A 144,179-nucleotide genomic window follows, 5' to 3' on the forward strand; every position below is an offset into this window, starting at 1 on the left:
AAAGCTCAACATTCAGAAAACGAAGATGATGGCATCCGGTTCCATCACTTCATGGCAAATAGATGGGGAAACAGTGGAAACAGGGTCAGACTTTATTTTGGGGAGCTCCAAAATCACTGCAGATGGTGACTGCAGCCATGAAATTAAAAGACACTTACTCCTTGGAAGGAAAGTTATGACCAACCTAGATAGCATATTCAAAAGCAGAGACATTACTTTGCCAACAAAGTTTCGTCTAGTCAAGGCTATGGTTTTTCCTGTGGTCATGTTTGGATGTGAGAGTTGGACTGTGAAGAAGGCTGAACGCTGAAGAATTGATGCTTTTGAACTGTGGTGTTTGAGAAGACTCTTGAGAGTCCCTTGGACTGCAAGGAGATCCAATGAGTCCATTCTGAAGGAGATCAGCCCTGGGATTTCTTTGGAAGGAATGATGCTAAAGCTGAAACTCCAGTACTTTGGCCACCTCATGCAAAGAGTTGACTCATTGGAAAAGACTCTGATGCTGGGAGGGATTAGGGGCAGGAGGAGAAGGGGACGACAGAAGATGAGATGGCTGGATGGCATCACTGACTTGATGGACGTGAGTCTGGGTGAACTCCGGGAGTTTGTGATGGACAGGGAGGCCTGGCGTGCTGCCATTCATGGGGTTGCAAAGAGTTGGACATGACTGAGCGACTGAACTGAACTGACTGATCCCTTTTTTATTTAACTTTTTATTTTTTATATAGCAGATACATGGCAAACACTCTTTCTAATACATTTAAGTATGTTTTGTTTATTCATTTACTTTCTTGACTCCTTCTCTGGACTTGTGGATATCACATTTTAATCTTCACTAAAGTTTATTCTGTTAAATTTGATTGTGTGCAAACATGCAAAAACAGCTAAGGTTAATTTATCCCCCTATTCTACAACTATTAAAATTTGGGGATCTAATCTTCTCAGATGATTTACAAAAAGCTTAGGGGTTAATATCACATGCCATGACTGATGTTCAAGATAAGTGGGATTCCTATTCAAAGTGTCAATTAGTGAAGGTGAAAGGGGGCCTTACTCACTGAGATGATGTTAGGATTAGCTACTTTCCTCACATTAGACCATGTCCCATTTCAATATAGAAAAGTGGTGCCCAGTAAAACAGAGGACTCTCATGTTAAAGTACAAGGGTCTGAGTCAGATTGTCTGCTCTTGTTTCTTGTTTTCACTGCTCACCTTTGATATGACTTGCACAAGTATCTTTCTGTCCTAGAGTTTAAAATTCTGCTGCTAGTAAATGAATATAATGATACTACCTATCATAAGGTTCTAGTGAATAATTTGATGAGTTTAATGGCAAGCTTAGAATGCTGACTGGAGTGAAATTACCTATAAGAAAAGGTTAAAAGACCATTACCTTAAAATCTTTTAACTGTTATATGGGAAAATAGAGTACTACAAATATAATAGTTTCTCATCCTTTCTTTCTTTCTTTCTATCTCCCTATTTTTTCCCATTCTTTTTAATTAGACATTTTCTGGATTAATGTTCAGAAATATTAAAAAGTATGGCCCATCACTAAAGACTCTTATATGGAACCTAGAGAATGGGACAAATCAGTTCTTTATTTTCTCCAGCAGGTTCGTGCAATAAACCCACAGTGAAGAGACACAAGAGAACTGCCTCAGCTGTGTTCCTTTATGTTCTTTCATTTCTCTTGGCCCTTTATCTCTAACCACCACCTCCTCCTCCCCCACCCCACCACCGGGCCCTTTCTCTCAGCCTCTGACTCTTCTGCAGGCATTTTGTTCTATTTGGTATCTTTAAAATATTCGCAGATGTGAGAAGGTTGAGAGCTTCACAGCCACTAATGTGTGTAAACCATGTGGGAAAGATGCCTTGCTGTTTTTTTTTTTTCTTTTTTCTTTTAGGCCTTACCTCAATGCTTGCAGGATCTCATTTCCTCTGACCAGAAATTGCATGTGGATCATGGCTGTGGAAGCCTGGAATCCTTACCACTAGACCATCAGGGAACTTCCAAGATGCTCTCGCTTAACTGAGAGAATAATTTATAGCAGAAATTCTTTTTCTTTTTTTTTTTATTCATGCTTTTTTTTTTTTTTTTTGGCTGCACTGCATAGTGTATGGGGTCTTAGTTTCCAGACAAGGGATGGAACCCATGCCCCCGGCAGTGGAAGTGCAGAATCTTAACCACTAGGCCGCCAGGGAAGTCCCTCAGAAACATGCATTTTTAATGTTGAGATTTAGTATAACATAACTCCAGCTATTTTGCCAAGGAAGGGTTCTGTTTCTTCTTTCTAAAGTCCTTTAGTACTACTTTATATGGCCCAGAGCACCACAGTATGAGTATAAAACTTGCCCAAGGAGAAGTGCCTTCTTATTTTTAGTTTTTCCACTCCCCCCCACCCCCCTCTTTCTTTTGATTCACTTTTGCCTTTATGGCAAAGGCAGAGAGGCAGATCTATTATTTCTAGGCAGGAGCTTTGCCCACAGCGGGCATGAGAGTGAATGTTCAAAGGCAGGGACAACCTGTGCTGTATGAGCATGATAGTCACCTTCAACTCTGAGTGCTTAATAAGGAGGACACACTAGGAAAGTATCAAAAAACAGTCATTTGATAACTGAATATAAATGGCACTGATGGGATACTGGTTATAAAGACAGCAAAGCCAGAACAATGTTGCTAGAAGCAGTAATTCAGGCCACATGAATGGCTGCTTTCTGGTCCCCTTGGAGCTCCTGAGGAGTTTAAGTGTCCACAGCGATAACTGTGTCTGTGGCCTGACCAAGATGACCTTAACACTCCCCACAAGTTGGCTAAACTTCAGGCAAATTTCTTCCTGACTCCAGTCCCTGACATCCCTTTTCTTAGAACATTTACTTTAAACCTGTCATTGTAAACCCTTTCTCTACTCCTTTGAAATGTATATAAATCTTCTTCCAAGCTCTTGCCAGTTTTACGATCCAGGACTGAGTTTCTCAAGAAGCTTGGGAGCCATCGCTTTGAAACATATTCATTGAGGAAGATTGCACCCCTGTGTTCCTCTTTCTGTGGGAGGGTAGGGGCTTTAAAAAGAGGTACTTGCCTTGTTCCAAGTTGTAAAACAACATTATCTCCTGTCATGGAGATAACAGTAAGTTTACTTTTCCTTTGGGAAAGCTGTTTCAGAATTGGGGAATATAGAGCTGAGAGTTCCCCGGATGCTACTATAACTGGCAGAAAAAGACATCCAGGAAAAAAGACTTACTCTTGAAAAATACCTGTGGGATAAAGAGAACCAGACCCCCTGACAGTGCACATGCACACACATTTAGGAAAGTGGGGTAATTGCAACAGAGGTTGCTACCTGGAATAGACTCTCTTGTCTAGGAGTGCTCCAAACTGAAGAATAACCTGGAACTCCTTCTGGACAAATATAGTGGACAACCTTTAATACACACCATTGGCTCTTCACCCAAAGAAGAAATCTCCACCTTTCACTCTATTTATTAAATCTTCTTGTTGGAGCACAGGGAAGTCTAGTGGAACCTCTTACACATCTGCCTTGGCCTCTCTGACACCTCAAGTCCAGGAATTTTGTTTTGTATTCTTCTGATACTGCATTGCAGAAATTTTTTGTTCTTCTGTCATTCACCTTACCACACACTTCTCAGTCTTTACTTATTTCTTTTTGCAATAAAAGCAGTCTCTTCAGACTCTTCTTTATATTGTAATTTCTATCAGTTCAGTTCAGTTCAGTTCAGTCACTCACTCGTGTCTGACTCTTTTCAACCCCATGGACTAAAGCACACCAGACCTCCCTATCCATCACCAACTCCCAGAGTTTACTCAAACTCATGTCCATTGAGTCTGTGATGCCATCCAAACATCTCATCCTCTGCCATCCCCTTCTCCTCCTGCCTTCAATCTTTCCCAGCATCAGGGTCTTTTCAAATGAGTCAGTTCATCACATCAGGTGGCCAAAGTATTGGAGTTTCAGCTTCAACATCAGTTCTTCCAATGAATATTTAGGACTGATTTCCTTTAGGGTGGACTGGTTGGATTTCCTTACTGTACAAGGGACTCTCAAGAGTCTTCTTCTCCAACACCACAATTCAAAATCATCAATTCTTCAGCACTCAGCTTTCTTTATAGTCCAACTCTCATATCCATCCTGACTATTGGAAAAACCACAGCCTTGACTAGATAAACTGTTGTTGGCAAAATAATGTTTCTGCTTTTTAATATGCTGTCCGGGTTGGTCATAACTTTTCTTCCAAGGAACAAGCATCTTTTAATTTCATGGCTGTCATCACCATCTGCAGTGATACTGGAGCCCCCCGCCCCCCCAAAATAAGGTCTGTCACTGTTTCCAATTATTCACCATCTATTTGCCATGAAGTGATGGGACCAGATGCCATGACATTAGTTTTCTGAATGTTGAGCTTTAAGCCAACTTTTTCACTCTCCTCTTTCACTTTTATCAAGAGGCTCTTTAGTTCTTCTTCACTTTCTACCATAAGTGTGGTGTCATCTGCGTGTCTGAGTTTACTGATATTTCTCCCCAAAAATCTTGATTCCAGCTTGTGGTATATCCAATTCAGAATTTTTTATAATGTACTCTGCATATAAGTTAAATAACCAGGGTGACAATATACTGCCTTGATGTACTCCTTTCCCGATTTGGAACCAATCTTTTATTTCATGTCCGGTTCTAACTGTTGCTTCTTGACCTGCATACATATTTCTCAACGGCACATAAGGTGTTCTGGTGTTCCCATCTCTTTCAGAATTTTCCACAGCTTATTGTGATCCACACAGTCAAAGTCTTTGGTGTAGTTAAAGCAGAAATAGATGTTTTTCTGGAACTCTCTTGCTTTTTCAATGAGCTAACAGATGTTGGCAACTTGATCTCTGGTTCCTCTGCCTTTTCTAAATCCAGCTTGAACATCTGGAAGTTCACAGTTCATGTAGTGTTGAAGCCTGGCTTGGAGAATTTTGAGCATTACTTTGCTAGCATGTGAGATGAGTGCAGCTGGAAATGCACTGACTTTTTCCAGTCCTGTGGCCACTACTGAGTTTTCCAATTTGCTGGCACATTGAGCTCAGCAGTTTCACAGCATCATCTTTAGGATTTGAAATAGCTCAACTGGAATACCATCACGGTCACTAGATTTGTTCGTAGTGATGCTTTCTAAGGCCCACTTAACTTCACATTCCAGGATGTCTGGTTCTAGGTGAGTGATCACACCATTGTGAATATATGGGTCATAAAGATGTTTTTTTGTATAGTTCTTCTGTGTATTCTTGCCACCTCTTCTTAATATCTTCTGCTTCCCTTAGGTCCATACCATTTCTGTCCTTTATTGTGCCCATCGTTACATGAAAAGTTCCCTTGGTATCTGTATTTTCTTGAAGAGTTATCTAGTCTTTACCATTCTATTGTTTTCCTCTATTTTTCTGCATTGCTCATTGAAGAAGGCTTTCTTATATCTCCTACTATTCTTTGGAACTCTGTATTCAAATGGGTATGTCCTTCTTTTTCTCCTTTGTCTTTTGCTTCTCTTCTTTTCATAGTTATTTGTACGGCCTTCTCAGACAACCATTTTGCCTTTTTTGCATTTCTTTTTCTTGGGGATGGTCTTGATCACTGCCTCCTGTACAATGTCATGGACATGTCCATAGTTCTTCAGGCACTCTGTCAGATCTAATCCCTTGAATCTATTTGTCACTTTCACTGTATACTTGTAAGGGATTTGATTTAGGTCTTACCTGAATGGTCTAGTGGTTTTTCCTACTTTCTTCAATTTAAGTCTGAATTTGGCAAAAAGGAGTTCAGGTACAGAGCCACAGTCAGCTCCTGGTCTTGTTTTTTCTGACTGTATAGAGCTTTTCCTTCTTTGGCTGCAAAGAATATAATCAATCTGATTTCAGTACTGACCATTTGGTGATGTCCATGTGTAGAGTGTTCTCCTGTGTTGTTGGGAAAGGGTGTTTGCTATGACCAGTGCATTTTCTTGGCAAAACTCTATTAGTCTTTGCCCTGCTTCATTCTCTATTCCATGGCCAAATTTGCCTCTTACTGGAATTCCAGTCCTCTATAATGAAAAGGACATCTTTTGGGGATGTTAGTTCTAGAAGGTCTTATAGGTCTTCATATAGCCATTCAACTTCAGCTTCTTCATCATTACTGGTTGGGTCATAGACTTGGATTACTGTGATATTGAATGGTTTGACTTGGAAACAAACAGAAACCATTCTGTCCTTTTTGAGATTGCCTCCGTATACTGCATTTTGAACTCTTTTGTTGCCTATGATGGCTACTCCATTTCTTCTAAGGGATTCTTGCCCAGAGTAGTAATTATAATGGTCATCTGAGTTAAATTCACCCATCCTAGTCCATTTTATTTTGCTGATTCCTAAAATGTCGATGTTCACTCTTGCCATCTCCTGTTTGACCATTTCCAATTTGCCTTAATTCATGGACCTAACGTTCCAGGTTCCTATGCAATATTGTTCTTTGTAGCTTCGGACTTTACTTCCATCACCAGTCACATCCACAGCTGGATGTCGGTTTTGCTTTGGCTCCATGTCTTCATTCTTTCTGGAGTCATTTCTCCACGGATCTCCAGTAGCATATTGGGCACCTACCGACCTGGGGAGTTCATCTTTCAGTGTCTTATCTTTTTGCCTTTTCATGGGGTTCTCAAGGCAAGAATATTGAAGTGGTTTGTCATTCCCTTCTCCAGTGGACCACATTTTGTCTGAAATCTCCACCATGACCCGTCCATCTTGTGTGGCTTTACACATCATGGCTCGTAGTTTCATTGAGTTAAACAAGGCTGTGGTCCATGTGATCAGATTGGTTAGTTTTCAGTGATTGTTGTTTTCAGTATGGCTGCCTTCTGATGGAGAAGGATAAGAGATTTATCAAAGTTTCCTGATGGGAGACACTGACTAAGGGGGAAACTGGGTCTTGTTCTGATGGGCAGAGCCACACTCAGGAAATCTTTAATCCAATTTTCTTTGGATGGTGGGGCTGTGTTCCCTCCCTGCTATTTGATTTAAGGCCAAACTATGGTGGAGGTAATAAAGATAATGGGGACCTCATTCAAAAGGTCCCAGGCATTCACTGCTACACTCAGTGCCCCCAACCCTGCAGCGGGCCATTGCTGACTCATGCCTCCACCAGAGACTCCTGGACACTCACAGGCAAGTCTGAGTCAGTCTCTTGTGGGGTCACTGCTCCTTTCTCTTGGGTTCTGGTACACACAAGGTTCCATTTGTGGCCTCCAAGAGTCTGTTTCTCCAGTCCTATGTAATTTCTGGTGGCTCTCTGGTGAGGTTAATAGCGACCTCCTCCAAGAGGGTTTATGCCATACCCAAGTCTACAGCACCCAGAGCCCCTGCCCCTGCAGCAGTCCACTGCTGACCCGTACCACCTCAGGAGACACTCAAACACAGTTCTGTCTCAGTCTCTGTGGGGTCTCTGGGTCCTGGTGTGCACAATGTATGTTTGAGCCCTCTGAGCATCTCTGGCAGGTATAGGGTTTGATTCTAAATGCAATTTTGCACCTCCTACTGTCTTTGTGTGACTTTTCCTTTGCTCTTGGGGTATCTCCTCAAAGTCGCCCAGCTGCCCCTCCAGTGTCTTCCATCTTACTGGGGCTTCTCAGCCCTTGGACGTGGGGTATCGCCTCACAGTCACCACTCCTGAACCACACAACTACTGTTCCAGTGCTGTGCAGCAGCCATGCAGTAATTTCTATGACTACCTTCAAATTAACTATCTTGGAAAGATGCAAAGAGAGAGGAGAGACAGAAAAGAAAAGATAAAGGGGAAGAAAAATAGGTGTGAGGCTGAAGTTATAAACGGACCAAAGCTTCAGATGATACCAGAAGTAGAAAGGTAAATGGGGAAGGGAGATACATACAGACTAGTGCAGGTGAGCAAGAACAAAAGCACAGACGAGGAGAGTGCTAGTTCCCGAAGATGGCAGCGGCATAGTTCAATGCCAGCCATCCTCAACTGGCCCCATGAGGTTTATTAGTATTTAAACAGATTTATTGAAACTACACCTTCTTTGTTCAGTGAAAATGTAAGAGATTTGTTTTGTTTTGGGCTAATGAAATCTTTGTCTCTAGTTTTTATAAGATGATTAAAAAGAGTGGAGATTCAGTCTTCAGTACTACCATGTTCAAAACTGGCAACTAAATATGTTTATTTTATGCAATACCCAGTCACAAATAGGAAAACTTCCTAATCTTGCAAAGGCTCACCTTCCTAAAGCCTTCCTGGCTTTTCTCCAGGATGGTATCTGGGTATGTGGAGGACAAGAAGAGTATTTTCACATTTAGAGTGGATACTAAGATTCTGATTGCTTGTGGTTGGCAAAGCTAGTTTCCAAAGCTGGCCTGAGGGGATGGTCCTTGCCCACCCTGTTGTCTCTTGTCTAATAACATTTGAGGTTGAGGCATGCATCTTTCTGACTTAATCTGGTATCTTGTGTAGAGCTCAGAACTCAGAATTAATTGCTTCCTGACTAGCTAGTGCCTGCCTCAGGTCTTGCTCACTAAATAATTCAGTTTTAACTTGGATACATGGTATCATTTAATGAAGCATCCAGTTGGATATGAAAAATATTGCTTAATTTTGTATTCTTTGTTCAGGATTTTACTGAGTACCACAGGAACTGTGAGATTAATGAAAAAGAGTTTCTAGAGATGCAATATAAACTTCAGAAGGGATAGTTGTTTCTAAGTCAGGAAACTAATTCAATTTACATGGGCACCTGAGGTTGCAAAAGAGAAAGTGTTTCAAAGCTACAGCTAGAGACTTTAGGCATAGATTTTTCTTTTTTTTTATAGTCAGACTTCAAGGATTATCCATCTTTTAGCTGCTTGTCTTTAGTGACTTAACATCTAGCCTTCATTTTTCTTAGCTATAGAATAAGTGTAATTTTAGTGCCAATTTCATAAGGTTGTAATGAGGATTACGTTATGTACAGCACTACTGTTGGTGGGAATATAGATTGGTGCAGCCATTATGAAAAACAGTATGGAAGGTCCTCAAACAACAACAACAACAACAAAAACCAGATCTACCATGTATGCCTGTGTGATAAGTCACTTCAGTCATCTGACTCTTTGTGACCCCATGCACTGTAGCCCACCAGGCTTCTCTGTCATGGGATTCTCCAGGCAAGAGTACTGGAATGGGTTGCCATGCCCTTCTCCAGGGAATCTTGCTGACCCATGGATTAAACTAATATCTCTTATGTCTTCTGCATTGACAGACAAGTTCTTTATCACCAGTGCCAGCTGCGAAGCCCAGAACTACCATATGATCCAGGAATTTCTGGTTATTCATCAAAAGAATACAAAAAACTAATTTGAAAATCTCTCTCTCTCTCTCTCTCTCTCTCTCTATATATATATATATATATATATATATATACACCCATATGTTTGTTACATTATTTATAATAGCCAAGATATGGAAGAAATCTGTTTCCATCAATAGATGAATGAATCAAGAAGATGTGGTACATATATCCACACAATATGCATATGACTTAATATAATAGGATATCATTCAACTATGAAAAAGAATGAAATCTTTCTATTTTCGATGACATGGATGATCCTAGAGGATATAATTCTAAAATAGTGAAATAAGCCAGACAGAGAAAGACAACTATTACATGATTTCACTTGTATGCACAATCTAAGAAAACAAACAATTGACTAAACATAACAAAACAGAAACAGACTCATAGATTCAGAAAAATGGTGATCACCAGAGGGGAGGAGGGTGAGGGTGGGAGAAACTGGTGAAGGGAATAAAAAGGTACAAAACTCCAGTTATAGCAAGTAAATCACAGGATATAATGTACAACATAGTAAATATAATCAATGGTATTGCAGTAATTTTGTATAGTGACAGATTGTGGTGATCATTTTATCATGGTGATCATTTCATAGTACGTGTAAGTGTCATATCACTGTGTTGTACTAGAACTTATATATGTCAACAATACTTCAAATAAAAATGAAAAAAAGATATGTATAGCAATTAGCGCCTGTTGTATTGGGAGTTATTGTTAGCTACCAAAACCATGATCTTCATCCCTGCCATTGTTACTACCTTTATTAGTATGTCTCAGCCATCAGCTGAAGGACAAAGAGCTCACAAGGATTTTCGTAGTTCCACTTTCTGCACATCCAGAGTGGTCCCATATGATTTGGTCCAGGTATTTACTTTGTGAGACCCAAATAATTAAACTAACTTTTGAAAACAGGTAGGCATTTGTTCAGAATCGTCAATGTAAAAATTAGACCCCCTCACTCTTACTGAGGTAAAATAGCTCTTTAATATCTGTCCTCATGAAGAGATGAAGAATTCAGGGCAACAATACTGGACTCAGAATGAGAAGTTGCAAATCTGAGACTCATCCTGCATCCTGTTCATGGAGCAATTTCCAGAACTTTCCTGAAACTATATTTATTTTTCAGTGAAATGACTGCCTTGCCTGCCAGACAATCAAGTGAGATAATATATTATTATGCATTTTACAATATAAAGTTCTATAAGGATTGTCAATATTCATTTTAAAATTATTCATGAAAGGCTTACCCTGTTAAACGAGCTATTTTTATGATTTTTTTTTTCTTCTTCACCATAATTCCAAATTGTTAATCTTGGCTATTTGCTTGTGATGAAAGTAGGCAATAAAATATTGAGAGAAAAAAGACCCTATATTTTGAAAAGCTATGGACACATTTTTATTAACCAAAGAAATAAATTTATTACAGGAATTTATCAGCAAACCTCATGAAGCACAGAAAACCACCTTTAAATCAGTTTTTTCATTCCTCAGTCCTAAATCTAGAGTGCATAGGAACACAAACAGGCAAAATAGGTTCCTCAGAGCTTGCTCTGTCCTAAGGGGGAATGCAAATTTGTTCTGATTTGTTTGTACTTTTCCTGGAAATCTGCATATAATAAATGTCTTAATAGTGTACCAAAGGACTCCAAGGGCCAGTTACAATAGCAGTGCCGCTACACTGAATTTTGCCTGTTTCTTTCTTGATATGTGATTTATTTAGAATCTTAGTTTTATTAAATGATAGATTTTCTTTTATGTTGAATCTACAAGTCTTTAGCATAAAATAAAAAATAACATATATTCATTATGTACTGTACAGTCATGTTTGTATTACAGAGAGCAGACTCTTAAGACATTGTATCTTAGATTTCATACACACCGTTATTATATAGCATTTGAAATACATAACTCAGTAGTTTTAAAGCTCCATGATGCTCAGGATTATTCTTCCCATATACAATTTTGCCATCTACAGTATCCTGATCAGAATCTGTATATCCAAGACTGCAGTAAGATGAGGAGCTACAATAACATATGAAGATGCTATGCATTTTTTCATTTATCTGAAAATTAAGACACATTATGAGGATTTAAAATGTTCTGGATAGTAAAGATATTTTTATAATATAACATTATCAAATAATACACGGAAGTAGTTTTAAAAATTAAATTGTTTTATATAGTTTATTATATATATATATATTATTATTATGGTTTGTCTCAGGATATTGAATACAGTTCCCTGTGCTATATAGTAGAACCTTGTTGTTTATCCATTCTACATGTAATAGTTTGCACCTGCCAACCCTAAATTCCTAGTCCATTCCTCTCACAGTCCCCTTCTCCCTTGGTAACTATAAGTCTGTTCTCTATGTCTGTTAGTCTGTTTCTGCTTCTAAATTAGCTGCGGGTGGCTATTTCCATGGAGCAGGAATCAAGTACTGGAAGGGGGATTTGGGGGGGAGAAGAAATCTTTCTTTCTTAAAAAATAAACTATATAAAACAATTTAGTTTATTTTTTAAGAAAGAAAGATTCCTTCTCCCCCCAAAATCACCCTTCCAGTATTTGATTCCTGCTCCATGGGAATAACCACCTGCAGCTAATTTAGGTCTAGTTTAGTGGTAATTTAGTTCTCCTGTTTGTCCATATGCTTATATAATATACTTGTACTATTTAGCAGATTTTTATTCAAATGCAGTTACTTTCTACTAAGCCTTGACTGTATTCAGTTATTGATATCATCTCTTAACTTCACATTTTATGTTTTAGGTATAATAACTATTTTCCATCGTTTAGATTTTCACTTTTAAGATATCTAAATTTTCCTTTTAGGCTATTTCATGCATCACTGGATGTTCCTTACAAATATGTTTATTATTGAAGGTTTTTCTTTTCTTATTCTGAATTGGTTCTGATTATTTCTAATTCCCCTTTTTTGTTCATTTGGGTCTCTTTATTTCATGCCAGCTTTTCTCAATTATCTGGCAATTCTTGATTATCTAATATATTAAGAATGAAGCACTGAAAAGCTGATTGGAACCTCTCAATATATGTAAAGCATTTCCTAGTGACAGGTGGCACTGCAATTTGAAAGATCTGTCATAAAACTTTCAGACAATATCTGATTTTCAAAATTGACAGTCTTTTGCCCTTGAGATGGTAAATTCCTCTGAGAATTCTCCAGTCTCATGCTTAAGGGGGGGAACTTGCCAACATCCTGAGAGCAATATCAAGAAAGGACCTTTAGTCTCATGGATTGGAACATAGTTCTTTAGTAAATCTTGTGTTTCAGTGTCACTGCCAGTTGCTAGCAATACCTGTTGTCCCTGGATTCAGTTTCTTGGGTTCACTATTTCAGTAAGCTGCCAGTCTTCTGCTGGGATGAGGATAGGTTGTTTCTTTGCTGTGTGGATTGATAGAAAGGGATCTGTTAGGCTGCTGCTGCTGCTAAGGCGCTTCAGTCGTGTCCAACTCCGTGCGACCCCAGAGACGGCAGCCCACTAGGCTCCCCCGTCCCCGGGATTCTCCAGGCAGGAACACTGGAGTGGCTTGCCATTTCCTTCTCCAATGCATGAAAGTGAAAAGTGAAAGTGAAGCCGCTCAGTCGTGTCTGACTCTTAGCGACCCCATGGACTGCAGCCTACCAGGCTCCTCCGCCCATGGGATTTTCCAAGCAAGAGTTCTGTTAGGCTAAGTGTTTTCAATTCCATTGGCACTTTCAGAGCTATTTGGTGTGGATTATTCTTAACCCTTCTGGATTGCTCTGGTAAGGCATCCTGTGACAGAGTTTTTCTCCACTCTCAGCTTTGGCTTCAGATTTTTTTTTTCCCCCTGGTGGCTCAGCTGGTAAAGAATCTGCTGTAACCTGGGGGACTTGGGTTCAGTCCCTGGGTTGGGAATATCCCTTGGAAAAGGGAATGTCTACCCATCCCAGTATTCTGGGCTGGAAAATTACATGGGATGTATAGTCCATGGGGTTGCAAAGAAACGGACACGACTGAGCAACTTTTACTTTCATACTTTTATTTTTCTAAGTCAGCTAACTCCTTTCCATTTGCTTCTCAGCTTCAATCACACTGCTTTTGTTGTTCTCCTTCACGTTTTCATCATGAATTTAAGGGAGTTTAGAAGGCAATATGAGTAAACAACTGTTTAATATGTCATGTTTAAACAAAAGTTCACAGCATCCTTTTTTTCATGGGATCTAAGCAAGATCATTCAGGAGGATTGTGGAAGGAAGAAATTTTCAAAAAATTTACCAGTTACATGGCAGAACTTTTGATAGTTATTTCCCATTTGAAGCATCAATTCACTATTCAATCTACCTTACTTTAATATCCAAATATTCGTATTCTGGAGAAAACTTGAGCCATATCACTGATAGGCAGTGAATTATTATTTCTTACTGTCTTCAGAAGCTTAAACAGTAATCTGCTCTTTCTATTCACATCACCAGATTGTTTAGGCAATCCAAAGCATGATACTAATTATCAAGTTATTGTCTATGGACTCCAGGGGGTTTTGTTTAACTAACTTGAAGATGTATTTAAGGGATTTCCATTTCACTTGTGCTTTGACTATTTCCCCCTTTCCTAGATTATAAAGCTAGTAATCTCCTGAACCAGAAAATAAAGACTGTATTTATCTACTAATTTAAAAAGCTACTGGGAATCCCAAAGATAGAATCAAATAAAAACTTGTAGATATCATTTTTCGACTCCCATACTAAAGGAAAGATACTAAAGTTGAAGAAAAGGTAGAAGAAAGAGAAAGAAAGAAGGGAGATCAAGTTAGAAAAGCGTGAGGCCGGCAATCAGAGAGCCTCTCGGGAGTCCTATTTGCTGCTGCCTGGTGAGGACTGCTGTGGAGAGCAGCCAGAGAGCACCGACCTGCAGTGACACAGATCTGTGGGCCATGAACAGCCCCACTTGAGTGGCTTAGGGCACCCGAGAGACTCCTGAAACTGAGCTTGAGACATGGGCCAACGCACTGTAATGGATCATTCTAGACAGATAAAGTCTCTATGTAGAATTAAATTATTCTTTTCTTCTTCTTTCTGAAGAGAAAGGAAAAAAGTATCTTGGTTATTTTCTTACAGTAACAGATTTCAAAACTGTAGTTCATGGATTTTTACATCGGAATCATCAGTTGTGATTGTTATAATACACACCTCTCAGCCCCGCCTCAGCAGAATCCTTAGAGGTAGGGCAAAGTGGTCTGTGTCTTAAAGAAATGCCTTAGGCTGGTGTTGTGCAGACTAGAAGCCTCTACTATGATAATCCCTATTTTGAATGATTTCCATGAGGTGAAGTGAAGTTGCTCAGTCATGTCCGACTCTTTGCGACCCCATGGATTGTAGCCTACCAGGCTCCTCTGTCCATGGGATTTTCCAGGCAAGAGTACTGGAGTGGATTGCCATTTCCTTCTCCAGGGGATCTTCCCAACCCAGGGATTGAACCCGGGTCTCCCGCATTGTAGACAGATGCTTTACTGTCTGAGCCACGAGGGAAGTCCGATTTCCCTGAGGAAAAGTATTAATTCACTAATATGAATTAATGAAAAAATTTAAATGTTTATGTTGTCGTTTGGTAAACTTTGACCTACATTTGCCTTAAAGACACTTATTAACTGGTCAAACTTTAATCCCCTATACATGATCTTTATTTTATAATTATTTCCAGGTATAAATCTAGAGATAATCTTTATTTTATAATTATTTCTCGGTATAAGTCTAGAATTCACCAACAGATAGTTGGTGAACTATCTGTTCACCAACCCACCCACCCATCCATCTATCCATCTCACATCAATTTGTTTATTCATGAATTTAATAGACACTTATTGACCGAAATTATGTATTAAGCATTTGGTAGATGTTGACTACAAAAATGATCTCGGTTTAAGAAATATATACCTGGGTATGAGTTCTAGATATGTTATTCATAAGCAACATAAATTTAGGCAAGTTAATATACCTCTTTATATCAATACCCTCAACTTCACTAGGGAAATAATAATTTCTACTTTGCAGGGCAACTGTGAACAGTAGTCATATAGTGAATATAAACTATGCAGTGCAATGTGCAGTCAGTCAGTTCAGTCGCACAGTTGTGTCTGACTCTTTGCGACCCCATGGACTGCAGCAGGCCAGGCCTCCCTATCCATCCCCAACTGCTGTAGCTTACTCAAACTCATGTCCATTGAGTCCGTGATACCATCCAACCATCTCATCCTCTATCGTCCCCTTCTCCTCCTGCCTTCAATCTTTCCCAGCATCAGGGTCTTTTCAAATTAGTCAGTTCTTCATATCAGGTGGCCAAAGTATTGCAGTTTCACCTTCAGCATCAGTCCTTCCAATGAATATTCCGAGTTGATTACTCTTAGGATGGACTGGTTGGATCTCCTTGCTGTCCAAGGGACTCTCAAGAGTCTTCTCCAATCAAATCAGATCAGATCAGTTGCTCAGTCGTGTCCGACTTTGCAACCCCATGAATCGCAGCACGCCAGGCCTCCCTGTCCATCACCAACTCCCGGAGTTCACTCAGACTCATGTCCATCAAGTCAGTGATGCCATCCAGCCATCTCATCCTCTGTCGTCCCCTTCTCCTCTTGCCCCCAATCCCTCCCAGCATCAGAGTCTTTTCCAATGAGTCAGCTCTTCGTATGAGGTGGCCAAAGTACTGGAGTTTCAGCTGTAGCATCATTCCTTCCAAAGAAATCCCAGGGCTGATCTCCTTCAGAATGGACTGGTTGGATCTCCTTGCAGTCCAAGGGACTCTCAAGAGTCTTCTCCAACACCACAGTTCAAAAGCATCAATTCTTCAGCACTCAGCCTTCTTCATAGTCCAACTCTCACATCCATACATGACCACTGGAAAAACCATAGCCTTGACTAGATGAACCTTTGTTGGCAAAGTAATGTCTCTGCTTTAGCATCAATTCTTCAGCCCTCAGCTTTCTTTATAGTCCAACTCTCACATTCATTCATGTCTACTGGAAAAACCATAGCTCTGACTAGACAGACCTTTATTTGCAAAGTAACGTCTCTGCTTTTTAATATGCTGTCTAAGTTGCTCATAACTTTTCTTCCAAGGAGTAAGCATCTTTTAATTTCATGGTTGCAGTCAACATCTGCAGTGACTTTGGAGTCCCCCAAAATAAAGTCTGTCACTGTTTCTACTGTTCCCCCTTCTATATGCCATGAAGTGATGGGACCAGATCCCATGATGTTCGTTTTGTGAATGTTGAGTTTTAAGCCAACTCTTTCACTCTCCTCCTTCACTTTCATCAAGAGGCTCTTTAGTTCTTTGTCACTTTCTGCCATAAAGGTGGTGTCATCTGCATATCTAAAGTTATTGATATTTCTCCTGGCAATCTTGATTCCAGCTTGTGCTTCATCCAGTCTAGCATTTCTCATGATATACTCTGCATATAAGTTAAACAGCCAGGGTGACAATATACAGCCTTATGTACTCCTTTCAAACCAGTCTGTTGTTCCATGTCCAGTTTTAATTATTGCTTCTTGACCTGCATATGTATTTCTCAGGAGGCAGGTCAGCTGGTCTGGTATTCCCATCTCTTGAAAAATTTTCCACAGTTTGTTGTGATCCACACAATTAAAGGCTTTGACATAGTCAATAAAGCAGAAGAAGATGTTTTACTGGAACTTTTTTGCTTTTTCAATGATCCAGTGGATGGTGGCAATTTGATCTCTGGTTCCTCTGACTTTTCTAAATCAAGCTGAACATCAAGAAGTTCACAGTTCACAGACTATTGAAGCCTGGCTTGGGGAATTTTGAGCATTACTTTGTTAACGTGTGAGATAAGTGGAATTGTGCAGTAGTTTGAACATGCTTTGGCATTGCCTTTCTTTGAGATTGAAATGAAAATTGACCTCTTCTAGTCCTGTGGCCACTGCTGAGTTTTCCAACATTGCTGGCATATTGAATGCAGCACTTTCACAGAATCATCTTTTAGGATTTGAAATAGTTCAACTGGAATTCCATCACCTCCTGTAGCTTTGTTCATAATGATGCTTCCTAAGGCCCACGTGACTTCGCATTCCAGGATATCTGGTTCTAGGTGAGTGATCACACCATCATGGTTATCTGGTATGGTTATCAAGATCTTTTTTGTATAGTTCTTCTGTGTATTCTTGCCACCTCTTCTTGCAATGTGCAGTATATAATGCTAAATCTTATTTGTTGTGTTATTGCATAACCATTTTGAGTATTATTCTTGTACACCTTGCATAATCTCCCTCTACAGGACTATTGGGTAAAGATTTAATGCTGACTTATCTTGAAGAGTTTAGTCTGACAGAGATTTGTTACAGTTGTAGAGTTGGGAGTAATTTCAAGAAGGGACACACTGTTATATTTTTACATCAGTAACAAAGTAGATATTTAGGAATAAGTTCATGGACTCTTAAACAGAGTAGAATAAGAAGGCAAAGTAATGTGTATAGTCAAGAGCACTAGAAAATGAGGGACTTTTTGGATGAGGAAATTCAAAAAGGTAAAGATTGAAGATATTCTCTGAGTTTAAATTTCAGTATTGTTCATAATTTTTAATGTGATGCCATGAATGTAGGCAAAGGAGAGAGTAGCTGTGAAAAGAACACCTTTCCTTAGGTAACTCATAGCCCAGAAAGGGAAAAATCCATGAAGATCAGTAACTAAGATAGCACATGAAAAAATGTGACACTGGAAGAACACAACAAGTATTATAAAACCACAAAGGGAGGGGGGCAGTTAAATTTAGAGACTGCAGATAAAATATATGGTAAAACAAATGCACACGCATTCCCAATACTTGCAAGGTTCAGGAAAGATGACAAATACAAACCTATACGGCAGTTGCCTAAATTTTTAAAAGTTAGAAATCAAGCTTACAAATTTTATACTAGGTATGTGTTAAATTCTCACTAGTAAAAACATGGACTTTCATAACAGTTTTTTTTTTTCTAATTTTTATTGGTGTATAATTGCTTTACAATATTATATGAGTTTCTATCTACAGCCAAGTGAATCAGCTATATGTATGCATGTATCCCCTCTTTTCTAGATCCCCTTCTCATTTAGGTCACCACAGAGCAGAAGGTAGAGTTCCCTGTGCTGTACAGTAGGTTCTCATTAGTTATCCATTTTATACATAGGATCAATAGTGTGCTCGTGTCAATTCCAGTCTCCCAATTCCTCCCAGGCTCCTTCCCCTCCACCCTGGGTATCTATGCCTTCGTTCTCTATGTCTGTGTCTCTATTTCTAATTTGTAAATAAGATCATCTATACCAGTTTTTTTTTTTTTTTCAGATTCCACATATATGCATTAATATACAGTATTTTTTTTCTTTCTGGATTACTTCACTTTATATTTCACAACTGTTTTGAAAGCCAAGTGTGAACTGAAATTCTTTTAGCTCCATTGAATTTCCTTGGAGAAGTGGTACTGGGATAAAAGGATATGAGCTCAAATCCTAAAGTCCCTTTCCATTTACGATCCCAGGCTCTACCTTCCATAGCAAGGGTGTATGGACTGTATTGTTGGTCTGTATTGTTCAACCTCCATCCCTTCACTATTCCCAAAAAAGTGTCCATTGGCCATCCCCGACCATGCCTTGATTTGTACATACCATTAGGTCACGACATTTGGACAAGGAATGCTTTATTTCTGCGTACACTGGACATTCTCTAAGTGTAGAAGACATGGGTTCTGTTTACAGGATGACCACATCCATGACTCTAACACATTGGACCAATGGCACAAGACCCCCTTTCTTGGACTTAAGTTCATTTTAAGCAAATGTTCCTTGAGAGACTTAAATATTGATAAGATAAATATGAGCCAAAAGAACAGACAAAAGGTCATCTGAAGAAGAAGATAAAGATTTTCTTTGAGAATTTGGAATAGTATGAACAAATGCATAGAGGTGAAAAAGAAAATAGTTTGTGTGAAAACAGTGAATGTGGCAAACCTCACAGGGGAAAGCTGCCTGCTCCACAGCAGACTCAGTACATAGCTAGTGCATGCAGTCTCTGGATAGAGTTGCCATCAAGGATTCAGCACTTTATGCACATCTACATCCCCAGCCTAGTGTTCCTTTTGGAGGCCATTTATGTGAGACCTCCTTATGGTAGGTCTTGGCTAAAAGCTTGTTAAGACATCTCTGCCAAGACCTTCTTATAAGAAGAATGAGGGAAGCTTGAAAACATTTTATTCTGACTCAATTCTCAGTACTTTTCCACTCCTAGCCCTTGACCCCCTCAACCTCCTACAGCCCCTGGGTCCATAACATAACAAGAGCCTTCCTTTGGGGACATAGCAGCTTCCTAGGCAGTGTTCTCAGTGATATGATCCTGCCATGCTCTGCTTACCTCTCCACCTGAGTCAGTGTTCACTGATACCTCTAACCTCTGGCCTTACCCAGTGTCATGCCTTTGAGAAAAATGTTCTCATAGGGATTTCTCTGTCAGATAGTGAGAGAGTCAATTCTTAGGTAGGTTGATAAAAAGTCTGGGGTTCCCAAGGAGGAGAAAGGGGTCTGGGCCTCTGACAGAGGACATAGGGGTCTGGGGTTCTCAAGGAGGAGAAAAGGATAAACTTTTTTTTTTTCTACATTCTTTAGTCTTAGTCACGTAAGATATTATTTTCTTTAAGCCCAGAGCTAATTATTACAGAACAAAACAACTCATCTTAAACTCTATAATGATTATATAACAACAATGTGTTTTTCTTGAGGGCCTGTTTCTCCTTAACCAGAACCTTCTGACTAATCCTGTTGTCTTGTGTGGGAGTGGATCTGGTAAGACCTTTCTACTATTACTTCTAATCTTGTTAATTTAAGATGCATGTTGGTGAGAGAACAAGATGGTACAGAAGTAGATGGATGTGAAGTACATCTCTATTCATGGATACATCAGGAATACACCTTCAGACACAGAAGTGCATGCAAAACACCAACTGAGAGAGGATGGAAGTACCTGACCAGGGGAGAAAAATATAGAGAACCACGCAAAACTCAGTAGGATGAAGGAACTAGGGGGAAAACAGAAGTGTTAGTAGGACTGGACCTGCCCTTGGTGGGTATGGAAACAAAAGCAGGGGTCCGATCTCCACACTGAGGCAATTGTCTGAGTCAGAGGAGACATAATTCAGGCTGAGAGTAAAACAACTGATCTGTGGCAGCATAAAAGGAATGAGAATCAGACAGTCCTCTTGCAGCCATACATACCCCAGAGAGGGACACAGGTCCCCTGGAGGCCGCAGCAGCTGGAAGCTGGAGTTTAGGGGTTGTGGAGCAATCCCAGGGCAAGGGCCATTGTTGACTGCAGAGAGACGGATCAAGGGGATGTGAGGGAGATTGTGGTGGGAAATGCCTGTGGAGGAAAGCCAGGCAGCCATGGAAGTAAGGTGATACTGCTCAGTCATGCATGGGGGTGGAGCCTTCACCATAGCCTCTCTCTCCCCACATGCCAGCATTGGCAGCTGAACAATAGAAAGGCTGGCCAATCAAAAGCCTGATGCACTTTCCTACAGAGTAGGACCCCACCCAGGATGCCCCTTTAAGGGCTTAATGCACGGATCTATAGAATAGGACCCCAGCCACAGGGCCCCCCTATGTGCCTGACATGGCAAACAACAAAGGACCCCAGGAAAGGGAGTCCTCTAAGTTCCTGAATTGGTGGAGCTACGGAGAAAGACTGGCCAAAGAGGCTTTCTGATTGCCAGCTACAAGAGGCTCAAAAAACGACTGTTAGGGCCATAACTCCTGCAGTGGAGGCAGTCCGTGTTCCTGCATGCTTGGTGTCACCAGAGTCCACCCAAGCCAAACAGCTGTGCCACCTTCATGTTCAATCCTCACTGGGGCAGAATTGCCCCAGGCAAAAAGAGTCTTGTGTGTGTCCGTGTAGGGTCACTTTGGTTGCGTCCAAATCTTTGCAACCCTGTAGACTGTGGCTTGCCAGGCTTCTCTGTCATAGGCGCTCTCTCGTCAAGAATACTGGAGTGTATTGGCTACAGTTGCCATATCCTTCTACAGCACTACATTTCCTGTTGCCCTAGCAGGCAACACCCCTGAGTACCTGGTGCTGCCAGAACCCCTACAATCCAAGCAGCTGCACCTGGCCCTCACAGGGGCAAACCCAAGTCCTCCAGGGCAACCTTAGGAGCAAACCCCAGTGGACAACCCACATGCAGAGGTGGAAATAAAACCACAATTGAAACCCAGGAGCAGTGTGGCTAAGGAAGAAGACCCAAAACCTTTCCACCAACTGTACAAACTGTATATTAAATCCATATGATCAATTAGGTAGACTCTGTGTCTATGGAATACATAAAAGGACACTGAGAGCTCCCACAAAAGAAAATACACTAGTTCTGGTAACTATGGATATTGGAGGCAAGAACACACAGGAGCAGGATCAGATTCGAATCTGAGCTGCCCCCACAGCAGGTCCAGAGATCCACACAGGGTTGGAGGGCATCCTAGAGAGGTGAAGTGGACTGTGACTCCCAGGGAAGGAAAGGATTCTGACAGAAGTGACTCAAGAAAAACATTTATTACTCTTTTTTTTTTTTTTTTTTTTAATTTTATTTTATTTTTAAACTTTACATAACTGTATTAGATTTGCCAAATATCAAAATGAATCCGCCACAGGTTTACATGTGTTCCCCATCCTGAACCCTCCTCCCTCCTCCCTCCCCATTCCATCTCTCTGGGTCGTCCCAGTGCACCAGCCCCAAGCATCCAGTATCGTGCATCGAACCTGGACTGGCAACTCATTTCATACATGATATTTTACATGTTTCAATGCCATTCTCCCAAATCTTCCCACCCTCTCCCTCTCCCACAGAATCCATAAGACTGTTCTATACATCAGTGTCTCTTTTGCTGTCTCGTACACAGGGTTATTGTTACCATCTTTCTAAATTCCATATATATGCGTTAGTATACTGTATTGGTGTTTTTCTTTCTGGCTTACTTCACTCTGTATAATAGGCTCCAGTTTCATCCACCTCATTAGAACTGATTCAAATGTATTCTTTTTAATGGCTGAATAATACTCCATTGTGTATATGTACCACAGCTTTCTTATCCATTCATCTGCTGATGGACATCTAGGTTGCTTCCATGTCCTGGCTATTATAAACAGTGCTGCGATGAACACTGGGGTACTCGTGTCTCTTTCCCTTCTGGTTTTCTCAGTGTGTATGCCCAGCAGTGGGATTGCTGGATCATAAGGCATGTCTATTTCCAGTTTTTTAAGGAATCTCCACACTGTTCTCCATAGTGGCTGTACTAGTTTGCATTCCCACCAACAGTGTAAGAGGGTTCCCTTTTCTCCACACCCTCTCCAGCATTTATTACTTGTAGACTTTTGGATTGCAGCCATTCTGACTGGCGTGAAATGGTACCTCATAGTGGTTTTGATTTGCATTTCTCTGATAATGAGTGATGCTGAGCATCTTTTCATGTGTTTGTTAGCCATCTGTATGTCTTCTTTGGAGAAATGTCTCTTTAGTTCTTTGGCCCATTTTTTGATTGGGTCATTTATTTTTCTGGAGTTGAGCTGTAGGAGTTGCTTGTATATTCTCGAGATTAGTTGTTTGTCAGTTGCTTCATTTGCTATTATCTTCTCCCATTCTGAAGGCTGTCTTTTCACCTTGCTAATAGTTTCCTTTGATGTGCAGAAGCTTTTAAGGTTAATTAGGTCCCATTTGTTTATTTTTGCTTTTATTTCCAATATTCTGGGAGGTGGGTCATAGAGGATCCTGCTGTGATGTATGTCAGAGAGTGTTTTGCCTATGTTCTCCTCTAGGAGTTTTATAGTTTCTGGTCTTACGTTTAGATCTTTAATCCATTTTGAGTTTATTTTTGTGTATGGTGTTAGAAAGTGTTCTAGTTTCATTCTTTTACAAGTGGTTGACCAGAGTTCCCAGCACCACTTGTTAAAGAGACCAGTTAGACCTAATTGATATCTATAGGACATTTCATCCCAAAACAATGAATTTCACCTTCTTCTCAAGCGCACATGGAACCTTCTCCAGGATAGATCACATCCTGGGCCATAAAGCTAGCCTTGGTAAATTCAAAAAAATAGAAATCATTCCAAGCATCTTTTCTGACCACAATGCAATAAGATTAGATCTCAATTACAGGAGAAAAACTATTAAAAAATCCAACATATGGAGGCTGAACAACACGCTGCTGAATAACCAACAAATCACAGAAGAAATCAAAAAAGAAATCAAAATTTGCATAGAAACGAATGAAAATGAAAACACAACAACCCAAAACCTGTGGGACACGGTAAAAGCAGTCCTAAGGGGAAAGTTCATAGCAATACAGGCACACCTCAAGAAACAAGAAAAAAGTCAAATAAATAACCTAACTCTACACCTAAAGCAACTAGAAAAGGAAGAAATGAAGAACCCCAGGGTTAGTAGAAGGAAAGAAATCTTAAAAATTAGAGCAGAAATAAATGCAAAAGAAACAAAAGAGACCATAGCAAAAATCAACAAAGCCAAAAGCTGGTTCTTTGAAAGGATAAATAAAATTGACAAACCATTAGCCAGACTCATCAAGAAACAAAGGGAGAAAAATCAAATCAATAAAATTAGAAATGAAAATGGAGAGATCACAACAGACAACACAGAAATACAAAGGATCATAAGAGACTACTATCAACAATTATATGCCAATAAAATGGACAACGTGGAAGAAATGGACAAATTCTTAGAAAAGTACAACTTTCCAAAACTCGATCAGGAAGAAATAGAAAATCTTAACAGACCCATCACAAGCATGGAAATTGAAACTGTAATAAAAAATCTTCCAGCAAACAAAAGCCCAGGTCCAGACGGCTTCACAGCTGAATTCTACCAAAAATTTAGAGAAGAGCCAACACCTATCCTGCTCAAACTCTTCCAGAAAATTGCAGAGGATGGTAAACTTCCAAACTCATTCTATGAGGCCACCATCACCCTAATACCAAAACCTGACAAAGATCCCACAAAAAAAGAAAACTACAGGCCAGTATCACTGATGAACATAGATGCAAAAATCCTTAACAAAATTCTAGCAATCAGAATCCAACAACACATTAAAAAGATCATACACCATGACCAAGTGGGCTTTATCCCAGGGATGCAAGGATTCTTCAATATCCGCAAATCAATCAATGTAATACACCACATTAACAAATTGAAAAATAAAAACCATATGATTATCTCAATAGATGCAGAGAAAGCCTTTGACAAAATTCAACATCCATTTATGATCAAAACTCTCCAGAAAGCAGGAATAGAAGGAACATACCTCAACATAATTAAAGCTATATATGACAAACCCACAGCAAACATTATCCTCAATGGTGAAAAATTGAAAGCATTTCCTCTAAAGTCAGGAACAAGACAAGGGTGCCCACTTTCACCATTACTATTCAACATAGTTTTGGAAGTTTTGGCCACAGCAATCAGAGCAGAAAAAGAAATAAAAGGAATCCAAATTGGAAAAGAAGAAGTAAAGCTCTCACTGTTTGCAGATGACATGATCCTCTACATAGAAAACCCTAAAGACTCCACCAGAAAATTACTAGAACTAATCAATGACTATAGTAAAGTTGCAGGATATAAAATCAACACACAGAAATCCCTTGCATTCCTATACACTAATAATGAGAAAACAGAAAGAGAAATTAAGGAAACAATTCCATTCACCATTGCAACGGAAAGAATAAAATACTTAGGAATATATCTACCTAAAGAAACTAAAGACCTATATATAGAAAACTATAAAACACTGGTGAAAGAAATCAAAGAGGACACTAACAGATGGAGAAATATACCATGTTCATGGATTGGAAGAATCAATGTAGTGAAAATGAGTATACTACCCAAAGCAATCTATAGATTCAATGCAATCCCTATCAAGCTACCAACAGCATTCTTCATTTATTACTCTTATGTTTTGATTTGTACTATAGATTCTTCTGGAATTTTTTCTTTCTTTTTTTTTTCCCTTTAGTTATGACCAAATTAGACAGCTTATAGAAAAGCAGAGACATTACTTTGCCAACAAAGCTATTTGTCAAAGCTATGGTTTTTCCAGCAGTCATGTATGGATGTGAGAGTTGGACTATAAAGAAAGCTTAGCGCCAAAGAATTAATGCTTTTGAACTCTGGTGTTGGAGAAGACTCTTGAGAGTCCCTTGGACTGCAAGGAGATGCAACCAGTCCATCCTAAAGGAAATCAGTCTTGAATATTCATTGGAAGGACTGATATTGAAGCTGATACTCCACTACTTTGGCTACTTGCTTCAAAGAACTGACTCATTTGAAAAGCCCCTGATGCTGGCAAAGATTGAAAGAGGGAGGAAAAGGGGGTGACAGAGGATGAGATGGTTGGATGGCATCAGGTACTCTATAGACATGAGTTTGACTAAACTCTGGTAGTTGGTGATGAACAGGGAGGCCTGGAGTGCTGCAGTCCATGGGGTCACAAACAGTCGGACACAACTGAGCAACTGAACTGAATTGAACTGGTGTAGTTGTCAATTTTATTCACACTATGAAATCTAATTAAGCTTTTGAGCTTTTTTTTTTTTTTTCCCCCCTCAGTCACACTTTTTATTGTTATTATGAACCTCTACCTCTATGTTGGGCTTTTGCAGTTCTGTGGAGTTTTCCTGTTTTGTTTGTTTTACTTTTTTTTTTAATTTTGCTTTTTAATTTTTTAAATCTATTATTTTTTTCTACATTTATTTCTTTGTTTGATTTCTCTACTGTTTTTTTTCCCCTTGCAGTTAATATTTAATGTATATAAATCTTTATCTACCTCTATTTAACTTTGTATATCCATTTTTTCTACCTTTTCTTTCCTCTCAACATTATTTTTAGTTTTATTTTCATTGCTTTATTCCCGAATTGGCACCTTGTTTTAGTTCTGTTTTCCAGTTGTACTTTAGTTAGTTTTGTTCTTAACTGCTAGAAATAATTTTTTGTTTCCTTTGTTTGCCGGGTCAGTCTATTGTACTTTATTTTTGTTAGACGATTTTGCTTTTGCTTATGGGCATATATGTATATGTGTATATTCAGTCACACTTTTTATTTTTCTAAACCTCTGGCTTTATGTTGAGCTTTTGCAGGTCTATGGAGTTTTCCTTTTTTGTTTTCCTTTTCCTTTCTTCTTCCTTTTTTTTTTTTGGTCTTTATTTTTGTCTTTTCTATAATTTTAAGTTTTAATTTTTTAAACCTATTATATTTTTTCTACGTTTATTTCTTTGCTTGTCTGTCCTACTGTTCTTTTCCCCTTGCACTTAATCTTTAATGTATAAAAATCTTCTTCATCTACCTCTATTTAACTTTGCATATCTATTCTTTATTTATTTTCTTTCTTTCTTTTACTCTCAACATATTTGTTAGTTTTGTTTTCATTGCTTTATTCCCCACTTGGCACCTTGCTTTAGTTTTGTTTTCAAGTTTATGCTTTAGGTAGTTTTGTTCTTTACTGGTAAATATAATTTTTTATTTCCTTTGTTCTCCAGGTCAATCTCCTTTACTTTATTTTTGTTGGACTCTTTTGACTTTGCTTATGGGTTTATGTGTATATTCCGTTATTTTAATTATTATTTGCCTGATTTTGTAACTGCCATTTGTCTGGGATTAATCTTTGGTTTCTCATTTTTGGATATTTGTTTTAATCTCACTTAATGCCATAACAAACCACTTGTGGAATCTTTGTTCCTAACCAGAGATCAAGCCCTGAACCTTTGGAGTGGGATCACAGACTCCAAGACCCTAGACTACCAGAGAATTAACCCTATGGAGTATCAGATAGTGAGAACTCACACGAAGGAAACCAGTTGAATACAAGACCTGGCATCACCCAACTACTAGTAGCACCTGTGCAGGACACCTCATCTACACAACAAACAAAACAAAAATACAAACCCAGTCATCAGCTGACAGGATTATCACCTCACTCAGCCTTGCCCATCAGAGGAAAAACAAAGAAATGGGAAAAAAAAAAAAAAAAAAAAAAACTCAACACAATCTCACCCTATACAAAGCTTACACAAACCACTAAACCAAATGTAGGAGGGCAGAAACCAAAAGGAAGAAATAATTTAATCTTGAAGGCTGGGAAAAGGAGATCTCAAACACAATAAGTTAAAAAAAAAAAATAATGAAAAGGCAGAGAAATACTGCACAAATGAAGGAACAAACTAGAAACACAAAAGTCCAAATAAATTAAGAGGAAATAGGCAAACTACTTGAAAAAAGAATTCAGAATAATGATAATAAAGATAATCAAAAGCTTTGAAAACAAGATGGAGAAAATGCAAGAATCAATTAACAAAGAACTAGAATAATTAAAGAATAAACATACAGAGACAAACAACACACTTACTGAAATATAAAATACTCTAGAAGGAATCAATAGCATAATATCTGAAGCAGAATAATGAATAATTGAGGTGGAAGATAAAATGGTGGAAATAACTTCTGAAGAGCAGAATAAAGTAAAAAGAATGAAAAGAACTGAGGATAGTCTCAGAGACCCCCTAGGACAATATCAAACACACCAACATTCAAATTATAAGGGTCACAGAAGAAGAAAAGAAAAAGAAAGGGTATGAGAAAATTTTTGAAGGATTATAATTGAACATTTCCCCAACATGGAAAAGGAAATAGTCAATCAAGTCAAAGGAGCACAATGAGTCCTATACAGAATAAACCCAAGGATAAACAAGCCAAGACACATACTACCCAAACTAACAAAGACTAAACCAAAAGAAAGATTACTAAAAACAGCAAGGGAATAGAAACAAGTAACATACAAGGGAAACCCTATATGCTTAACAGCTGATCTTTCAGGATAAACTCTGCAAACCAGAGGGGAATGGCAAGATATATTTAAAGTACCGAAAAAGAAAAATCTACAACCAAGATTACTACACCCAGCAAGGATCTCATTCAAAATTGATGGAGAAATAAAAAGCTTTTCAAACAAGAAAAAGTTAAGAGAATTCAGTATCACCAAACCAGCTTTACAACAAATGTTAAAGGGACTTATATAGTCAAGAAATACAATAGAAAAAAAAAATCTAAAAAATCAACCTCAAACAATTAAGAAAATGGCAATAGAAACATATATATCAATAATTATTTTAAATGTAAATGTATTAAATGCTCCAACCAAAAGACACAGACTGGCTAAATGGATACAAAAACAAGACCCATAAGATTCAAACTGACAGTAACACAATAATAGTAAGAAACTTTCACACCCCACTCATACCAATGGACAGATTATCAAAACAGAAAATTAATAAGGAAATGCAAGTCTTAAATGATACATTAGATGAGAAGGATCTCATTGATATCTTCAAGACATTCCATCCAAATGCAGAAGAATATACCTTCTCAAGTCCACATGGAATATTCTCCAAGATAGACCACATCTTGGGTCACAAATCCAACCTAAGTAAATTTAATAAAATTGAAATCATATCAAGCATCTTCTCTGACCACAGTGCTATGAGACTAGATATCAATTACAAGAAAAAAAAAAACTGTAAGAAACAGAAACACATGGAAATTAAACTACACATTTCTAAATAATTAACAGGTTACTTAAGATGTCAAAAGAGAAATCAAAAAAAAAAAATCTAGAAACAAATGACAATGTAAACATGACAACTCAAAACCTATGGGATGCAGCAAAAGCAGTTCTAAGAGGGAAGTTTATAGCAACACAATCTAACCTCAAGAAGCAAAAATTACATCAAATAGACAACCTAAATTTACACCTAAAACAACAGGAAAACAACAACAACAACAACAACAAAGAAACACCCAAAATTAGTAGAAGGAAAGAAATCATAAAGATCCAAGAAGAAATAAATGAAAAAGAAATAAAAAAGCAACAGTAAAGATTAATAAAACTAAAAGCTATTTTTTGAGAAAATAAATAAAATTGACAAAACTTTAGCCAGATGCATCAAGAAAAAACAGAGATTAATCAAATCAAAAAATTATAATTGAAAAGTGAGAGGTTACAACAGACAATGCAAAAATACAAAGGATTATAAGAGACTATTATGAACAACTATATGGCAATAAAATGGATAACCTGGAAGAAATGGACAGACTCTTAGAAAAGATCAATCTTCCAAGACTGAACCAGGAAGAAATAGAAATTATGAACAACTCAATTTCAGGCACTGAAATTGAAGCTGTGATAAAAAGTCTCCCAGAAATCAAAAGTCCACAATCAGCTGGCTTCACAGGAGAATTCTATCAAACATTTAGAGAAGAGCTAATTAATGTCTATCTTTCTAAAACTCTTTCAAAAAATTACAGAGTAAGGGACACTTCCAAACAGATTCTACAAGGCCACCATCAGCCTGATACCAAAACCAGACAAAGACAACACAAGAAAAGAAAACTACAGGCCAATATCACTGATGAACATAGATGCAAAAATTCTCAAAAAAATTTTTGCAAACAGAATTCAGCAACACATCAAAAAGCTCACACACCATGATCAAGTTGGGGTTTATTGCAGGGATGCAAGAATTCTTCAATATATGCAAATCAATCAATATGATACACCATATTAACAAATTAAAACATAAAAATCATATGATCCTCTCAAAAGATGCAGAAAAAAAGGCTTTGACAAAATTGAGCACCCATTTATGATTAAAACTCTTCAAAAAATGGGCATAGAAGGAACCTACCTCAACATAGTAAAGTCCATATATGATAAGCCTACAACAAACATTATTCTCAATGGTGAAAAACTGAAATCATTCCCCCTAAGATCAGGAACAAGACAAGGGTGTCCTATTTCACTGCTATTATTTAACTTAGTTCTGGAAACCTAGCTACAGCAATCAGAGAAGAAAAAGAAATAAATGGAATCCAGATCGGAAAAGAAGTAAAGCTCTCACTGTTCACAGATGACATGATACTGTACATAGAAATAACTAAAGATAGTATCAGAAAACTACTAGAGATCATCAGTGAATTTAGCAAAGTTGCAGGATACAAAATCAATACACAAAAATCACTTGCATTTCTACATACTAGCAATGAAAAATCAGAAAGAGAAATTAAGGAATCAATCCCCTTCACCATTGCAACAAAAGAATAAAATATCTAGGAATACATTTACCTAAGGAGACAAAAGATCTTTACACAGAAAATTATAAAACATTAGTGAAAGAAATAAAAAATGACATAAACAGATGGAGAGATACTCCATGTTCCTGGGTAGGCAGAATCAACATTATGAAAATGATTGTACGACCAAATGCAATCTACAGATTCAATGTGATCCCTACCAAATTTCCAATGACATTTTTCATAGAAATAGAACAAAAATTTTCACAATTCATATGGAAACAGAAAAGGCCCTGAATAGCCAAAACATTCTTGAGAAAGAATGAAGCTGGAGGAATCAACCTTCCTGACTTCAGATTAAACTACAAAGCTACAGTTATCAAGACAGTATGGTACTGGCACAAAAACAGAAATATAGACCAATGGAACAAGATAGAAAGCCCAGAAATAAATCCATGCACCTATGGCTACTTTATTTTTGACAAAGGAGGCAAAAATATACAATGGGGCAAAGACAGCCTCTTCAATAAATGGTGCTGGGAAAACTCAACAACTACCTTCAAAAGACTGAAATTAGAAGACTTCCTAACACCATACACAAAGATAAACTCAAAATGGATTAAAGACCTAAATGTAAGAACAGAAACTATAACACTTTTAGAGTAAAACATAGGCAGAATACTCAATGACATAAATTAAAGCAAGATCCTGTATGACCCACCTCCTAGAGTAACGAATTAAAAACCAAAGTAAACAAGGGGGACCTGAATAAACTTAAAAGCTTTTGCAGAGCAAAGGAAATTATATGCAAGTTGAAAAACCAACCCTCAGAATGGGAGAAAATAGTAGCAAATGAAACAATTGATAGAGGATTTATTTCTAAAATATACAAGCAGCTCATACAACTCATTACCAGAAAAACAAACAACCCAATCAAAAAGTGGGAAAAAGCCCTAAACAGATGTTTCTCCAAAGAAGACATACAGATGGCTAACAAACACATGAAAAGATGCTCAACATTGCTCATTATTAGAGAAATGCAAATCAAAACTATGAGATATCCCCTCATACCAGTCACAATGGCCATCATCAAAAAGTCTACAAACAATAAATGCTAGAAAGGGTGTGGAGAAAAGGTAACACTCTTGCAGTGTTGATGGGAATGTAAATTGATACAACCACTATGGAAGACGGTATGGAGATTTCTTAAAAAAACTAGGAATAAAGCCACCATATGACCCAGCAATCCCACTCCTAGGCATATACTCTGAGAAAACCAAAATTGAAAGAGACACACTTATCCCATTGTTCATTGCAGCACTATTTACAATAGATAGAACATGGAAGCAACCTAGATGTCCATCAACAGATAAATGGACAAAGAAGCTGTGGTACAAATACACAATGGAATATTACTCAGACATAAAAAGGAACATATTTGAGTCAGTTTTAATGAGGTGGATGAATCTTGAAACTAGTATACAGAGTGAAGTAAGTCTGAAAGAGAAAGATAAATATCGTATTCTAACACATGTGTATGGAATCTAGAAAAATAGTATGGGAGAATTTATTTACAGGGCAGCAATGGAGAAACAGACAAAGAGAATAGACTTATGGACATTGGGAAAGGGGAAGAGAGGATGAGATATATAGAAAGAGTAACATGGAAACTTACATTCAGTTCAGTTCAGTCACTCAGTTATATCCAACTCTTTGCAACCTCATGAATCGCAGCTCGCCAGGCCTCCCTATCCATCACCAACTCCCCGAGTTCACTCAGACTCACGTCCATCGGGTCAGTGATGCCATCCAGCCATCTCATCCTCTGTCATCCCCTTCTCCTCCTGCTCTCAATCCCTCCCAGCATCAGAGTCTTTTCCAATGAGTCAGCTCTTCACATGAGGTGGCCAAAGTACTGGAGTTTCAGCTTTAGCATCATTCCTTCGAAAGAAATCCCAGGGCTGATCTCCTTTAGAATGGACTGGTTGGATCTCCTTGCAGTCCAAGGGACTTACATTACCATATGTAAAATAGCCTATGGGAATTTGCTGTGTGGCTCAGGAAACTGAAACAGGGGCTCTGTATCAACCTAGAGGGGTGGGATGGAGAGGGAGATGGGAGGGAGGTTCTAAATGGAGTGGATATATGTATACATATGGCGGATTCATGTTGAAGTTTGACAGAAAACAACAAAAGTCTGTAAAGGAATTATCCTTTTTTTTTAAATGTAAATTTATTTTAATTGGAGGCTAATTACTTTACAATATTGTATTGGTTTTGCCATACATCAACATGAATCTGCCATGGGTGTACATGTGTTCCCCATCCTGAACCCCCTTCCCACCTCCCTCCCCGTACTATCCCTCTGGGTCATCCCAGTGCACCAGCTCCAAGCATCCTGTATCCTGCATCAAACCTGGACTGGCAATTCGTTTCTTATCCACCAGAGAAGCTATATATGATATTATACATGCAGGTTTTTGATTGCTGATTCTATCTCCTGACAAGTATTTCATCTATTCAGATTTCTCTGTCTTCATGATTCAATTTTAAAAGGTTGTATGTTTCCAGAAATGTGTCCATTTCTTCTATGTCTTCAATTTGCTGTTGTATATTGTTCATAGTAGCTTCTCATGATCCATTGTTTTTCTATCATTTCACTTGTAATATTTCCTTTCATATCTGATTTTATTTACTTTAAGCTCGCTCTTTTTTCTTGGTAAGGCTAGCTAACAATTTGTCTATTTTCTTTATTTTTAAAAACCAGTTCTTAGTTTCATTTATTTCTTCTTTTATCTCTTTATTTCTTTTTTTTAGTATTCTTTTTTTTAATTTTTTTAATTTTATTTTATTTTTAAACTTTACAATATTGTATTACTTTTGCCAAATATCGAAATGAATCTGCCACAGGTATACATGTGTTCCCCATCCTGAACCCTCCTCCCTTCTCCCTCCCCATACCATCCCTCTGGGTCTGCCCAGTGCACCAGCCCCAAGCATCCAGTATCATGCATCAAACCTGGACTGGCGACTCATGGGGAGAAAATAATAGCAAATGAAGCAACTGACAAACAACTGATCTCAAAAATATACAAGCAACTCCTACAGCTCAACTCCAGAAAAATAAATGACTCAATCAAAAAAATGGGCCAAAGAACTAAATAGACATTTCTCCAAAGAAGACATACAGATGGCTAACAAACACATGAAAAGATGCTCAACATCATTCATTATCAGAGAAATGCAAATCAAAACCACTATGAGGTACCATTTCACACCAGTCAGAATGGCTGCGATCCAAAAGTCTACAAGCAATAAATGCTGGACAGGGTGTGGAGAAAAGGGAACCCTCTTACACTGTTGGTGGGAATGCAAACTAGTACAGCCACTATGGAGAACAGTGTGGAGATTCCTTAAAAAACGGGAAATAGAACTGCCTTATGATCCAGCAATCCCACTGCTGGGCATACACACTGAGGAAACCAGAAGGGAAAGAGACACATGTACCCCAATGTTCATTGCAGCACTGTTTATAATAGCCAGGACATGGAAGCAACCTAGATGTCCATCAGCAGATGAATGGATAAGAAAGCAGTGGTACATATACACAATGGAGTATTACTCAGCCATTAAAAAGAATACATTTGAATCAGTTCTAATGAGGTGAATGAAACTGGAGCCTATTATACAGAGTGAAGTAAGCCAGAAAGAAAAACACCAATACAGTATACTAATGCATATATATGGAATTTAGAAAGATGTTAACAATAACCCTGTGTACAAGACAGCAAAAGAGATACTGATGTATAGAACAGTCTTATGGACTCTGTGGGAGAGGGAGTGGGTGGGAAGATTTGGAATTATCCTTTAATAAAAAATAAATTAAAAAAATTTTCATTATGGGAGTGGGTGTGGTAAAAATATATAAGGCCTTGACAAGACTACTGAGGGGGGCACTCTCCATCCCACTTCTGAAGACTATGTCAGAAGCTTTCTCTTTTCCACTTTAATAAAACTCTGCTACACGAAAGCTCTTGAGTGATCAAGCATGGTCCCTGGTCCCGAAGCTAAAGCTTCTTCTTTGGAGATCACAAATCTGACATCATTCACCCATAAGCTATCAATAGGACTAGCAAATGCGCTTTGAAACTCCACTTCACCCTTGCCTTTCATTCTGTGGTAAAGAAAGCAATTTTTATTACTACGTTGTTAAGACAAATTCTTTTGTGTGTTGAGAAATGCTATGTTTAAGAAGAGGCAGAGCATAAAGACACATTAGGAACCACTGAGTGTAGGGACTTCCCCAGCAGTCCAATGGTTAAGACTCTGGGCTTCCAGCAGGGGGCATGGATTTGATCCCTGATTGGGGAATTGAGATTCCAAATGCCACATGATGTGGCCAAAAAAAGGAAGGTCAGGAATTACTGGGTATATACTTCCAGCAATAGCTACTTGTGACTCACACCTACTTTATTAAAAAAAAAAAAATGACTTTAGAGAAAACTCACAAAGATGTCCCCTGATAGACATTTAAAAGGAAGTTCAGTAACCAAAGGCATTTCATTTCAGTGTTAATGTAAAAGTAAGTATTATTAAAACTGTGTAAATGAATTGATCACTATCTTTGCAAAGACAAAAAAAGTTTGTTGTTCCAAAAACTTAAATTTTTAATTTTAAGATAATTTATGCTGTGCATGGATAAATCTGCTCTTGTCTCTTTTGGGGGGGCATCAACTATAATGAAAAGGAAAAGCCCTGATTTAAATGCATAGCTTCACCTCTCTCAGAATAAATTTATGCTTATTAAAAACTTTTTGGTTACAAATAAGCACCAGATTTTCCTTATTCTTCTTTATGCTTTATTTCTCTGGCTTCCCATCTGTTCTGGTTCCTCCACTTTGGTGGTACGATTAGCTTTTTTGACTTATAATCCCACTGTTCTGCTGCTTCTGCCTCTGAGTTGGAATCAGAACTGCAGACTCAGTCATGTTTGACTCTGTGGCCTCATGCACAGTAGTGTTCCAGGTTTATCTGTCCATGTAATTTTCCAGTCAAGAATACTGGAGCAGGTTGCCATTTCCTACTCTAGGGGATATTCCCGACCCAGGGATTAAACCTGCATCTCTTACATCTACTGCACTAGGAAGCAGGTTCTTTACCACTAATGCCACCTGGGAAACCTGTGAATAAGTATAGGCTGAACTCCTATCAAGATAGAAGAGAAAAGGGAAGACATCCATAGGTCTGTCTAGAAAATGGGGCATATCAGCCTTCATGTGTGGATATCTTGATTCTAAGGGCTCTAACTAAGCTGACCCAGAGATTTAAACACACAAGATCAACGTTCCTGGGGATATGGACCATGGGTATAACTGAGTGTTCAGAGTCAACCTCGGAGTAAAAATGAGAAAAAGAGATAAGTTGTAAAAGAAATGAGCCAACTACATGGAATAGGGGGAAAGAAGATTTGTGGACAGGAACAGAGGAAGCTCAGGTTTTACTGGGTCTGTAATCCTTGACCAGTTCCAGATGTTCCAGTTGAGATAGGAGTGCAAAAATAAGACCAAGTTTGGTTTTCTTTAAAGCAGTGATCACAAACCCAGATGCCCACAGAAGAGAGATACATGAATGAGACAAATCCTGTGGAAGAGCATTATGGTCACATTGAGTAAATGGTGAATACTGGCAAAATGAAGAATACTCACATTATCTATTATCAAAGACTGTGACTCAGGTGCAAGCAATCATTGCCATTTGGAAATAAGGCCCAATGTTGCTATTTACAGATTTATGAGGTGGACGTATCTATAACAGGTGAAATCTCCATTAAAAACGTTGGCAGAAATTAAGAAAGGAAAAATAATACTCTACGTTGAGCAGAAAAACAAAGTCTGCACTTGGTTGTAGACTGCCAGTTTGAGAAATCTATTTAGATAGTACACAAGTCTGAGTTAATATATCAGTCTGATCCTGACCATTTTGGAAAATCTCTGTGGGCATTGGCCTAATGAAAACTCCATAATATTGAAACTTATTAAACTCTGTTGTTAGAGTAGAATGAATTTCCCCCACTTCAGTAGTTCCCAGGTGGATACAATTTTCTTAAATGCACTTCTAGCCTCTATCTATGCTGTGCTTAGTTTCTCAGTCATGTCCGACTCTTTGTGACCCCATGAACTGTAGCCCACCAGGCTCCTCTGTCCATGGGAATTCTCCAGGTAAGAATGCTGGAGTGGGTTGCCATGCCCTCCTCCAGGGGAATCTTCCTAACTCAGGGATGGAACCCAGGTTTCCCACATTGCAGGTGGCATTGCAGGCAGGTTCTTTACCATATGAGCCACCAAGGAAGCCCATGAATATTGGGTTGGGTAGCCTGACCCTTCTCCAGGGGATCTTCCTGACCCAGGAATCAAACTGGAGTCTCCTTCATTGCAGGTCGATCCTTTACCAGCTGAGCTAACAGGGAAGCCCAACCTCTATCTGCCCTATCACGCATATTGCCCCAGTGTTGTGAAGTGAAACTTGATTAGTCATAAGGGGAGCAAGTATTTCTGCTTTATTGACTATGCCAAAGCCTTTAACTGTATGGATCACAATAAACTGTGGAAAATTCTGAAAGAGATGGGAATACCAGACCACCTGACCTGCCTCTTGAGAAACCTATATGCAGGTCAGGAAGCAACAGCTAGAACTGGGCATGGAACAACAGACTGGTTCCAAATAAGAAAAGGAGTATGTCAAGGCTGTATATTGTCACCCTGCTTATTTAACTTATATGCAGAGTACATCATGAGAAATGCTAGGCTGGATGAAGCACAAGCTGGAATCAAGCTTGCTGGGAGAAATATCAATAACCTCAGATATGCAGATGACACCACCCTTATGGCAGAAAGTGAAGAGGAACTAAAGAGCCTCTTGATGAAAGTGAAAGAGTGAAAAAGTTGGCTTAAAACTCATCATTCAGAAAACTAAAAATATGGCATCTGGTCCCATCACTTCATGGGAAATAGATGGGGAAAGAGTGGAAACAGTGGCTGACTTTATTTTTCTGGGCTCCAAAATCACTGCAGATGGTGATTGCAGCTATGAAATTAAAAGACACTTACTCCTTGGAAGAAAAGTTATGACCAACCTAGACAGCATATTAAAAAGCAGAGACATTACTTTGCCAACAAAGGTCTGTCTAGTCAAGGCTGTGGTTTTTGCAGTGGTCATGTATGGATGTGAGAGTTGGACCATAAAAAAGGCTGAGTGCTGAAGAATTGATGCTTTTGAACTGTGGTGTTGGAGAAGACTCTTGAGAGTCCCTTGGACTTCAAGGAGATCCAACCAGTCCATCCTAAAGGAGATCAGTCCTGGGTGCTCATTGGCAGGACTGATGTTGAAGCTGAAACTTCAATACTTTAGCCACCTGATGAGAAGCGCTGACTCATTTGAAAAGACCCTGATGCTGGGAAAGATTGAGGGCAGGAGGAGAAGGGGATGACAGAGGATGAGATAGTTGGATGGCATCACTGACTTAATGCACATGGGTTTGGGTGAACTCTGGGAGTTGGTGATGGACAGGGAGGCCTGGCATGCTGCCGTTCATGGGGTCGCAAAGAGTTGGACACGACTGAGTGACTGAACTGAACTGAAGGGGAGCAAGAACTTGATATGCATGACTCTTTCCTTCTTTTCTTCCTTCTGAGTATAAATGCTCATAGGGAAAGTGAGTTGACATTGTTTCTCTAGGAACTTCCCCATCACTGAGAAAATTGCTGCACCAGGACCTTCATGGCTTGGCCCAAGTGTAAATATCTTGACCAACTTGGGGATACCGTTAGAGTAAGTCTTCTTGTTCAATACAGATAAATGTTCCATCACCTGAACATTCTTCAACTTACATTTTTGCTTCCATATGCTACTCCTTTATTTTGTTTCTCAGATGAAGTCATAAAGGGAAAGAAAGATGCTACTTATCAACTGCCTTTTGAGAGAGCTCAGTGAATGTATGCCAATTTTGTTTTACCTGAAAATAGTGCTCTATTTGATTAAGTTCAGTTCAGTCGCTCAGTCGTGTCCTAACAAATCATAGGACAGTACTTTGTTGAAAATATTAATCTTTTCCAGTGATATATATATATATACACACGCATAAGGTTACCTGGAAATTATTGTCAAGTCTGTGATAAAAAGTGAGACCGCTAGTTTTCTGTCTGACGTGTAAAGAATTTGGAAGTCATCATTCCCACTTTTACAAAAGAAAAAAATGAACAACTTGTAAAATAACAACTCTTATATCCATCAGAGAATTGAGGTCACAGAGTAAACTGCCACCCTGGAAAATGCAGAGACAGATGCATACTGAGAAACACAGCCCACTAGGAGCAGAAGCCCAGGAGCAGAAGTTCACCTCTGAGGACAGTGCTAGTAGAAATATTTAAGTTGTGATTGATGAATTGCTAGAGGCTCAGAATGGACAAACTTGAGTTAGATATTCCAGGGGCCTAGTGTTGGGCCCTACAATTTCATGGATTTACCCCCAAGAATCCAACCAGGTTCTCAGGTGAAGTTTGGGGAAAAACCCCCTCTTGTTTCTAGCACAGGGAGGAAAAAATGGCCATTTTGAAATGTACTCAGAGAATTCTGCTCTTATTAACAAAAGCCTGCTTTAAAGAAAACTATTTTGCCAGATTCTAATTCACTTAAGGTTTTATCAGAGCAAAGATTATCCTGTAGAGAAAGGATAGTCTTTTCAACAAATAATACAAGAACAAATGAATATTGAACTAAAAAAAAAAATAATCTACATACTTTCCACAAGAATTAACCCACAATAGATTATAGACCTAAATGTAAAGTGCAAGATCATAAAACGTATAGAACATAACTCAGGAGAAAATCCTGAGTTTGGTGAAGAGTTTAATGCAATACCAAAAATACTTTGAACTAGAATACTGGCAGAGTGAGCTCCATTAAAATTAAAAACTTGTGTACAGAAGATAGTGAAACTAAAGACCTATATATAGAAAACTATAAAACACTGGTGAAAGAAATCAAAGAGGACACTAACAGATGGAGAAATATACCATGTTCAAGGATTGGAAGAATCAATATAGTGAAAATGAGTATACTACCCAAAGCAATTTATAGATTCAATGCAATCCCTATCAAGCTACCAACAGTATTCTTCACAGAGCTAGAACAAATAATTTCACAATTTGTATGGAAATACAAAAAACCTCGAACAGCCAAAGCGATCTTGAGAAAGAAGAATGGAACTGGAGGAATCAACCTACCTGACTTCAGGCTCTACTACAAAGCCACAGTTATCAAGACAGTATGGTACTAGCACAAAGACAGAAATATAGATCAATGGAACAAAATAGAAAGCCCAGAGGTAAATCCACGCACATATGGACACCTTATCTTTGACAAAGGAGGCAAGAATATACAATGAATTAAAGACAATCTCTTTAACAAGCGGTGCTGGGAAATCTGGTCAAACACTTGTAAAAGAATGAAACTAGAGCACTTTCTAACACCATACACAAAAATAAACTCAAAATGGATTAAAGATCTAAACATAAGACCAGAAACTATAAAACTCCTAGAGGAGAACATAGGCAAAACACTCTCTGACATACATCACAGCAGGATCCTCTATGACCCACCTCCCAGAATATTGGAAATAAAAGCAAAAATAAACAAATGGGACCTAATTAACCTTAAAAGCTTCTGCACATCAAAGGAAACTATTAGCAAGGTGAAAAGACAGCCTTCAGAATGGGAAAAGATAATAGCAAATGAAGCAACTGACAAACAACTAATCTCGAGAATATACAAGCAACTCCTACAGCTCAACTCCAGAAAAATAAATGACCCAGTAAAAAAAATGGGCCAAAGAACTAAACAGACATTTCTCCAAAGAAGACATCCAGACGGCTAACAAACACATGAAAAGATGCTCAACATCACTCATTATCAGAGAAATGCAAATCAAAACCACTATGAGGTACCATTTCACACCAGTCAGAATGGCTGCGATCCAAAAGTCTACAAGCAATAAATGCTGGACAGGGTGTGGAGAAAAGGGAACCCTCTTACACTGTTGGTGGGAATGCAAACTAGTACAGCCACTATGGAGAACAGTGTGGAGATTCCTTAAAAAACTGAAAATAGAACTGCCTTATGATCCAGCAATCCCACTGCTGGGCATACACACTGAGGAAACCAGAAGGGAAAGAGACACGTGTACCCCAATGTTCATTGCAGCACTGTTTATAATAGCCAGGACATGGAAGCACCCTAGATGTCCATCAGCAGATGAATGGATAAGAAAGCAGTGGTACATATACACAATGGAGTATTACTCAGCCATTAAAAAGAATACATTTGAATCAGTTCTAATGAGGTGGATGAAACTGGAGCCTATTATACAGAGTGAAGTAAGCCAGAAAGAAAAACACCAATACAGTATACTAACGCATATATATGGAATTTAGAAAGATGGTAACAGTAACCGTGTGTATGAGACAGCAAAAGAGACACTGATGTATAGAACAGTCTTATGGACTCTGTGGGAGAGGGAGAGGGTGGGAAGATTTGGGAGAATGGCATTGAAACATGTAAAATATCATGTATGAAACGAATTGCCAGTCCAGGTTCGATGAACGATACTGGATGCTTGGGGCTGGTGCACTGGGACGACCCAGAGGGATGGTATGTGGAGGGAGGAGGGAGGAGGGTTCAGGATGGGGAGCACGGGTATACCTGTGGCAGATTCATTTTGATATTTGGCAAAACTAATACAATTATGTAAAGTTTAAAAATAAAAAAAATTAAAAAATATAAATAAATAAAAAAATATATAAACCAAGTAATCAAATAGAAAGAAAAATAAATAAAATAAAATGACCTTGGAACTTAAAAAAAAAAAAGAAGATAGTGTTAAGAGAACGAAAGGACAAGCCTTGGATAGGGAGAAAATATTTGCAAAACATATCTGATAAAGGACTTAAACCTAAAATATGCAAAGAACACATAAAACTCAACAATAACAAATAAGACAACCTGATTCTAAAAATGAGAAAGAGATCTAAACAGGCCCTGTACCACAGAAAATACATAGATGTAAATAAGCATAGGAAGAAATGCTCAACTTCACATGATATTTGGGAATTGCAAAATCCCTAATTTCCACTCTTTATTTTACTAAACTAGACTCACTCTCTTATCATACCCATGAAACAAATAGGAATTTGTTTTCCTATTTTTTGAGTACAGAAGCATGCAACCATAGCATTTCTTAATTAATTGGGCTACTCCCTTTCTTCATAATTTGGTTATTGTAGAATAATCCAAAAGGCAGCACTGCAGTGTGATTATGTTCCAGAGGCCAGAGATCTAAATTATGGTTAACCTTACTAATGTTATTTCATTATGCATATTTAACATATATGAATAAACAAAGTAGTGTCAGTCCTGAGGTTCAATCAACAGATATACCATAACCATATATATGTCCTCTAAAGACTAAATGAAGTAAATAATGTAATGTTATCACCACATAAGAAATGAATATATGAAAACACTCAAAAATGTTTACCAGTTCTTATTTAAATTCTGAATTTACATTTTGTGTTAATATTAAATTCAGAAAGCTAGAATCTGAATTTCAAACTCTTAAAATAATTCAGGCATTTTCATTGCTTATCACCTGATTAACAGACAGGACAGTGTCTTTTTAGAGATATCTGCTATTGAAGGAGTTGCTATGCAAAGAAATGTATATTTTTTTCAATTTAGGAAAATTAATAGATTTTAGTATCTACCTTTTATTATGTCCTCTTTTTGCATGAACCCAATCATGAGTCTGTAAGGATGTTGGTATTTTATTTGCAGGTAAAATAAATTATGAAATAATATTCTATTCAGAGAATTTTCTATCAATAATATCATCTTTAATTTATAAATGTAATACCTTATACCATAAGAATTCTTGGCATATTTTGTTTATATGTGAAAAACCTCCTTTTTCAAACTCCCGTGAACATATTTGTGTATGTGTATGCACACTCAGTTTCTCAGTCATGTCCAGCTTTTTGTAATCCTATGTACTGGAGCTCACCAGGCACCTCTGTTCATGGGACTTTCAGGCAAGAATACTGAAGTGGGTTGCCATTCCCTTCTCCAGGGTATATGCGGATGTATGCTTTCACAAATCCACATTTGTATGTGTGCTCTATTACAGAGGTCAAAGAAATCTGGAATACAGTGCACAATCAGTGTTAGTATTAACATATGGAATTGCTTACTACAACTGCACTGATATGACCAAATACTTATATGAAAGAAAGTTTCTACTACTAAGATATTTTTGGAGAGAATTTGATAGTGTCAGTAATGTGCCTTAAAATTACTCATAATTTTAGTCTAATAATTCCACTTCTAGGAATTACTCAAAGGAAATAAACAATGATACTCAAAAAGATGTATCTGGTGAGAAATCCACTGTTGTGGAGTGATAAAAACAGACCAGGATCCTAAATAAATGGTCATATGTAATTTGATGAAATTACACATGAATAAAAATACACTTTGGGAAAAAAGTAAGTATGATATGAAAAACTGACTTTGTAATATCATGTGGGTAAAACAAAGTTCAAATCCTTAGAGTATGATCATAATTTGATCTTAAAACTTATGTATTTAAATGGTGGAAGGAAATATTATACATTATAATGTTAATAGAGATACTCTTCTATTGCAAAATTAGAGAAACATTATATTTTAGTTTTATAACAAATTAACTAAATGAAATAGAGGGTACAAATTATTTTTTTAATTAGCACATACTTTATAGTTTTCATTACAATACCAAAGAAAGGCAATGCCAAAAAATGTTCAAACTACCATATAATTGCACTCATTTCATGCTCATTAGGTAACGCTCACAATCTTTCAAGCTAGCTTCAACAGTACATGAACTGAGAACTTCCAGATATGCAAGTGGGATTTAGAAAAGGTAGAGGAACCAGATTTCATACTGCCAATGTCTGTTGGATCATAGAGAAAGCAAGGGAATTCCAGAAAAGCTTCTACTTGTGTTTCATTGACTATGCTAAAGCCTTTGACTGTATAGATCACAATAAACTGTGGAAAATTCTTAAAGAGATGGGACTATCTGACCACCTTACTTGCTTCCTGAGAAACCTGTGTGCAGGTCAAAAGCAACAGTTAGAACCAGACATGGAATAATGGACTGGTTCCAAAGTGGGAAAGGAGTATATCAAGGCTGTATATTGTCACCCTGCTTATCTAACTTCTTTTTTTGTTGTTGTTGTTTTTTATTTTTTTAAATTTTATTTTATTTTTAAACTTTTCATAATTGTATTAGTTTTGCCAAATTCATTTTGATATTTATCTAACTTCTATACAGAGTATATCATGCGAAATACTGGGTGGATGAATCACAAGCTGGAATCAAGATTGCAGGGAGAAATATCAATAACCTCAGATACATAGATGAAACCACCCTAATGGCAGAAAGTGAAGAGGAACTAAAGAGCTTCTTGCTGCTAAGTCACTTCAGTCGTGTCCAACTCTGTGTGGTCCCACAGACGGCAGCCACCAGGCTCCCCCGTCCCTGGGATTCTCCAGGCAAGAACACTGGAGTGGGTTGCCATTTCCTTCTCCAATAAAGAGCTGCTTAATGAAGATGAAAGAAGAGAGTGAAAAAGCTGGCTTAAAACTCAACATTCAAAAAAACTAAGATCATGGCATCTGGTCCCATCACTTCATGGCAAATAAATGGGAACAAAATTGAAACAGTGGCAGATTTTATTTTCTTGGGTCCCAAAATCACTGCAAATGGTGACAGCCATGAAATTAAAAGATGCTTGCCCCTTGGAAGAAAAGCTATGACCAAGCTAGACAGCATATTAAAAAGTGGAGATATCACTTTGTTGACAAATATGCATATAGTCAAAGCTATGGGTTTTCCAGTAGACATATATGGACATGAGAGTTGGACCATGAAGAAGATTAGGCACCGAATAATTGATGTTTTGAACTGTGGTGTTGGAGAAGACTCTTGAGAGTCCCTTGGAAAGCAAAGCTATCAAACTAGTCAATCCTAAAGGAAATCAACCCTGAATTTTCATTGGAAGAACTGATGCTAAAGCTGGAGCTCCAATACTTTGGCCTCCTGATGCAAAGAATCTACTCATTGGAAAAGACCCTAATGCTGGAAAAGATTGAGGGCAACAGAAGAAAGGGGGGGGGGTTGCGGTGAAGGAAGAGATGGTTGGATACCGTCACTGACTCAATGGACATGAATTTGAGGAAACTCTGGGAGATAGTAAAGAGCAGGGAAGCCTGGCATGTTTCAGTCCATGGGGTGGCAAATAGTCAGACATGGCTTAGCGACTGAACAACAGCAGCATACTTTATAGTATTTTATAAAACCCACAAAATTAAAAGAAGTTTCAAAATCCTTGGATATTTAGAAGTAATTAGTCAAAAACTCGGAGAAGGCAATGGCACTCCACTCCAGTACTCTTGCCTGGAGAATCCCATGGGTGGAGAAGCCTGGTTGGCTGCAGTCCATGGGGTCGCTGAGAGTCAGACATGACTGAGCAACTTCACTTTCATGTTTCACTTTCATGCATTGGCGAAAGAAATGGCAACCCACTCCAGTGTTCTTGCCTGGAGAATCCCAGGGACGGGGGAGCCTGGTGGGCTGCTGTCTATGGGGTCACACAGAGTTGGACACGACTGACTTGACTTAGCAGCAGCAGTAGCAGCAGTCAAAAACTATAGAACTTAATAACATCTAACCATGATAGCTTTTGATGAGCAACATGAAAAGTCAAGAAGGGCTGTTAAATTCATGCATGGCTTCAAAGACAGATACTGGAGATCCCATTTCATAACACACCCATGTTCCCCCTTGTTTACTAGGATGTTATTGAAAACTGATATCTGATACTTATAGAAATAAAGAATCAAGGAAATACCATGAATGGTTAAATTTTAAAGGTTTATGAACCATGCGTTTTTGACATTAAAACAAAAACACTAGAGTTTATTGCATGTTTCTTAAAGTCACTTAATTAGTGTAGAGTTACGCAGAATGACTTATGAAAATTAGTAAATAATAGTTGAGCATACTATGGTTAGCTCTGTGAAGAGGTGAATGCAAATGGCTCTTGCTTTTCAGAGGTTTTCACTTTAATGAGGGATTAAATTTTTTTGCATTTTTCTTTGGCTATAAGGGCAAAATTACACTATTTACCTACCATTGATAAATCAAATACATATATATATATAATATTCATATGCATGTTTAGAGGTATACTTTGTATTAAATGAAGGTAATTCTTGGAAGAAGAAAATGGAATTACTGTTGTATTAGTAAACTAGATATTTGGAATTGGCATAAAAACAATATTGTGGAAATTTGGGAGGAATAAATAGGAATTGTAAGGCATAGTTCATGACTTTTTGCTGTTTACCATCTTTATGAAGAGAGACAATATATATAGGAAGTGCCATCAGTCAGTTAGTTCAGTTTAGTCGCTCAGTCGTGTCTGACTCTTTGCGACCCCAAAAATCGCAGCACACCAGGCCTCCCTGTCAGTCACCACCTCCTAAACACAATGAAAAATAATGTACACCTTAAAAATACAAAGACAGAGTAAGCATTTTATGTAACCATTAAAACAGGATTAGCAAGATTGTCATTTGAGTTCTATGGTAAGAAAATCAGGATGACTTTTTTTTTCTAAAATATAATGAAACAAGAATAAAAAATACTGCCTAGTTCAGTGATATGTTACGAACATATTAACAATATATTCCCAAATAATTTTCTTGAATTTATGCACAAAAAAAGTTTTAAAAATAATTTTATGTGGAAACTAGTGGTTTGTCTTTGCAGTTTCTCTTACTTTGCTGTTCTAAAAAATGAATGTACTTTATTAATTTAAAAGGTGTGCATGGTTGTAGATGAGTTACCTATAAAATATCTTGTACTAACTGGTAACTGGGAAAACAGAAGGCTTCATAAGATTTCAAGCTTAAATCTACCTCAGCAACCCTATTAAAAACCAGTTAAACTTGTCTCTCCTTTTCTGTTTCTTTTGGATGCTTTTATCCTGAGCTTCAACTCAGTCAGACCTCTCCATTTACTTTCTCAGAAGCCTTTTCTTTCTGAGAAACAGTTCTTGAGAAAACTTACAAATCTTTGGAAATTTCAAAACTAAAAGGTCTTGTAATTAATTAATTAACTGAGTATATTAGGGGTACAAGTGCTGTGAAAAAGTATAAATATCTAAAGGCTTTCTTTAAATGTTTAATTGCTCTCAAATAACTCAGTTAGTTGCTTAATTTAACTTGAAAACTATACTCTTGAAAAACATGTGGTCACTTGCAAAGAAGTATTTTAGCCTCAGACAGTTAGATAATTCACAGTAAATAGAGAAACTAACTAATTACTCATGTCTCCTCTTCATTTTAATGTGGATGTATATATAATAAATCCCCATCTTGTTTCAAAAATAACATAGACAAAGAAATCATGTTAGACCACCTGTAACTCTGATAAAATGCTGATGAGATGTTAAAATAGGGGAAAATTGATAGAATTATAGACAGTACAGTTTGGAAGTGACCTCAGAGGGCATCAAAGTTAACTGGCTTCCTTATTGATTGATGTCTTCCAAAAGGTTCAGGAGTTGTGGCATTGCAGTTTCTGCTTGAATACCTCTAGAGAAAGGAAACTCATTCCTGATGCAATTAGGCTTTGAAATTTCCAGAGAGAATAGTTATAAAGCTCTTGAAATTCCTGAGATCTATTTTATAACCCCAAACCAGAAGTCTAGCATTTTTTTGTAAATGTAACTTTCCTCTTCATAGTTTCAAAACTGAAATCAAAATATGCATCAGAGGGCCTCATTGCAACAGAGTAAAATTCAGTCCCAAAGGTAGATCGTACTTGACATTTCTGCTTTAGTGAGACTGATGTTTTCTTCTTCTTCTTCTTTTATTTATTTATTTTTTTTAAGCAAGCAATCCGGGTTTCCCTGATAACTCAGTTGGTAAAGAATCCACCTGCAGTGGAGGAGACCCAGGTTCGATTCCCGGGTCGGGATGATCCGCTGGAGAAGGGATAGGGTATCCACTTCAGTATTCTTGGGCTTCCTTTGTGGCTCAGCTGGTAAAGAATCTGCCTGCAATGTGGGAGACCTGGGTTCCATCCCTGGGTTGTGACGATCCCCTGGAGAAGGGAGAGGCTACTCACACCAGTATTCTGGCCCAGAGAACTCCATGAGGTTGCAAAGAGTCAGACACGACTGAGCGACTGTCACTCAATACTGTTTGTAAATTTGAAATCCTGCCTTTACAGGGTACTCAGAAAATAAACCAAAAACTTTTATTTAAAAATACATTGGTAACTTTGTTAATTAAATGTTCTATACATAAATCATTGGAACCAAAGACATAAAGCTTTTAAAAAGCATAATTGCACTAGGAGTACATATCCAATTGCCTATTTTGCTCTGTTTTATATGCTAAAATCCAGGCATCTTAAATATGGTGCTCATTACATAATTTTAAATATGAAAAATGATGTTAATTTTTTAATGCAAAAAATTACAATGGCTATTGAATCTTACCTTTCCATTGTATGAAGTATGCTTTTGTTTCTAAGAAAATTTTAGAAACATTAAAGAAACATTTAAGAAATCAAAACTTTTAATAAATACAGTCTTTGAAGTGATTTTGCCTTCATGTTCTCCTCTATGGTTTTTAAGCTTCTGATACAAAGGAGCCCCAATTGACTTTTCTTGGCTCCGATACCTCTTTTGATACCTCTTTTGTTGGGTTAGTATTCCTTCTAATGCATTTTGACTTTAAAAAAAAAAAAAAAGCAACAAACAAAAAATGACTTTCTAAGCTTGGGCTCCACACTTTTCTATAGCTAACTTGAAAATTAGTCAAAATCATTTATGTTAATTAAAATCCAAATCCTGAAAAAGAATGTATGAAATATCTAAAGAAAGCCTATTTAGAATATATAAAGTACTCATAAAAATTAATAATTAAAAAGCAAATAACTAATTGTCCTAAATGTGAGAAAGAATTCTACAGACACTTCATAAAAGAAGATGTAAGAGTGCCCACTAAACACATAAAAATATGCTCAACATCTTCAGTCAAGAAGGAAATGCATATTAAGACCACAAAAATATATTGTTACAGAAATAAACCATACCGTTTCACCCTCAAACCTGCAATATATGAGATTTCCACCTACTATACACCCTTGCCAATATTTTGTATTGTCAGTCTTGCCCCCAATTCTAGTCAGTCTGATCTAGTAGGTCATTACTAAATAATATTATTTTACATTTTTTTTCACGTGGCAGTTTCTTATGAAGATAAACTTTTGCCTAACCCATGATTAAGCAGTTCTACCCCAGGGTATTTTTCAGGACATATGAAACAAACATATATCCACAACAAGAACTGTGCAAGATGCCCTGGAAGCCTATTCATAATACTTGAAAATGTAAACAATAACATTAATGAATAGAAGAATCATTAAATAAATTGTACCAAAACTATTAAATGGAATACTATACAGCAATAAAAGGGAAAAGACTACAAATACATACAATAATGTGGATGAATTTCAAGATTATTATAAATAAAAGAAGGCACTTTCTAATGTTGCAGGCTATTAATTTAAGAAGGACATTTCTAGGTAATAAAGAAATAAATAAATACTGGTGCTCCAGTATTTAGGACATCATCCTTCCTCAACAGGGGGTGTGAATTTGATTCCTAGTCTGGGAACTAAGATCTTGCTAGCCACACAGCATAGCTAAAAGATGTTTTAAATGTTTAAAAAATACAAAGGACATTGTTATTATTTTCTGCAGTGTTAAAAAATATGTTCTGTTCAATATGTCCAATATCTTGAATGTTGACCTACAGCTATTAAGAATTTGAAATGTGGTTAGTGTGATCAAGAAAATGAATTTTCAATTTGATTTAACTATAATTAATTAGAATTGAAGACTAAGTAGCTACGTGTAGCTCATGGTTGGTTACTACATAATACAACATGATTCTTTATCTTTATTTAGGTAGTGGTTAAATGGGTACCTACAATTGTCAAAACTAATAACTCTTAGTCCTAATACTTTATTAAATTTACATTATATCTTACAAAAATGCAAAGAAGTTGCAAACTTTATTTGTAAATATTTTCATTTAAACAACCAACAAAAACCAAAATTTAAAACACATAATGACACATTTTTCAGGGAATAATTAAGAAGTTGAGAGAAATAAAATGCCATTTATCTTCAAAATTTAAGTGCACTCCAACAAACTAAAATACTTAAGGAAAGCCTTCAGACCAAACTCAGTCTCTGTCTGTCCTAGTCTTTCTTAATTTTTTTTTTTAAATTTATAAGCTGAACCCATAAAATGCCACTATTTCTTCCAATGAGAGACGTATGTGATTAACTGGGTTGCTTTAATTTAACAACAGATAGCTTGTGTTGGTCACCCACAACCTCCAATCAGATTAGTTCTATGAACTCTAGCTCTCTTACTGCAATTAATTACACCCTTTCCATGGACTCCTAAGAGAACCTAATGTGAATAGTGTCAAGAGATAAAAAGTTTGGTGAGTTTGTCTTACTTACATGCTAACAATTTAGCCTGCCAGTTTCCTGGAGGCTGGCAGAAGACATAAAGCTCACAGATCAGAGACAAAGGTCTTTATCACTTACAGCAAAGTAAGAAACATGAACTTCATTGTTGACTTGAAACAAATAGACTGTTAGATATTTCCTCAGAAAAGGTTAGGCTTCTTGAGATCAGTGCATGCTATCACTGCAGTTGTGTCTGACTCTTTGCAACCCCATGAACTGAAGCCCTCCAGGCTCCTCTGTCCACTGGATTCTGGAGTGGGTTCCCATGCACTCCTCCAGGGGATCTTCACAACCCGGGGATCCAACACATGTCGCTTGTCTCCTGCATTGGCAGGCGAGTTCTTTACCACTAGTGCCACCTGGGAAGATCTTTGAGATCAGTCAGTCAGTCAGTTCAGTCACTCAGTTGTGTCCGACTCTTAGGGACCCCATGGACTGCAGCACGCCAGGCCTCCCTGTCCATCACCAACTCCCAGAGCCTACTCAAAATCATGTCCATTGAGTCGGTGATGCCATACAACCATTTCATCCTCTGTCATCCTGTTCCCTTCTCCTCCTGCCTTCAACCTTTGCCAGCATCAGGGTCTTTTCAATTGAGTCAGTTCTTTGCATCAGGTGGCCAAAGTATTAGAGTTTCAGCTTCAACATCAGTCCATCCAATGATTATTCAGGACTGATTTCCTTTAAGATGGACCAATTGGATCTCCTTGCAGTCCAAGGGACTCTCAAGAGTCTTCAGATAAGTAGAGAATTGTAACTAAGTGTCTGCAACCATGGCAAGCCTCATGCAAGTCCCCATAAGGAAAGGGAAAGAGAACTCTTTAATAGAGAATAAAAAGAAGTTGGGAGTTATATTGAAGAGTCCAAGGCTTTTCACTGACTGAATCCTTACCAGGAAAGAAGGGTATTTTTTTCTTTTTGTTGAGCTCTGTAATCATTAAAGCACATGAGAGCTCCCTATTCTGGTTTCCCATCTCTATTAAGTTTTGGTTTCTGTTTATTTATGTTCTATATTTCCTCTTTGTGATCAAGATCTTTCTCCAAAATTATCACCAATAAGCAGTCAGGTTTTCTAGTTTCAGAGGCCTTTTGTTTCTTAATATCAGGAATAATCCTTCTTGATTGTAGTGTCTCATGTTTGAAGGTAAGTGCAACGATTGGACACCTACTAAGGTCACATTTGAGCAACAAAGAGAGGGAGGAAGAAAAAACCTCAGGCACTTTTTATGTCAATATGTTACCAAGATGCTAGTCACTGGAGATCATCTGAAGTAATATGCCATCATCAAAAGTTTGACAACAGGTCCAGCAGATCTGTTCTGGGTATCTTGGGAAAGCTGTCTTATCAGAAGTTATCTGCTTCAGTTCTGGCAAGTCTTTACTTTTATGTCACCAGATAATGTTCAGGTCCACTCAGTGTTTAAAACCTTCTTTAAAAATGTCATGTGAATCCAAGAATCTATTCCTTGGAGTTTGGCAGCACAATGATTAGTTAGTAGTACCTGATAGGTATCCTTCCAACAATATTGAAGAGAGTTCTTCTAGAGATTTCTTGTAAAATATACAAGATCTCCAGTTGACAAGATATGACATTTAAGGTATTATGTGTCCAAAGGCTCACAGTGAAAAGATTGTTCCACCAAAAATTGTTATTTTTAGGAGACACAACATTGCAAAAGCATTGGGCACCTGTGACTACATCAAAGACTGAGAGTTTATAAATTACAAAAGGGGGTCTGAGATTTAGAAATACCTATGGTTTTGGCTAAAGTATTTGGCACACTGCAACAAGTTTGCCAGTTGAGTCTTCATGTAGTTAGTGTGTTTAATTGAATCAGAGGGTTGAAAATGGTAAGCACAGTGAAAGCATGAAAACCAGCCAAACAGTACAGATCTGTTGAAATGCCTGACCAGTAAAATGGTTTTCTTTACCACAATGAAATTTGAATACAGTTTTTCAGATAGAAATAATTTTTTTTTTTTCTGAAAGGATTTTAGTGACAAGAGGCAATAAGCTTATCTTTAAGGAAAGGCTTCTGTCCACTGTGAAAATATGCAGGATGTCCATTGGATGGAGGGAATTATCCAAATTCCGTTTATCAAACCTTAAAATGTCCATTAGACAGTTTAAAATGTCCAGGAGCAGTACAAATAGTCTTCCCTGCGTTGGACTTAGGACAAGGGGGCAAGGGAAATAGGCACTATTTTTCAGCCTTGTAAATGTTTTCCCATCAATATTGATTTATAAAGACTATTATTTTATTAGAAAACTAATGGTTAAATGTGTATACAGTTGTGAGTAGAGGGAATTTTAGATTCCTCACTAGTATTTTTTTTTATTTAATTAATTTTATTTTATTTTTAAACTTTACAATATTGTATTAGTTTTGCCCAACATCGAAATGAATCCGCCACAGGTATACCCGTGCTCCCCATCCTGAACCCTCCTCCCTCCTCCCTCCCCATACCCTCCCTCTGGGTCGTCCCAGTGCACCAGCCCCAAGCATCCAGTATAGTGCATCAAACCTGGACTGGCGACTCATTTCATACATGATATTATACATGTTTCAATGCCATTCTCCCAAATCTCCCCACCCTCTCCCTCTCCCACAGAGTCCATAAGACTGATCTATACATCATTGTCTCTTTTGCTGTCTCGCACACAGGGTTATTGTTACCATCTTTCTAAATTCCATATATATGCGTTAATATACTGTACTGGTGTTTTTCTTTCTGGCCCACTTCACTCTGTATAATAGGTTCCAATTTCATCCACCTCGTTAGAACTGATTCAAATGTAATTTTTTGTTTTTTTTTTTATTAGGTCCAAGTCAGAACTTTCTCTTTTTACCAAACCAATAGGTTTTGAATTTCTAATCTTGTTATTTTTTCTCCCCTAAGTCTAGTTGTTGGGTCTCTCCAGGCAGTGTCTAAATTATCATTTGGGAACTCTACCTTTGGACCATGACAGAGGTTTGACTGCTTTTGACCCTTTTAAGGCCAACAGTCATTGAAGAAGTATCAGCAAGGTGAATTCCTTTAATTTTCAGAAACTCAAGTTTAGAATATGTGGGAAATTTAATGATAGCTAAAACAACAGGTAAAAGTATTGCATTGAATAATTCAATTGAATTATTGAATAGGGACATTTTTAATCTTATTTGCAGTGGAAGTAAGGAAACAATATAGCTTCCACAATATTCCAAAATCACAAGCTATTGGAAAGCATATAATTGTTATCAGTTCAGCTCAGTTCAGTCTCTCAGTCCTGTCTGACTCTTTGCGACCTCACGAATAGCAGCATGCCAGGCCTCCCTGTCCATCACCAACTCCCGGAGTTCACCCAAACTCATGTCCATTGAGTCGGTGATGCCATCCAGCCATCTCATCCTCTGTCGTCCCCTTCTCCTCCTGCCCCCAATCTCTCCCAGAATCAGGGTCTTTTCCAATGAGTCAACTCTACACATGAGGTGGCCAAAGTACTGGAGTTTCAGATTTAGCAGCATTCCTTTCAAAGAAATCCCAGGACTGATCTCCTTCAGAATGGCCTGGTTGGATCTCCTTGCAGTCCAAGGGACTCTCAAGAGTCTTCTCCAACACCACAGTTCAAAAGCATCAATTTTTCAGCACTCAGCCTTCTTCACAGTCCAACTCTCACATCCATACATGACCACTGGAAAAACCATAGCCTTGACTAGACGGACCTTTGTTGGCAAAGTAATGTCTCTGCTTTTGAGTATGCTATCGAGGTAGATCATAACTTTTCTTCCAAGGAGTAAGCATCTTTTAATTTCATGACTGCAATCACCATCTGCAGTGATTTTGGAACCCAAAAAAATAAAGCTTGACACTGTTTCCACTGTTTCCCCCTCTATTTCCCATGAAGTGAAGGGACCAGATGCCATGATCTTAGTTTTCTGAATGTTGAGCTTTAAGCCAACTGTTTCACTCTCCTTAGTTCCTCTTCACTTTCTGCCATAAGGGTGGTGTCATCTGCATATCTGAGGTTACTGATATTTCTCCTGGTAATCTTGATTCCAGCTTGTGCTTCTTCCAGCCCAGCGTTTCTCATGATGTACTCTGCATATAAGTTAAATAAGCAGGGTGACAATATACAGCCTTGACATATTCCTTTTCCTATTTGGAACCAGTCTGTTGTTCCATGTCCAGTTCTAACTGCTGCTTCCTGACCTGCATATAGGTTTCTCAAGAGGCAGGTCAGGTGGTCTGGTATTCCCACCTCTTTCAGAATTTTCAACAGCTTATTGTGATCCACACAGTCAAAGGCTTTGGCTTAGTCAATAAAGCAGAAGTAGATGTTTTTCTGGAACTCTCTTGCTTTTTCGATGATCCAGCAGATGTTGGCAATTTGATCTCTGGTTCCTCTGCCTTTTCTAAAACCAGCTTGAACATCTGGAAGTTCATGGTTCACATATTGCTGAAGCCTGGCTTGGAGAATGTCGAGCAGTACTTTACTAGCGTGTGAGATGAGTGCAAGTGTGTAGTAGTTTGAGCATTCTTTGGCCTCGCCTTTCTTTGAGATTGGAATGAAAACTGACCTTTCCCAGTCCTGTGGCCACTGCTGAGTTTTCCAGATTTCCTGGCATATTGAGTGCAGCACTTTCACATCATCATCTTTTAACATTTGAAATAGCTCAACTGGAATTCTATCACCTCCACTAGCTTTGTTCCTTGTGATGCTTACTAAGGCCCACTTGACTTCTCAAACCAATATGTCTGACTCTAGGTGAGTGATCACACCATCATGAATATCTGGGTCATGAAGATCTTTTTTGTATAGTTCTTCTGTGTATTCTTGCCACCTCTTCTTAATATCTTCTGCTTCTGTTAGGTCCATACCTATTCTTTCCTTTATTGTGCCCATTTTTGCCTGAAATGTCTAGAGTTCTCTATTCTTTTTCTCCACACCCTTTCCAGTATTTACTTTTGTAGACTTTTTGATAGCAGCCGTTCTTACTGGCATAAGATGATTCCTTATTGTGGTTTTGATTTCCATTTCTCTGATAATGAGTGATGTTGAGCATCTTTTCATACATTTGCTAGCCGTCTGTATGTCTTCTTTGGAGAAATGTCTGTTTAATTTTTTGGCCCATTTTTTGATTGCATTGTTTATTTTTCTGGTATTTATCTGTGTGAGCTGCTTGTATATTTTTGAGATTAAGTCTTTGTCAGTTGCTTCATTTGCTATTATTTTCTCCCATTCTTAAAGCTGTCTTTACACCTTGGTTATAGTTTTCTTCATTGTGCTAAAGCTTTTAAGTTTAATTAGGTCCCATTTGTTTATTTTGCTTTTATTTCCATTACTCTGGGAGGTGTGTCATAGAGGAGCTTGTTGTGATTTATGTCAGAGAGTGTTTTGCCTATGTTTTCCTCTAGGAGTTTTATAGTTTCTGGTCTTCCATTAGATCTTTAATCCATTTTGAGTTTATTTTTTTGAATGGTGTTAGAAAGTGTTCTAGTTTCATTCTTTTACAAGTGGTTGACCAGTTTTCCCAGTACCACTTGTTAAAGAGACTGTCTTTTCTCCACTGTTTATTTTTGCCTCCTTTGTCAAAGATAAGGTGTCCATTGGTGTGTGGATTTATCTCTGGGCTTTCTACTTTGTTTCATTGATCTACATTTCTGTCTTTGTGCCAGTACCATACTGTTTTGATCACTTGCTTTGTAGTATGGTCTGAATTCAAGCAGGTAGATTCCTCCAATTCCATTCTTCTCTCTCAAGATTGCTTTGGCTTTTTGAGGTTTTTTGTATTTCCATACAAATTGTGAAATTAATTGTTCTAGTTCTGTGAAAAATCCCATTGGTAGCTTGATAGGGATTGCATTGAATCTATAGTGCCTTACAGAAAAAAACTTTGCCCACTGCAAATCCATTTATTTTTAACAATTAACTGACCAGAAGATAAGTGTGCCATGATTTTTTAAAAGTTAAGATATATGATGAAAGCGTGGGCTATGCAAGGTCTGTTCAACTTTTTTCTGCAGGCCCAAAATATGGTCTCAGAAAAAAAAAAAAATTCTGAGAGCTGACATTTTTACCACTATCAGTTACAGACAACACATGGCCAGGATAAGTTTAGAATGGGAAAATTTCAGATGCAACTATCAATTGTCCCCATGGCCATTAAAATTTTTCAATAATGTAATTGTAAAATGCCTAATTTAAATTATATCGTGTGTTAGTAAGCAATCACATCATCCACCCTGACCTTTTCAAATACAAATATCATTTGTGTGGTTGTGCATCATGACAAATGAGAAGTAACATTAGCTATATCACTTCTGCATCTTGGTATGAGATTGTTAACCTTGCTTCAAAAGGTCATCTTGTATTTTCTTTTTAAATATGACATTTGTTTTGTCTTCATGACATGAATTTAAATAAGTTTTTATTATGCCTGTCTATCAAGAAACCTATTACAACATGGCTTTCTAACTCATCAAATTGAAAATTATTTTCCTAGAAAAATTACTGCACAGATTTCTGGAAGAAAGGATATAATGGATAAAAATATAGAGATAAATTTCCAATAGAAGAGTGATCTAAAATAAACTATGAGGTGTCTTCAAGTGGGAGACCTTTTATGCATACAAACCATGCCATATACAGCAAGGACAAAGTTATATTTGCCAAAAAAAATTTTTAATAAACATTTTTGAAAGTCTTTTCTACATTTTTTATATCATAATAACTTGACAAATTATTCACAAAAAGGCTTTTTTTTCCTATAAGGCATCTACTATGTTTTTTCTACTAAATATAAATCCTCTCAAATCATCATAACATCCTCCTCTTCAAGAACAACATGAATAATACAGCATTTTCTTATGACCCAAGCAGAATTTAAAAAGGTGTATTTTCTTTTTTTTTTCCTCTCTGATATGGAATGTCATCTGTAGGAGTTGCAAGGAAAAAGTACATACCTTTTTTTTTTTTTTGTCTAGGCTCTATAAAGTACTAGTTCACTTACAACTTCTGGAAGCTCAGTTTGCTCATCTGAAAATGGATAGAATATTTATCTTGAATGCAATGGTACTGTTAATACAAAGATCAAATGGTACCTTTGAAATGAATATTATTCTCTGAAACAAAAGAAAACTGATCAAGGAGGAGTAGTGTGCCTGTAAAAACATATATTTTTCAAACAGATCATAAGATGATTAGTAGACTCTTCCACACCCTCAACTTTATTGAGGTATTAATAAAAAAAGTGTATACATTATGTACTGTTTGATATGTTTTGATATAGTATTACTATAAAATGATCATTGTAGTCAAGATAACACCTTGTCATTTGATAAAGTTAACTCTTTTTTTTTTTCAAGAGCAATAAAAATTTGCTCTTTTATTCTGTAAATCTCAAGTGTACAATGCAGTATCATTATCTGTATTCATGAGGATCTGCATTAGATCTCTGGGACTTATTCATCCTGAGTATCTGAAACTCTGTACCTTGTGACCAACATTTCTTCATTTTTCCCACCCCTCAAATGCCTGTCTACCACTATTCTGTTCTCTGCTTCTATGAATGGGCTAAGGACCCGAGTAGACATTTCTTAAAAGAAGATATACAAATGGCCATCAAGTATATTAAAAAGGATTCAAAATCACTCAACATCAGGGAAATATAAACCCAAACCCATGTAAAATATCACCTCATCCCTGATAGCTCAGATGGTAAAGAATTCACCTGCAATGCAGTAGACCTGGGCTCAATCCCTGGGTTGGGAAGATTCCCTGGAGAAAGGAATGGCCACCCACTCCAGTATTCTTGCCCAGAGAATCCCATGGACAGAGAATCCCCTGGACAGAGGAACCTGACGGGCTACAGTCCATGGGGTCACAAAGAATCAGACATGACTGAGTGATTAACACTTTCACACCTGTTAGGATGGTTATTATCAAAAAGGTGAAAGATAGCAAGTGTTTCTGAGAATGCAGAAAATGGGAAAACTTGAACACTGTAGGTGGAAATGCACAATTATACAGCCATTATAAAAATACAGTATGGAGGTTCCTTAAAAAAATAAAAATTGAACAATCTTATGAACCAGAAATTTCACATCCGTGAATATCTCAGTCTATTGGGGTTTTGAAACAAAATGTCACAGACTGGATGGCTTAGAAACAGCAATTTATTTCTCACAATTCTGGAAGCTAGAAGTCTAAAATCAGAGTGGCAGTATGGAGGTCCTTCTTGTGAGTTGCAGACATTGAATTTTATCCTTGTATAAAATAGAATGGACTAGAGATCTCTGTGAGGTATCTTTCATAAGGGCACTAATTCCATTCACAGGGCTCATCTCTCATGACCTAACCATCTCCCAAAGGCTCCACCTAATAATATCATTAGCTTTAAGGGTTAGGTTTTCAACAAAGGAATTTTGGGAGGGTACAAACATGCAGATAATAGGAGAGTATATATCCAAGGGAAATGGAATCACTATCTCAAAGAGATATCTGTACTCTCACATTGACTATAGCTTATTCATTAGTGATAACATGGATGATCCTGGAGGACAATATGATGAGTGAAAGCCTGTCACAGAAAGCCAAATATGATCTCATTTTTATATGGTTGACTTTTCATGACATCCATATAATTTCTGATCATCTGTTGGCATAAAGAAAATGCAAAGAATTAAAAAGCAGAATCCTTAGTCATCACATTAGCATCAATAATGTGTATTAAGCAGATCTAGAGACTGATACAGGTCAGAGACAGATTCAAAGACTGAGTGGGACTCATTCAGCAGCTTCTCAAAGCAGTCAAGAAAAGAAAAGAAGTCTAGGGAGTTATCAGTTCATGTGATAAATTGGAAATTTAAGATCTTAGATCTGAGGTTTATGTCTGGGCAGGGAAAATTCCAACAGGTACGATTGCTTCAAAACAACACTAGATAATTTACAATACTGAGTGAATGTGAGTTGAACAAAAGGAAAAAAAAATCAGTTTCCCTCTCTCATTCCCAGTTTATTTTCTTGTAGATCAAGAAAGCCCAAGATACCAAGTTTCTGTCTGAGGCAGTAGCATCAGAGGAGATTAGAAGTCAACAGGAGTTCCACTAGCTACAATCATTGTAATTCACATGTAGTCTCTACTGTTTTACTGATTCAGTCAAAAAAATTTACTATGCATATACTCTGAGCCAGATGCTGGATAACATCCTGGGGATATGCATTTATATAAAGAGGATTACTGCTCTCAAAGAGCTTTCAGTAAAAAGAAGAGGCAAGCCAGTGCACAAAGACTATAAAATAATTCAATAGTTATTTTCATAAAGTTCTTTAAGTAGACAAAAAATGGGATACCTAATCCAGTCTTGAAAATCACACCAGAGGACGCCACACTGAAATTAGCACTCTTTCTAATAGGGCTCAGAGATTCAATACAAGAAACACACAGTACATTATTTTTTTAGTTGTATTATGCCCATATTTATTCAGTTTCAAAAAATGGGATATTTTTGAGCAAATATGATAATGTAAGTGTGGTGTTTGCAATCCAGCTGCCTGTACATACTGAAATAATAACACAGAATTTTCGCTTGACTGTTCAGCATATTATCTGTGTACTGTTATCTTATTCTGTGTATCCAAAGCCAATCTGTAGGGATTTGTCTGGACTATAAAAAATGACATTACAATGAACTTTCCCAGAAGGCCATCAACTTAAACTCAGTATCACAAATCAAGGGAGCTGGAAATGTACCTGTGATATGTTTGAAGAGATGTGAGCAAGACTGCAGTCTTCTCACTTGTCTAGTTCTCCACGCTCACTTAACTGAGGAAATCAATGACTTAAGCTTCGACCTTTCAGCACCATCTCTGCATCAATTTATTTCAAAGGCATTCATTGGAGCACTTTACCAAGAGTTTTCCAGTGCCCTGAAATCCATTTCAAAATATCATCTGTGTGCCTATGAAGTGTGACCTAAATAATTTTGTTAAAGATTCTGGCAGGCCAACTGAAGCTTCAACCTTCTGAGCACTCAGTGCACGATGGAATATTAAACATCCTCTGGCAACTAGTGGACTTTTTTAGCAGTGAAGATTTCTCTCACAAGTAGAATTTTAGAACACATCCTACTGCAGCATTTGTTTGTATCCAACTTATATGTGTTCCTGCCCTGTTTAGGTTCAATATGCCAATTTTCCTCCTTTGTCAAACTGTTTCTGTTTATCACTGACAATGCTGCTGTCATACCAAAATGTTTCTGTGGTTGGTTAGACTCAGTTGCCGAGGTAACCATCCTGATGTGGGTTGCCTTTAGGAGTTTATCATTAGATACTTGAAAACCTTGACTGCATGTAAATAATAAAAGTAATCAAGGTAATGTGTCTTTGTGCTTCATACGGCATTTCCTAGAGACTCAATAAATAGGTGATAATGGTGACCTTCTATTCATATTTTTAGTCAGTTATTATCAAAGGTCTTAGAAGGTTACACCTATTCATCTTTACTACATTCTTGAAAGTTTTAGTTTATAAATAGGGAATTCAAGTTTAAACATTTCATTCTTATTATTTTATGTCAAACTCCATGCAAAAATAATTTTTCAAAGTATTTGACATTGGTTCAGACAATTCCAAAAGGGAAAAATAGTGATGAAATTCAGGCTTCTACATTTTCTTTATCTTTGTTTTTATTGAATCTCTGCTCCCAACTCCTGGGTATATTAGTGATAGCATCAGCATTATTTCCTCTTTTCAAATTTCATCCTTTTTTTTTCCTCCCAGGAAGACAGAAACACAGGCTTCAGAGTTTAGATTTATTTTGGTGTATTGCTTTGTTTCACTATTTATCTATTTGCCTATCTATCCATTTATTCATTTACTGTTATGTTTTCTGAGTTTCAGTTTTCTTATGTATAAAGTTAAATAGAGATTGTCCCCTAAGTGGATTAGTTATAATGAATGTACATAATTTAATGGAATATCTAATACATTGTTTTTAAAATAGTTATAAATACTATCAACAGTGAAGTTATTTATCTTTCATAGAGAACTTGATGTTTTCACTTTCTATCTTCATCAGTAAAATGGTTGATAAAGATTGAGTTACCTCCTAAAGAGGTCCCTTAAAAATGATCCTAAAAGATATCCTTGCCCTTGGAAGAGCTGCAAAACTTCTGCCCTACCAAGTTAAGAGAATTCTAGCATGACAAACCAACCATTTGGAGGTGAGGGCTTTGTTTTAAAGGGTCTTTTCTTCAGCCAGAATACACCCAGAGCATAGTACATTAGGCTGTTATTTTCTAGCAACACTTTAATAGGAATTTGTTGACTTTAAACATTGGAATGCTTAGCATACATTATGATGAAGTTCTAGGTACAAAGTATTTATTAGAAATCACCATTTGTGGGAAAAGATGAAAATCAGAATTGAACAGAGGAAGAAAGTTTAAGTCTGATGTACGTCTTGCAGAGACATGGTAAACCTGCAGGAGGAGGTACACAGCAACTGTTATCTGTCATAGTTGTCTTATTTTGAGCTAAAATGACTGTGCACTTATATCCCAGCCTTCTTATGTTTCTAGTATGAACTTCTCAGGGAGTTTCAACCTCTAATGAAACTGTTCTCTGCAGCTGAAACAGATCATAATAGAGCTGACTATTGGAAGTTCTTTGCTCACCACACTCCAATAGCTGCTGCTGCGTCGCTTCAGTCGTGTCCGACTCTGTGCGACCCCATAGACGGCAGCCCATCAGGCTCCTCCGTCCCTGGGATTCTCCAGGCAAGAACACTGGAACGGGTTGCCATTTCCTCCAATGCATGACAGTGAAAAGTGAAAGTGAAAGTGAAGTCGTTCAGTCGTGTCTGACTTTTAGCGACCCCATGGACTGCAGCCTACCAGGCTCCTCCGTCCATGGGATTTTCCAGGCAAGAGTACTGGAGTGGGGTGCCATCGCCTTCTCCACACTCCAATAGCAGGGCAGTCCTTTCTTGAGGGGGTTCTTGGTGGTACATGCTGTGTCTATCACACTTAGATTAACCAGCTGAGTTTGAAAAGAAGTGAACTGAGCTCCAGATTCAATGAGATAATGACAGACAATTTGCTGAGAGACTTGAAACAGATCCTACTTTTGGTGAGTTATAGCATGTATGTGTCTTTCTTACCTACTAGGGAAGCCTGGATCCCTGAATTCATAGAATTGGAGTAGTGTGGATAATGAGAATAGAAAGAAACCTCAAAAAGAAAAGACGGGAGAATCACCAGTGTATTTCACTAATATCAGGTTAATATAATTGTTTATCTATAATACTTGGAAAGATGCAACCAATTCTTTAATTATTTTATCCTTCCCCTGAGGAAGTAGCATTTTGTCTGGATAGAATTTCCCTTATGTTCACATATACACACACATATATATACACACACACACACATATGTGTGTATATATATATATATATATATAATTATTCTTTCATTTTGTTAACCCCATTACTTTCACCCATACGAAGGCAAAGAAAATACCTTCTTGCTGTTTGTCCTGCTGTGTTTTCGAGAATCAGGGAAATCACGATGCAACATTGGTCATGACCAAAATGACATTGCTGTGGAGCTTACTGGCAGGTGGGGAGGCTCTGGTTATGTTGAATTAAAGAAACATCATGAAAAGTTATGGAAAAGGTTATATGTGAATCCTCCTGTCCCAGTGCTCTGTGAATGCCTATATGACTGTGCTACTACTACTACTAAGTCGCTTCAGTCGTGTCCGATTCTGTGCGACCCCATGCACTGCAGCCCACCAGGCTTCTCCATCCATGGGATTCTCCAGGCAAGAACACTGGAGTGGGTTGCCATTTCCTTCTCCAATGCATGAAAGTGGAAAGTGAAAGGGAAGTCGCTCAGTCGTGTCTGACTCTTAGCGACCCCATGGACTGCAGCCCACCAGGCTCCTCGTTCCATGGGATTTTCTGGGCAACAGTACTGGAGTGGGGTGCCATGACTGTACATGGAGCTAATTCTTTCAGCATCTTTCCTCTCTTTGAAAAAAAGGGGGGGAAAAAAATGAAAAGGATGTGCTCCAATTTTCTCCATCCCAAATCTCTTTTTATTCTAAAAGCTTTGTTTAACTTCATGCAATACTGATGTAGAGTGACTTAAAATATGAAATGATTTATCAATAAATACAAGGCAATACAAAGCATACACAACTACAAGTTATAGTACCCTGAAGAGTCATTATATAGGAATCAGAAAGCTCAAAAAAAAAAAAAAATCAGTGCTTACACAAAATAATTTGTGCTGTCCAATATTTTGTAAAAACAGCTGAATATTTTGTTTCACTAACTTTATTTCCTTCTCAGGCATGCTGCAATGATTTTTGCTTACTATATAGCATCATTGACCCCTAAAATATTGTCCTCAGGCACACAAAACTCGCTAGAATTTCTGTTCACAAAATATTGATTTGATGATTAAGCTTCCTATCAGTTAAGAACTCAAGGTCTGAGCTTTGGACTTTTCATACTGGGTGGCATTTATGGTTTGAAAATCCTTAAAAATTGTCTATTTTCATTAATAAAATATAGAAATAATGTTCTGCACAGAGAAGACTAGATTTAATCCCAAATCCCATTGTTCATAAGAGGCTAGTATTCTGTCAAATTTATGATTACATTTAAATACTTAAACTTCATTGCAGCCACTTGTCATTATTTTCACACCTGAAAAGCAAGGCTGGAAGTTATTAGGAAATAGGATTGATCTGTGGCTATTTAGGAAAATGCATATTTATATATGCAATGACTACTTATGTTGATTGTTTTTCCCCCACAGAGATGCTTATAAATGAATTTTCTAAATTTGGTTTATATTGGCCAACACAATTTAAATAACAATGTGAGGTATTCAAATGATGCTTGATTCTACATATAGTCCATCCACTAATCAGATACCCTGAATTACATGATTTAGTTTTTAACTTCCTCTGCTATTTTGTTGATAAACTTTTGCAAGCATGTACATGATTCTTAAAACAGTCACACACCAAAAATTGAATAGAGTAATTCTCTGTTATCTTTAACACTGCAATACTGTTTTTAAATTTAGGAGAATTTCAACTTAAAATGTAAATTCCCAATTATACATTTGAAACTGGAGTTACATATTGAAATCATCTTGCCTGGAGAATCCCATGAACAGGAGTCTGGCAGGCTACATACAGTCCATAGATTTGCAAAAAGTCAGATAGGCCTGAAGTGACTTAGCACTCATGCATGCACACACATATTGTCTTAAAGAGCTAAAATACAAATATTTATGCTTAGATTTCCTAATATTAAATAATATAAAGTCAATTTTATTTTTTATAAGTGATTCTAAACCTTTAAAAGTTTTGTTTTTGTTGTCTTCATTGAATTTGTTACAATATAACTTCTCTTTTATGTTTTGATTTTTTGACTACAAAGCATGTGGAATCTTAGCTCCCTGACCAGGGATCAAACTTGCAGTCCCTGCGTTGGAAGGCAAAGTCTTAACCACTGGACTGCCAGAGAAGTCTCCTTCATGAACTGAAAAATGCTTACCATTCACACCACAATCACATAACCCTACGTAACCTGAAAAGCTACATTCCTAAACCAACATGTTTGGAGCTGCCCTTTCAATTTTGAGTCCTTAAGAACTGGAACTATGACTAAGATGCAGCTGAACCCTAAACTATAACACTGAGGATACATGTGAACTCTATTTTTGTCAGTGACTCTATTACAAAAAGTGAAACTGGAGATTCTGAATACATCCTTTAGATTCAAAAACTATATTTTAACTCAGATTAAAATATATAACCAGTGCCCGATGGCTCTGGGTCTTGGTTGGATATTATTTCTATTGCTTTTAAGTTATACAGCTGACTTTCCCCTGCAACTCTAAAAATTTTTGAACATCATGGAATCCTGCATGGTCATAAGATATAGCTTATCTCTTAGAACCACATAATGCTTTCAAATATGAACATGCTGTCTAATTGAAATTTTTCTATTTCTTATGGTTTCTATTTATATTATTAAATTTTTGGCAATGATAATTTCTCCATCCTCTAAAGAGATGGAATTACTCTATTCTGTTGTTTATTTGATGGTAGAATTTCAAAGTTGAAATGTATTTTAGAGTATATCTGCTGCTGCTGCTAAGTCGCTTCAGTCGTGTCTGACTCTGTGCGACCCCATGGACGGCAGCCCACCAGGATCCCCCATCCCTGGGATTCTCCAGGCAAGAACACTGGAGTGGGTTGCCATTTCCTTCTCCAATGCATGAAAGTGAAAAGTGAAAGGGAAGTCGCTCAGTCGTGTCCGACTCTTAGCGACCCCATGGACTGCAGCCCACCAGGTTCCTCCGTCCATGGGATTTTCCAGGCAAGAGTACTGGAGTGGGGTGCCATTGCCTTCTCCGTTAGAGTATATCTAGTCCCATTTATTCATCAGATAAAAAGAATCACTTTTTTTATAAAAGGAAAGAAATCTGTCCAGTACATTGTGAGCAGTTATACAAATGTCAACTATTTGTCATCATCATCATCCTTTATTCATAACACCATTATACTCTAGTTTTTATTATGGTGGACACATAATTTATCACCTAAACTAGCAAATTTTGAAAATAAAACAGGGGACAATTACTAATTAAGCCATTGGATCTGTAAAAACTAGCATATTTTGCCACCCTAGCTTTGCTCAACTATAGTTAATTAAAACATTTAGCACATTTCCATTCACAAGGAATTCTCAGGTACATTAGCTTTTATACCCTATGACCCTTTGGAGATTTTTAGTCAGCTAAATTTAAATGCCACTATAATATGTAAAAAAAAAAAAATCAAGTAGGGTCACACTGATTGAATAGGAGACTGCACACCTGGAGCTCTGGAAATTTAACAACCTCTCAGAGGTATATCATGATCCCTGAGGCACCCCTATGGAAACATGGAGCTTCACAGCCTTATTTGAAAACTGCTGCATTAGTGGAAAGAAAGTGACACTTACCAAACGTCCATGAGGTGCCAAACCATGTACATGCAATTGTCTGGGAACAATGGAGCTGGGGTTTAAGTCAATGTTTAATTGATCGCAAAGTTTTTTTTTTCCATTCCTCAGAAGACAGTGTATTGCCTTTTTGCATGCTTCTTATTTCAGAAAGTTCTTCATTGTCACAGCTAGGTCACCCTAAGTTACACTACACTGGTTGCAAACAGCCTTCAGATTTCAGAGGTCCAAAAGAAATGAACATTAAAAAAAGATTCTTAAAACAAAAACATTTCTTGTTTATATTATATGTCCATTGCAGGATAGTGAGACACTACTTATTATATAGTGCCTGAGGTACACAGACTGCTGGAAGCTCTATCTTGACCTACATTTCTGTGATCTCAAAAACAAGGAAATGAAAAATGATGAAATATTCACTAGGTCTTAAAATTTCCACTTGAGATAACAAATGTCTTTTTTCTTTCACATTTCATTGGCCAGAACAAGTTATATGCCCATGCCTGTTAAACAGAATGAAGATATATAATTCTTCCATTGAGAAGGTCGCCTGATAATATAGTGGGTTGACTAAGATCTTATTTCAATAAAATCTAGATTCTTAAACTTTTAATTAATATTTCTTCTTCTTTCCTATGAGGCCAATTATATGATGAGAGCCCTCTTATATTTAGATTTTTAAAATGTATTATGACTCACCTCCAATAGTTATCTCAAAATTTCTTCTTTTCCAAATTAAGTATTTCCAATGCTTCAACTGTTCCTGAAAAGGTACTGCTTAAAGCAGTGCTTCTCAAACTTGAACGAAGGGCTTCCCTGGTGGCTCAGGGGTTAAAGCCTCTACCCACAATGCGGGAGGCCCGGGTTCGATCCCTGGGTCGGGAAGATCCCCTGGAGAAGGAAATGGCAAGCCACTCAAGTATTCTTGCCTGGAGAATCCCATGGACAGAGGAGCCTGGTGGGCTACAGTCCACGGGGTTGTAAAGAGTCAGACACGACTGATTGAATGACTTAACTTAATGTTTCAACCGTTCCTGAAAAGGTACTGCTTAAAGCAGTGCTTCTCAAACTTGAATGTGTGTTGTGATGTTTTGGAGATATTAAAATGTGGATTCCGATTCAATAGGCCTGTATAAGTCCTATAGTACGGCTTTTTTTTTTTTTTTTTTTTTTTAAGGATGTCTTAACCTAGTTTTGAGGTCTTAGCTGGAGACCTGTCAGCTCCCTGTCTTGAGCAGCTTACTAAGCCTACATTCCAGCCACTTCCATTACTGAACTTTCACATTCTTTTTTATTATACACTTGCAATCCTGGTGACTAAGTGGTAAAGATTCTGCCTTCAGTGCAGGAGATGTGGGTTTGATCACTGGGTTGGGAAGATCCCCTGGAGGAGGAAATAGTAACCCACTCCAGTGTTCTTGCCTGGGAAATTCCATGGACAGAGGAGGCTCATGGACTACATCCAATGGGATGACAAAGAGGTGGACACAACTGAGTGACTAAGCACACGATAATGGGTCAGGGCCAGTAATCAGATAACTAGGGGCAACTTTCTTGTCCCAGAACCTGGGAAATTATTCAAACAAGCTAATCCACAGGAAGGCCAAGAAATGTGGATACCCTACCCATCTTGCCATATAGAAGGTGCCCCATACAGCTCTGTTGCCTTCATGTCCAACCACTATGTGACCCTGCTGGCAGCCTTCTCTCTTTTGAAAACCCAGGTTACAAACAGTTCTGCTTTTCATCTATCCCAGTGTCTGTGCTGTGTCCCACCATCAAAGAAATTATAAATCTTACAAAACTTACTGTGTCTGTTAGTGGCTCCCATGTCTCTCTTTACCCAAATTTCCTCGGTGTTGGAATATTCAAAATATTGCCTAAAGTCTAGGGGAAGGAGGGCTAGATTCCAGCCCAGGTGTGGGTCTCCCTAAGAGCAGTAGAAACAATGAATCACTTGAGCTGTACTCTCTGAAATCAGCTTTCTGGTGTGCTTCTGGTCATGATCTGTGTTTCCAGGGCTTATTTCAGGGGGTTGTCACTTCTTCAGCGTCATTGTTTATGATTATTACTATTTGGAGCAGAATTTGGGCTTGTCCTGTGTTTCAGGTGACCCTTGTAGAAGAAAGTGTTGATTGAACTTCCTTGCAGTGAAGAAATGGCACCTCCAGAGGTGTGCTACTACATCCTTTGCTGCTACTGCCAACCAACTTCATGCTCCCAAGATCCCCAAGTATATTGAGTTTCACTCTTGGAAACCCACAGTAGCCAGATAGTTAAAACAAGAGGGGACTCTTGAATAAAGGAATGATTATCTCATTCCCATATTCCAGATACACTTACCAAAGTTACCCAATGTCTTAAGTAATGAAAAAATAACTAGCCAGCCTACTTGAGCCACTGCTTACCAACATTTGAATTGAGTGATAGTTTGGACAAGGGGGCTTTTGTACTGTCCTAAAGAGAGGCTGTGACAGCTCCCTATCCATAAACCCTAATCCCTGGGAGGTAAACTGGGAAGGCTTGGAACAATAGATGGCTGCCAATGAAGCAGGGAACCTACCACGTCTCTCCCATTTTCTGTAACCACAGAGAAGGTCCATACATGACTTACTGAATAGATATAGAAACTAAAAACAGAGGTTTTAGGCTGCCAGAAGTTCAAATGGGGGAGAAAATGTGGAGTTTAAAAATAAAGAGGAAAGAACAGGATGCATGGGCAAGAAACAACAAGACAAACACACAGGTACATATATAATTAAAACAAAGACTATTGATTCAACTGAAAATCTCCAATTTACTAATAAAAATATAAATAATAAAAAAGATATCAGGATAATGACTGGTTTTTGTACCTCCACAACGTAGATTTTAAATTAAGGTAAACATTTGCTATAAAGTACCAATGACAAAGCTTCATATACTTAATACTTGGCCTTAAATTATAACGATACATAAGGATTCTAATAAATTTAAACATGATATCACCTATAATCTTATGAAAACAACTAAACATAATGAGAGGGAAAAGACAGCTATGCCTCATTTTAATTATTGCCTTGGCTAAATTATCCATAGTCATAGTAATTTTTGCCCTAATATAACCTTTCAGTTCAGTTCAGTCTCCCAGTCATGTCTGACTCTTTGCAACCCCATGGACTGCAGCACGCTAGGCTTCCCAGTCCATCACCAACTCTTGGAGCATGCTCGAACTCATGTCCATCAAGTTGGTGATGCCATCCAACCATCTCATCCTCTGTCATCCCCTTCTCCTCATGACTTCAATCTTTCCCAGCATCAGGGTCTTTTCCAGTGAGTCAGTTCTTCACATCAGGTGGTCAAAGTATTGGAGTTTCAGCTTCAGCATCAGTTCTTCCAATGAACACCCAAGACTGATTTCCTTTAGGATGGACTGGTTGTATCTCCATGCAGTCCAAGGGACTCTCTAGAGTCTTCTCCAACATCACCGTTCAACAGCATCAATTCTTGGGCGCTCAGCTTTTATATTCCAACTCTCACATCCATCATGACTACTGGAAAAGCCATAGCTTTGACTAGACAGACCTCTGTTGGCAAAGTAATGTCACTGCTTTTTAATATGCTATCTAGATGGTCACAGCTTTTCTTCCATGGAACAAGTGTCTTTTATATTCATGGCTTCAGTCAACATCTGCAGTGATTTTGGAGCCCCCCAAAATAAGTCTGTCACTGTTTCCATTGTTTCCCCATCTCTGCCATGAAATGATGGGAACAGATGCCATGATCTTAGTTTTCTGAATGTTGAGTTTTAAGCTGACTTTTTCACTCTCCTCTTTCACTTTCTTTTTTTTTTAATTTATTTATTTTAATTGGAGGCTAATTACAATATTGTAGTGGGTTTTGCCATACACTGATATGAAATAGCCATGGGTGTACATGTGTTCCCCATCCTGAACCCCCTTCCCACCTCCCTCCCATCCAATCCCTCAGGGTCATCCCAGTGCACCAGCCCTGAGCACCTTGTCTCATGCATCGAACCTAATAACATTGAAACATGTATATTATCATATGTGAAACAGATCCTCTCACTTACATCAAGAGGATCTTTGGTTCTTCTTCCCTTTCGGCCATAAGGGTGGTGTCATCTGTGTATCTGAGATTATTAATATTTCTCCTGGGAGTCTTGATTCCAGCTTGTGCTTTATCCAGTCCAACATTTTGAATAATGTACTCTGCATATAAGTTAAGTAAGCAGGGTGACAATATACAGCCTTGACCTACTCCTTTCCTAATTTGAAACCAGTCTGCTTTTCCCTGTCCAGTTCTAACTGTTGCTTCTTAACCTTCATACATATTTCTCAGGAGGCAGATAAGGTGGTCTGGTATCTGCATCTCTTTAAGAATGTTCCACATTTTGTTGCTATTCACAGAGTCAAAGGCTTTTTCATAGTCATTAAAGCAGATGTTTTTCTGGAACGCCACTGCTTTTTTGATGATCCAACGGGTGTTGGCAATTTGATCTCTGGTTCCTCTACCTTTTCTAAATCCAAGCTGAACATCTGGAAGTTCACAGTTCACATAATGTAGAAGCCTGGCCATTTCTTTGCTAGCATATAAAATAAGTGCAATTGTGCAGCAGTTAAAACATTCTTTGGCATTGCCTTTCATTGGGACTGGAATGAAAACTGACCTTTTCCAGTCCTGTAGCCACTGCTGAGTTTTCCAAATTTGCTCGCATAGTAAATGCAGTACTTTCACAGCATCATCTTTTAGGATTTGAAATAGCTCAACTGGAAATCCGTTGCCTCCACTAGCTTTGTTCATAGTCATGATTCCTAAGGCCCACTGGTTTCACATTTCAAAATTTCTGGCTCTAGGTGAGTGATCACACCATCATGGTTATCTGGGTCATGAAGATCTTTTCTGTATAGTTCTTCTATGTATTCTTGCCATCTCTTCTTAATATCTTCTGTTTTTGTTAGGTCTATATCATTTCTGTCCTCTATTGTGTCTATCTTTTCATGAAATGTTCTCTTGATAGCTCTAACTTCCTTGAAGATATATCTAGTCTTTCCCATTGTATTGTTTTCCTCTATTTCTTTACATTGATCACTGAGGAAGGTTTTCTTATCTCTTCTTGCTATTCTTTGGAACTCTGCATTCAAATGGGTATATCTTTCCTTTTCTCCTTTGCCTTTAGCTTCTCTTTTCTCAGCTATTTGTAAGGCCTCCTCAGACAATCATTTTGCCTTTTTGCATTTTTTTTTTCTTGGGGATGGTCTTCATCACTGCCTCCTGTACAATGTCATGAACCTCCATCCATAGTTCTCCAGGCACTCTGTCTATCAGATCTAATCCCTTGAATCCATTTGTCACTTCACTGTGTAATTGTAAAGGATTTGATTTAGGTCATACCTGGATTGTCTAGCAGTTTTCCCTACTTTCTTCCATTTAAGTCTGAATATGGCAATAAGGAGTTCATGATCTGTGCCACAGTCAGCTCCTGATCTTGTTCTTGCTGACTGTATAGAGCTTCTCCAACTTTGGCTGCAAAGAATATAATCAATCTGATTTCAGTATTGCCCATCTGGTGGTGTTCATGTGTAGTATTCTCTTGTGTTGTTGGAAAAGGGTGTTTGCTATGACCAGTGTGTTCTCTTGGGAAAACTCTGTTAGCCTTTGCTCTTCATTCTGTACTCCAAGACCAAATTTGTTTGTTACTCCAGGTATCTCTTGACTTCCTACTCTTGCGTCCTAGTCACCTATAATTAAAAGGACATCTTTTTTTGGTGTTAGTTCTAGAAGGTCTTATGGGTCTTCATAAAGCCATTCAACTTCATGTTTTTCAGCATTACTGGCTGGGGCATAGACTTGGATTACTGTAATATTGAATAGTTTGCCTTGGAAATGAACAGAGATCATTCTGTCGTTTTTGAGATTGCACCCCAAGAACTGCATTTTGGACTCTTTTGTTGACTATGAGGGCTACTCTGTTTCTTCTAAGGGATTCTTGCTCAGAGTAGTCAATATAATGGTTATATGAATTAAATTCACCAATTCCAGTCCATTTTAGTTCCCTGATTCCTAAAATGTCAATGTGCACTCTTGCCATCTCCTGTTTGAACACTTCCAATTCACCTTGATTCATGGACCTAACATTCTAGATTTCTATGCAATATTGTTCTTTACAGCCTCGGACTTTACTTCCATCACCAGTCACATCCACAACTGGTTGTTGTTGTTTTGCTTTGGCTCCGTCTCTTTGTTTTTTCTGGAGTTATTTCTCCACTCTTCTCCAGTAGCATATTGGGCAACTATTGATCTGGGGAGTTCATCTTTCAGTGTCATATATTTTTGCTTTTTCATACTGTTTATGGCGTTCTCAAGTCAGAATACTGAAGTGGTTTGCCATTCTCTTCTCCAGTGGACCACATTTTGTCAGAACTCTCTACCATAACCCATCCATGTTGGGTTGCCCTACAGGGCATGGCTCACAATTTCAGTGAGTTAGACAACACTGTGGTCCATGTGATCAATTTGATTAGTTTTTTGTGATTGTGGTTCATTATTTTTTATTATTTATAATAAAATATCCATTATTAGACATAAATACTCTGACATAGTGAATGACAAATATAAGTTTAATAAGTCTTTTACACTTAATAACTCAACTTGATGAAATGGAACCTCATGGACTCCCTAGTTAGAATGGTTAATACAGGCTGTTACAAATTATTTTGACATATTCAAGGTGCTTCATTTGACACCCCATTGCTTCTTCTTAAACATGAATAGAATAAATGGTGCACCATGGTGAATTACTACAACCTTAATGCTGTGCACAAATCTGTTAAGTTATAATACTCAATATTATTCAATTTACTGACTCCATCCAACCAACAGCTAGTAAATATTTTGCCATTCTACTGTGCTTAGCCATTCAGTTGTGTCTGACTCTTTGCAACCCCATGGACTGTAGCCCACCAGGCTCCTCTGTCCATGGGTTTTCTCCAAGCAAGAATATTGAAATGGGTTGCCATGCCCCCCTCAAGGGGATCTTCCCAATCCAGGGGTCAAATCCAGGTCTCAGGTATTGTAGGCAGTTCTTCACCATCTTTGCAGACAAGATCTTAACTATATCAACCTGTCTCCAATAATGTAAACATGACATTATATTGATGATATCTTCCTCTGAGAAGATTGATTTGGCACACATATTTAGAACATACAAATCCAACATCTTTTAGTTCTTTTTGCGTTCTAGAGGCAAAGTATTCCTTATTTACAGATTTTGCTGTATTTCACCGTGCTGCTACTTACAAACCAGCTTACCTTAAAAAGACTCTCTAGAATTGGTACAAGTCAAAATGAACAAGCACCCTTATTAGCGCTCTAAGAGACTCCTTCATTATAAATACTTTAGCAGCCTTTTCTTATGCCTCCTAGAGTCTCTGGACCACTTATAATGGCCAAAATTTACCCGTGGGCTTCTGATGCTAAAACCCATCCTTCTCAGATTTATGTTATATACCTTTAGAGTAAAAAAAAAAAATTCTGACCACAGACTATGCTCTTCTGTGACCCTCCATACCAATTGTCCATTATTCCTTAGGTTGTGAAAACAGCATACCACAAGCATAGCAGGGCTATTGAGGTCACCCTAACACAGGATGGAGGTAAACCTGGAGCTTCTGGTATATTTTACCTACAGGAGGAAGTAGCCTCTCCATTCTGAGCCCTTGAAAGATGTCATGGTGATGGAGGAGGTCACTTTTCCCCAGACAGCTTAGCTACCTGGGAAGCCTGTTAGGATAAACTGAGTGAACAACAATGAATCTATACACTGCACCAATAGCATTACCATCATCATAAATGATGGAGCTCAGTAGAATGTTGCTGCTTTCCAACCCTCAACTGAGATGCCCCTGATAACTGGCCAAAGTTCAAACAGTCATCTTAAGGCTGGGGGCCCTGGTTAGAAAATGGTTCAATCTGTACATTTCTCCAAACTCCTAGACTGTAGTCTAAGCAGAGTTTTCCCCTTCAAAGTAAGAAATCCTGGGAATCTCTTGCCTCATGGACACAAAAAAATATAAAACAAGGTCACAAATTTCTCCACATGTAAGATCATAATACAAGGCTTTATCAGGATTCTCTTTACTCTCCTTAGAGTGTGACGTTACTAATAGTAATCAATGTTTACATTTCACTTCCCAAAATACACAACACTGGGCTCTTGAAAAAGCATTCATAGAACTTCTTTTAACTTTCTGATAGGTTCCAGGTAGCTGGTTTAAGTATAATGTTTAATAGGTTTCCAAAAGCTTTTTTGTAAACTTACAATAATGTAACTTACAATAATGTAAGTTAAAAAAAATGAAAAAAAAAAAAAAAAACCCGTAAGAGTTTATTTTTTGGGGCTCCAAAATCACTACAGATGGTGACTGCAGCCATGAAATTAAAAGACGCTTACTCCTTGGAAGGAAAGTTATGACCAACCTAGATAGCATATTCAAAAGCTATCAAAAGAGACATTACTTTGCCAACAAAGGTCTGTCTAGTCAAGGCTATGGTTTTTCCTGTGGTCATGTGTGGATGTGAGAGTTAGACTGTGATGAAGGCTGAGCGCCGAAGAAATGATGCTTTTGAACTGTGGTGTTGGAGAAGACTCTTGAGAGTCCCTTGGACTGCTAGGAGATCCAACCAGTCCATCCTAAAGGAGATCAGTCCTGGGTGTTCTTTGGAAGGAATTATGCTAAAGCTGAAACTCCAGTACTTTGGCCACCTCATGCGAAGAGTTGACTCATTGGAAAAGACTCTGATGCTGGGAGGGATTGGGGGCAGGAGGAGAAGGGGACGACAGAGGATGAGATGGCTGGATGGCATCACCAAATCAATGGATGTGAGTTTGAGTGAACTCCGGGAGTTGGTGATGGACAGGGAGGCCTGGCGTGCTGCAATTCATGGGGTCGCAGAGTCAGACACGACTGAGCGACTGAACTGAACTGAAGTAGTTCTTAATCTTTCTTGATTTAAGACTGATTCTCCTAAGGCACCTAGGAGATATTGGTACAGAGAATTCCTTGCTTCTACTCCTTTGATGTGGGAAAGTAAACAGAACCTGAAGGAGGAACTCTGATGCCTCTCAAAGACAACAGAGTCCAACTTTAAGAAGAAAGACTCCTCATCTTTCCCAGCAAGGGCTCAGCCAGGATGCTTGGGGCTGGTACACTGGGATGACCCAGAGGGATGGTATGGGTAGGGAGGAGGGAGGAGGGAGGAGGGAGGAGGGTTCAGGATGGGGAACACATGTATACCTGTGGCAGATTCATTTTGATATATGGCAAAACCAATACAATATTGTAAAGTTAAATAAAATTAAATTAAAAAAATAAAAATAAAACGTCCCATTAAAAAAAAAAAAGGCATTGACTCTACATATTTTGGAACTCTCCCAACTTCCTTTTCCTCTCTATAAGAAGTGTTCTCCTTCCCTTACTTTGCAGGGATTTGCAGGTGGTTCACCATGGCTGTGGGCACCTAATTGTAATTTTCTGATTCTGAATAAGCCCATCATTTCTGGAGAAAGATGTGGTAGTGTATTTGTTTTTGTGAACAGATACTAGGGATTCTGTTTCCTGAGCTTACTGCTTGCTTAACCCAAATGTAAACATCGCTTTACATTTCTTTTTCTCTGCCAAAGTACATACCCCTGCACTCTACTCCATCTTTAAGGAAAAAGTTTATAGAAGTTTCTATTAACTCTATCTTTCTATTAACAAAAATAAGCGGAAATTATTGCTTTCCTCAGTAGAAAACTACCTTATATAGGTACACCTCTTGATCTCTGGAGCTTCCCTGATAGCTCAATTGATAAAGAATCTGCCTGCAATGGAGGAGAACCCAGTTTGATTCCTGGGTCAGGAAGATCCTCTGGAGAAGGAATAGGCTACCCACTCCTGTATTCTGGGGCTTCCCTGGTGGCTTAGCTGGTAAAAAATCTGCCTGCAATGTGAGAGACCTCAGTTCAATCCCTGGGTTGGGAATATCCCCTCGAGAAAAGAAATGTTACCCACTCCAGTATTTTGGCCTGGAGAATTCCATGGACTGTATAGACCATGGGGTCACAAGTAGTCAGACACAACTGAGTGACTTTCACTCCACTTCACTTGATCTCTGGAGAAGACCTCCCATTTCCCAGGACTTCTCCTAATTCTCTTCAGTTTGGTACCATAATGTCTTATTCCTGGTTTCAAGTGTGGTCCTTACCCATGGTTATAAATAATACAAAGTTTTAAATACACCTTACTAAAATGTCAGTTCATCCTTTCCAATAATGAATCTGGGAAACCTCTAACTTAATTTCAGGACTACACTAATACATTGCTGTCATTAAAAAAATATAACTCATAATTTAAACACACTTTACATCTCCACCAAGATAATGCTAGAGATTCCCAAAATTTAGATCTATTTTTAAATGTCATATAAATGGAAAACTTGGCGATGGGCTAGTCTGTAAAGACTGTTTATATTTCTACTATGTCCTTCCTTTTTATAATAAAATGTTTTCTATAATATTTAGAGCAACTTAAACCTTACACTTTAAAAGCTTCCTCTACTACACGTATGGATGTGAGAGTTGGACCGTAAGTAAGACTGAGTGCTGAAAAATTGAGGCTTTTCAACTGTGGTGTTGGAGAAGACTCTTGAGAGTCCCTTGGATTGTAAGGAGATCCAACCAGTCAATTCTAAGGAAAATCAATGCTGAATATTCATTGGAAGGACTTATTCTGAAGCTGAAGGCTTCCCTGATGGCTCAGTTGGTAAAGAACCCACCTGCAATGCAGAAGACCCCAGTTTGATTCCTGGGTTGGGAAGATCCCCTGGAGAAGGGAAAGGCAACCCACTCCACTATTCTGGCCTGGAGAATTCCATGGACTGTATAGTCCATGGGGTAAGAAAGAGTCGGACACGACTGAGTGACTTTCACTCCACTTCACTTCATGTTGAGGCTGAAGTGCCAATACTTTGGCCACAGGATGCGAAGAGCTGACTCATTAGAAAAAATCCTGAAGGCAGCAAGAGAAGGGAATGACGAAGGGCAAGATGGTTGGATGGTATCCCTGACTGAATGGACTTGAGTTTGAGCACGATCCAGGAGATGGTAAAGGACAGAGAAGCCTGGCGTGCTGCAGTCCATGGGGTGGCAAAGATTTGGACAGGACTGAGCAACTGAACAATAACAGCAACAACTACTTGGGCAATTTAAACATCCCTAAAAGTCAGTCTTAAAATGAGGTTAAGACATCAACAGGTTAATTGTCATACTGTTTGCTGTTGTTGTGCCTGTGTGTGCTTGACATTATTTTGACTCAGTTGTGAGGCATGGGTGAGAGACTAGTGGGTTCCCCTTCCTAAGCAGTTAATTAAGTCCACATCCCATTGTGAAAAAGGTCAGTTTTCACTCCAATCCTAAAGAAAGGCAATGCCAAAGAATGTTCAAACTAATGCACAATTGCACTCATATCACACACTAGCAAAGTAATGTTCAAAATTCTCCAAGCCAAGCTTCGACAGTACATGAACTGCGAACTGTTTAAGCTGGATTGATGAGTTGGTTGGATGGCATCACCATTTGATGGACATGAGTGTGAGCAAGATTCAGGAATTGGTGATAAGACAGGAAAGCCTGGCATGCTGAGGCCCATGGGGTCGCAAAGAGTTGGACACAACTGAGCGAATGAAATGAACTGAACTAAGAAAAGGCAGAGGAACCAGAGATCAACTTGCCAACATGCATTGGATCATCAAAGAATCAAGAGAGCTCCAGAAAAACATCTACTTCTGCTTTATTGACTATGAAAAACCTTTGACTGTGTGGATAACAGCAAACTGTGGAACATACTTAAAGATATGGGAATACCAGACCACCTTACCTGCCCTCTGACAAATCTGTATGCAGGTCAAGAAGCAACAGTTAGAACCAGACATGGAACAGCAGACTGGTTTCAAATTTGGAAAAGGGTAGGTCAAGGCTGTATATTGTCACCCTGCTTATTTAGCTTCTATGCAGAGTTTATTATGTGAAAGTCTGGCCTGGATGAAGCATAAGCTGGAATCAAGATTGCCAGGAGAAATATCAATAACCTCAGATACACCAGATGACATCACCTTTATGGCAAAAAGTGAAGAAGAACTACAGAGCCTCTTAATGAAAGTGAAAGAGGAGAGTGAACAAGTTGGCAAAAACTCAACAGTCAAAAAACTAAGATTATGGCATCTGGTCCCATCACTTCATGGCAAATAGATGGGGAAACAATGGAAACAGTGAGAGACTATTTTATTGGGCTCCAAAATCATCACAGATGGTGACTGGAGCCATGATATTAAAAGACACTTGCTCCTTGGAAGAAAAGCTGTGATCAACCTAGATACCATATTAAAAATCAGAGACATTACTTTGCCAACAAAGGTCCATCTAGTCAAAGCTATGGTTTTTCCAGTAGTCATGATGGGTGTGAGTCTTTCTTTTCTTTATAAAGAAAGCTGAGTGCCAAAGAAGGGATGCTTTTGAACTGTGGTGTTGGAGAAGTCTCTTGAGAGTCCTTTGGACTGCAAGAATATCAAAGCAGTCAATCCAAAAGGAAATCAGCCCTGAATATTCATTGGAAGGACTAATGCTGAAGCTGAAGCTCTGATACTTTGACCACCTAATGCAAAGTAGTTACTCATTGGAAAAGACCTTGAAGCTGGGGAAGATTGAAGGCATGAGGAGAAGGGGATGACAGAGGATGAGGTAGTCGGATGGCATCACTGACTCAATGGACATGAGTTTGAGCAAGCTCCAGGAGTTGGTGATGGACAGGGAAGCCTGGCGTACCTGGGATCCATGGGATCACAAAGATTCTGACACAACTGAGTGATTGAACTGAACTGACTGATGTCCCAATGACTTTCATTAATAGGCTCTCAAACTCTAGGTCATTATGCATCTACTTAATCACCCTGGGGTCAGATTTCATACAAAACAGGACAACCATTATGCCCTGGAGCATGTGGAAATTATTCAAATAGACCAATTCCAAGGGAACCTAGCTAACTCCATGTTGCTTTTTACGTATAAACTGCTCCCTACAGCTTCAGTTTTCTATGATCTCCTGTATGCAACCCTTCCTGTGGCCCTGCCTGGAGCTTTTTCTCTTTGGAAATTGGAAGTAACACAGAGTACTGCCTTCCATGTATCCCAGTGTCTCTGTGTTGTGTTCCGTAGTCAAAAGAATCCTTGACTCTTAAGAAAACAGGGCCTGAGCCTTGGAGTTTTTACAAGCTCCCAGGTATGCTTTTAATGCTGATCCTATGATTTCCATAGCAGGGGTGTACAGTCTTTAGCCATATTTGGTGATTTCTCTCTAATATCCCTTAACACCCAGAGCTTACAACTAAGTTGAATAATATATTATAGTTATTATCTGGCCAGGACCCACACATTATGAGAAACTTCCCCTCACCTGAACAGTTTTTCTTTTTTAAAATAGCCTAAAATCAAATTGATCTTTTTGATTGGACACTGCAAATCACTGAGTAATCTATAATTCCAACATCTTCTTTATAAATGATACCATTAAATCATACATCTCATACACCATATTTTAGCCTTTGTACTTTGTGCACTATGCATAATTTTTAAATTGAAATGAAATTTACACCCAATAAGATTTACCATTTTAAATTGTACAATTTAATGTCCTTTGACAATATGTACATTCATGTAACTGTCACAAATATCAAAACGTAAAACATTTCCATTACAGCAAAAATTCCCTTATGCCCACTTGAAGTTAGTCCTAACCCTGGTAAACACTGACTTGCTTTCTGACCCTATACTTCATCTTTTCTAGAAAGTCATATAAATGAAATCATGCAGTAGATTTATCTTCTATAACAGGTATTAAACTTTTTAAATGTTAATTTTTATTGACTCAAAGTGATTTCTATAGAAAATGTTAGTTACAACTTTTCTGAAGTCAAACCTGTTTTAATAATATGATCGAGGAGCATTGTTGAATCAAAGTAAACTTTAGGAGGCATATTAAATAGTTTCAATGTTCTATGGAAAACTCCCACTAGATATACAAAACCTAATGCAGAATCACATGAAATATCAGGCTGGATGAAGCACAACCTGGAATCAAGATCACCAGGGAAAATATCAATAACCTCAGATATGCTAATGACACCACCCTTATGGAAAAAAGTGAGGAGGAATTAAAGAATCTCTTGATGAAGATGAAAGAGGAGAGTGAAAAAGTTGAGTTAAAACTCAACATTCAAAAATGAATATTATGGCATCGGGTCCCATCACTTCATGGCAAATAGATGGGGAAACAATGGAAACAGTAACACAGTTTATTTTCTTGGGGTCCAAAATCACTGCACATGGTCACTGCAGCCATGAAATGAAAAGACACTTGCTCCTTGGAAGAAAAGCTGTGACCAACCTATACAGCACATTAAAAAGCAGTGACATTACTTTGCTGATAAAGGTCCATCTAGTCAAAGCTATGGTTTTTCCAGTAGTCATGATGAATATGAGAGTTGGCCCATAAAGAAGGCTGAGCAGTGAAGAATTGATGCTTTTGAACTGTGGTGTTCAAGAAGACTCTAGAGTCCCTTGGACTGCAAGAAGATGCAACCAGTCAATCCAAAAGGAAATCAATCCTGAATATTCATTGAAAGGACTGATGCTGAAGCTGTAGCTCCAATACTTTGGCCACCTGATTCAAAGAGCCAACTCATTAGAAAAGTCCCTGAAGCTGGAAAAGATTAAAGGCAGAAGAAGGGACAACATCCAACCATGAGATGGTTGGATGGCATTATCAACTCAACGGACATGACTTTGAAAAAATCATTACCATCCAGGAGATGGTAAAAGACAGGCGAGACTGGTGTGCTGAATGAAGTCCATGGGGCAACAAAGAGTGGGACACCACTTAGGGACTGAACAACAAAGACAATGCAGAATCAGTTTAACAAATTGGATGGCAGTTTCAAGCAATAAGCTAGAATTGGGTTTATTTTCTATCACAAGTGTATGTTTTATTAATGCTGGGTTCAGTGTTTTGAGATTTGGCCCCTTCTGGAGGAGGAGAAAGCAAAATCTATGTGTCAAGCAAGGTCAGTGACTTCTCCGCCTTAATCCCACACCCATAGGACTGAGTTTATTGAAAATTTAAAATAATACTCACATTTGGAAGTTAGAAATTAATAAAGATTTTTTGAACTTTATATATAGAAATTTAAATCTAAAATATATATTTTACATAATTATGTTTAAATGTTTAAAATAGCCATACCATCAAAGAGGCAATAAAACAGGGACAAAAGAAGATAATTGTATTACTGCTGCTGCTGCTAAGTCACTTCAGTCGTGTCCGACTCTGTGTGACCCCATGGACGGCAGCCCACCAGACTCCCCCATCCCTGGGATTCTCCAGGCAAGAACACTGGAATGGGTTGCCATTTCCTTCTCCAATGCATGAAAGTGAAAAGTGAAAGTGAAGTCTTTCAGTCATGTCCGACTCTTTGCAACCCCATGGACTGCAGCCTACCAGGCTTCTCTGTCCATGGGATTTTCCAGGCAAGAGTACTGGAGTGGGGTGCCATTGCCTTCTCCGAATTGTATTCCTAATGAATAACATAACCATAGCATATGTGCTAAGGAAGAAAAAACTAACATCAGTAACATCAGGAAATATTTTCACCAGCTTCCTTAGGCTTAAGACACAAGAAACTGTACATACATACTGTAATATAATTAGTAAATTTGCTTCTCGTCTAGGGTATTAGTAAATAATTCTGATATGACTGTGTATAATATGATTGAAAAAATAAGCACATAATTACATTTAATGAGAGTCAGGCTTGTCAATGTTGGAGGATAAAAAGTTGCAAATAAGAAATTAGAAGGTTAAAATGAACTGATCGTGTTGCTTTAAAGTCAGAACTATAAGTATGAGCTCATTCAGATAGATAGATGGTAGATGGGTAGAGACTGTAGTTGCATGTGTGCATGAGGTTACTGTACACACATATATTTTTTGAGGTCTATTCACCGAGAGGCAATGATTTCCCTGTAGCAATGAACACACTTAGCATCCAGATCTTGATTTCTAAGTTTTCTCCAATAAAAGGAATTAGGATTCTGTGATGATTAATTAGGGGCTTACCAGGTGGCACTAGTGGTAAAAAATCTGCCTGCCAATGCAGGAGACAGAAGAGACATATGTTCAATCCCTGGGTCTGGAAGATGCCCTGGAGGAGAGCATGGCAACCCACTCCAGTATTCTTGCCTGGGAAATCGCATGGCAGGCCACAGTCAACAGGGTGGTGCTGAATCTGACATGACCAAAGTGACTTAGCAAACACACACACACACAATTATTAATTATATGTGTCAAAAGTACCAGGTATTAGGCCAAACATCAGTCTAGAAGTCATTGTGAGGCTACCTTTTTAGGTGAGATTAACATTTAAATCAATAGACTTTAAGTAAATGAGATTACTCCTTATAGTGTGGGTGACCCTCATCCAATAAATAGAAGGTATTTAAAGAAAAAGACTGAGGTCTCTAGAAAAAGCAGTAATTCTGCAAGCAGTCTGCCTTCAGAAAAACAACCCGATTAACTGTTCTCTGGGTTTTCAACCTATGAGCCTACCCTGTAGAAATCAGATTTGTCAGATCCCACCACTGAATGAGCCAATTTCTAAAAAATTCTCTCTCTGTCTCGCTCTCTCTCTCTCTGTTTCTTGTCTCTGTCTGTACTTCTTTCTCTGCCTTTCTCTTGTGTTATCTATTTTAAGATGGATTTCAAAAAAAAAACTAGAAGTTGACTCTACCAAAATGAAAACAACAGCATATATACACAGTAGTAAAATGTTGAAAATATTTTAAATATTAATTAAAGAGCAGGTGAAGAAATAAATTATAATAAATGAATTGTATGAAATGATATGTGGTCATTAAAAATAGTGCAAAATGAAATGACATAAATAAATGTCTAACAGGTAATTTTAGGTAAAGAAAGCAAGGAAAGATCAAAATTTAGAGTGCAATATGGGTAAGAAGAGGTGGCAAGAATACACAGAAGAACTATACAAAAAAAGATCTTCATGACCCAGATAACTGTGACACTGTGATCACTCATACAGAGCCAGAGATCCAGAATGTGAAGTCAAGTGGGCCTTAGGAAGCATCATTATGAACAAAGCTAGTGGAGGTGATGGAATTCCAGTTCAGCTATATCAAATCCTAAATGATAATGCTGTGAAAGTGCTGCACGCAATATGCCAGCAAATCTGGAAAACTCAGCAGTGGCCACAGGACTGGTAAAGGTCAGTTTTCATTCCAATCCCAAAGAAAGGCAATGTCAAGGAATGTTCAAACTACCACACAATTGCTCTCATCTTACATGCTAGTAAAGTAATGTTCAAAATTCTCCAAGCCAGGCTTCAACAGTATGTGAACTGTGAACTCCCAGATGTTCAAGTTGGTTTTAGAAAAGGCAGAGGAACCAGAGATCAAATTGCCGACATCATTGAAAAAGCTAGAGAGTTTCAGAAAAACAATTACCTCTGCTTTATTGACTAGGCCAAAGCCTTCAACTGTGTGGATCATGACAAACTGTGGAAAATTCTGAAAGAGATGGGAATACCAGACCACCTGACCTGCCTTCTGAGAAATCTGTATGCATGTCATGAAGCAACACTTAGAACTGGACATGGAAAAACGGAGTGGTTCCAAATCGGGAAAGGAGTACATCAAGGCTGTATATTGTCACCCTGATTATTTAACTTATATCCAGAGTACATCATGAGAAACACTGGGCTGAATGAAGCACAGGCTGGCATCAAGATTGCCGGGAGAAATATCAATGACCTCAGATATACAGATGACACCACCCTTATGGCAGAAAGTGAAGAAGATCTAAAGAGCCTCTTGATGAAAGTGAAAGAGGAGAGTGAAAAAGTTGGCTGAAAGCTCAACATTCAGAAAACTAAGATCATGGCATCCAGTCCCATCACTTCATAGCAAACAGATGGGAAAACAGTGGAAACAGTGACAGACTCTATTTTGGGGGGCTCCAAAACCACTGTAGATGGTGACTGCAGCCATGAAATTAAAAGATGCTTTATCCTTGGGAGAAAAACTAAGACCAATCTAGACAGCATGTTACAAAGCATAGACATTACTTTACCAACAAAGGCTCCTCTAGTCAAAGCTATGGTTTTTCCAGTAGTCATGTATGGATGTAGGGAAGAGCTTCTCTTGTAGCTCAGTTGGTAAAGAATCTGCCCTCAATGCAGGAGACCTGAGTTCAATTCCTGGGTCGGGAAAATCCCCTGGAGAGGAAATGGCAACCCACGCTAGTATTCTGCCTGGAATCCCATGGACAGAGGAGCCTGACACACTACAATCCATGGGGTTGCAAAGAGTCGGACATGACTTAGCGAGTAAACCACCACCGTGTATGGATGTGAGAGTTAAACTATAAAGAAAGCTGAGTGCCAAAAAATGGATGCTTTTGAACTGTGGTGTTGAAGACTCTTGAGAGTCCCTTGAACTGCACGGAAATCCAACCAGTCAACTAAGGAAATCAGTCCTGAATATTAACTGGAAGGACTGATGCTGAAGCTGAAACTCCCAATACTTTGGTCACCTGATTCGAAGAACCAACTCATTGGAAAAGACCTTCATGCTGGGAAAGTTTGAAGACAGGAGGAATAGGTGATGACAGAGGATGAGATGGTTGCATGGTTCATCCATCCATCACTGACATAATGGACATGTTTTGAATAAGCTCCAGGAGTTGGTGATTGACAGGAAAGCCTGGCGTGCTGCAGTCCATGGGGTCTCAAAGAGTCAGACACTACTGAGCGACTGAACTGAACTGATGGTTTTGCATTTATATACACAAATGAATTACATCAATATGAATTTAAGAAAAATTTATATAAGGATATACAAAATTAAGTTAGAGATTAAGGCCATCACACTGTGAGTGAAAAGGCAATATATGTACCTACATGGAAACATAAGCATATGTATGCATGCATATATGTACACATATATGTTTATATTTCTCCAGTATAGAACAATATATGAGTAAAACTGAACTTGGGTGTCTATTTTACATTGTATTTCTAAGCAATATTTTAGAAAACAGAAGAAAATGCTAGAAAAATGTATCTGAATACACAAAGTTGTGAAGAAAAAAAATTTAACTATAAAATAAGCATTTAAAAAAAAGAGAAAACTATCTCTTCATCATGGAAATTAATTGTTGCCAAAATCATCCAGAGGACAATCAAATAACAGCTAAAAAGAAATTAGTAAACAAAAAAACGTATTTGTAAAATTTGACAGCATTTTTATACTCTCAATGGTTATATGATTTTCCTTTAATACCATAAAGGTAACACATATGTATATATATTTCTTGTAGAAAAATCAAATTAGAGCCAGAATGGATATCAAGTAAAGAAATTGAGCAAATACCTAATATAAGAAAAATAATCAAACACAATAATAGTCAAAGATATGCAAAATAAAAATAAAAAAGATAAGACATGATTTTTCATCCTTAGGGAAAAATGAGACAATTGTGAATAATAAAATTCTTGCATATGGCTTATGAGTTCAAACTGGTATTACTATTTGAAATGAAAAAACTGGCAATATAAATATGATGTCTTAAAAAGTGTGAATAGCTTTTAGGACTTTATTCCAAGGAAATACACACACACACACACACACACTTAGATGCACATCAGCATTGAGTATGAAAATAAATATTTAAAAATCTAGTTCCACATATACATAAATTGGATATAAAAATAATTGTCCCTCTACAATATATATTATATGCATTCTAAGATATCATTTATATTTTAAAAATTGAAAGGCTTCATTACACTTTGAAAAATGTCTGACAGTTGATAAACAAATATGTTAACTGTGTTTAGTAATATAATAGGACAATTTTAAAACATGTTAGTTTTATTAAAACATTTTAACTGAAATTAACATGAATTATTTTAGTAATAAATAATAAATTTATATAAATCTTTACTATTTTTTACAAATGCCCAACAATGACTTTAATATATAGTTGATCTTTGAACAACATGTTTGAACTGCATAAGTTCACTATTCTCAGATTTTTTTTTCAATAAATATGTACTGCAGTACTACAGAATCGGCAGTTGGTTAAATTCTGGATGCAAAACTGGAAACAAAAGTGTGGCTCCAAAGTAATATGTAGATTTTGACTCTTCTGGGTTTCAGCATCCCTAGTCCCCCTCATTATTCAAAGGTCAACAAAAAATGGATTAATCTTGGTGAAAGTGTTAGTCACTCAGTCATGTCTGACTCTTTGAGACCCCGTGGATTGTAGCCTGCCAGGATTCACTGTCCATGTAATTTCACATGCAAGAATACTGGAGTGGATACTCATTCCCTTCTCCAGGGCATCTTCCGCCACCCAGGATTTGAATCTGGGTCTCCTGCACTGCAGGCAGAGTCTTTACTGTCTGATCTGACATAATTAGGTGAGCCATTTAAAAGATGTTCTAGAAGTCAAAGGACTCTAAAACAAGAGAGACTTTCTTCCTTTTTGCTACTGGCTTAAAGAAGCAAGCCTCCATGAATTCTTCAGATACAAGGTCATGAATTCTGCCAACAACCAGAAGCAGGCTGAAGTTAGACCCTTTTCTAACTGAATTTCTGGATGAGAATATATCCTGCCAACACTTTGATTTCACTATTTTGAGATTCTGAATAGAAACTTGGGTCCAGACTTCTGACCTAAACTAACTTTGAAATAATAAATGGATATTTTCAGCTACACAGTTTGCAATAATTTGTTACCAACAAAATGAAAAATGAATACATGCATAGGAAAAAAATGCTACAATCACACTAGCTTTGCTGAGTACAAGAAGTACCAGGGAGAAGTGGGATGTCATTAGTGAGAATGTAGGTAGTTAGATGGAACTTCCACTTTTTACTTCATAATTTTATATCTTTTGATGCTAATTTTGTATATGTCATTTCTTAATTTATATTTTTAAATTGATAAGCAAAGACTGAGAGAATAAGCCAATATGCACATGAACATTTATGAAAAACCTAATTAGATGAAAACAGTTTTTCCTCATATTTCAAGAGGTAGTCCCTGTAATTGCATTTTATCAACACCCTATTGTGTTAGTCAATGTCAGGACTATAGGCAGTAGACTTCTGTGAAAGATAATCAAAAGGTGTGTGAAAGATTACTGGAAACCAACAAGACACAGTGAAACACCTCTGGACTAACAAAAATAAAGAGCTATTATTTCCAGTATGGCAAGGTCACCAGAATTTAGAAGAGTTGTCCTCTGGCTGCCCAGTAGTTGTGGCCTTTGGTTGAGGCATACACCTGTAGCCCAGCAGAGAGGAAATGGATAATAGATATTTTATCTTACTCTCATTTCTTTAACAAATCTCTTAGAGTTGTCTCCATTGAATAAATAGACCACAAAAGTAACTTGCAGAGGCACAATCAACATGAAAAATGGATCAGGGGAGGCAAAAAGGAGAAAATTAAAGAAGAGCTATGATATTAATTCTTTACACACGTGACAACATATGCATTAAGATTTGTAAGACATATCCTCCTGTCCAAAAATATCTCATTGATTAATCTGTCATGTTTTTCAGAAACACGTATCTGTAATCTTTGGAGAAAGCTTTGAAATCCTCTAAAAAAAGATATGCATGCTGACATACATAACAGTATAAAGCAAGTATACTCCAATAAAAAATTTAAAAATTAAACTAAATTTAAAAGAGAAAAATGTATATGCTGTGAGAGCAGTATAATGTTTAAGTCTATCTTATAATTAGTATTATAATATTTTTTCCTTTATTCCTCACTTAGAAGATATAGGACACACAAGTACTGATAATGTTGTTTCAGTTGAGAGATACATGAAAACTGTTAACTGTAGTGGGAGTCCTAAGCCATCAGAGATAGTATAAAGGATGGGAAGGAAAACTGCTTGTCAAAAGTGATTTCCAGGGAATTTAAATGTGTGTGGTATGTGTGTGTCTATAAATCGTCAAGGGATAGTAGGAAAACATAATGGCACATCTTTTTATTCATTTTCTTAGATTTGTCTTTTTATTTTTTATTTTATTTTATTTTTAAACCTGAAACACTGTATTAGTTTTGCCAAACATCAAACCGAATCCGCCACAGGTATACATGTGCTCGCCATCCTGAACCCTCCTCCCTCCTCCCTCCCCACACCATCCCTCTGGGTCGTCCCAGTGCACCAGCCCCAAGCATCCAGTATCATGCATTGAACCTGGACTGGCAACTCGTTTCATACATGATATTACACATGTTTCAATGCCATTCTCCCAAATCTTCCCACCCTCTCCCTCTCCCACAGAGTCCATAAGACTGTTCTATACATCAGTGTCTCTTTTGCTGTCTTGTACACAGGGTTACTGTTACCATCTTTCTAAATTCCATATATATGTGTTAGTATACTGTTTTGGTGTTTTTCTTTTTGGCTTACTTCACTCTGTATAATAGGCTCCAGTTTCATCCACCTCATTAGAACTGATTCAAATGTGTTCTTTTTAATGGCTGAGTAATACTCCATTGTGTATATGTACCACTGCTTTCTTATCCATTCATCTGCTGATGGACATCTAGGTTGCTTCCATGTCCTGGCTATTATAAACAGTGCTGCGATGAGCATTGGGGTACACGTGTCTCTTTCCCTTCTGGTTTCCTCAGTGTGTATGCCCAGCAGTGGGATTGCTGGATCATAAGGCAGTTCTATTTTCAGTTTTTTAAGGAATCTCCACACTGTTCTCCATAGTGGCTGTACTAGTTTGCATTCCCACCAACAGTGTAAGAGGGTTCCCTTTTCTCCACACCCTCTCCAGCATTTATTGCTTGTAGACTTTTGGATCGTAGCCATTCTGACTGGTGTGAAATGGTACCTCATAGTGGTTTTGATTTGCATTTCTCTGATAATGAGTGATGTTGAGCATCTTTCCATGTGTTTGTTAGCCATCTGTATGTCTTCTTTGGAGAAATGTCTATTTAGTTCTTTGGCTCATTTTTTGATTGGGTCATTTATTTTTCTGGAGTTGAGCTGTAGGAGTTGCTTGTATATTTTTGAGATTAGTTGTTTGTCAGTTGCTTCATTTGCTATTATTTTCTCCCATTCTGAAGGCTGCCTTTTCACCTTGCTAATAGTTTCCTTTGATGTGCAGAAGCTTTTAAGGTTAATTAGGTCCCATTTGTTTATTTTTGCTTTTATTTCCAATATTCTGGGAGGTGGGTCATAGAGGATCCTGCTGTGATGTATGTCGGACAGTGTTTTGCCTATGTCTTTTTAAAACCAAAGGAAATATAGAATTTTATCTCTGGATACAAGTCTACTAGTCTCATGAACAAGATACCTGTAAGACCTAAATTGGCATTCTGCCTGAATGCATTCCTTCAGTTCTAAATTGAATCCAAAAGTTAAACCCCAGTTAATTGAATAGTTCTATTCAAGTCTTGTTGTCAAGGACTGGTTGCTCTAAAGTTAATACCCCATTGAGTAGAATAAGAAATGGCTGCTATTTTCTTGTGTAGTTTCAAGAAAAGACACCAAGTAGCACATGTTGCATTTACCTGAAACATAGAAACAAGTAAAGTAAATGTTCGCGCCTATTTTTTAGAATGCTCTATTATCTGGCTTGAAATGACCATTGACTTGTTTTTGCTGTGCTGATAGTTTTTAGGTGGTGAAAAAATTAATTCTCTGAGATAGAGAATGTTTCATGAGATTGTACCTCTTTCTCTTTATTCATGCTTGTTTTGTTAGATGAGTGAGGAACTTAATAACACTATTTTAGAACAAATTAATAGTTTTGAAAACAGTTCATTTAATACTTGGGTCCTTCACAATGAAAAATACTCTTGATAAATACTATTGTTGTTGTTTTTACACATAAAAATATTTGGCAAAAATGAATTTACGTAATTTATTAGTGTACAAATTTGTCAAAAAATGAGAGCACCGCATGATGATTCATTTCAGTTCAGTTCAGTCGTTCAGCCATGTCTGACTCTTCTGATCCCACGGACTGCACATGGGGTTGCAATGATGCTTAAGTATTAAAAATTTAGACTTTTAAGGTGTGCATAAATAAAACAGCTCATAAAAATAATTTGTATAAATGCAAAGCATTTTATAACATACAATTAAATTTACATTTTTAGGTATATTAGGTACCTAAGTTCATATCCTAAATAGTAACATTATATATTTCTATAGTAGTTTAGGGTTTACAAGGCCACTTTCTCATATATTATCACATTTGACCATCATATCATCATAACCATATATTAAAGTATCATTATCCCTTTTACACATGTAAGAAAATTTAGCCCATGTTATATAGCTCAAAGTGGCAGAACTGAAATGCAGACATTATAAATCCATGCAAATTTGTGAAATGTTAATAGATTACATTTAACATAGATGCATTGATCCTGCACATTTTGTGCATAGCATCACTCCCTATATTTGTAGCATAACAAAGAAGCTAATCTTTGGATGATGCAGAAATGTCTTGTAAAAACAAACATAACTGGAACATGTAGCAAAGAAGCATGAAGTCTATCAGCAGCCCTACCCATTGGTCTCTGCCGAAGAAGAATCTTATCTATTATACACATTGTTAGATTGTTTTCCCTTATAACAAAGGGAGGTTGATAGAGCACTGTTCAATATACCTGTTCAAAGAACATATTGTGAACACTGATGTATTTTCTTTAGGGGACTGAGTTCAGTTAAGTTCAGTCACCAGTTGTATCTAACTCTTTGCAAACCCATGGAATGCAGCACACCAGGCTTCCCTGTCCATCACTTTTCCTAGAGCTTGCTCAAACTCATGTCCATTGAGTCAGTTGTTTATGCCATCCAACCATCTTATCCTCTGTCGTCTGCTTCTCCTCCTGCTTTCAGTCTTTCCCAGTATCAGGGTCTTTTCCAATGAGTCAATTCACATCAGGTGGGCAAAGTTTTGGAGATTCAGCTTCAGCGTCAGTCCTTCCAATGAATATTCAGGACTGATTTCCTTTAGGATGGACTAGGTGGATCTCCACACAATACAAGGGACTCTCAAGAGTCTTCTCCAACACCACAGTTCAAAAGCATCCATTCTTCGGCACTCAGTTTTCTTTATAGTCCAACTCTCACACCCATCATAACTACTGGAAAAACCATAGCTTTGACTAGATGGACTTATGTTGGCAAAGTAATGTCTCTGCTTTTTAATATGCTGTCTAGGTTGGTCATAGCTTTTCTTTCAAGGAGCAAGCATCTTTTAATTTCATGGCTGTTGCACCATCTGCAGTGATTTTGGGGTCCAAAAAAATAAAGTCTCTCACTGTTTCCATTGTTTCCCATCTATTTGCCATGAAGTGATGGGACCGGATGCCATGATCTTCGTTTTCTGAAGTTGAGCTTTAAGCCAACTTTTTCACTCTCCACTTTCACTTTCATAAAGAGGATTTTAGTTCCTCTTCACTTTCTGCCATAAGGGTGGTGTCATCTGCGTATCTGAGGTTATTGATATTTCTCCCAGCAATCTTGATTCCAGCTTGTGTTTCTTCCAGTCCAACGTTTCTCATGATGTACTCTGCATGTAAGTTAAACAATCAAGGTGAAAATATACAGCCTGACATACTCTTATCCTGATTTGGAATGAGGCTGTTTTTCCATGTCCAGTTCTAACTGTTGCTTCTTCACCTGCATACAGATTTGACAGACAGTATGTAAGGTGGTCTGGTAGTCCCATCTCTTTAAGAATGATCCACAGTTTGTTGTGATCCACACAGTCAAAGGCTTTGGCATAGGCAATAAAGCAGAATTAGATGTTTCTCTGGAACTCTCTTGGTTTTTTGATCATCCAACGGATGTTGGCAATTTGATCTCTCATTCCCCTGACTTTCATTTGCACTCATCTCACATGCTAGCAAAGTAATGCTCAAAATTCTCCAAGCCAGGCTTCAACAGTAAGTGAACCATGAACTTCCAGATGTAGTCTGGTAGTCCAAATCTTTTTTGTATAGTTCTTCTGTATATTATTGCCACTTCTTCTTAATATCTTCTGCTTCTGTTAGGTCCATGTGTTTTTTGGTCCTTTATTGTGCCCATCTTTGGGTGAAATGTTCTCTTTGTATCTCTAATTTTCTTGAAGAGATCTCTAGTCTTTCACATTCTATTGTTTTCCTTTATTTCTTTGCATTGATCACTAAGGAAGGCTTTCTTATCTCTCCTTGCTATTCTTTGGAAATCTGCATTCAAATGGGTAGATCTTTCCTTTTCTCCTTTGCCTTTTTTCACTTCTTCTCTTTTCTCAGCTATTTGTAACGCCTCCTCAGACAACCGTCTTTCCATTTTGCATTTCTTTTTCTTGAGGATGATCTTGATCAGTGCCTCCTGTTCAGTGTCATGAACCTTCATCCATAGTTCTTCAGGCGCTCTGTGTATTGGATCTAATCCCTTCAATCTATTTGTAACTTCCCCTATATAATCATAATGGATTTGATTTAGGTCATACCTGAATGGTCTGGTGGTTTTCCCTGCTTTCTTCAATTTAAGTCTGAATTTGGCAATAAAGAGTTCATTGTCTGAGCCACAGTCAGTTCCTGGTCTTGTCTTTGCTGATTGTATAGAGCTTCTCCATCTTTTGCTGCAAAGAATATAGTCAACGTGATTTCAGTATTAACCATCAGTTGAATTCCATGTGCAGAATCTTCTCTTGTGTTGTTGGAAAAGGGTTTTTGCTATGACCAGCATGTTCTCTTGGGAAAACTCTGCTAGTCTTTGCCCTGCTTCATTTTGTACTCCAAGTTCAAATTTGTCTGTTACTTCAGGTATGTCTTGACTTCCTACTATTGCATTCTAGTCACCTATAATGAAAAGGACATATTTTTTTGGTATTAGTTCTAGAAGGTCTTGTAGGTGTTCATAGAACCATTCAACTACATCTCCTTCAGCATTACCTGCTAGGGCATAGACTTGGATTACTCTAATATTGAATGGTTTGCCCTGGAAACAAACAGAGATTATTTCAGACTCTTTTGTTGACTATAAGGGCTACTCCATTTCTTCTAAGGGATTCTTGCCCACAGTAGTAGATATAATATTCACCTGAGTTAAATTCACCCATTCCAGTCCACTTTAGTTCACTGATTCCTAAAATGTCGATGTTCACTCGTGCTGTGTCTTATTTGACCAATTCCAATTTACCTTGATTCATGGACCTAACATTCCAGATTCCTATGCAATATTGTTCTTTGCAGCATTGGACTTTTTACTTCCATCACTAGTCACATCCACAACTGGTGTTTTTTTGTTTTTTGTTTTTGTTTTTGCTTTGGCTCTGTCTCTTCATTCTTTCTGGAGTTATTTCTCCACTCTTTTCCAGTAGTATATTGGGCACCTACCACTCTGGGGAGTTCATCTTTCAGTGTCATATCTTTTTCCCTTTTCATATTGTTCATGGGGTTCTCAAGGCTAGAATAGTGAAGTTATTTGCCATTCCCTTCTCCAGTGGACCACGTTTTGTCAGAATTCTCCACAGTGACCTGTCCATCTTGGGTGGCTCTCCAGGGCATGGCTTATAGTTTCACTGAATTAGACAAGGCTGTGGTCCATGTGATCAGTTTGATTAGTTTTCTGTGATTGTGGTTTTCATTTTGTCTGTACCCTGTTGGATAAGGGTAAGAGGCTTATGGAAGCTTCTTGATGGGAAAGACTGACAGGGGGATGCTGGGCCTTGTTTTAATGGATAGGGCCATGCTCAGTAAATCTTTAATCCAATTTTCTGTTGATGGGTGTGGCTGTATTCCATCCCTCTTTTTTGACCTGAGACCATACTATGGTGGAGGTAATGAAGATAATGGCAATCTCCTTAAAAAGGCCCTATGCATGCACTGCTTCACTCAGTTCCTGCGACCCTGCAGCAGGCCACCGCCAACCCACACATCTGCCTGAGATGCCCTGACACTCATGGCCAAGTCTAGGTCAGTCTCTTTTGGGGTCACTGCTCCTTTCTCCTGCGTCTTGGTGCTCATAAAGATTTGCTTGTGCCCTCCAAGAGTCTGTTTCCCCAGTCCTGTGTAAGTTCAGGTGGCTCTATGGTGGGGTTAATGGCAACTTCCTCTAAGAGAGCTTATGCCATACCCAGGTCTGCTGCACCCAGAGCCCCCGCCCTTGTGGCAGGCCACTGCTGACCTGTACGACTGCAGGAGACACTCAAACACTCAAAGGCAGGTCTGGCTTAGTCTCTGTGGGATCTCCTGGTGTGCACAATATTTTGTTTGAGCCTTCCAAGTGTCTCTGGTGGATTTGAGGTTTGATTCTAAATGCAATCTTGCCCCTCCTACTGTCTTATTGGTGCTTCTTTGCCCTTGGACATGAGTTATCTTTTTTTGGTGGGATCCAGCATTCTCCTGTTGGCAGTTGTTCAGCAGCTAATTGTAATTTTGGAGTTCTCGCAAGAGAAGATGAGTGCATGTCCTTCTACTCTGCCATCTTGGGGGACTAGTACTATCCAACTTGAAAAACTAAGACTTAAGTTGCAATGGTGGAAATAGCTAAGGACATAAAGAATTAGCTTGAACGTTAGTTATTAGTATTTTTATAGTGTTCATATCTGTCTATATCATTGTCATGAACTTGTAATATGTAATAGAAGTGAAAAGATAGGTCATTTTCTCCAGATGCACCATAGAAAATTCTGACATATCCTTATTCACCAAGTTGAAATAAACATTTTACTTCAACCATGGAAGCCACTTTAGGGAATTTAGGCCTATGATTATTTTGTTTTGTGGTGTAAGAAAGGATTTATTCCATTCTTCTTTGTAAAATTAAGCTTATTTTCCATAAGAGATACCCAAATGCTTTTGCTATCTATTTAAAGAAGCTTCTTATGTCTATTATAGATAAGTTTCTTGTTAGGTTAGTCTATTTATCATCACTGAGAATTTGTTGCATGCCCCTTTGTTTTTCTCTAAATATAAAATTATAAAAGAAAAACAGATATGATGTATTACCTTTATATTACTGAGCTCAAATCCTGCAACTTGTAGTCTCACATCATGAATGAATCACAATTTTGAATCAAAGTGTTCCATTTCCGTTGCAATATGCTGTGTGGAATAATCTATAATTTATGTAAGAGACTAACTGACTATCTACCATATGGCATGTTGTCCTAGAAAGACCAATGCCTGTCTTATACTGCAATTTAAGCTGCTTAGAATGTGATGGTCAGTTTCTCATTTTCCTCTAGAAGCCACACAAAAATACATCCAAACTAAGTAGTATCCAAAACACAAATTGTAACCTTTGACAAATATGTATATAATTTTCCTTAGTTATATTTGTCACACCACATTTCTAGCAAATTGAACACAATTTCAAGTAAATAGCTATATAAAATTTATAAGGGAAATCCCACTCCCCCCAAAAAAAAGAGTAGAAAAAAGTTTTCTCTATTTTCAGGATTTCAAAATGGAAAACCAAACAATATAGTTTGGCATAATTTAGAATATAAAACAATGTATGCAGCATAGATAGTTTTTTAAAAAAAAAAATTGGGGGGTGATGTTATTTCCTTAAAATTCTTTTTTTTCTTTGTTTTATACAAAAATAACTAGATGAAAAATAATATATTGTCTTATGTAGAAGCAGGACTCTTCAGCTGCTAAAATGATTCATTAATAGAAAATACAGTGTATGAAACAATTTGAGCCACTCATTCTGATTAGACTATTAAAAAAAGAAAGTCCACATGCATTCTATTTTAGTAAAGGATATTCATGGGCTCATTTAAGAAACTAATTTATTTTTTAAATTTCTTTTTTTATAAGAACACGTTGAGATGAATTTAATGGATAAACACTTCCTTAAATCTATCAATAAATTTTAGCAGAATATGAGACCATGCTTTTTTTAGGAGGAATGGTTTGTGACTATGGGTCAGCTATATGACAAGAACTGTGAATCTGAACATATATTCTTTGTTTAAATTAGTTTGAGTAGACATTAATTTGAAACAAAAACCAAACCAAATGAAATTTTTATGAAAGTGTTAATTTATGTTTCACAAAAGTTCAACTGCCTATCTATACAGTCAAAACAGTCAATAAGTGCTGAGCAGTGGGGTAACTATGGTTATTTTAATAGTGAATATCTAACTATACACTTTTGTCCATTTCATACTGATATTGGGATCTTCTGCTTCTGGTTAAAAACATAGATATAGCAAGAAACCAACATTCTCTTATTCAATTTTCCACCCAACCTATGTAAACTGTAGCCCCTTACACATTGCAGGAATGAAATATGTGCTATTTCAGGTATTAAAAACACAAAATAATTTTAGCCAATTTTTAAAATAGGTGAAGTAAGTTTTGATAAGTAATATCTGAGTAGAGATGATGTTTTGAGTTTGTATCCTAACAATGATATGAAAAATTATCCAGCTGGATCAATTTTTCCAAGGTTCAAATCTTGGTTCTGCCACTTATTGACCTTAAGTATATTAGTTTATTGACTTAAAGGGCTTTCTTGGTGGCTCAGTGGCAAAGAATCCACCTTCAATGCAGGAGACGTGGGCAGGAAACACAGAATCAATCCCTGGGTCAGGAAGATCCCCAGGAGAAAGGAAATGGCAACTCACTCCAGTATTCTCACCTGGAAAATCCCAATCCACGGGGTCTCAAAAAAAGAGCTGAACACGACTCGGTGACTAGACAACAACATCATCTCAGATTCCTCAAATGCACACGAAACAGCAATGGTATATACCTTATATGGTTGTTGTGAGATTATCTAGATTAAAACATGTACAAAATGATTAGAACAATACCTGCATATAATCATTGCTTTGTATTAACTACTGTTATTAACCCACATTAGATGTAGTGAACATTAGATGTAGTGAACATCATATCTAAGGTTCAGTATGTGATTTCTCAAAGTTCTTTATTTACTTTATTTTGGGGATAAATGATTATATGATACTTGAGATTTTGACTTCTGATCCTTTTATTTTTAGTTCTATTATTCAGCTTACATATTGTCAAAGTGGCAATTCTACTAGCTGCCTATTTCAGAATTTTCTTATGTGGTAAGAGCTAATAAAATATAAAAGACACTTTATAAATAAAGAAATATATGTCTTCCAGTAATTCAGTAGAGAATTGCATTTAAACATGTATAACATCATTCATCTGAGTATCTTAAAATTGCCTTACGGACAGGTATGATTCTATTTAAGGGCCAGAGAAAATGAGATCTGAAATTACTTTTTCAAAAGGTCAAAAGGCAGAAAGCTAGTAACAAAACTGAGGTTTCTGAATTTCCACTAGAGCAGCCTAATCACTAAGTCTACCTGAGTCTTCCCAAGTCACTCTAATGATCTAGATGGTGGACAGTTAATTTTCCACACGAGTGCATTAGACACAGGGACATTTCTTCTGGCTTCTCACTATCTTTCCTACTCTGATTTCCAAAAAGCTTGTACTTCTTTTTGATGAGAAAGTTCCTTGTAAAGCTGAAATAAGCTGAGTAACTTTTCTAGTATATAGTAGATTTGTCCAGGTTTTTGCATGTCTGGTTAGTAAAAAAAAAAAAAAAAAAAAGGATTTTCAGCATTTACTATGTGTTGGTTGCTATGCCAGACAAAAAGAAAAATGAGGGATGATATTTACATTAATTTCTTGCAGCATACATCTCCAACAGACCTGTTTTGATATGCCAAGGAGTTAGTAGTCTTGGAAAATCTTCACTGATAGCTCATTATTATTGACTGCTGACGTTAGTCTACCAAACATTGAACACAACGTTGGAAGCTGCTGCTTGGTCCAATATAAAAAAAACAAGGATTTGATTACATAAGCTCAACTCTCACCACTCGAAGTTACCCTTCCCTTATGCACAAGCATCCCCAACCCTGTTCATCTCCAATGGGCATCCATGGTGGACCCCTCTTTCTTTGTACTTCCATCACAAGCAAGGTACACATATATATGTTTTCTTGCATGTACCTTAAGCTTTTCCAAAATATTACATGCCCTTGCTATGTCTTTAGGTTTTTATAGATCCCTTAGCTTACAAGCCTTCAATTTCCCTCCTTTCAAGTTAATATCAATTCCACTTTTCTTGTCCAAACTGACTTTACATTGAGTTTTCAAATATTTTATACACTATGCTACATTTTTCTGTAATCTTCAGCAGAGGGAAATTAGAATGTTCTAATGCAGAATCAGCTGTATTCCAGTTTGAAATTTCTGCCAAATACATGGATTTCACAATATTTAAGAATAGGTTCATGAACCTCTAGATGACTTTAGATGAACTAGAGATGTGATGCAGGTTATGAACTCTAGTGAAATTCAGTGCAAAAAATAGGTGTGTACAAATATGTACTATCTATCTATCTATATATATATATATATATATATATAGTATATATGACATTTTCCAGGAAATATTTCATAGTTTTTTTTCATATTCTTAAAAAGAACTGAGACACAAAAGAAGAATAAAATTTTGCAAAATTATAGAGGAGCTGGCAAATGCATTTGGGAACAGTAATTATTCTAATAAAGAGGAAAGATTTTTAAAAGTGAAATGTACATAGCAGTAGTAATACCAACTCACAAGGCTGATCAGAGAGGAGGAGCTGGAAAAATTTGCATGAGTGGAGAAGAGTAGAAAAGCATTCAAGAAAACCATTTGTATTGCATCATGAGTGTAGAGGTAAGTGTTTTAAAAGATGCATTATGGGATAAAGGTGCTAATAACTTCCATATTTATGATTATTAACTATAATACAAAATCATTCCTGTGCAAATAATTTTACATGTGTTATTTAGTGCTCACAATTCTATGAAACAGGTAATAGAATGAATTTTATTATCCCATTTTACATATAAGACAACTGATGATCAGTGAGGATAAAAAACTTGGTACTGATCAAGTAACTGATAAGTGAATGACCAGATGTAAACCTTAATCATTAAAAACTGACTAATTGGTGCTGGTTGGAGCAGATGGTTGAGTCTAAGATAACAACAGAAATGAGATTCTGTATGAAAAACAATAAATTGGCCCATGAATAAAATCCTATTAATCTTTCATTCAAATTTAGATACAGTTTGTTAGTAAGACTCCACATTTTCAATGATTCCTTGGTCTGTAACTACTAAAAAAAAATCTCCTTTTAGAACTTATTTCAATAAAGTTGCCATTTAGTACTCTATTTTAATATTTGTTTTTCCATTTCAGATGATGAAACAGGTTCTTCAACAATGGGATTTATGCGAGCTATAGTCTTCTTTACTATGCAGTTACTTTATAAGATATCCTCTTATAATGCTAATTAAAGTTCTGCAAAAAGATGAAATGTGCTGTAGTTCATTTTGACTAAGAGCAGATATTAACACCTTTCACTTTGTGATTATGCATCTTGTTCTTACTGAACTATAAAAAGGCTTCTTTCCTTTTTCAAATTTAATGAAATGAATTAGAGACAAGTTTCTGACCTTTCAAAAAAGAATCTTACTAGAACATTGAGCCAAAAAGCAACGTGAGAAATTAAGCAATTACTAAGGATTATTCTTTGCCTTGGACTTTGATCAATGAGAATGGAATGGGCAGCTGTCATAGATATAGCTGGAGCTGAAATGAGGAATTTGTACTTCTAGTGACTCAACAGAATATTTGTGTGTTGGGTGAACTGGAATAAATCGTGGCAGTCGTACAAGAAACTCTAAGAAATAAACCAGATGCTTGAATACCTAAATAGACCATACTTTTTAAAAACTAAATCTGTCAAAATTTAGATCATATACTAATAGATTCAGAATAGAAAATTCTAATGCTCCAGATTATTTAAAATATATTTATCTTCCTTGTGATGAACAAACAAGCAAAATCCCAGGAATGATTAAAAAATAATAATAATAATAAAAAGCAAACCCTCTCAACACATAGGGAATAGAGGGAATGTAGCCAACATAATAAAGGCCAAATATGACAAACCCACAGCTAACATACACTCAACAGTGAAAAGCTGAAAGTTTTTCCTCTAAGATCAGAAACAGTACAAAGATGTTTACTCTGAATACTTTTATTCACATGGTATTTCCCAGGTAGCTCAGACAGTAAAGAATCTGCCTTCAATGCGGGAGATGCTGGTTCTATTCCTGGGTCAGGAAGATCCCCTGGAGAATGGCATGTCTACCCACTCCAGTATTCTTGCCTGGAGAATTCCATGGACAGAGGAATCTGGCAGGCTAGAGTCCATGGGATCACAAAGAGTCAGACATGACTGAACAACTAACACTTTCATTGCAAATCCCAGTCACAACATTTAGGCAAAAATAATAAATAAAAGACATCCATATTGGAAAGAAATAAGAAACTGTCATTATTTGCAAGTGACATGATACTATATATAGTAAGCCTTAAAGACCCCATCAAAAAACTTATCTAATAAGTAATCCCCTTAAAGTTTCAGGATAAAAAGTTAATGTACAGAAACTTACTACATTTCCATACTCTAATAACAAACTATCAGAAAGAAAAAATTCAAGAAAACAATCCCATTTAGAATTGTATTTAAAAGAATCAAATACCTTAGAATAAATGTAACCAAGGAAGCAAAATACTTGTACTAGGAAAGCTGTAAGACACTGATAAAAGAAAATGAAGACAATACAAATAAATGGAAAGAAAGCAGCGGCATCCTGTGCTAATGGGTTGGAAGAATTAATTTTTTAATATGATCATATTATTCAAAAGCAGTCTGAAGATTTAATGCAATCTTCATAAAATTCCAATAGCACTTTTCACAGATACATAACACATATTTCTAAAATTTATATAAGACCACAAAAGGCTACAAATGGCCAAAGAAATATTAATAAAGAAGAGTAAAGCTGGATGCATCATGCACCCTAACTTCATAAACTATACTACAAATTTATAATAATCAAAACAGTATGTTTTGGGCATAAAAACTGACACATGGATCAATGAAACAAGAGGAAAGTTTTGCAAATAATATATCTTACAATGGGTTAATATCCAAAATATATAAAGAACTCAACCCAGTAGCAAAAACAATAGACAATTTGATTTTAAAAGTTGTTTTTGTTGTGTGTGTGTTTTTTTTTTCCCAAAGAAGACATACACGTGGTCAACAGGCACATGAAAAGATGTGTAACATCACTAATCATCAGTTCAGTTCAGTTCAGTCACTGAGTCATGCCCGACTCTTTGCCACCCCATGAACCACAGCATGCCAGGCCTCCCTGTTCATCACCAACTTCCAGAGTCCACCCAAACCCATGTCCATTGAGTCAGTGATGCCATCCAACCATCTCATCCTCTCTCATCCCCTTCTCCTCCTGCCCTCAATCTTTCCCAGCATCAGGGTCTCTTCAAATGTGTCAGCTCTTCACATCAGGTGGTATTGGAGTCTCAGCTTCAACATCAGTCCTTTCAATGAACACCCAGGACTGATCTCCTTTAGGATGGACTGATTAGCCATCATCAGGGAAATACAAATTAAAACCACAATAAGTTATTGCTTCACACTTACTAAAATGGCTGTTATCAAAAGACAAGAAATGACAAGTGCTGGAGAGAGTGAGAAGAAAGGGAACACTCATACACTGCTGTTGGGAATGTAAATTGATGTAAAGAGGAAATGGTATGGAGTTCCCTCCAGAAATTAAAAACAGAAAAGTAGGATTTATCTGAAGTACCTAAAAACACAACTTTGAAAAGCTATATATCCCTATACTCATTGTAACATTTTTTCACAATAGCTAAAATATGGAAACATCTAGGTATCTATAGGTGGATGAATGGATAAAGAAGATGTGATACATACATATACAGACACACACAATTGAATGCTATTCAGCTGTAAAAAAGAAAGAAATCTGCTATTTGTGAACTTAAAAAATAGACAAACAAAACAAAACAAAACTCAGACATACAGAAAACAGATTTGTGATTCCCAGAGGAGAATGAAGTTAGAGGGGTGAAGAGAGCCAATTGCATGATGACAAATGCTAAATAGACATACTGTGGTGATCATGTTGCAGTGTATACAAGTATCAAATTATTACTTTGTATACCTGAAACTAATATAATGCTATATACAAATTTTACTTTAAAAAACACAGGAATTTAATTATAGATGACTTTTATGTATCATTATTTTATAGAAACATCATTTGTGGTATTACCCAAAAGCACTCTCCTGTAGAATATCATCTTAGGTTTTTTCAAACTTTTCAAACTAACCAATGGTTCAATGCACTGAAAATATTGAGTCATTTCTAGCTTTTCCTAACCCAAATGAGCAGACCAGTTAACCACAATTAGTAGGTAGTGATGAGCTTTATATGGTTCAAGATTTTTTACTGTAAAATCCTTCAGGGATTAAAAAAAAAATCATGTTACTTCTAAATTTATAAGATTTTATACAAATGACAAGATATAGTAGGTGTTTATTTTTACCTACTAGCTTTTTAAAGTTTTTTTTTTTTTTTAATGTGGACCATTTTTTATTGAGACAGACCCTTAGTAAAATTCTTCTTTATTGGCCTTAAATCTAGTCCATATAATTTTCTTTACACTTTACTGGGAAAATATTAATATTATAAATTGTGCATACTAAATATTGTCTTTAGGTAAGCCATACTACAATCTTTAAGCAGCTTGCTCAAACATATATAATAGCTTTAAAAAAAAATGAATCCTGAAACCACTTGTCAAGCTGTGAGAGAAATTTTCTTCTAAAATTATTCCATCTTGATGATTCAAGTTGTAACTAAAGAGTTAGAGGCTTCCTTATTAATACTTTCTTTAAAGAAAAGTGAAAAAAGTGAAATAATAATTGGACATTACTAGATTCTCTTAATCTATACCAGGAGAAGTGATAAGATCAAGAACCCTTTGGAAGATATTCTATTGATGACAAAAAACTTACTCCATATCTCTAAAGATGTAGTGGGTAAAATTAGTGGGACAGTAACCTGTTTTTCTGAATAAAACTTTATTGGAATATGACCACGCCCATCATTTACATAAGCCTGCTTTCATGCTAAGGTAGCAGTGCTGAACATTTACAACAGAGATCTACCAGCCTGTGAAGATTAAAACATCCTGGCCTTTTACAGAAAAATAATAATAACTTTAAAAAGAGTTACTGATCCTTTATGTAAAGATTTAGAATTCAGACCTACTTAGATGTTTGTAAAAGAAAAAATAAATGATCTCTAGCTTCACAAACAATGGGTTAAACACAGACAAACAATGGATTGAAGTCACTGCAGTAATGTTACCTGAATATTTTGCAAGTGTTTTTGGAGAAGAAAATAAGATGGTAGAATAACACTTTTGGTTCCTAGGTTTCATGGTATCATAAAATTTCTGCCTCATAGTCTATTTTAAAATAACCAAAAGTGAAAGTGAAGTTGCTCAGCCATGTCCTACTCTTTGTGATCACATGGACTGTGTAGCCTACCAGGCTCCTCCATCCATGGGATTTTCCAGGTAAGAGTACTGTAGTGAGTTGCCATTTTCTTCTCCATCTCCAGGGGATCGTCCCAACCCAGGGATGGAACCTGGGTCTCCTGCATTGCAGGCAGATGCTTTATCGTTTGAACCACCAGGGAAGCCCAAAATAAGGCTTGTGCTAAAGGAGACAGTACTGATTTTGACAATAACCTGATCCAGTTCTAACAGTTTAGGGATTGATCCTTTTCATGTTGCTTTTGTTTTCTCCTAAGAGATCTTACGGAGAAGGCAATGGCAAGCCACTCCAGTGTTCTTGCCTGGAGAATCCCAGGGACGGCAGAGCTTGGTGGGCTGCCGTCTATGGGATCGCACAGAGTCGGACACGACTGAAGCGACTTAGCAGTAGCAGCAGCAAGAGATCTTAATGCCTAAAACAAGAAGAGATTTGTCTTTCCAGATATTTATACCACGTTACTTATTTTTCTCTTTCTCTCTTTGCCTTTCTTTTTTTTTCTTCATTTTTCTTTTCTGTGTGTTTACTTCCATATTCATCATTTTACTTAGCAAGTTAAAGAGCATCTTAGGAATAGCCTCTTTGAAATGATGCAAGCTACTGCATAATAAAATTGTGTGTGTGTATTCTGGTTCATTCAAGCAACTTAAATTTATTCATGTTCAATCCATTTGGTAGTTAATCATGTGAGGTGTTATAATACCTCTCTAGATAATAACTAATTATTTTAATATGATAATGCCTAGTAAGATTACTTGATATTTTTAAAATCTAGCACTGTAGATTACAATGAAATGTTAATTAGGTTTCAGAATAAATCAATTCTCTGAGATACTTTGGTTTGTTAGAAACAATAAGACTAATGTATCCTGTATAATGAATCTCTGTATAAGTAAGACTAATGCATTGCTGTATAAGTAGCTCAAAAAACTGTTAGGTATAAATGTGATGATCATCATGGTCCTCAAATTCCAAGAACTATGACACTTAAATAACTAACATAACATAGCACCCACTTGAGCAGCACAAAATTTGGTTTTCATAAATTCAGCTTATATTATTTTATTAATAGTGGCCTAAACTTTTATGGTTTTTTCAGTGGTCATGTATGGATGTGAGAGTTGGACTGTGAAGAAAGCTGAGCACCGAAGAAGAATTGATGCTTTTGAACTGTGGTGTTGGAGAAGACTCTTGAGAGTCCCTTGGACTGCAAGGAGATCCAACCAGTCCATTCTGAAGGAGATCAGCCCTGGGATTTCTTTGGAGGGAATGATGCTGAAGCTGAAACTCCAGTACTTTGGCCACCTCATGCAAAGAGTTGACTCATTGGAAAAGACTCTGATGCTGGGAGGGATTGGGGGCAGGAGGAGAAGGGGACGACAGAGGATGAGATGGCTGGATGGCATCACTGACTGATGGACGTGAGTCTGAGTGAACTCCGGGAGTTGGTGATGGACAGGGAGGCCTGGCGTGCTGCGATTCATGGGGTTGCAAAGAGTTGGACACAACTGAGCGACTGAACTGAACTGAAAACGTTTATGTGATTCATTTGCCAAAATGGAACTTTAGAATTAAATGAAGTTATTAAATACAAATGAATATTTAATATGTAAACAGTCTGTAGAGCACATCCCAATATATATTTATATTTGTTATACATATATACATATTTCCTTATCGTACTCCAGGAAACACTTTTTCCTGAGTGATATGAGATAGTTCATCTAATTTCTATCCTTTTGATCAACTGAATTATCTCAGCAGGGACATAAAATATTTTTTCATTTGCCTTTATCTGCTCTTTACTCAAACATTTACTGCCTCCCAAAGGAAATTCAGATACTTAATTCAGACTCCTTACAGTTTATTTTCTATCAGATATACCTTTTGACCAGTGAGTGTTAATACCATGTGTTTTCATGTTACTGAACTTAATAAATAAATACAGTGATATTTAAATGGTTTCCAAATGGTAGGGTGCCTCATGGTGAATTGACACTTTTATGGATAACAATTATAATCTGGACAAAATATAAAACCAGATATTTAAAAGCACTGAAGAATAAACAAATGAAGGCAGAAATTAGAGGGAATCTGACTACTTAGAAAAAGGTACTGCATCAGGTAATTTTGCATTTACATGGCTTAATGCCTTAAGATATAACCCAGAATTCACAATGAGAGAAGGCTGGGATTAATAAAAGAGAAGACACAAATAATACAAGTAGCTGGAGTTTGTCAGAGACAGAGTTGTAGTGTACTAGCATAGTTGTAGAATATAGATGGGGAAGAAAAGACAGACCCACAGAGTGAGTCCCATAATCAGTATATGTACGTGTGCTCAGTCATTTCAGTTGTGTCTGACTCTGCAACAGAAAGGACAGTAGTCTGCCAGGATCCTCTCCCCATGAGATTCACCAAGCAAGAATACTGGAGTGGATTATCACAGCCTCCTCTAGGGGATCTTGCTGACCCAGGAATCCACCCCACATCACTTATGTCTCCTGCATTGGCAGGCAGATTCTTTACCACTAACGCCACCTGGGAAGCCCCATTAAATCCTCAGATGACCCTAAATGACACTAAATCCTCAGATGACCCTAAAGTATTTATGCAAGTGAAAGTCACAACTGACAGTCTCAAAGAACAAAATTTTTCAGCTGCTGTTGTTTCACATGATTGTCAGTTTGGAGTTTGAGTTTGTTAAAGTAAATTCCATGTTGCTAACAGATATCAAAATTTTTCAGAGGTAGATAAAAAAGACAGGGTCTCTGCAACATATTATCCATAATGTACAATATAAAGTCTAAGATTATTGAGAATGCAAAAACTAGGAATACAATCTATTTTCTATAGATGAACCTGATGCTATTATTAGTAGAGAAGGGCCTTAAAATATTGATGATAAATATTTGCAAAAGCATAAAAAGAAAATATTTTAACGAACAAAAATACAGAGAAAACTCAGCAGAAGATAAAAATGGAAAAGATCAAATTAGAAATTATAGTACAGAAAATTGCAATAACTAAAATTATAAAAACAATTCTGTATGGGCTTGACAACAGTTTAGAGAGAGCAGAAAAGGAATAAAAATAAAGATATATTAATAGAAGTTATATAACATAAAACCCAGAGGAATTAAAAAAAATAAACCATGGAAAAATATATAGTGGCTAGCATAGAGTGATTGTTATTACAGATTGACAGCAAATGAAAAATGGCACCAAAAGAGTAAAAGCTAATACATTTCTAAATTTAGCAAAAAGAAAGAAAGAAAAATCAACTTCAAGTCAAATAATTTTTTCAAAACACAAGCAGGATCAAACAAACAAATATAAAAAGGACTCTGCTTGATCAAAGTGCTGAAAAATGAAGAAAAATAGAAAATCTTGGACACAGAGAAGAGTACACATTAGAAACAGAAAATTATAATACAAATAATAGCTTTCTCATCAGAAAAAAAGTAAAGACTAGGAGATAATGAATCAACGACTTTAAAGTGCAGAAAGTGAAGGAAAAAAAAAAACCCTCAAGCCATAATTCTATAACCAGTAAAAATGTCCTTCAAAAATTAAAAGAAAATATGTTTTCAGATAAACAAAAATGGAGAGGTATCACCAACAAATATTTTATTCAAGGAATGCTAAAGAAAGTCCTTCAGACTGAAAATGAAAGACCCCAGGTGTAAACTCTTAGCTACATAAAGGAATGAAAGGCAAGATCCCATTTGATGAAGAGGAAAGCAAATCTTCAAAGAGTTAAAACATGTAGTTAGTGTTAACTTGATTAGCATGGGCAGAACCAGAATTCATTGCATGAATATATGACCACAGGACTTGAGCTTTTACTTATGAAGTCTCTATCTTGCTTTCCTCTTGTTCTCACTATCCCTTATGGTATATACTCAGTTCATAGTTCACACAACACAGACACAAGCACACACAATTAAATAACTGAAATTAATGTCACAGTAGAAAATCAATTCAACTCACTTTGTGTGTCATTTAACAAAAGTGTTATATATTAGAAATTGCAGATTAATGAGTTAGAATATAATCTCTTTAAGGGAGTGTTTGGTTTTAGCAACATTTAGATGCTGAAAATAGAAATCTGGATCAAGATTAAAAAGTAGTAAGTTTCTGCTCTCCCTTGCAGTTGGCCCTATTTTCACATGGCTTGTCCCTGAATATTCTAATATCTAAGAATCATCTCCAAGTCCAAGTGTGGAAGGTGGGGAATTGGGTCTGTAAATTGACTTCTGGTGAGTTGGTGTCTTGATTACTATTCACCATTGTCTAGTTTATAAATGCTTTTCAATTGTAATGCTTTTCATTATGCTCAAGTTTATAGCAATAAGTAATTTTTGGAAATGTGTTTATGGGGCACAGTCAAGATCCATAACCAAGTGTAGTCTACACTCTGGGTGCCCACTATATTAAGAATAAATAATAAATCCCACTCCATTAAGCAATTGTAGTTAAGTAGACAGACTGGATACAAATTAGAAACAAAGGGGAGGAATAAAACACAAAGACCAAAAAATGATATACACGCAGTCCTGTAATTAGGCCCATAGACACTGAAAATAAATGTAGATATGGCTGTTTATCTAAAAAAAGACACAATTACTAGCTGATTAGTCTCCTTCTTTCCTTTCATTTTTTGTATTTCTTCCCCTTAGAGTCAAGTTCTATAGAAGAAGCCCCTGAGAGGATCATGTAAATTCAGATGAGTTATTAAGTAATTGCTCTCAAGGAAGCTTGGTAAGGAGTGGGGGAGATAAGATGGGGAAAGATAGAAACAAAACTAAGCAAGTTATCAATTTTATGTCCTGACTTCAACTTAAGTGAAACAATGATTTGGACTGCAGGATACCATCCATGCAGGCTTTCCCAAGGCTACAAAGACACTATTATTGTGTTTGGGAGGTAACTTATCCTTATTGGGATAACTCAGGTATTTTTCAAAATCTTCTACGCAAGAATCCTCAACCATTTAGTTAATACTGCTAGCCATTCTTAGCATGCGTCACTGAATTTTTATGACAAAATCCACCTCCCATTAAAAGTGATAATGTAAAGGTAAAGACATTTTTTTTTCATGAAAAAAAATAGTATAAAATTCATAAAAGCAAGAGTAGAGTTCCCTCTTTAGATAATGACTTACTGGAAAAACAAAGATCTGATGCCACTAAACTGGTTTTATCCTATATATAAGCAACCAGTGAGCTGTTTTAACTTATTTTTAGCTTGTTTTGTACATAATTTAAAAGATCATATTAATAAATAGAAAATTCTATTTGTTTACCTTCATTATTATGGATACATGTAAATACAAATATTAAAAATGTAAGTAAATAAAACCACAGATTATATATCAATATAAATCACAAATTATTATCTATCTCAAAAATATCTGGAGAGAAATCAAGTATATTTTGCTGACAGAATATATCATTGTTTATTTTATAAGACAGAGGATGAGATGAGGGATGACAGAGGATGAGGTGGTTGGATGACATCACCAATTCAATGGACATGAGTTTGAGCACGCTCCGGGAGTTGCTGATGGACAGGGAAGCCTGGCGTGCTGCAGTTCATGGGGTCGCAAAAAGTCAAACATGACTGAGCAACTGAACTGAACTGGTTTTATAAGACAATATAAAATTAGAGTTAAAAGAACTTAATTGTAGAGCATTTTAAAACTTTTATTCAATAGAAGTATAATATTATCTTGACTGAGATTCAGAAAGGAGAGTAATAGAAATCAGTCTCTGCCATTTAAATCAAAATAACGTGTCAAGATAAGCCAATTTCAATTCTTTGAGAAAAGCATTGGAAGACTGATTAGGATTACAATAAGTTTCCTACTTATTCATTGGAAGGACTTATTCTTTGCAAAGACTGATGCTAAAGCTGAAACATCAATACTTTGGCCACCTGATGCAAAGAACTCACTCATTGGAAAATACCCTGATGCTGGGAAAGATTGAAGGCAGGAGGAGAAGAGGGTTCCCTACATATAAATGAGTTCCATTCCAATAGCATGTTCATAAATCCAATTTACTTGTATGTCTAGCAAAGTTAGCCTAGATACCCAACTAACACAATCAGCTATACAGTGCTATACTATAATAGGTTTACAATAATTTTCACACAAATAATACATAAAAACAGACACACAAAATAAAGAAAATATTTTTAATTTTACAGTACTAACCTGGAAAGTACAGTAGTGCCAGCTACATTACTACTGCTTTTATGCTTGCTTCTGGACATTCTGGAGAGGGAAATGGCAACCCACTCCAGTACTCTTGCCTGGAAAATCCCATGGATGGAGGAGCCTGGCAGACTACAGTCCGTGGGTTCGTAAAGAGTTGGACATGACTGAGCGACTTCACTTTCATTTTCTGGACATCCTTAGTGTAAAATAAAGATATTGTTCTACTGTACTCTATACAGTATTGTAAAGTACACAAAACCACAACCACTTGCAGAGAATGCATGCACAATGCCATGTACACCAGATACAGGAACAAACTTAAATGACTGAACACATGAATGCATGTTTGCATCTTTGAAATTTTGCAACTGGAAGTTTTGTTAGGAGACTTACTGTAGTTTGTGATTAACTTAAAACATTCTATAACAATGAATTTGAGATTTATCTTTTATATAATGGGAAATATCAAAGGTAGATGAATGCTATGGCTGAACTAATATTTCTAAAATAACTCTGAGTTGTGAGTGAATATTGAACTGTATAGGAAATAGAAAAAAAGCAAGGAAAAAAAAATTAGGAAGCTATTCAGTAGGTCATGGAATAGTTCTGGATCAAGCAGTGATCCTGATCATGAGGACAATGAGATGGATTACTTCCCTCATTTCATTTTTGCAAGTCTTTAATTTATGACCTCTCTGAAAATTTCTTATGGGAAGAAAAAATAAATCACTCTTTTCTAAGTTGTATAATATCTAGTTTGCTTGTTTCAATAGAACAGGAGATATAGTATTTTTCTTATAACCTCAAATAATTAATCTGTTGCCTGAAACTGTTGGTGCTCAAAAAATATGGTTTTGAATGAATGAATGCATGACTGAATGAGAAAACTTGTACTTCAGTGTGATTTAATGTGTGATTTTATGCCAATTTCTTAACTATTTTGTTTTGTTAAAATTTCTACTCTATTAAAGGAGAAAAGAAAAATAATACCAATATCACAGACATTTCATGGAAAACTATAATTTTCTAAACTATAAAATAGTTTGAAATGTTTAATCTTATTCCCTATTATTATGGTGCTTTTGTTGTAAGTAATGTTATGTTTGGCTTCCCAGGTGGCTCAGGGGTAAAGAATCTCACAGGTAAAGACTGCCAATTGTAAAGATGCAGATTTGATACTTGAGTTGGGAAGGTGCCCTGGGAAAGGAAATGGCAACTCATTCCAGTATTCTTGCCTGGGAAATCTCATGGACAGAGGAGCCTGGAAGAATACAATCCATGGAGTTTCGAAAGAGTCAGACAGATTTCAGTCCTTTCAGTTCAGTCGCTCAGTCGTGTCCGACTCTTTGTGACCCCATGAATCGCACACGCCAGGCCTCCCTGTCCATCACCAACTCCCAGAGTTTACCCAGACTCACATCCATCAAGTCAGTGATGCCATCCAGCCATCTCATCCTCTGTCGTCCCCTTCTCCTCCTGCCCCCAATCCCTCCCAGCATCAGAGTCTTTTCCAATGAGTCAACTCTTCGCATGAGGTGGCCAAAGTACTGGAGTTTCAGCTTTAGCATCATTCCTTCCAAAGAAATCCCAGGGCTGATCTCCTTCAGAATGGACTGGTTGGATCTCCTTGCAGTCCAAGGGACTCTCAAGAGTCTTCTCCAACACCACAGTTCAAAACCATCAATTCTTCGGTGCTCAGCCTTCTTCACAGTCCAGCTCTCACATCCATACATGACCACAGGAAAAACCATAGCCTGGTCTAGATGAACCTTTGTTGGCAAAGTAATATCTCTGCTTTTGAATATGCTATCTAGGTTGCTCATAACTTTCCTTCCAAGGAGTAAGCATCTTTTAATTTCATGGCTGCAGTCATCATCTGCAATGATTTTGGAGCCCAGAAAAAATAAAGTCTAACACTTTTTCCACTGTTTCCCAATCTATTTCCCATGAGTGATGGGGCCGGATGCCATGATCTTTGTTTTCTGAATGTTTAGCTGTAGGCCAACTTTTTCACTCTCCACTTTCCCTTTCATCAAGAGGCTTTTTAATTCCTCTTCACTTTCTGCCATAAAGGTGGTGTCATCTGCATATCTGAGGTTATTGATATTTCTCCAGGCAATCTTGACTCCAGCTTGTGTTTCTTCCAGTCCAGCATTTCTCATGATGTACTCCGCATAGAAGTTAAATAAGCAAGGTGACAATATACAGCCTTGACGTACTCCTTTTCCTATTTGGAACCAGTCTGTTGTTCCATGTCCAGTTCTAACTGCTGCTTCCTGACCTGCATACAAATTTCTCAAGAGGCAGATCAGATAGTCTGGTATTCCCATCTCATGAAGAATTTTCCACAGTTTATTGTGATCCACACAGTCAAAGGCTTTGACATAGTCAATAAAGCAGAAGTAGATGTTTTTCTGGAACTCTCTTGCCTTTTCCATGATCCAGCGGATGTTGGCAATTTGATCTCTGGTTCCTCTGCCTTTTCTAAAACCAACTTGAACATCAGGAAGTTCACGGTTCACATATTGCTGAAGTCTGGCTTGGAGAATTTTGAGCATTACTTTATTAGCATGTGAGATGAGTGCAATTGTGTGGTAGTTTGAGCGTTCTTTGGCATTGCCTTTCTTTGGGATTGGAATGAAAACTGCCCTTTTCCAGTCCTGTGGCCACTGCTGAGTTTTCCAAATTTGCTGGCCTATTGAGTGCAGCACTTTCACAGCATCATCTTTCGGGATTTGAAATAGCTCAACTGGAATGCCATCACCTCCACTAGCTTTGTTTGTAGTGATGCTTTCTAAGGCCCACTTGACTTCACATCCCAGGATATCTGGCTCTAGGTCAGTGATCACATCATCGTGATTATGTGGGTCGTGAAGATCTTTTTGTACAGTTCTTCTGTGTATTCTTGCCATCTCTTCTTAATATCTTCTGCTTCTGTTAGGTCCATACCATTTCTGTCCTTTATTGTGCCCATCTTTGCATGAAATGTTCCCTTGGTATCTCTAATTTTCTTGAAGAGATCTCTAGTCTTTCCCATTCTGTTGTTTCCCTCTATTTCTTTGCATTGATCATTGAGGAAGGCTTTCTTATCTCTTCTTGCTATTCTTTGGAACTCTGCTTTCACATGCTTATATCTTTCCTTTTCTCCTTTGCTTTTTGCTTCTCTTCTTTTCACAGCTATTTGTAAGGCCTCCCCAGACAGCCATTTTGCTTTTTTGCATTTCTTTGCCATGGGGATGGTCTTGATCCCTGTCTCCTGTACAATGTCACGAACCTCATTCCATAGCTCATCAGGCACTCTATCTATCAGATGTAGGCCCTTAAATCTATTTCTCACTTCCACTGTAAAATCATAAGGGATTTGATTTAAGTCATACCTGAATGGTCTAGTGGTTTTCCCTACTTTCTTCAATTTCAGTCTGAATTTGGCAATAAGGAGTTCATGATCTGAACCACAGTCAGCTCCCGGTCTTGTTTTTGCTGACTGTATAGAGCTTCTCCATCTTGGGCTGCAAAGAATATAATCAATCTGATTTCGGTGTTGACCATCTGGTGATGTCCATGTATAGAATCTTCTCTTGTGTTGTTGGAAGAGGGTGTTTGTTATGACCAGTGCATTTTCTTGGCAAAACTCTATTAGTCTTTACCCTGCTTCATTCCATAGTCCAAGGCCAAATTTGCCTGTTACTCCAGGTGGTTCTTGACTTCCTACTTTTGCATTCCAGTCCCCTATAATGAAAAGGACATCTTTTTGGGGGTGTCAGTTCTAAAAGGTCTTGTAGGTCTTCATAGAACCATTCAACTTCAGCTTCTTCAGTGTTACTGGTTGGGGCATAGATTTGGATTACTGTGATATTGAATGGTTTGCCTTGGAAACGAACAGAGATCATTCTGTCGTTTTTGAGATTGCATCCAAGTATTGCATTTCGGACTCTTTTGTTGACCATGATGGCTACTCCATTTCTTCTGAGGGGTTCCTGCCCACAGTAGTAGATATAATGGTCATCTGAGTTAAATTCACCATTCCAGTCCATTTGAGTTCGCTGATTCCTAGAATGTTGACATTCACTCTTGCCATCTCTTGTTTGACCACTTCCAATTTGCCTTGATTCATGGACCTGACATTCCAGGTTCCTATGCAATATTGCTCTTTACAGCATCAGACCTTGCTTCTATCACCAGTCTCATCCACAACTGGGTATTGTTTTTGCTTTGGCTCCACCCCTTCATTCTTTCTGGAGTTATTTCTCCACTGATCTCCAGTAGCATATTGGGCACCTACTGACCTGGGGAGTTTCTCTTTCAGTATCCTATCATTTTGCCTTTTCATACTGTTCATGGGGTTCTCAAGGCAAGAATACTGAAGTGGTTTGCCATTCCCTTCTCCAGTGGACCACATTCTGTCAGACAGAGTTTGCAAGTAAATAACAACAGTGGGATTATGCTTGTAGGATTTTATTTTTAAAAGTTCTTTAGTTTGCTATATCCTGAGAGTTGTTTTTCTTAGGTCCTACATGTATATACTTATTTATAGAACAAAATACTGTACCAATGTAAATAAGAAGTAGAGACTGAAATTTAGAAGTTTCATAATGCAAAATAAGTATTCTCTTTTTACATACTTAAAAATGTATCTTGTATATCTTGTCTAATATAAAAGCTACGTGAACTTTAGCTTGCATATTTTTTTTTTTTTAAATAGGCACATTTATTTGACAGTTTTAACCATATGGACACTGCAGAATATAAATGGGGTCACATTTTTTATGATGTAGCAAAACAGTGGCAAAACAAATCTCTTATACTTGGATGGGCAGATTATGGCCCAGGTGAGCCAAAAACTCCAGGGAAATGGTGGGAAAAAGAAATAAATGTCTGTTGGCTGCTTCTGACCTCTTTTTTTTTCTAGTATTTTATTTTATTTATTTTTTATATTTATTTATTTTTTAATTTTATTTTATTTTTAAACTTTACAAAATTGTATTAGTTATGCCAAATATCATAATGAATCTGCCACAGGTATATGCATATATATGGAATTTAGAAAGATGGTAACAATAACCCTGTGTACGAGACAGCAAAAGAGACACTGATGTATAGAACAGTCTTATGGACTCTATGGGAGAGGGAGAGGGTGGAAAGATTTGGGAGAATGGCATTGAAACATGTGAAATATCATGTATGAAACGAGTTGCCAGTCCAGGCTCAATGCACGATACTTGATGCTTGGGGCTAGTGCACTGGGAAAACCCAGAGGGATGGTATGGAGAGGGAGGAGGGAGGAGGGTTCAGGATGGGGAACACATGTATACCTGTAGCTTGCATATTTTTAAGCCCAGAAAGTAGCTTGATAGGTAGCTGGAAGCCATTAATTAGGTTTTTTTGAGCTTATTACCATTTAATTGTAGCTTTTCACAAATTCACTCAAGTTGTCTATATCTCAGTTTTGTTAATTTTAAAAGGGGAAAAAAATCCTTGAATTATTCTGGTTTAACAAAGAAATGGGAAATGTAACATGGACTTTAGAATATTTTAAAAATTCCATTACAAGGAGAACTAATGGAATGTGTATTCCTGTTTGACTCCTCAATCTCATAAAAAAAAAAGAAAAAAAAAAAAAACCACTCAATTCGATTAGTCAAAAACTCTTATAGAGTTTTCGAGACATTAACTACCTCTTTAAAAGCACATCATTTCTTAAATGAAAAGTAGTCAGAAACATTCTGACTTCCTCTTGAAACTGTGGTAAGCTAAAAACCATTTTTTAACACAATGAGAAATATAAAAAAAAAATTTAAGAAATTTGGGTCAAACTTAAATATCACCATATCTCTCTGACTTGTCAGGAATATAAAGGATGAAAATGTTCAGATTTTATTTTACTTAAAAATAACAATGCTTTACCACTTAAAATCTTCGCTCTTTTACTCTGTATCATTTTAGTGAATAACAGAATCTCAGAATTGGAAGGGGCACTAAGGTCACCTATCCAGTGCTTATTCCAATGGCTTAACCCCCTTAACTGTAGTTTGCTCAAATGTTGGCTTATTCTCTATCTACTTCCCTACACAAATTATTTCAATTTGGAAAACCTCTACTGGCTAACTATTGCTTATCTTGACTCAATTATTTCCCATAAACATTTTATATTCTGAGTTTAAATAAAGCAAGAACAAAGGAAAACACACCTACAGCTGTAGGGCAGAATGTATCCTTGTATCACATAGTGAAAGAAACACAAACACAATGAGAAAACAAAAAATGAAGTATCCCACAGGGGCCATTGCTTGTAAGGGCTTTCAAAAGTCCAAATCTAATAAGAGGCTTTGCAATGTAAAAAAGGTGTCAGCAAGGAAACATTTAGTATGTGATTCTAGTATGTAGTTCATATAAAACCAAGTAGAAAGCACCACCCTCCATATGCAATACATAGATAGAAAATAAATAAAGGCACTTAAATAGAGACATAGCAATCTTTATGTTTAAAGTTCTATTGATTTATATTGCTATCTACAATCATTTCAATATTATAGCTATTATGATAGAGATCACCCAAGAGAACACAACGACATTTGAAATGCTTTAAAATATACACTTATCTAGACTAGGACTCTCACAGTCCATTCCCTCATCTTTCAATCTCATCATATAAAGCAAATATCATTGGAATAAGCAGAGTTCCAGAGGGAAACATAGAAATGTATGGAAATGGGTAGTAAGTCACCAGGATCTGAATTCTAGGCCTGTGCAATGAAAATGTTAAGTGCTAGTAGTGATTACAGTTTGTAGGGGATTAAAGAACTTAGCATGTTCCCCAGGTAAAGATTCTTGGGCCAGAAGAAAAGGCAGGGAGAAGGAGATATCTATAAACTGGTTTGAGATGCAGAATTTTATTCCCATGATTAACTGAGGGAGAGCTCTCTGGAGAAAGGAAGTGAGATAACTTAACAAAGAACGGGAAAATACTTAGGCAAGAACATATTCTCATTTAGATAACAACTTCAACCTAAACCAATAGGGACTCAGGAGTATAAAGTGCTCCAAAGATCTGATCAGACTACAAGCAAAGAGGTTGGCATTTGCTACCCTCCCTGTCTCAGGCTATCATTAGCTTAGGGCTACCCTGGGGCACATTGAGAATTGGACTTAAATTCCATGCAAAACATAGAGTATTTTAGACAAAGCCAAAAATATATTAGCTTCATGGAGAATGATGTGGAGTCTCAAAGTATTGAACAAGAAATGCTCAGATACCTCCTGCTGAAACTCAGTGTTAGGGGTTTGACCTTCAATTCTTGTGGGCAGGGCTCAAAAAAGTGTTTGCTATTTACAAGTGTTCTTCAAAGATGTATAATTTTGGAGAGATGAAGCTACACTGAGTCCGGCAATTTTAGAAACCTCTTAATCTATCATATTTAGTGCATATTAAAACATTGCTTTATTTTTTACAAAATTGTTTCTCACAGGATACTTGAAGATCACACATCTAATAGAAATATTTCTCCTCAGTCTAGTGATCTCTGAGATGTGCCATACTGCTCACTTCTTAGTGCATTTGACAGAGTTTCAGGTTAATCTGGACCACAATCTTTTCATACTATACCAATTATTTTAAATTTTAAGTATCACAATGTAAAAAATATTAAAACTGGAAGAGGCCTTGAGGATTACTATATCAGAATTAATTTAGGTGCAAGAATTACAACTGATAGAAAGGCAAATTCAACTGGCTTGAAAATAAAAGGCATGCCTTGATGCAAAAGCAGGGAGGATTTTACATCAAGTTTTACACCGAAGACTATTGTATGAAGAAGACAATTTTTATGTAATTCTTTTAGGCTTGCCCTTCTTTGTGCTTTAGCTTTCTTCTCCAGGTGACTTCATTTTGATGGTGTCACAAACAAACCAAGAGGCTCAAAATGGAGTCACTTGTGCTAAGCCCCACATTACCAAACTGAAACTTACATAGTTTTGGCTCTCTCAGAAATGGAATCTTCAACCAGTCAGGAATTGCCTGATCAGCACTAGTTAGGTAATCTGCCTGATGGGCCCCTGCCTTAAAGAAAAGTGACTTTGCCACAACCAATCTACTTTTTGCTTGTATAACTTCCTTGTTCCTCCTCCATTCTGCTTATAAAATATCTTTTGTTATGTACAGCTCTTCAGGGCTCATTTCTATCTCCTAGATTTGATGCTGCTTGATTCACAAGTCACTGAATAAAGCCAATAAGACCTTTAAAATTTACTCAGTTGAATTTTGTTTTTAAACAGTGGCAAAAGTATCTGAAACAAATCCCTGCCCTGCACGCATATATTACAGTGATGGTGGTTTAGTTGCTAAGTCATGTCCAACTCTTGCAACCCCATGGACTGTAGCCCACCAGGCTCCACTGTCCATGGAATTTTTCAAGGCAAGAATACTGGAATGGGTTGCCATTTCCTTCTCCAGGGGATCTTCCTGATCCAGAGATTGAACCTGGGTCTCCTGCATTGCAAGTGTATTCTTTATCATCTAAACCTATGCCCTCCAACAAAGAGAATGTCCCTTTTCTCTAAAATTCCAAGCAATATGTTAAATATTGGTTTTGCTTGAGTCTTATGCCCATAATCATGACCAAGAAAGATGAATATACTGATGGTTTTGAAAGAATAACAGGCCATGCCTCTTGAGCCAGGAGTGGGGGCAACTTCCCCATAACTATGTGGATTGTCAAAGAGATGCCTAGAGTTATTGGAAAAGGGAAAGAAAAAATGGAGATGAGCAGACAAGCACAGGTCTGCTATAATTATCCAGTACACTCCTTTATCTGTGGGTCAGTATATAGAGTAAAAGCAGAACTAGACATTCGATGAGAAAGACCTTCAGTTCTCTCACTCTCAATCCAGTGCCCTTTCTATAATACCAGTTTCATCACACTCTATTTCTTCCAAGCTTTTCTAACAAAATTACATGGAATTTTCAATTAGATTTATAAAATGGTAGTAAGGAATGTATTCTTTTCTATATTGTGTTACTCATTTTCTTGTGTTAATCACAGCTCTACATTAGAATCATCTGCTAACAGAGTTCTAAAGAAAGAAGACACCTGGGACTCATTGTCATAGAATCCAATTAAAGTGATTCAGGTTTCAGTACAAATGCTTATATTATTTAAAGCACTCTACAAGTGATGCACAGGTCGGGGGGAAAACTTCTCTGTTTTTGAATATTATTAAAACACAGGTACTTCTATAGAGAGATAAGACTAATCTGCTGTTAAATCATGGATCAATTCCCTTGAGATGAGTGTTTTATTCAGCAATTATATATTCTCAAGTTTTGATTCAGCTCACAGAGAAGTCATGCAGAATAGTTATCATTGACCAGCATATTATCAGTTTCAAGGAAGATATTCTTAGCCATCACTCACTTATCCACAATGCCTCACTCTTCAAAACCAAGTTTACAGAAAAGTTATTTCTTTCTAATAATATTTCTCATATATAATGTGGAAAGTAATTTATAAGATCATAGACTTGAAACAGAATACTTCTACAGTGGAAATTCCTTTTTTTAATTTTCACTGTGTAATCATTCTGTGTTAAAGTCACAACTGCTACAAAATCATGAAACATTGAAACTCAAAAACAAAGCTCTATTCTACAATATACGGACTCTAAAATAAAGAATATGTTTTAAGTATGATTGAAGGCTATAATAAACTATTATTGTTAATTGTAAACTTAATAACCTTAGCATTATTTTTGTTTAAAATTAACATAGCAAAGTCTAACATTTTAAATAGTTATAAAAGAAGAACAAAATACTTTATATTGAAGTATATTGAGCCACTATATAAGGGGAAAAATTGTGGTTATCTGAGCACAACTGTTCAAAATAAAACCAATTAACTTCTGATAAATTAAAAGCTATATACAAAACATATCATTTTTATGATTAAATTATTTTTTGTTTTGGTTAGCCAACTGCTATAGATAAAGTAAAAGGAATTAAATCTTCTGAAAATTTTTGAAATAATAATAAAAGGAATACTTCATTAATAAATACCAATTTCTTAACTGGAAAGAAAAATCAAATTTTAAAAGATACTCTCAATAATTAGAAGGTATTTAAAAAAATATTTTCTTTAGTGTAAGTCTAAATTGATGTTATGAGTGATATAAAGAACTCACTCATATAGGTAAATGCAAAATTCTGTTTATCAGAAGTTACACAGTAAGAGCAAATCTATTTATGAACATGAACATTCTTCAAAATTTTGGACAAATGAAAGCTTTATCTGTGTGGTTTTTAGTATATTTAAATCATTTATGATAATGTTGACGATCTGGTAAATCATAATTTTTCTGGTGTATCACTATCTTTAGTCTTTGCAACATGCCTAATTTAATTTTTACTTTTTAAAATAATAGTGTATTAAAGACTATACATATATTCAATTTATCAAGTTACTTCAAATTTTTCCATTTTCACAGTTATTCATTCCATTAATACAGGCTTTACTGAAAATAACATTGAGGAAAATTATACATATGCACATACGTATATATACAGTTCAAAAACAGTCAATCCCTAAAAATGATAAAGTGAACAAATAGACAAACAGAATCAGTGTATAGAATAGACTATTTTGAGTATCCTTCGTATGTATAAAAGCTTCCTATAAATAAAATGTAGAAGTAAAATTCAATGGCTAAGAGGTAGATTCCTCAACAAATTGAGTTGAGAGAATTGGGAAGGTATCTGATAATCAATTAACATCAGTCAGTTAAAATTCACATTTAATATCATGCATTTTACAAACCAAATGAATGGGAAAATTTAAGATGGAAAGAGAAGTTTATGTAAGCATTAATAATGACATTTTTCTAGATATTGGTAAAATAATTAAAATAATAAAGCTAAATATAATGATTTATTCATGAGTAATAATTATTAAAATAAAAGCAATGGCAAGATATATATTTTCATAAACTTTTAGTACTTATGTACAGAAAATAAGTATCAGTTCAGTTCAGTTTAGTCGCTCAGTCATGTCCAACTCTTTGTGACCCCATGAATCACAGCATGCCAGGCCTCCCTGTCCATTACCAACTCCCAGAGTCCACCCAAACCCATGTTCATTGAGTCGGATGCCATCCAACCATCTCATCCTCTGTCGTCCCCTTCTCCTCCTGCCCCCAATCCCTCCTAGCATCAGAGTCTTTTCCAATGAGTCAACTTTTTGCATAAGGTGGCCAAAGTATTGGAAATTCAGCTTCAGCATCAATCCTTCCAATGAACACCCAGGACTGATCTCCTATAGGATGGACTGGTTGGACCTCCTTGCAGTCCAAGGGACTCTCAAGAGTCTTCTCCAACACCACAGTTCAAAAGCATCAATTCTTTGAGCTTAGAAACAAATATTTGATTTAGCTATAATTGTTAAAACATTTAGGTACATATAGAAAGAAAACTATTCAATGTAAAAATAATCAAAGGTTCTAAAATTTTTCAACTGATACACAATTTGAAATAAACTATATAATATATTGTGATTATTTTGTCCTTCTCATCTATGAACCTATTCTCTATTAACTCTCAAAACCTCATTAAATAATTGCTTTCTTTTTTTCATGCTTTCAATTAATATGTGGGTGGCGGTAATTTTTGTATTTCCAGCTGTGAAGTTTCCTTTGTGCTTCAAATTGCACATGGATATAAACAAGCACACTTGAAACTTGTTCTTTTTTCCCAGTTTTCAAAGGCAACTGACATTTAACACAGCCAAATAAATTCTATGATGCTTTTACTCACTAAACTAGTCCTCCTTATCTGCGTCCATCTCTTGATAAAATTCAGGAAACAGTCATTCCTGACTCAATCCTTTTCTTCATCCTGAATGTCCAAGACCTTAAAACTCCCTTAAAATGTACCTCCAAATTTTTCCATCACTTATGTCAAATATTTTTTTACTTTATTTCCACAAAACCATATAGGCTTCCTTCCAATCAATTTTCCATATAAAAATAATGGCATTGTTTAAGTCACATCAGATAAAACTATACTGTATTTTAAAATATTTCAATGGCTTATCATTTAGATCCAAGAAAAGGATTAAGTATCATTTAATTTTTTAATTTTCATTTTCTTTAGTTTTACATTGACCTACCTAACTCTTCAGCTGCATGAGCATCAAAATTGTCAAATCTCTTTTTCTCTCTCTGCATCAAGTGCCCTGGTCTTGCTGCCAGGTAACAAAGCTTTCTCCTGCCTATACACACTTTTCTTCCAAGAACACTTCTCTGTCCTTCTATAACTTATCACCTTGTACTCTGCTTTATAGCACCTACCATAGCTGTAATTTTACATTTATTCCTAAAATGTTTGTTTCATTTCCATCTTCCTCATTCTATTGTAAATTTCAGAAACAGAAAGTCCATACCACATCTGTCTGTTAATTATATCTCCAGTGTCTAATACAGTTTCTGGTAAAAGATAGAGCAACAATGAACAATCTACAAGTAAATAAAGTGTAATTTGTATACAGCAATAAAATTACAAATAATTGAATTCCATTCCATAAAAGGACAATACAATTATTACTTACAGATATTGCTGATGGGAGAAAAACATATCACATTTCTAGAAACACAATCCTTAAGAATGTTCACAAAATTTATCCTAATAATTTCATTTCATATATTGTAATTTTTAGAATAAAAAGAGATGGTACAACTTCCTAATTAGTTGAAGAAAAAAATTAGAATCTAAAATGGAAAAATTCAGAAGACGGGCAAATATGTGAATGTACATTCACACAGAAACAATAGATCTTCCCAACATTAGATATTATGATGAAAGTAATGAGAACACTCTAAAGTTTTTAAAAGTCTTTAAATAAAAACTTTATGAGTAAAGTGAAAAAGTACTAAAAGTTTTAGATATTTTAAAAGTACAAAGTAAAATGTATAATTTATAATATTAAGTACAAATGAATGCTGCTGCTGCTAAATCACTTCAGTCGTGTCCAACTCTGTGTGACCCCATAGACGGCAGCCCACTAGGCTTCCCCGTCCCTGGGATTCTCCAGGCAAGAACATTGGAGTGGGTTGCCATTTCCTTCTCCAGTGCATGAAAGTGAAAAGTGAAAGTGAAGTCGCTCAGTCGTGTCCGACTCTTCGCGACCCCCTAGACTGCAGCCTACCAGGCTCCTCTGTCAATGGGATTTTCAAGGCAAGAGTACTGGAGTGGGTTGCCATGAATGCGGTGTAGAGTAATGTAGTATAAGACACACCACTTTTAGAAGCAACCTCAGAATGTAATGGTGGATGTGTTCTTCACTGGGCAAAACCATCTTTCAATAAATAGGGCCACATGTCAGTGTAGCCATGTATTTGTCGTGTGATATTTGTATATGTTATCTAACTTTTTTGATCATAATATCCCTGATTTGCATAAATGGAACAATGATACCTACTTCATAAGGTTTGTGTCAATCAAATTTCAGAAAGAAAACAGAAGCCACCTTATGCATTTCAAGAGAGAAGGTTTTGAATATTTAAACTGTTGGAGAGTCTGAGGAAATGAAGTTCAGGGAAGCCATCATCATCAGTGTCAATCAACAGCACATAAATAGATGGTTACCAGGAGTTCAGCCCAAAGCTCTGGCACATTTTAGTAGCTCTGGGCAAGCTTCTCCAGATGGTCTCAGACTGCAGCAATGATACAAGCTCTCAAGAAGTTTATCTAAAAGGTGCCTTGAACCTTACATCTTCCCAAAGAGCAACTGTCTCTGAAAAATAACGGTCTGTCTTTTCTGCTTTTTCAGATTTCTCACTTCAGATGGGATTTCTCACTCCAGACACTAGGTCAGAAACACACATGTAAGTGAATTCAATAAAAATGGGTTCCTATTATTTCTTGAAGCTGAGGAGAATTTAGACAGTGTCAATGGTGCTGATGCTAATTATAAGATAACTCAGAACTGGTCCTTGAGATATTATTAATAGATAAAATGCAACATATTTAGTATCTCTTATAGAATATATTTAATAACTGGTTGCTATTACCAAGAGGTAAAGATCTAATGTATTATATTCTCCCAAAGTAACCTATTATATACTTGTTAAGTATATACTTTGAAAGACTTCCAAAATCTACTCTAACATTTACTGACACTTCTAGACTAGTTCTGTATGCCAATTTTTTTTTTCCAGTCTTTAAACAAATAGGTAATTTGGACCTATAGGAAAAATTGTCCCAGTTATGATTTGGGAGTGCTTTCATATATTAAAATACAAGTTTTACTCTTTCAATATATTATAACCACCATTTCTAAATCATAAAGAAAAAAAAAGAAAGATCTTTTAAGTATGTTGAACTTTAGTAGGAAACTGCATATTATGGTTACATTTATAATGTCTGACAAAAGTTGAAGAAGACGCTTTAAATTCAGTGTTCCCTAATTCTTTCAATATTCTTAACAGCCCATTTATTCTTCTGTACCATGAGAATTACATTAATATCAATACATCAAATTATTTCATGGAAGTGTTTAAAGTGCTTTTAAAATAAAGGCTGACTTCAACTTAGAGAGATTGCAGCTGACATTGAAAAACTAGAATAGAAGAGATAATAGACTTCTTTACATAGCACAAATGTCTTTAGTGATCCTCTGTAATCAGCAATTTAACTGTAACCTGCACTTCAGATGATATCCAAAGCCCTATATTCAACTTACAAATAATAAATTGAATTCAAATTAATGAATTATTGAAGCACACAGAATGACAAAATTATGTTTTTCCTTAACTTTTGAACAAATTAATATTAGCCACAACTTATAAAATCAAATGACAGAGTTTTAGGTATACTAATTTAATGTCCAGAACACCTTATGAGGTATGTGCTATCATGATCCTATCTTTTATATTGATGAGGAAACTTAATCAAAGAGAACAGAAATAATTTACCAAAGTGTAAAAAGCAATAACTAAGAAATGTACAGGAACTAAGAAATGTGTGGAGGCTGTTTGATTCTAGAACCATCCAACCCAAATAGTGTGCTTCCAAATGATATCAGAGCCCCAAATTCTAATTATTCATGTGAATATACTTAGGCTATATTTCCAGAGTATAAATCAATAATTCTATGACCTGAGAACTGTCAAAAGTACTATATTTTTAAGACATCCTCTAGTTCTGCTTTATTGACAATGCTAAAGCCTTTAACTGTGTGAATCACAATAAACTGGAAAATTCTAAAAGAGATGGAAATACTAGACCACCTGACCTGCCTCTTGAGAAAACTGCATGCAGGTCAGGAAGCAACACTTATAACTGGAGATGGAACAACAGACTGGTTCCAAATAGGAAAAGGAGTATGTCAAGGCTGCATATTGTCACCCAATTTATTTAACTTATATGCAGAGTACATCATGAGAAACTCTTAGGAGCTGTGGATAAGTTACTGGATCTCTGTAATCCTCAAAATCAACAAACTCCAAACTATTTAAATTCACCTATTATCAACTGGAATACACTGGAGGTAATTTCTTACAAAACCAGAGAAAATTTTTGTACATCTAAGACAATTGTCAGGATTTAAAAAAGTTCTTTTGTGTGAGCAAAAAAAAAATGATTATTTTTTTTGTTGGTATTCAAACTTCTATAGAAAACAAACAAACAAACGTGACATAATGAGCAGCTGCCATGTCAGGTTAAAGCAAACTTCACCATCTGATATTCAACTTGTATTATACATAGCACTATTATTAAATGGCAAATTATAGCATAGGTTAATTAGGGTTACCAAACTCTTGCATAACTTTTGGAAATCAAGTGCTAAAATATTGAGATAACTGTTTCAAAACCAATATATTAAAAAAGTTTAAGATACTTTTTTCATTTTTTAAGTTCATTAATGAAATCACACAATCACAGAAAACTAACCAAACTGATCACATGGATCACAGCCTTGTTTAACTCAATGAAAATATGCTCCATGATGCATGTAGGACCACCCAAGACAGATGGGTTATGGTGGAGAGTTCTGACAAAATATGGTCCACTGGAGAAGGGAATAGGAAATCACTTCAGCATTCTTGCCCTGAGAACCCCATGAACAGTATGAGAAGCTGGAACAGTATAAGAACAGTATCACAAGCTGGAACCAAGATTGCTGGGAGAAATAGGAACAACCTCATATACACAGATGACACCACCCTTATGGCAGAAAGTGAAGAAGAACTAAAGAGCCACTTGATGAAGCTGAAAGAGGAGAGTGAAAAGCTGGCTTAAAACTCAACATTCATAAAACTAAGATCATGGGAACTGGGCCCATCACTTCATGGCAAATAGATGGGGAAACAATGGAAACAGTGACATACTTTACTTTCTTGGGCTACAAAATCACTACAGACAGTGACTGCTGCCAAGATATGAGAAGATGCACGCTCCTTGGAAGAAAAGCTATGACATACCTAGACAGTGTATTAAAATGCAGGGATATTACTTTGTGAACAAAGGTCCATATAGTCAAAGATATGGTTTTTCCAGTAGTCATGTATGAATGTGAGAGCTGGAATATAAAGAAAGCTGAGTGCAGAAGAACTGATGCTTTTAAAGGGTTGTGTTGGAGAAGACTCTTGAGTCCCTTGAACTGCAAGTAGCCCTCATACTCAACAAGAGAGTCTGAAATGCAGTACTTGGATGCAATCTCAAAAATGACAGAATGATCTCTATTCATTTCCAAAGCATCACAGTAATCCAAATCTATGCCCCAACAAGTAATCTGAAGAAGCTGAACAATTCTTGGGAGATCTACAAGACCTTCTAGTAATAACACTCAAAAAAGAGGTCCTTTTCATTATAGGTGACTGGAATGCAAAAGTAGGAAGTCAAGAGATACCTGGAGTAACAGGCAAATTTGGCTTTGGAGTACAAAATGAAGCACGGCAAAGGCTAACAGACTTTTGCCAAGAAAACGCACCGGTCATAGAAAACACCCTCTTCCAACAACACAAGAGAAGACTCTACAAATGTACATCACCAGATGGTCAATACTGAAATCACATTGATTGTATTTTTTTTGCAGCCAAAGATGGAGAAGCTCTATGCTGCTGCTGCTGCTAAGTCACTTCAGTTGTGTCTGACTCTGTGTGACCCCTGAGACTGCAGCTCACCAGGCTCCCCTGTCCCTGGGATTCTCCAGGCAAGAACACTGGAGTGGGTTGCCATTTCCTTCTCCAATGCATGAAAGTGAAAAGTGAAAGTGAAGTCTCTCAGTCGTGTCCGACTCTTAGCGACCCCACGGACTGCAGCCTACCAGGCTCCTCTGCCCATGGCATTTTCCAAGCAAGAGTACTGGAGTGGGGTGCCATTGCCTTCTCTGGAAGAAGCTCTATATAGTCAACAAAAATAAGACCAGGAGCTAACTGTGGCTCAGATCATGAACTCCTTATTGCCATATTCAGACTTAAATTGAAGAAAGTATGGAAAACCACTAGACAATTCAGGTATGACCTAAATCAAATCTCTTATGATTATAGAGTGGAAGTGACAAATAGATCCAACAGACTAGATCTGATAGACAGAGTACCTGAAGAACTATGGACGGAGGTTCATGACATTGCACAGGAGACATTGATCAAGACCATCCCCAAGAAAAAGAAATTCAATAAGACAAAATTGTTCTCTGAGCAAGCTTTACAAATAGCTGAGAAAAAAAGAGAAGTGAAAGGCAAAGGAGAAAAGGAAATATATACGCATTTGAATGCAGAGTTTGAAAGAAGAGCAAGGAGAGATAAGAAAGCTTTCCTCAGTGATCAATGCAAAGAAATAGAGGAAAACAGCATGGGAAAGAATAAAGATATCTTCAAGAAATTTAGAGATACTGAGGGAATACTTCATAGAAAAATGGGCATAATAAAGGATAGAAATGGTATGGACCCAAGAGAAGCAGAAGTTATTAAGAAGAAGTGGCAAGAATACACAGAAGAACTATACAAAAAAGATTTTCATGACCCAGATAACCATGATGGTGTGATCACTCAGCTAGAGTCAGACATGCTGGAGTGTGAAGTCAAGTGGGTCCTAGGAAGCATCACTATGAACAAAGCTAGGGGAGGTGATAGAATTCCAGTTGAGCTATTTCAAATCCTAAAAGATGATACTGTTAAAGTGCTGCACTCAACATGTCAGCAAATTTGGAAAATTCAGCAATGGCCACAAGACTGGAAAAAGTCAGTCTTTTTCATTCCAATCCCAAAAAAAGGCAATGTCAAAGAATGTTCAAACTACTGCAAAATTGCTCCCATCTCACACACTAGCTAGCAAAGTAAAGCTCAAAATTTTCCAAGCCAGGCTTCAACATTATGTGAACCATGATCTCCCAGATGTTCAAGCTGGATTTAGAAAAGGCTGAGAAACCAGAGATCAAATTGCCAACATGTCCCAGATCATCAAAAAGCAAGAAAGTTCCAGAAAAATATCTACTTCTGCTTTTTTGAGTATGCTAAATCCTTTGACTGTGTGTATATCAACAAACTGAAAAATTCTTAAAGAGATTTGAATAACAGACCACCTGATCTGCCTCTGGAGAAATCTGTAAGCAGGTCAAGAAGCAACAGTTAGAATTGTAGGTGGAGCAACAAATTGATTCCAAATCAGGAAAGGAGTACGTCAAGGCCATATATTGTCACCCTGCTTGCTTAACTTATATGCAGAGTACATTATGCAAAATGCTGGGCAGGATGAAGCACAAGCTGAAATCAAGACAGCCAGGAGAAATATCAATAACTTCAGATACACAGATGACACCACCCTTATGGCAGAAAGAAAAGAAGAATTAAAGAGCCTCTTAATGAAAGTGAAAGAGGAGAGTGAAAAAGTTGGCTTAAAACTGGACGTTCGGAAAACTAAGATCATGGCATCCGGTCCCATCACTTAATGGAAAATAGATGGGGAAACAATGGAAACAGTGAGAAACTTATTTTGAGGGGCTCCAAAATCACTACAGATGGTGACTGTAGCCATGAAATTAAAAGACACTTACTCCTTGGAAATAAAGTTATGACCAACCTAGACAGCATATTAAAAAGCAGAGATGTTACTTTGTCAACAAACGTCTGCATAGTCAAGGCTATGGTTTTTCCAGTGATCATGTATGGATGTGAGAGTTGGACTATAAAGAAAGCTGAGTACTGAAGAATTGATGCGTTTGAACTGTGGTGTTGGAGAAGACTCTTGAGAGTCCCTTGGATTGCAAGGAGATCCAACCAGTCCATCCTAAAGGAGATCAGTCCTGGGTGTTCTTTGGAAGGAATGATGCTAAAGCTGAAACTCCAATACTTTGGCTACCTGTTGCAAAGAACTGACTCATTTGAAAAGACGCTGATGCTGGAAAGATTGAGGGCAGGAGGAGAAGGGGATGACAGAGGATGAGATGGTTGGATGGCATCTGACTCGATGGACATGGGTTTGGGTGGACTCCGGGAGCTGGTGATGGACAGGGAGGCCTGGAGTGCTGTGATTCATGGGGTCGCAAAGAGTCGAACATAACTGAATTGAATTGAACATATACTGGTATGTTTGTCAATTTTTTCACTTTTCTAAAAAATAAAACTTTATGTATATGTTTATATAATATCTGTAGAAATTATTCCTAAGAAAAGCACTTTGAGAATTAAAGATTTAACTTAGAAATTTTAGAATTTGGCAAAAAAAATAAATTATAGCACAATAATACAAAACATGGTCCACTGGAGAAGGGAATGGCAAACCACTTCAGCATTCTTGCCTTGAGAAGACCATGAATAGTATGAAAAGGCAAAAAGACATGACATTGAAACATAAGCCCCTCATGTTGGTAGGTGTCCAATATGATACTGGAGTAGAGCAGAATAATAGATACAGAATGAATGATGAGGCTTAGCCAAATCAGAAACAGTGTCCTTTTGTAGATGTGTCTGGTGGTGAAAGCAAATTCCAATGCTGTAAAGAACAATACTGCATAAGAACCTGGAATGTTAGGTCCATGGATCAAGGTAAATTGGATGTGGTCAAACAGGAAATGGCAAGAGTGGACATCAACATTTTAGGAATCAGTGAGTTAAGATGGACAGGAATGGACAAATTTAATTCAGTTAACCATTATATCTATTACTGTGGGCAAGAATCCCTTAGAAGAAATGGAGTAGCCCTCATAGTCAACAAAAGAGTCTGAAATGCACTACTTGAGTACAATATCAAAAATGACAGAATGATCTCAGCTTGTTTCCAAGCCAAACCATTCAACATCATAGTAATCCAAGTATAGGCCCCAACCAGTAATGCCAAAGACCTGAAGTTGAATGATTTTATGAAGACCTATAAGACCTTCTAGAACTAAAACAACAACAAAAAAGATGTCCTTTTCATCATCGGGTACTGGAATGCAAAAGTAGGAAGTCAAGAGATACCTGAAGCAACAGGCAAGTTTGGCCTTGGGCTAAAAATGAAGCAGGGCAAAAGCTAGCAGAATTTTGCCAAGAGAATGCACTGGTCATAACAAAACACCCTCTTCCAACAACAAAAAAGATGACTCTACACATGGACGTCACTGAAATCAGATTGATTATATTCTTTGTAGCTGGAGATGGAGAAGTTCTATACAGTCAGCAAAAACAAGACCTGGAGCTAAATGTGGCTCAGATCATCAGCTCCTTATTGCAAAATGCAGGCTCAAATTAAAGAAAGTAGGGAAAGCCAATAAACTATTCAGGTATGACCTAAACCAAATCCCTTATGATTATATGGTGGAGGTGACAAATGGATTCAAGGATTAGATATGATGGAGTGCCTGAAGCACTATGGATGTATGTACATAACATCATAACCATCCCCAAGAAAAAGAAATGTAAGAAGGCAAAGTGGTTGTCTGAGGAGGCCTTAAAAATAGCTGAGAAAAGAAGAGCAGTGAAAGGCAAGGAAGAAATGGAAAGATATAACCAACAGAATGCAGAGTTCCAAAGAAGAGCAAGGAGAGATAAGAAAGCCTTCTTAAGTGAACAATGCAAAGAAATAGGGGAAAATAGAATGAAAAAGACTAGAGATCTCCTTAAGAAAATTGGAGATACAAAGAGAACATTTCATGCAAAGATGGGCACAATAAAAGACAGAAATGGCAAGGACCTAACAGAAGCAGAAGAGATTAAGAAGGGGTGGCAAGAATACACAGAAGAACTATACAAAGATCTTAATGACTTGGATAACCATGATGGTGTGGTCATTCACCTAGAGCCAGATACCCTGAAATGTGTAGTCAAGTGGGCCTTAGGAAGCAGTATTACAAACAAAGCTAGTAGAGGTGATGGAATTCCAGCTGAGCTATTTCAAATCCTAAAAGATGATGCTGTTAAAGTGTTACAGTCAATATGCCAGCAAATTTGGAAAACTCAGCAGTGGCCACAGGACTGGAAAAGGTCAATTATCATTCCAATCTCAAAGAAGGGCAATTCCAAAGAATGTTCAAACTACTGCACAATTTCACTTATTTCACATGCTAGCAAGGTAATGTAGAGAAGGCAATGGCACCCCACTCCAGTACTCTTGCCTGGAAAATCCCATGGACAGAGGAGCCTGGCGGGCTGCAATCCATGGGGTCACTAAGAGTCGGACATGACTGAGCAACTTCACTTTCACTTTTCACTTCCATGCATTGGAGAAGGAAATGGGAACCCACTCCAGTGTTCTTGCCTGGAGAATCCCAGGGACGGGGGAGCCTGGTGGGCTGCCGTCTATGGGGTCGCAGAGTGTCGGACATGACTGAAGCGACTTAGCAGCAGCAGCAGCAGCAGCAAGGTAATGCTCAAAATCCTTCAAGCTAAGCTTCAACTGTATGTGAACTGAGAACTTCCAGATGTACAAGCTGAATTTAGAAAAGCAGAGGAACCAAAGATTAAATTGTCAACATACGCTGCATTATAGGAAAAGATAGGGAATCCAAAAAAATCATCTACTTCTGTTTCATTTACTATGCTAAAGCCCTTGACTCTGTGAATCACAACAAACTGTGACAAGTGAGTGTTACTCAGTTGTATCCAACTCTTTGTGACCCCATGGACTGTTGTCAACTAGGCAACTCTGTCCATGGAATTCTCCAGGCAAAAATACTGGAGTGGGTTGCCATTTCCTTCCCAGGGAATCTTCCTGACCCAGGGACTGAACCCAGGTCTCCCGCATTCCAGGCAGACTCTTTACTGACTGAGCCACCAGTGAAGACAACAAACTGTGGAAATTTCTTAAAGAGATGGGAATACCAGTCCACTTTACCTGCCCCCTGAGAAACCTGTATACAGGGCAAGAAGCAACAGTTAGAAACAATCATGGAACACTGCACGGGTTCATAATTGAGAAAGGAGTATGTCAAGGCTGTCACCCTGCTTATTTAGCTTATATGCAGAGTGCATCTTGCGAAATGCCAGTCTGGATGAATCACAAGCTGGAATCATGATTGCTGGGAGAAATATCAACCTCAGATATGCATGCTGCTACTGCTGCTAAGTCACTTCAGTCGTGTCCGACACTCTGCGACCCCATAGACGGCAGCCCACCAGGCTCCCCTGTCCCTGGGATTCTCCAGGCAAGAACACTGGAGTGGGTTGCCATTTCCTTCTCCAATGCATGAAAGTGAAAAGTAAAAGTGAAGTCACTCAGTCGTGTCTGACTCTTAGTGACCCTGTGGACTGCAACCTACCAGGCTTCTCCATCCATGGGATTTTCCAGGCAAGAGTACTGGAGTGGGGTGCCATTGCCTTCTCCAGATATGCATATGAAACCACTATAAAGGCAAAAGAAAAGAGGAACTAAAAGTCTCTTGATAAAGGTGAAAGAGGAGAGTGAAAAAGCTAGCTTAAAACTCAACATTCAAAAAACTAAGATCATGGCATCTGCTCCCATCACTTCCTAGCAAATACATGTGGAAAAAATGGAAACAGTGACCAATTATATTTTCTTGGGCTCAAAAATCACTGTGGTTGTTGACTGCAGCCATGAAATTAAAAGAAGCTTGCTCCTTGGAAGAAACGCTATAACAAACTTAGCATATTAAAAGAAGAGACATCACTTTACAGACAAAGGTCCATATAGTGGAAGTTATGGTTTTTCCAAAAGTCAGGTACCAATGTGAGAGTTGGACCATGAAGAAGACTGACCACCAAAGAACTGATTCTTTTGGATTGTGGTGCTGGAGAAGTCTCTTGAGAGTCCCTTGAACTGTAAGGAAATCAACCCCAAATATTCACTGAAAGGACTGATGCTGAAACTAAAGTTCCAATACTTTGACCCCTTGATGCTAATGGGCAACTCATTGGAAAAAACAGACCTTTATGCTGGAAAAGATTGAGGGCAAGAGGAGAAGGGAGCAACAGAGGATGAGATGGTTGGATGGCATCACTGACTCAATGGACATGAGCTTGAGCAAACTCTGGGAGATAATGAAAGATGGGGACGCCTGGTGTGCTACGGTTCATGGGTCCACAGAGAGTCAGAGAGGACTTGGAGACTGAGCAACAACAAGAATAATTAGATTCTGAGATAATTTTTCCAGGATGTGGATTAATCCAATGGGATATGCCATAACTTATAATGCTATAGATGTATTATCTGACAGATTAGTATCAAAAGAATAATGAATGTATTATATCTGTAGGATTTCTTCTCACTCTCAGGTTACAGTTCAGACTTTTGGGGATAACTTTCTGAGAAAAATTCAAGAATTAGAATAATTTTCTAAACATACTACAGCAGCAAAAAAAAAAAAAAAAAAATCATTAGACCCAAGTTAGAACTTCATATTGTTATTGATAGAAGACTTTGATGCTTCCAGGAATATTTGATATATATCAGTGGTTGTAAGTGGAGAGACCTATTCATGATTATTGAATGAGTCTCCATAAATAAATATATATTGGCTGGTCAGATTGCAATCTGTGTTCTATATTTTAACTAACACCCAATACTGGGCTTTCAGAGTCTTCCAGAATTGCTGCTCCCTTCTGTTCATTATAAATGTTAAAAAATTTATAAAATATGGGATAAAGAAGTAGAGCATAGCATAGATTTTGTATCATTGCAACCACAGAAATAAAATAAAATAAAGTTATTGAAAAAAACAAAGTACAAGTGCCCCCTGCTATCAGAAAGTAGAGTTTTCCTAAGAAAGCTGTCATAAGCTGAAATAGTGTAAAGATGCAATTACTACCTTTGGAGTCATATTGTTAATGGATGCAAAAAATAAATCCAGACAAAAAACAAATGCTCAGAGACATAGGTCAAAGTTATGGCATCTTGATGCTGAGATGCTATTGTATCAATAGTTTCCAGGAAGTAGCTTAGAGGAGCTTCTCTGGATTTCTTTCTGTTAATGAAAACAAGTACTAAGGTTGATCAAGAGTAAAGTGGTGTAAAGTGAACTCTCAAAACAAGGTGGATACCTGTGATACCTGTAATGTTTACATTCAATTTAAATAGTTTATCACTGTGACTTTAATTGTATTATTTAAAACTTTACATAATTTCTAAACTATTTACAGCATTACAAGTTGATATATACCTCCTTCCTGTTATTCAAGAATTTGAATACAAAAGAGAGTTCTGCCTTTTATTAAGACTAAGTAAATTATATTTGAGTTTGGTGGGCGTCTCCTTTTCACCCTCATTTCTATCTCCTCTACTGTTGATTCAACTTTATTAAAGATATAGCTTATATAATAAAATTAATTTAAGATAATTAAATCAATGTTTTGAAAAAAAAAAAGTGCCAAATTATCATTGATATAACCACTCAACCAACCAATATCCAATGAAGATAGAGAATATTAATTTATATAACAAAAAGTTCTCTCATGCTCAAAGGGAAAAGGTGTGTATGAAAATCTGCAGGCTACTGTGAGGCTTTTCCTTTCTCTCTCAGTGATATGAGAAACCAAAGAAAGCCTTGAGCAGAGTGGCAATTTCATTAACTTAATTGAGGGTTAATATAATCAGCAGGATAAACGAAATATCATAATGTATCCTTCTAGTTTATGTGATTAAAAACTTGCTTTGTATTGGAAGAGAAAATTTGCTGGGAATATGTAAAGATAATAAACACAATCTTCATGGAAATGCTAATTAAAGCTCTGCCTATAGGCATTTTAAAAAGCCTTTGTAAACAGAATAATTAAATGAGATTCAAGGAAAGAATTCAAATATTTTACTAAGTTTTTTTTTTTTCCTCCACACCCTTCTCATTTTTTTAAAGTTCACTTTCCTCTAGACTGCATTTTTCCTTTCCATTTTGGCTAACTTTAATTTTTAGAATAAATTTCAATTTTTTAATATTTCTGTTTAAATCTGCTATATAATCAGACTATCACACATTTAAGGTATTTTCTCACTGTTTATGTGATAGTATTATTTGAATTTCCATGCTTCTTGATACCACAGCTTTATGTTTGTTGACTAGGACTTAGGACCTAACAACTCTAAGTCACCATAAAATCCTTTGAAGATGAACCCAGGGTACTAGATACTAGACTTTAGCAGAAAGTGCTTTTGTGATTATGGCTATACAAAGGAAAATGGAGATTCAGGAAAAATGTTTAAATTTATATTAGATAATTATCTTGTAAATATTTAAGGCAAATATAAATCATTCAGTATTTATATAATACCCTCTCCTTCATTTACTGTAAGACATACCAAGGTTTAACTTGCAGACTTATTCAGGATAAAATATTAAGAATTCACCTTTTGAAATGCTTTGTATATATATCATGTATATTCATTTTTCATTCTACAAACATGTTGAACAAACCTATTAGTTTTTTTTTCCAATTTACTATTTAATTTAATTCTCACATTAAACATGAAGCACTAAAGACACGTTTTAAAGTTTGCTTAAGGTCACAAAAAAATCATGTTACACAAAAATCTTCAAACAACAAGGATTCAACAATAAAGAGTCTATTTCTCCAATTCTGATTTCAGTATTTTCCTTTATTCTGAAGGCTCTTAGTAAGTCTATTATAAATGCAATTAAATTAGATTATATTATTTAATGCATAGATCATCTTAAAGAGTCTTAAATTTTTAAGTTTGTTAAGAGTGATGTTTGTCTTATTAAACTTGATTACATGACCAGTGTTGTTCTTATGCAAGCTTAATAGTAAAAGTATGCAGGATAACTTTTATATATATGTAGGATTCTAGTTCTCCCACAGGTATTTCCAATTCCAGCCCAAACTTTTATTATCCTCTGACCTTGAGCAAGTTGTGTAAGCTTTAAGGGAAACTAACTGTAGAAGAAGGCCATGGATAGGATATTTAGAATTGGGTTCTACATTTAGAGGTTGTGGGTAGATGCTATATCAATGAAAAGATGCCATTAATGTCATTCAAAATATGATATCAATATAGAAATATGATTTAAAGCCTCTAACCTTAAATTGTTTTACTTTCTGTGGTCTCTTTAGGATTTTTTTTTTTTTTAAACACATAATGCTTTACCATGGAAAAAATTCCAAATGTTTTTTCCTGACACTTCATTTCTCGGTAGTAAATTCTATTTTCAGAAAAAGAATATGCTATCTTCAAAGAATGGCTACAAAATTTATTTTATTCACATTTATTTTACATTTTAAAACCTTGTAAATAATTTACTTCTCCATCCAAATAATTATTCAGCGTATATTTAAATGCTGGACTCTGTGCCAAGTCCTGAGTATTAAACAATATATATATCTCAGCCTCTGTCCTATGAGTGATTAAACACAGCATACATAAAAATACTTTTAAAATGTCCAAATGACATTTGCATCTAGTGCAGAGATTTTAACAGAATAAAATGAAAAACAGTTGTGGACTTTTAGCCAATCAGTATTCTTCACTCTTCTGATAATTTGGGAGAAAAATACAATAAAGCTACGCCTTATTCTGTAATTAAGAAGCTTTATTTCTGGCCAAGAAAAACTAACTGGTATTGACTAACAACAAACAACTATAAAACAGACAACATAGATGAGGTAACTGCTTTTAGGCATTGGAAAATAGGTCGACCTAAGCTGTGATCCTCGATAAAAGAGAACTCACAAGGTGAGTCCTACTGGTCAGGTTCTCTGCCAAGGAAAGTTTTCTTACCAACTGCTGCAATCTTGCTGCACTTAGATGGTAAATATCAGAGGTCAGTATTGCTGAAGGGGCTGCAATGGTACGGGCAGGGGGTGGGAGGTGGGGCGGTAAGCATGGAGGAGAGGAGAAAATGGCACAAAGACTGGGCCCCAAAAGAATGCATGAGGGTTCACGTAGGAACCTTTTGCTGAAAATTGAATTTCACAAGTTCAGCGTGAAATCATGTAAAAGGTAATCCAGAGCACATGCTGTGAGTGAGAGTAGATTAGAGATATTCAAAGTTGAACAGTGCTGCTGCTGCTGCCTCACTTCAGTCGTGTCCGACTCTGCGACCCCATAGAAGGCAGCCCACCAGGCTCCTCTGTCCCTGGGATTCTCCAGGCAAGAACACTGGAGTGAGTTGCCATTTCCTTCTCCAATGCATGAAAGTGAAAAGTGAAAGTGGAGTAGCTCAGTCGTGTCTGATTCCTAGCAACCCCATGGACTGCAGCCCACCAGGCTCCTCCGTCCATGGGATTTTCCAGGCAAGAGTACTGGAGTGGGGTGCCATTGCCTTCTCCGTGAACAGTGCTGCTGCTGCTGCTGCTGCTGCTGCATCACTTCAGTCGTGTCTGACTCTGTGCGACCCCATAGACGGCAGCCCACCAGGCCCCGCGGTCCCTGGGATTCTCCAGGCAAGAACACTGGAGTGGGTTCCCATTTCCTCCTCCAATGCATGAAAGTGAAAAGTGAAAGTGAAGTCGCTCAGTCGTGTCCGACTCTTAGCGACCCCATGGACTGCCGCCTACCAGGCTCCTCCATCCATGGGATTTTCCAGGCAAGAGTACTGGAGTGGGTTGCCATTGCCTTCTCTGGTGAACAGTGCTAAAAGACATTAAATTTCTATCCCAGTCAGAGTGAGGAGACCTCTATACAAGGCATTCCTGGAAGAGAACAGAAAAGGAGAGCATGAGTAAGGAATACAACCCTTCTTCCCTTAGAACCCCTGTCCCTGGTGCCTAAAACCCTGTCTTACAGGGATGCTGTGAGGATTAAATAAGGGGTTATTGGAGCAGTTTCAGAAAAGTATTAGAATAATACTAGGTCAATACAAGACAGAGAAAGACAAATATCATGATAATAGTTTAGGTGTGGAATTAAAAAAAATAATAAATTTATTTACAAAACAGAAAGAGACTCACAGACTTAGAGAACAAATTTACGGCCACTGGGGGAGGGGAAGAGTAGGGAGAGGACGATAGATTGTGAATTTGGATTGACATGTATATACCACTATTGTTAAAATAGGTAACCAACAAGAACCTACTATATAGCACAGGGAATTCTGCAGAGTATCCTATAATAACCTAAATGGGAAAAGAATTTGAAAAAGAATAGACACAAGCATATGTATACCTGAATCATATGTACACTTTGCTGTACATATGAAACTACCACAACACTGTCAATCAACCATATTCCAACATGAAAGAAAAATGAAAAAAATAAAGCAAAAAAAAAAAGTGCTTCCTGTCAATTTTATCATACATTGGTGTGAAAGTGTAATCTGAAAGAGAAAAATTGCCCATCTTTTGTATGGATCACAAGCGGTTTTGTCACATTAGATTCTCTTAGACTTCTCAATTTTACTTTGGCTTTTTGGGACTCCTAAGGGTACTGGTGTCTGCCGATGCAGGAGACCCAATGTGGTTTCAATACCTGGATCAGGAAGATCCCCTGGAGGAGGGCACAGCAATGCACTCCAGTATTCTGGTCTGGAGAATCCCATGGACAGAGGATCTGGCAGGCTACAGTCCATAGGGTCATAAAGAGTCAGACACAACTGAAGCAATTTAGCATGCACACGTCTGTCAGCAGAGACAAAGCCAGGTGCAAAGTACCTAGATTCTAGGACCTGAAATCGGCAAGACTTGTTAGTTACATCTTGAATGTAGGCCAGAGTAGAAGTGGACTTGTTTATGGGAGGCTACGGGGATTAGTTTTAATATATGTAAGACATTGCTTGAGGCTAGAGATCCCGCCATAACAAAAAGGGAGGAAAGTCTTGGAAATATGGATTATAAATATTAATGTGACTAGATTTTAAACCAAGGCTATGTATCTTAGTGAAACATATTCCAAGATTATTTTTTTAAAGTATTATTGGATTTTGAGACATGCACAGCCTCCCCCCGCCCCGCCCCCCCCCCCCCCCCCCCCCACATTATGACCTCTGCTGCCCAAAGTATATTTTGGCCTAGACTTTTAAACAAATACTTTATAAATATATATATTAAGTTCCAAATTATGCAGATACAGTAAAGGAAATTTGGAAGACAAAACTGGAGTTATGGGTTAGGGTTAGCACAGTTCTGTAATCCAGTATACCTGTAACATTTTGTAGCAAATTTTGTTTCTTCTAAAACCAGTTCTCTCTTGTATGTAATCTGAGGTTTAGGAAGGCAAAATTCCTCTTTGAAGCCACTAGGGGAGCATTTATTCCACCTCACAAAAGGCATTAATTCTTCCTTTCTTGACCTAAAAGAGTGAAAGCAGTTTGCAGAAGCAGCCAATTTACAAGGCCCCTCAGGCTCAGAGCAAATCTGACTTCTCTGCTAGTGCCCTGAAGCTCACTTTTAATTATGGACCTTGAGAAAATGTAGTTTGCAACGCTGAATTAGCAATCTCTTCCTTAGATTTGCTGTGTGGTGTAATTCCCAGTCACTTCTTTATTGGCTCCACATACAATTGGAAATCTTGTAGAGACTTCTCTGTGTTTAAGCACAGTACAGCTAGCTTTCTTCCTCTGTTATGCATCAGGGCTTGTTTCCATAGCAGCCAGTTTGGGCAAAGAAAGGGGCTTACATGATACTCCTTTTGTAAGTGAAATCTGAAGAATAAAGCATTAATGTTCATTTGCACAGGAACAAGTATTGCTTGGATACATTTTCTGTAAAAGATAGGGACTATGTTCTCTTTACATAAAAAGGTGTTAAGCCATTTAACAAAGGCTTTTACTAGAGCTGTACTCAAACTCAACTCTATTTCCCTGCCAACATTACAATCCTAGGAGGGCACTTATTAGTCTGCAAAGGTGCAGAGAATCTTAACCAATGTCATGCATTTATATTTACTTTTTACACTGGAGTCCTTTATATCTCCCCAAGTTCTTCCTTAAAAAATAAAAATCAGAATTGCAAAAGAAAAGCCTATTACTTTTGAAGATTATCCTTTTGTAGCATGAAAGTCAAGAGTGTGAGTATGGAAGACAGATTGCAGTGACATTATTAGCTGTTTTGCTCAACTATATGGAATTTGAGTGACTGCTTAAACTCCATAATTTTGAGGTCTCAGACTTTGAACTTCTAGTATGCTAACTCTGAAACACAATTCATTAAGAAACGATGCAACAAGCTATGGCAAAATAAACAAAAACCGAGGCTAAATCATGGTTTTCACAACTCTACTGTGATTTATTCTCAATTTGTGGAGCTATTGCTTTCTATGAAACTGCTAACAAAGCTGAATTATTTCCCCCTATTTTTATGGCTAAAAACAAGATCTCTAACCTCTCCCATATAGAAATCTCTAAAATTAAATTCTTCTCCAAGGTCTATACCTATAAATCTTAAATGACTACCAATAACCACAGGCACATCAAATATTGTCAGGATCATTATAATGCTTACTATTTTTTTCTTACACTCCCTCTCTAAGCAATGGTTTTGTCATAGAGATTCCTAAACCAGAAAGTTTTGAACTTCTCAGACCTTGTGTCCACCTAATTGCCACAACATTATAGATCTCACCATATCTAACTGATAATTCAAATTTTTATCTTGACTTCCACTGTCTCATTTAAGCTCCTATTACAAAAATAAACAAACAACAATACCCCTTTAACTGCTGTCCCTGACTTTAGCAATATTATTGGCTTCAAATTCATTCTCCACTCTATTTTACTGACCTTTATAAAATGCAAAACTGATAATGTCACTCCTTCGCTTTGGATACTTTAGTAGCTCCATTAAAAAACAAACAAACAAACAAAAACAGTGATAGGAGGTATCAGTTCAGATCACAAAATATATAATCTATACATAATTTCAGCTGTGAACATAAGTAAACACAATACCAGGAAAGAAAAAGAAAATAAGTCCAAATAGAACAGAAATATTGATGAAAAATTTCTACAAAATTATTTGATAATCAATGAGATTTAAGGAAAACAAATAAGATTCAATATGGATAATCCATTAATAGAATTTGTTGCACTAAAACACTAAAGAGAAAACTGATACTACAATCTCAAAAAATGCAAAAAAGCATTCCTTAATGTTCAATGTTTATATTAAACATATTAGAAAATAAAAAAATAAAAATATTACCATCATTTAAATAGAGAATCTCAAGTAGTCTTTGAAACCACTACAAGCACTAATAAAATGAATTTAACAAGATCAGAGGATTCTTTCATATTGCATGGATGCTCAGTCATGTCTGACTCCTTGTGAGCCCTTGGACTCCTCTGTCCATGGGATTTTCCAGACAAGAATATTGGAATGTGTTACCACTTCCTTCTCCAGACGATCTTGTAGCAAACAATTTAAAAACAAAATAAAGAAAACAATTCAATTTACATTAATACCTAGAAACACAAAATGCATGGAACTATATTGCAGAAAAGACATCATTGACTTCTTCACAAGTATATTTGGAGAAATATTTTTAAAGAGCTAAATAAGTGAGAGATATATCATGTTTATAGATCGGAAGACTCAGTATTTCCTGAAATGTCAAGTTTCTTCTACAGTTTCAAATATCCATCAAAATTACACAGGATTTTTCAGTAGAAATTTTCTTTGTGTGTGCTTTCTTTTTTTATTATAAGTTTATTTGTTTTAACTGGAGGCTAATTACTTTGCAATATTGTATTGGTTTTGCCATACATCAACATGAATCCACCAGGGGTATACACGTGTTCCCCATCCTGAACCCCCCTCCCACCTCCCTCCTTGTACCATCCCTCAGTGTGGAGATTCCTTAAAAAACTGGAAATAGAACTGCCTTATGACCCAGCAATCCCACTGCTGGGCATACACACTGAGGAAACCAGAATTGAAAGAGACACGTGTACCCTAATGTGTAGTAGAAATTTTCAAGCATTTTAAAAAATGTATAAGAATATGAAAAGACCTAGAGAATAATGAAAATAGTTTGTTTTTATTTTTACGAAAAAGTGGAAGGATTTATCTTAATTGATTTCAAGACTTAATGATATGGCTTCCTGGAGGCTCAGACTAAAGAATCTGCCTGCAATGCTGGAGACCTGGTTTTGATCCCTGGGTTGGGAAGATCCCCTGGAGAAGGGCATGGTGACCCACTCCAGTATCCTTGCCTGGAGAATCCCCATGGACAGTGGAGTCCATGGGGTCACAAAGAGTCAGACACGACTGAGCGACTAAGCACAGCACTTAATGATATATGAATTAAAACACTTTAATACTGGTACACACATATATAGATCAATGTAATAGTAAAGAGAATCCAAAAACACTTGCCAAAGCAATTAAATGGGAAAAGAAAAATTTTTTAACAAATGGTTCTGGGTTTCCTGAGTATACTTTTGGAAGTAATTGAGTATTTAACTTTACAAAATACATTTTATATAATAAAATAAACTTAATTAGATAATAATTCATATCTTGAACTAGAACTAATAATAAAACTATGAAGCTATGAAAAAAAGTATTTTTTTTCATAAGTTGGTTATTTCTGTAATAGATGGATATTTTTGTTTTGGTGTTTTGCAACCTTGCTAACTCTCATATTAGTACAAATACTATTGACATTATGGCTTGGAAACTCACATTGTACCCTCTCTTTCTATGTTATCACCTTACTGTTGACAAAGCATTCCAACATGTTGTTACACAAGAGAGAAATTTGATTATAAGCACCTTTGCTTAATGGAGAAGGAAATGGCAACCCACTCCAGTACTCTTGCCTGGAAAATTCCATGGATGGAGGAGCCTGGTAGGCTACAGTCATGGGGTCACAAAGAGTCAGACACGACTGAGTAACTTCACTTTCTTTCTTTCTATAGTTCCTTTTGGAGAAGGAAATGGCAACCTGCTCCAGTGTGCTTGCCTGGAGAATCCCATGGACAGAGGGGCCTGGAGGGCTACAGTCTATGGGGTTGCAAAGAGTTGGACTCGACTAAGCAACTAACACACACACGCACACGCACACCCCCCTTTGCTTTATATCTAAACTTAAAAGAATGTCTCAAGTTTTAGCATTAACTGTAGTTTTCATTGGAGATTTTGATTAAAAAAAAAATCTGTCTCAGAGTCCATTTACCCGTTTATGAAATAGCCACAGCAGTCCTCTCATGTGTGTGATTTGCATGGTTTATCATTTTTCATCCATCACATTCAACTGTTCTGTGTTTCAATATTTGAAGTCTGTCTCTTCTAGGAAGCATATGGACTTCTCTGGGGGCTCAGTGCTAAAGAATCTGCCTGCTGATGTAGGAGACATAGGTTCAATCTCTAGTCAGGAATATCCCCTGGAGAAGGAACCCACTGGCAACCCACTCCAGTAGCCTTGCCTGGGCAATCCCATGGACAGAGGAGTCTGGTGGGCTACAGGCCATGAGGTCACAAAAGGAACAGCAACTGAACAAGAACAACAGGAAGCATATAGGAAGGTTTGGTTATTATTGAATACAGCCCATGAATCCTTCCAATTGGAATGTTTAGATAATTATCATTTGATATGTGATGATGATGTGGTTGAATTTGAGCATACCATTTTATTCTTTGTGTTCTGTCTGCCCTACTTGTTTTCTAATCATTGTCATTGTCAATCCACTGTTTCCCTTTTCCTGGCTCTTTTTGGCTTACATTTTTCTATTTATCCCTAATACATGTATTTTCAGTTTAGCT

Source organism: Bubalus bubalis, chromosome 4 (genome assembly GCF_019923935.1).
Source record: "Bubalus bubalis isolate 160015118507 breed Murrah chromosome 4, NDDB_SH_1, whole genome shotgun sequence".
Lineage (NCBI taxonomy): Eukaryota > Metazoa > Chordata > Mammalia > Artiodactyla > Bovidae > Bubalus > Bubalus bubalis.